Source organism: Melopsittacus undulatus, chromosome Z, assembly GCF_012275295.1.
Source record: "Melopsittacus undulatus isolate bMelUnd1 chromosome Z, bMelUnd1.mat.Z, whole genome shotgun sequence".
Taxonomy (NCBI): domain Eukaryota; kingdom Metazoa; phylum Chordata; class Aves; order Psittaciformes; family Psittaculidae; genus Melopsittacus; species Melopsittacus undulatus.
In genome coordinates, this window is record NC_047557.1 from 24,339,983 (window position 1) to 24,459,005 (window position 119,023).

Here is a 119,023-nt window from a genome sequence, read left to right on the forward strand (position 1 = left end):
ACCCCCTTCCTTGGCGAAAAGCAAATATAATCCTATCCTATTCTGGAATGTCATCTTTTCTAGGGAAGAGATTTCTTTCTGCAGGGCCATGAGTGCGTCAGCTTTGGCGTTATTGATAATTCCCATGGTAGCAGAGATATTCACTAGCGTCTTTTCTAACTCGCTCACTCCTAACCATGGGATAAACCATCTTGCAAAGCTATATAGAAGCTAGTTGGTTTTGTCACTAAGGGATTAGTTGTTTGTTTCTCTCTTATCAAATAGGCTACTGGTTTCATATAAGTTCTTAATAAGCCAGGTATGTTTAAACTGGTCAGATTTTTCACAGTAGTAATGTTGGGAGGTATGGTGCCTATAGCACACTGGCCAGTCCATCACAGGGGTAGTATTTTATATCCCCACATCCCACAAATCCAGTACCAGCCTCAGCCTACAGGAACTGGTCAGCCTTTGGGAGTATTTGTGGAATTTCTTCAGGTTTGGTTTCTATTCCACATGTTTGCACTTCCATAAGAGATGTAAGAGGTACAATTAGGGTAAGCTCCAACAAAATATTCCTCCTCACATCTCTTGTCTGTTTCATTTCCTCCCTTATTTGCTGTGACAGTGTCCAGGTAGCACTTCTGGACACAGGGCACTCCTTCAGTCTCATTCCATAATAGGCTTAGATCTATTCACCATGCTAGATTCCCTTCAGGTATATCAGTGTAATTGGATATGGACAGGTTATTAAAGGCTGTTATTATCATAGGGGAATTAGGAAAAATGGTAGCCACCACAGGATGACCTTGCTCCTCATTTGTGGGTAGGTGTGAACAGATCCAGCAGTTGGAGCAATTCATGGCTTTCGTGATCTTACCATGTAATTGCAGGAATCTATTTTTTTCCCAAGCATCAATTCTTCCTATTAGGCTCATAATCAACATTGTAATAAAGTAAGTTTTCCTTGTTGGACTTGTGTGACCCTCCCTGGGGACTTAGGCGCTTTCTTCGCTCTGGTGTGATGAATCCAGGCTCTCTGCTCTTTAATCTTGATTGCCATAAAGGAGGTGAGGAGTACCTGGAATGGTCCTTTGCACTGTGGTTACAAAGCTTTTTCTGTAAGAGACTTTATATATATATAGTCCCTGGGTTGTATATTATGTACAGGCCTATCTAAACACCTACTCTGAGTCCCAACCACATGTTTTTCGATTTTCTTAAGTTGTTTTCCTAATGCCACCATGTAGGAGTTCGTGATTTTGTCCCCTACTTGTGTGGACATTCCCTTTTGAATTTTTTTAGGGTCACCCATACAAGATTTCGAAAGGGCTCATTCCTTCATTTGTTCTCAGCCTAGTTAGTATGTGCAGGAGAGCCAAAGGAAGGGACTGAGCCCAAGTCAAATTGTTTTCTTGTCCCAGTTTTACAATTTGTTGTTTAATTAAATGATTCATCTTTTCCAGTTGGCCACTCGACTGAGGGTGACATGGGGTATGGAGTTGCCAATCAATACGTAGATGGTGGCTAATTTTTTGTACTATTTTTGAAACAAAATGTGGTCCTCTATCAGAGGATATAGCTGCTGGAACTCCAAAACATGGCATTATTTCTTGTATTAATATCCTAGCTACCTCCCGAGCCTTGGCTGTCCTGCTAGGGAATGCCTCTGGCCAACCTGAAAATGTATCAATTAGTACCAGTAAGTATCGATACCCCCTTTTTCTGGGGAGTTCAGTAAAGTCAATTTGCCATTGTTGTGCAGGTCCATTGCCCTTCCCAGTTTTGCCTATTTTGAGTCTGGACATATTCTTGGGATTAGTCTGAAGGCAGAGATCACATTGTTGAGTTACTTCTCTCACAGTGGTGTATAAATCTAGCTATAATTTGTCTAATAAGGTGCTTGTATAGGGCCTCTGCCCCCCAGTGCCCCTTTCTATGTTCCTCCTCAACCAAAGACCATGTTAAATAGGAGGGAACAATTAATTTTCCCTGTGGGGTGAAAGCCCACCCCCCCTGACTATAGGATCCTTCCAGGTCTGTGACAAGCTTTAGATCTTCTTTGGTATATTTTAGCCTACCCTCTAGGAGAATTCATCCATCAGGGATTAAAGCTCCTTCCACCTTTATCTCTATTTTGGCTGCCTGTTTTGCCTCTCTGTCCGCCAGCTCACTTCCCTTCTCTAACTCTGAGTTCACTTTCTAGTGTGCTTTGATGTGCATGATCGCCACCTTTTCAGGCAGTTGGACTGCCTCCAGCAGTTTCAGAATTTCTTCTGCATGTTTAATGTTCTTGCCCCATGTGTTTAATAATCCTCTCTCTTTCCAAATTTCTCCATGTGCATGTGCGATCCCAAAGGCATATTTTGAGCCTGTGTAGATATTCACAGCCTTGCCTTGGGCCAGGGCAATTATTTCTGCCTTTTGTGCCAAGGTATTCACGGGTAAAGGTCCTGATTCTATTACCTTCTGGCTGGTGGTAATGGCATATCCAGCATGTCTCTTGCTGCTTAAGACATAGCTGCTTCCATCTGTGAACCAGTTCTCCATAGGACTATCTTTCAGGTCTGAGCAGCTTGAATATTTTGCTTCAATGGTTTCTAGGCAGTCATGGTGTACCAGTTCTCCTGTGTTTCCAGTGAGGAAAGAGGCTGGATTGACAATGTTAGTGACCACAATTTCTACATCATCTTTCTCTACCAGGGTGGCCTGGTTATTTCAGGAATCTTTGTGGGGAGAGCCAGTGCCTGCCTTTTACTTCCAGTACTGCAGATACGGCATGAGATACCAATACAGTTATTCTCTGGCCTAGAGTAAATTTTTGGGCCTCTTGGATGTTTAATACTGTGGTTGTGATCGCATGTAGGCATCCAGGCCAGCCCTTTCTGGTCGCATTCAATTGTTTGGAGAAATAGGCAACCACCCGATGATATGGACCTAAATCTTGTGCTAGTATTCCCAGAACGATCCCCTGCTTTTCGTGAGAGGAGAAATGACTTACATCTGGGAGTCCTAAGGCTGGGGCTGACATCAAAGCCTTCTTTAAGAACTCAAAGGACTGTATGGTCTCTTTGTCCCATTTAAGGTGTTTCTGGTCTGTAGTTGTCAATGCATATAGGAGTCTGACAAACAGTCCATAATTATAGATCCATAAGCGGCACCATCCAGTCATCCCCAGGAAGGTTCATAACTCCTTCACTGTCTGTGGCCTTAGGCTTTGTCATATTGCCTCTTTCTGGGCCTGTCTCAAAGCTGTTTGCCCAGTGCTTATTTCATAGCCCAGGTAGATTACTTGGCGCTGCACTATTTGGACCTTTGTCTGGGAGACCCTATATGCTTGGAGTCCCAGAAAATTCAACAGATTTACGGTCCAGGTTATACAAGTGTCTTTTTTAGTCACAATTAAGATGTCATCCATGTAATGTAGAAGTTTTCCTTCCTCAGATGGAGTTTCCCAGGACTCTAAATCTTTGGCAAGCTGGTTGCCAAATATAGTAGGGCTGTTTTTTAATCCTTGTGGGATCCCTGTCCAGGTAAGTTGGGTTTTCCATCCACTTTTGGGATTTTCCCATTGGAATGTAAATATTTTCTGGCTGGCTTTGTGGAAAGGGAGGCAAAAGAAGGCATCCTTCAAATTTAAAACAGTAAACCAGGTGAGCTTGGGTGTCAATGTGGTTAGTAAGGTGTATGGGTTTGCCACTACTGGATAGAGATCTTTGGTGATCTTATTTATAGTCCAGAGGTCTTGGATCACCCAGTAGGACCTGTTGGGTTTATGGACAGGTAATATGGGAGTGTTAAAATCAGATTCACGCTCTTTTAGTAATCCCTGTTGTAAAAATTTCACTATTATTGGCTGAATTCCTTCCCTGTCCTCTTTCCTCAAGGGGTACCTTCTAATTCTTATCAGCTGTCTTCCTTCCTTAAATTTGACCTCAACAGGTGGAGCATTTTTCGCTTTCCCAGGTGTCTCAGTGGTCCAAACCCCAGGGTATACCTGGTTTGTAACTTCTTCGATGATTCCTCCTCCTGTAGGGACATTAGCTAGTGATAAACTCATTATTTGGATATATTGTTGTTCATTTACCTCCAGAGTAATCTCTCCCTTTTCGAACTTAATTATGGCATTCAATTGTTCTAATAAGTCCCCTTCCAAAAGTGACTTTGGGGAGGTGGGCATATATAAAATCTGATGAATGCCCCACTGTTTTCCCAGTTTATACTCCAGTGGTTTGCAAAAATATGCCTTTTCACTTTGGCCAGTTGCCCCTTTTACCATAATATAATCATCCCCCAGGGGCATCAAGGCTTGGTTTAAGACCGAATAGGTTGCTTCTGTGGCCACTAGAAACTTCACCCCTTTTTGTTCCTTCCCTAGCTCTATTATAACCAGTGGGTCCGCTACAGTGGATTCCCCAGGTGCTCGTCAATTTTTATTTATATGGGCCACTATTCTCCCCTTCTGATTGTTCTGCCTCTTCTTTTATTTTCCCACCTTTCCAGACAATTATCTTTCCAGTGGCCAAATTTCTTGCACAATGCACAGTGATCCCTACTCAACCAAGGTAGTCCTTTTCTGGGTTTTCTCTCTTCCTCTTCTCTGACTACCACTACCACCCTTCTCTTTCCCCGTCCATAATCCTCCTGTTACTAAACACTCTCCATGCTTCATCTAGTAACATCTCTAGGTTCCTTCCTTCTACAGGATGTAGCTTTTGAAACTTATGTCTAATATCTCCTGTAGATTGGCCCAAAACAAGGAGACTAATTGTTGTATTCCTATCTCTGATCCACTAGCAGTGTGTTACAGCGCATTATGTCCCTCAATCAATCCAGGAATTCAGATGGTGACTCAAAAGGACCTTGTCTGATTGCATACAGTGTAGACCAATTTATACTTTTTGAATGACTCTTTCCATTCCCTTTGCAATCCATCCTTGGTATGCCTGTAGTCTCTCCATATGTGCAGACCTGTTTGCATCCCATTTTGGGTCTTGAAGAGGGAGATAAACTTCGACATCTCCCCCATAGTCTTATAATGGTCTTCAGCCAAATTCCCTGCAGTTTTTAGAATTAATTGTTTCTCTGTTTTAGTCATATAGTCTAGCAATAACCACATGTCATTCCAATCGGGGTTGTGTAGTTTTTAAATAAATGTAAAATGTTTGGTTACGCTTACTGGATCATTCCTGTAGTCCTTGGCAACTCTTCTCCAGGCTTCTAAATCAGTAGTTGAAAAAAGGTACCTTATTAACATTGTTCTGCTATCCTATCCTACTGCCTGTCGAAGGGGAGCCTGCAAAACTGTTAGGGCTGACTTTTTCCTCATTTGGGAGGACACAGGACTGCCTGGGGGAGTGGTAGTTCTGTCCGAGTCTACATCCTGTTCCTGTGATCAAGGGGGAGGCTTAAGCAGATTAGTTAAATCCTGTTCTGATGCTCGGTGAGTTTTCTTTATTCTAGTACATCGTTGTCCAATACTACATGCCGAGAAATGCTGCGGAATGGACTCAGTCAGAGATCAATATGATCAGACAAAAAGCTATTTATTGCAAAGCATTAACTCCTTATATATTATTGCTTACACACACCTACAGCAATTTGGCATATCATGATTGGATACTTGTCTTGAAGACCCTTAGTGACTAACATATAATTGGTTAAGCACAGGTATGAGAACTTGACCTCGAAAGCTTGCCAACAGTCCACAGTTCTCATAACTCAGTGAATTCCAGCTTCTTCTTATCTTGCTTGCTTAAGCTTCCTCAGGCCTCTCACAGCCTTGCTGTATCTGTCAGAGTTATTCAGAACTCAGGTACCAAATATTCATTCTCCTGTGAGAACACTGTCTCCACAGAGCAACACTGCCTCTGTTTACCTTTAAGCTCCTTGTTATTTTCTCACTCAAGGGCGAGTACTATAGGGTCCTGTGGCAGCACTATTTCACAGTCCCTTTGCCACTCTGGATGATTCCGGAGGGTGAAGAGCATATCATACCTCATCCCATTTTTCCTCTCTCCTTAAAAACAACATTAATTGCAGGATTGTATTGTAACCTATTGACCCATGCAGGGGCCACTTGGCCCCATCCTCGAGTTTCTATAATGGCCACCACTTGTTATGATGCTTAATGAGGGTTTTCTTATTCTGTGTCCCTCCAGCTCCAGCAATATCTTTCCAGTGTGCAAGCAAGAGGACTTTTCTTTAAAATAGTTTTATCCTGGGTATTACCCATTTTCTGAGTAGCCTCCTATCAATTGTTATGTTTTACTTTAACCTGATTTGAACTTCTTTATAGGTTTTTTTACAATCTCTTCCCAATCCTCTTCCCAAACATCCCAAACCTCTGGGATTCATTTTTTTTCCACATACAAATTTCACTATCTCAGCCTCCTGTTGGGCCCTTTCCTGGTCAAAATCTTGGAGGCTCCAGGAAATACTTGGGATACTCAGGTTTCCATCTTTCAGATAAACAATACCACCTTCTGTTGCAAGATTTACATTTCAGCAGAACCCATGCCGAATGCCAATTTTCTCCACGTAATCTATTAGTAAGCCCACACACAAACCAAGGGATAACCCCTATGTGTCCATTAATACGAGGGTTCTGGAGGGTATCTGGGAAAGGTTGTTCCCAGTCCAGGGCCGCTATCTGCCCTGCGGGTGTCACATACACACCCTTTAAATAATATCTCCTCTCCCCTAATCTCCTCCAGCCTCCTCCTTCATTTAAGTATTCCCAGGGTTCGAGTCCAAACCAACGAAGGATTGACCCTCTCGGTCCTGCCAATTCAGCGATTAGTTGAAACCCTGACGTTTAGAATTGAAGTCTATCTCATATGCCAAGACATCCACAACCTTTCAAACAGAGCTACTGATTAGGACTCCACCCTCTTCACAGCCAGGCTGTGTTTCAAACACACATGCATGCAAACATTTTAACATGAAGTAACACCTGAAATAATATAAAATAACACAAAATAACACAAAATGACACAGCACGAAATAACATGAAGTGACACAACATACCATGAAATACCTGGGCATCTACAGATAAATCATCACTCCAGTTAGTATCCTTCCAACACCTGCCAAGATTTTTAAAAGTATTATAATTCTGGGAGGTCTGCTTACCCTTCGTCTGCTTCTTATACAGTCATTAGCAGGTCTGTCCTGGCTCCCAACACTAGGATGCAGTGGTTACCTCAGATTTGCTCAATCTACCCCCAGGATCGCTAGCAACTGCTCTGTGAGTCAGCAAAACCCTCAACCTTCTGGGTACCCTCCTTCCATAGCAGAAGGATGCCATATGCCAGACATCTCTGCATGGGTTATCAGCACCCCAGCCAGTTGTGGGACATCTCCAATGACTTATAGGCCTTTCTCTTTCCCTAAAACATACTGTTTATCTGCGACTTCAGAAGGTTCTTGTCTGTTCCCGTGGTAAGTGGCCAGGAGCAGAGGCTCCTCTGAGGAATGTTCTCAGGGCACACCTAGGGGTGTCCATCCCACAGTTGATCCCACAGCTCAGCAGAGATCCTCCTGCCTGGCTTGCCAAATTGACGTGCGGAGAAAGGACTTTACAACTTATCAGTCAATAAGATTATAAAGTAGGTATGTTTATTCAGCGCTGGGTGGCATGGGGGTCATGCCACCAAAGTCATGCACACGGCAGCCATTTGTCCTCAAAATATATATAGCATTGTGGTTACATAATCATGAGATTGCCTATACATATTCATAACCTGTCCCCACTTTGTATGATAATTAATATTTCCATAAAACTTGTCCCACCACACTTGCACAGTGCCTTTTGGTAGGGGTTGTAGGGGGTTGTGGGGATGAAGGCTAACGGCTCCTCTTTGTCATCGCAAGCAACCGTTTGGTCTCGCGCAGGCTCAGTTGCTCCTTGGATCGTGTCCAGACCACAAAACTGGTTTCAACCTGTTCTGTTCTTTTGCGCGGGCTCAATCTCTCCTTGGCTTGGCTGACCTTATCTTAAGAGTTACAAATATAGCTAACTTTTCATAAGCGTTAAGTCCCGTGCTTTGCTAACCCTTAGGTTGCACTAGCAATGTGATTACGGTATATTACCACTAATTACATTAATAATAAGAATTAACACTAATTACCCAACCAGAAACAAATTTTTAATCTTAGGATTCCCCTATCTCAGCACTTCTTCCAGCCTTTATAAAAGAAGCATGACCTGGAGGTTGAAGGAGGTGATCCTGCCCCTCTACTCTGCTCTTGTGAGATCCAACTTGGAGTATTGTGTACAGTTCTGCTGTCCTCAACAGAAGAAGAACACGGAACTGTTGGAACAAGTCCAGAGGAGGGCCATGAGGATCATCTGGAGCACCTCCCATATGACGACAGTCTGAGAAAGTTGGGGCTGCTCAGCCTGGAGAAGAGAAGGCTGTGTGGAGACCTCATAGCAGCCTTCCAGTATCTGAAGGGGGCCTACAAGGATGCTGGAAAGGGACTCTTCATAGAATCATAGAATAGTTAGGGTTGGAAAGGACCTTAAGATCATCAAGTTCCAACCCCCTGCCATGGGCAGGGACACCTCACACTAAACCATATCACCCAAGGCTTCATCCAACCTGGCCTTGAACACTGCCAGGGATGGAGCATTCACTACCTCCCTGGGCAGCCCATTCCAGTAACTCACCACCCTCACAGTAAAGAATTTCTTCCTTATATCCAATCTAAACCTCTGCTGTTTAAGTTTCAACCCGTTACCCCTTGTCCTATCACTACAGTCCCTAATGAATAGTCCCTCTCCAGCATCCCTGTAGGCCCCCTTGAGATACTGGAAGGCTGCTATGAGGTCTCCACGCAGCCTTCTCTTCTCCAGGCTGAACAGCCCCAACTTTCTCAGCCTATCTTCATATGGGAGGTGCTCCAACCCCCTGATCATCCTCGTGGACCTCCTCTGGACTTGCTCCAACAGTTCCATGTCCTTTTTATGTTGAGGACACCAAAACTGCACACAATACTCCAAGTGAGGTCTCACGAGAGCAGAGAGGCAGGATCATCTCCTTCAATCTGCTGGTCACGCTTCTTTTGATGCAGCCCAGGATACGGTTGGCTTTCTGGGCTGTAAGCACACACTGCAGCTGGCTCATGTTCATTTTCTCATTGACCAACACCCCCAAGTCCTTCTCTGCAGGACTACCATGAATTTCCTTTTTGCCCAACCTGTAGCTGTGCCTGGGATTGCTCCGACCCAGGTGTAGGACCTTGCACTTGGCATGGTTAAACTTCATGAGGTTGGCATCAGCCCACCTCACAAGTGTGTCAAGGTCCCTCTGAATGGCATTCCCTCCCTCTAGCATATCATCAGGGACTGTAGTGATAGGACAAAGGGTAATGGGTTTAAATTTAAACAGGGAGACTTAGGTTACATATAAGGAAGAAAATCCTCACTGTGAGAGTGCAGAGGCACTGGAACAGGTTTCTCGAGGAAGTTATGAATGCTCCATCCCTGCTGTGTTCAAGGCCAGGTTGGATGGTGACTTGAGTGACATGGTATAGTGTGAGGCACCCTTGCCCATGACAGGTGGGTTGGAACTAGATGATCTTTAGGTCCTTTCCAACTGTAACCATTCTATGATTCTATGATAATACAAGTCTTTCGTTCCACGCAGTATAGACCTAAGTTTCCACTAGAAAATGCATACATTCCAGCTAACGCAAAACACAAGGCTTTCTTGAGAGAGGTTTTCCTTCACTGCAGATGCTCTTCCAAGCATATCCATCTTATCCATTGGATGAGGTGTTAATTTTGTGCAAAAAATAGCTACAGTCATCATTACTTTATCACAACATATATATATATATGTGCAGGGAAGTTCCAAAATTTTCCTGTGCATCCTCATCTGTGGAATTTCTAATCTTTGAGAGCCTAATGATAGAATGTTTCAGTGCAATCTCTGAATGTCCTTAAAGAATCTTCACCATAAAAGCCAAATCCCAACCTATGGCATCATATTGTCCCAAATGGCCACAAGCAGGAAGGAGTCACTCGGCTACTCAGAATAACTAGTATGATTTATAGTTTGCCACCATTACACAGCCAGCACTGGGCACGGGGGAAATGCAGTTGGAGGCTGTGGGTTTCCCAGCTGTGTTCTGACAGCAGAGGAATGACATGCTGGGTCTTTTACCTGCATCTGGAGCAAACACTTGCCCAGCTGAGCACACTCCCGTCCAGTTTCATCTGCCAGTATGGAGCAGTTCTGTCCACTCATTCACACCCCACTTCATGCTCTCTTCTTTTAAGTCTTCAAGTCTATATTATCTTTGACTGCCAGTTCCTGCTTATAAAATCAGACATCTCTATTCACTGCCCTACCAGTCTGAAGCTTCCCTTCTACCCTCCAGCTTAGATTTTACCCATCCTAGTGCTTTTTTTCAACCCATTTCCCTGTCTGATACCTTTCTCTAACTTCTCTCACCGGGTTTTAGCCCCAGGTCTTTATCTGGTCTCTTTCTTATCTGTTATCTAATCTCATTTTCAATACACTGCTTCCTACTTCTTTGTCTGCCATTTCTCTCTCTGGTCCATAGTCATGGTTTCTCCTTGGACTTCTTGTTTTCACATGTGAAAACCTGCTGTGACTTTTTGTCAAGCTTGTTCCAGTCTGAAACCTTTCTTCTCTATTCAGCATGAGCTGCAGAATGGCACTGGAGCAATCTTCAGAGATTTGTAAGTGAATTCCCAAGTGTGTGTGATTTTTCTCTTTTCCTTCAAGTTTATCACTTTGTAAATTGGAAAAAACCTGCAGAGGAATAGAAGAAAATCAAAATTGCAGGGGGGAGGGGAGAGGAGGGATGGGGAAAACAAACGGATATTGAGACTGTTCATGACCACATTTCAGTTTTGTACTTCATAGCATGAAGATGTTAATGCTTCTCAAACCTTGGTCAAATTTTTCTCATACAGGAAAAAAGCCTTTGTGTATATTAGGACTTTATTCTTAGCAGCAGCTGAGGTCCAGGCACATGGAAACTCTGTGGAAGGAGTTGGAAATTCTGTATATTCTCTATAGAAAGATTTACAGAAATAAAGCATAATTTTCTCCAAACATGAGGCTTTCAGAGTCTCAGAAAAACTCATTTCTAAGAAGGAAAAGTCAGACAGGAGATTGTTTTCTTCTAATATTCACAGATTCTATTGATTCTACTGTTAGAACATCTATGGGAACTTTTAGAAGATAAGTAGGAAGAAAGAACTTCAAAGTAAAGAAGCTAGTTTTTCTAAGGCAATCTCATATTCACTAGTGAATGAGTGCTTTGTACACTACAAACTTTCAGACCCTGAGAAATAAGAAAAATAACCTATTATTTCAAAGATAGAAATAATGGATACAGAAAGCATGGGTGATGTTTGGAATTTGCTGTTTCAACTAGAAATCACATTGGTCTGGTTGGCAGCAATGATCAAAAAGAAAAATGCCATATGATTGCTATGACCTACTCTTTCTGAAAACACAGACCATACTGTCTATAATGTAAATATGACTGAAAAAGATTTTTTATCAGTGTGATTCACAGAGCACACACTAGAAAAGAAGACTCACTGTGTACTAGTACAGTTTTGCCAAGAAAGGAATGCTGTTATGGAGGTTCCAAACACACACCATTACTGCTATGTTTCAAAATTCAAAAGTAAAAAAAAAAAATATGCTGCTTTTTTACAATATTTTTATCATCTTCATCTGAAACTGCAAAATTTCCAGCAAGGCTTTTGGGAAGCAAAGCTGAGTATCTAGACAAACGTGGAATAATCAGAAATTACAAGCTGACAGAAATCTGTCTCTTGGCATAAGGTGCACTTCCTATATGGTCAGAAAAAGCACTGGAGCAAATTAGAGCCACTGATAAACCTGGCTAAGATATTAAAGTGTTACTCAGGACTCAGCATCTTCAAAAAATTCCTGTAGGGGTTTAATGCCAGAGAGCTGTGTGGGAGATGTGTGATCTATTTCTGGGGATAGGACAATGAAATGTTGAAAGTGGGTGCCAGAAAACTAGCATTCATTGGCAACAGGACAGAGCTGGAAATATTGGACCATAAGGCATCTCAGGGAATTATGTCATACAGTTGCTTTCAAAATCAAACCTAGTCTTAGTTTGAGAGTACCGCATTTACTTGAATATAAGGCAACACTTATGTTTCTTCATCTATTCCAGGAGAAAAATTTGTGATTGTAAATTCTTTTGGAATCCCTCCAGGTCCACCTGATATGACAGTGAAGATTCTTCTGGACTGATAAAAATGCACCCTGAAACCCTGGACTGATGGAAAAGGATGCCACTTATTCTCTTCCCCTCTTTTTTCCATTTATAAATTAAATGCAGATACTGCAAGGGAAATGATGGAAAAGTGATCCCACTCACTGAAAGAAGCATGTGTGTGGGGAGGGAGGTTGGTGATTAGACAGGGCAAGAAAAATGCATAAAGGAGTAGGAGGAAGGAAGAGACACTAAATAGCAGCAATGGATGAGAAGTGAAGGAAGTGGGAGGTGCTGGCTCCCTCATGTCCAAAGGCAATAAACATCCTCAGTTAACTCAGGGATTTGGGAATTTACACTCATTTGGTATTAAACCATGCAGGTGATTTAAGGGAGCAGCAGCAGTAGCTCAGCACAGAGCCCTCCAGAAAGTGGTGTCTGCAGGGTCTGAGGTGCCAGAGGAAGGATGTTTCTCCATCCTTTCACATATCTTAACCTCCTCCCACATGCAGGCAGTGATAGATGCCACCCATGATAACTTTTCAGTTTCTTTTGCACCAGGCTCTTGTTTTGGAAAGCTACTCTTGAAGCTACCGGCTCATTGAAGATCAACAACTCTAGGGTGCCAGAAAAAATATCAAGCTTTACTCATTTATCCTTTTGCCTTTTAATAGCTTTTTGCTCCATTGCTTGTGTTTACCTCATCCAAAATATTTGGAGAGCATAATAGTAATGGATTTTAGTTTGATAAATCAAACAAGCCAGCTTTTGCTTTAACACTCTCAAATAACAGCTGTGAGGTTCCTTAAACATACCTAGAGCTTCTTTCTGGTTTTGGTGCAGCTAGAATTCCTTTCTTTTGAATGTGCTGACTAAAACTGAACAAGGAATTGAAAGTCAAATCTTTTCAGTGCTTTGACTGGGCAACTGAGATTACCTTCTCTCTTACGTGCATGTTACCTCTTAACCAGTCTACAATCACTAAGTACAGACCTGTTTTTGCATGGAGAAAACAGAGGTACCATGGAAGGTTAGACAAAATGCAGAACTAAGAGGTGCTTCTTTCTAATGACACAAAGAAGGGAGGAGAGGGTGATGCACAAGAGGTCATACTATCATCCAGAAGGATCTTGATGAGCTGCAGAAATGGAAGGAAAGAAGCATTATCAAGTAGTAGAAATGAAAAGTCAGGCACATGTGGAGGAGCAAACCCATGCACCAGTATAGGCTGCGGGTTGCCTAAATGGAAAGCTCAGCGTGTAACAAATCAAGGTGTACAACTACCAGGAAGAAGCCATTACAGAGGAACGAGGCCTGTCTGTCTGAGCCAAGCATGCCTTGGCTTTGTCCCGGTCAATGAAGCAAAGCCAAGCTCCAAACCCTGAGCATCTCGGGATCGCAGCAGCATCTAGCAGGACCCCTCATAGTCTCCTGCCTTTGAGCTTTCCCCGAGAAGCACCACCATGAACCTTGCTCATCTCCAGGTGCCTCTGAACAGCGGCTCAATTTCTAAGTGGAAACTATGAATGAGAGGTGGCCTTCACGGGTCCCTGCATGGGCCACTGCTGCTGACAGAGACAGTGGAATCAAGTGCATCCTCAGCAAGTGTGCAGATGACACCCAGCTGAAGGCTGGAGCTGATTACGCTGGAGGGGAGGGATTCCACCCAGAGGCACCTGGACAGCCTTGGGGAGTGGGGCCATGCAAGCCTTGAGAAGTCTAACAAGGCCAAATGCAAGGTCCTGTGTGTGGTTCAGGGCAGCCTGTCACATCAGTCCGTACTGGGTGGTGAATGGGTTGAGAGGGGCCCTGTAGAGGACGATTTGGAGGAGCCTGGTAACTAAACGGAGCCGTCAGTGTCCACTCAGCCCAGAAAGCCCAAATCTGTTTAGAAGCTTTCCAGTTCAACTTTGGGTTATTATTTCTTTTTCTCTCAGTGAGCAAAGTTTACATACACTTCCTTGCTATCCACTTGCTCACTGCCCACGAAAGTCTCAGATCTTCCACAATAAAGGAACGGATGATAAGAGAGGGTTGCAGTGCCTGGTACTCTCTTACTCCTGATACCGCAAGGTTTGGGGAAGGTGGGGGCAGTGGTTTGCTGAAAGCTGTCCAGCTAGCCAGAGTGTTTTGGCCAAAACTTACTAACCAAGTTTACTGCCACCAACAGATGTCAGTTTCCACAAAGAGGCCAAAGCCTCAGAGTTTCTGCCATGCAAAGGCAGGAGTTGGAGGTTGGTTCACCAGCAGTGTACCCTGGGATCATTGCTGGATCCACTGTTTTCCAACATCTCCAGTACTTAGCTGGATGATGGGGCAGACTGTATCCTCAGCAAGTTTCTGATGACAAAAACTGGGGGGAGTGGCTGAGACACAAGAGCTTACACTGCCATTAAGAGGGACCTCGATGGGCCGGAGAAATGGGAGGAAGGGAACATCATCAGGTCCTGCGCCTGAGGAAGTGTAAGCCCATGCCCCAGGATAGGATGGGGGCTGCCGAACTGGCACAAAGGTAACTTTACGGCAAAGGATCTGGGAGTCCTGACGAACACTAAATGGAAACCGAGCCACCAATGTGCCTTGGTGGCAAAGAGGGTCAACGGTCTCCTGGGCTGCATTAAGAGGGGTGTTGCCAGATGATCGAGGAAGGAGAGAACTGAGGCTGCTCAGCCTAGACAAGAGAAGCCTCAGCAGGTAACAACACATCAAGGTGTCCAACTGCCTGGAGGGAGAGTGTAAAGAAGGCCGACCTGGGCTCTTGCCACTAGCGCCCAGTGACAGGAGGCAGTGAGCACAAACAGGAACACAAGAGGTTCCCCCGAATATGCGGAAACACTTGTTTACTGTGAGGCTGATGGAGCAACAGTAGAGGGTGGCCAGGGAGCTACTCAAGTCTCCATCCTTGGAGATCTACAAAAGCCACCTGGACATGGTCCTGGGCAGCTGGCTCCAGATGGCCCTGCTGGAGCAGGGGGGATGGACAGGATGATATCCAGGAGTCCCTTCTGGACCAAGCCGTGGGCTTTTGCATGGCAGAAAAGGAGTGAGTCCTTCCCCAACTGCCTCTGCATCAGGGCACTCCCTTGTCGTCGAGGATGTCACCGAGGACTCTCTCCTGCATTACTGCCATTTGCCAAGTTGGGGGCCAGCCTCAGAGAATGCGGTGATGTCACTCTGAGGGCTTCTGTGATGGCCCCACCCTCAGCGTTACCCTGCAGCCACAGGCTGTGCTTCTGCACCTTTGGTTCAGGGCTGCTGGAGTGCACACGCACAGCGTGTAAGCTCCACCAGGACTGTGGACCTGCTTTGGAGCGCTGCTTTTGTGCAGAGCTTTGTGCGGCTGGGGGGCTCTGTGTCCCACACGCAGCTGTCTGTGGCAGTGGGCAGGACTGAGGACTCTTGGCCACTTCCTCTGCATTTCCTGACCACCTCCTTCAGGTACCCAGTTCCAGCTCCAGTTGTGTGGGTTGTCTGGGAGAGGCAGAGGAGTGGGGGACTCTGGGCAGCGTCTCTGAGGGGAGCTGAGGGGGCCAGGCTGGGCGGGAGGGCAGCCCTTGGGGCTGGCGGTCCTGTCACCCAAAGTCAGGAGAACAAAACTCCTTAACACCAATGTAGCATTAAGAAGCAGGCATATCTTTATTGCAGTGCTGGGTGCTAGCTGGAATTTCCACAAATCAAGCAGGCCCAATGCCAATTTCATCCTTACATTTTTACACACAAATTACAAGGTAGTACAGTCCCTGGTACAATTATTGGTTGGTGATGTGCATACCATTATAATATCTGCAATGTCATTCTCTTTTGCAACTACGCTTGCATGGGGGAACGGTCTTCACTTGGGCAGGGGTCTTCTCGATCTGTGGGTACGTTTTTCAGTATTATAATGAAGGCAGTTTACTGCCGTCCACCTTAAAAGTAAGTTTTGTTTCCACGTTGGCTGGCCAGATTTCTGCCTTGCCAGGCTGTCACGTAACTCATCCTATATGAAGCCTTGGGTGATACAGTTTAGTGTGGGGTGTCCCTGCCCATTGCAGGGGGGTTGGAAGTAGATGATCTTAGGGTCCTCTCCAACCCTAACTATTCTATGATTCTAGATACAGTAGACCCTAGGTGCTTTGGTTATGCTCTAGAGAGTAAGGACTAAAGCTAGCATGTCACAGAGAACAGGGACTTCAAGCTACACAGCTTCTGATTTCTAAGCTAACACAGCATCCCATGCTGAAGTAGAGTCTAACTTCCTCAAGATGCTCCTATAGATAACTGCTTCTGAAATCAAACACAAAATGTAAAAGGATCCAGTAAAACTTGAAATAATCTGCAACAGTCCCAGGGGGGCTGCTTCTGCTGCCACTTCTCAGCCCACTTTGGGAGGCCCTTTACCCCCTGTCCCACCGCTTTCTGGGTCTTCCTCTCCGTTTCCATTGCTAGCACCAGGAAAGCCCTGAACTTCTCTCCCTGCAGGAGATGGTGCCGGGTCCTGAGGAGGGCCTGCAGCAGAGCAGCTCTGCCATGACGGCTGGCAGCAGCCGGCTGGAGCGGGCAGGGAGGCAGGAAGCAGTGGCAGACGTCCTGTGCACCATCTGCATGAGTAACATCAGCGATGCGGCCTACGTGGACGGGTGCCTGCACAGCTTCTGCTTCGGCTGCATCCAGCAGTGGGCCGTCAGGAGAGCGGTGTGCCCCCTCTGCAGGAGGCCTTTCGACCGCGTCCTGCACACGGTGCGGGCGGACGACGACTACCAGGAGTACGTGGTGAGCCCGTCCGCCCGCCCGCCGAGGCCCGTGACCAGGGCGCACCTGCGCAGCAGGTCCCCGCTGGGGCGCAACCACCTGCGCCCAAGGCCCAGTACTCCCGGACCCGCGAGGAGGAGCAGGGGCTCTGCGGGCCGCCTCCGACGGCCGCCGGCTGATGCAGCCCCAGGGCGCTCCGGCGCCCCCGCCCGGCAGGATGCGGGGGAGCGCCCGGCAGGCCTGGCAGAGGCACCCGTCCGGGGCTACGACCTGGAGGCTCTGAGAGCGCGGCTGCTCGCCTTCGTGGGAAGGCAGTGAAGAACAGAGCACCAAGGCGCTGCAGGGCATGCTCTCCAGCCTCCCTCCCTCCCCCTTTCAACCCTGGGGCAGAGATGTCCTTTAGCCACCATCCAGGACTCCTGTCCTAACGACGTGCAAAGTGGGGTGCCAGGGACAGAGACCACGCTGACAGCCCTGTCCGTGCTGCATCCTCCTGCAGGCACCTCCACACCTGAGGAACGGGGCCTGTCATCCTGCAGTCACAGCCCTCAGAACTTTTCTCTGGCACTTCCCTACAACAGCAGTCTGACTCCTCCAGCCCCGAGCGTTGTGGCTGTGGCTGGGACACAGGACAGTGTTGATCTTCTTTTTGGGAAACTGGCTGCCTGCTTCCCAAAAGCCATTGCAGGGGAACGAGGCCTGTCTGTCTGAGCCAAGCATGCCTTGGCTTTGTCCCGGTCAATGAAGCAAAGCCAAGCTCCAAACCCTGAGCATCTCGGGATCGCAGCAGCATCTAGCAGGACCCCTCATAGTCTCCTGCCTTTGAGCTTTCCCCGAGAAGCACCACCATGAACCTTGCTCATCTCCAGGTGCCTCTGAACAGCGGCTCAATTTCTAAGTGGAAACTATGAATGAGAGGTGGCCTTCACGGGTCCCTGCATGGGCCACTGCTGCTGACAGAGACAGTGGAATCAAGTGCATCCTCAGCAAGTGTGCAGATGACACCCAGCTGAAGGCTGGAGCTGATTACGCTGGAGGGGAGGGATTCCACCCAGAGGCACCTGAACAGCCTTGGGGAGTGGGGCCATGCAAGCCTTGAGAAGTCTAACAAGGCCAAGTGCAAGGTCCTGTGTGTGGTTCAGGGCAGCCTGTCACATCAGTCCGTACTGGGTGGTGAATGGGTTGAGAGGGGCCCTGTAGAGGACGATTTGGAGGAGCCTGGTAACTAAACGGAGCCGTCAGTGTCCACTCAGCCCAGAAAGCCCAAATCTGTTTAGAAGCTTTCCAGTACAACTTTGGGTTATTATTTCTTTTTCTCTCAGTGAGCAAAGTTTACATACACTTCCTTGCTATCCACTTGCTCACTGCCCACGAAAGTCTCAGATCTTCCACAATAAAGGAACGGATGATAAGAGAGGGTTGCAGTGCCTGGTACTCTCTTACTCCTGATACCGCAAGGTCTGGGGAAGTTGGGGCCAGTGGTTTGCTGAAAGCTGTCCAGCTAGCCAGAGTGTTTTGGCCAAAACTTACTAACCAAGTTTACTGCCACCAACAGATGTCAGTTTCCACAAAGAGGCCAAAACCTCAGAGTTTCTGCCATGCAAAGGCAGGAGTTGGAGGTTCAACCCAACATTCCTTCCAGCAGTATTGATACTGCTGCCAATTTTAGATGTGTTGCCCCAGCTGTTTGGCCATTCAGGGCAGTGGTGTTAAGACAGGGTTTGGCAGCTCATTCATTTACTATGAATAATAATGCCAGGAATATGCTACTTCAGAGCAGCAAACATCAGTCCTCCTGCATCACCCTGTGCTTTGCCCTACCTGAAGCCATCCGTCTATTTCGACTATGGCACAGCTTGGTACCTTTGCACAGTAACAGCCAATGACCTGCTGGTAGTTTCCATTAGGATTGCGCTACAGCTCAAGACTGCCTCTGTCAGAGTGCTCTAGACAAAAAAGTGTTTTAAAATAAAGAAAAAACCCAAAACAAAACAACCAATTTAGAGCTGAACTTCTTGTCATCACTATTAAATTTCTCCATGTTATATTACTTGAGTCTTCTAAGTAAGGTGATTGTGTAATTTTTGTCCTGTTAATGTCTATGATTTAATCGCTTAGCTTGCTTTCTTTGTATCTGAGTGTTCAGTTCAGCCTTAGCTGACATATGTCACCTTGGGTTTGGATTATATATTAATTTGGGAATGGCAAGATAGATTTCAGTAAGCCTGGCAATCATAAACAAAGGCTTTTCCCACAGGACAAATAATGTTAACTCAACTGAATCAACCTGGAAACTGATAAAAAATGTAAAAGGGCATAATTGAGACAAAGCTTGAGGCTTAGATAAGGCTGTCAGACCTAGAGGCACAGTGTCAGTAAATATGGAAGTAATCAATTATGTGGAGCTTCTACACTTAACTGTAATAAGCAGTTAACACTGTTTAAATGAAGATTTAAGAAGAGATAAATACATTAGTTTTACTTGGAGTGATGCTTTCTTTGTCCTTGCAGCTCTGTTCTCCTACGTGGGGATCTTATCTATGCCAGCACTCATATTTTATTACTTATAGAGGAGCACAAAACATATAGGGCATTTCACAAGTCAGTAAAGGCACTCCTGGTACTCCTGGTATCCCATGCAGGGTTGTTCTGAAGCCAGCAGTGTTTCTTTCTGTGAATCTGTTCACACCTCTGATTCTCAAGTGAGCCTGCAATCTTTTCCCCAAGGGCTCAGTGTGTGTTTGGTTTCTTTTATATTTTTTATCTTCAATCTCTGGGATTTCTGGTTTTGCACCCATACGGTAGGAAAACATACTTCATGCAAGACAAATATGAGAACAAGTTGAAAGGCAGACAGATGGAGTCATCTCTGTGATAGCTCAACAAAATACTGCGGATGGAGTGAAATACTAAAGCATTTGCATTAGTGTGTGAGTTTGAGCTGACAGAACAAAACTGATGCAACAGAGTTACTCATATGTGGATTTAGAGCCTTAGTTTCTTTGCTCTCGAGCTGCCATTACTGCATGCAAAATGTCATGGGAGACTTTGAGAAGCTAATGAATCTAGGCTCCTAGCCACTTGACATCAAGGCATGTATCTATAAGCTGTATGTTGTTTATGCTTGCCTTGTCTGCTTAATTTGTGGTTGTAGTCTCCCTCACTCTTATCACTCATCATATGGAAGAAAGAACTGTTGTGGATCTTCATCTTTCTCCCACCAACACTGGGGACTGCCTCAGTTTCATTGATAGAAGGCTGTACATTTAATTTGATTTTTAGTGGAAAATACATAGAGCTTCATATATTTCAGAGTTAGCATGTGAAGCCAAACCAAGCAATGACAGTGCAGTCAAGAAAAGAAATGCAGCCTCATCATAACTAGGCATGTTCTGAGCATTGCCCACAACAAACCTTAAACTGTTGCCACTCAGTCTGATGTTTTTGTAGCTTTTATTTAGGTTGTGAGAAATGGGAAACTGAAGAAGCTTCTATTTTCTCCCTTGTGAGGCCGTCTGCCTTGCTGCTGCTCCTTGGAATGATTTATGCTTGGCTTTGTTTGGAGGTTTCCTTTGACATTCAATCTATCATCTTCACTCTTCCTATAGCTTATTACTTTTGTAAGTTAAAATGTTCAGACAGCATGGGTCTGTAAAAGCATGTGAAGGTGTGAATTCAAATAACGTTTGAAAAAGTCTGCCTGTACTTTGAGAAGATCAGACAGTTGGGTAAATCCTGTTGCTGTTTCCAGCCTCTTCCTGGTAGTAGAGATCTTATGAAAGGACAAACTACCTTTTGTTAAAGCAACACCTGTTAACGTTCCATTGTGGGTTTTGCTGTGTTTTGTAATGCCTTAACATCCATTGGTGAAACTTGGGTCTTCTTCCATTTTTATGTTGTTTGTCATCAAGCCAATCTTACTGATATCCCCTTCTTATGCTCATTATGGTTTCAATGCACCACTGGTGGCAACTAGATCACTTAAGCAAGAAAATACCATGAAAATACTGAAAGTGGTCCCAGGAGTCATGAGGAGCTGTGCTGTGTGTTCCCCCCTCGGGTATTCCACTGCTGTTGGCATTGCCTAGGAGCAGTTATACCTGAGATTTATAAACTCAGGAAATCGTGGTGAGTTAGCGAAGTATTTGATGAACCCTAGATGAGGCAAGTGCCCAGCAAGGTGGTGCAGGAGCTGAGGCTATTCGACTTAGAAGCAGCAGCACATGCTCTCTGCAGGCATGGCACTATTGACGCACTGAGCCAAAACGTGGTCTGGAGAGCGTACGGTGCTCTTTCTCTGCAATCCTGCTAGCACAGGCGTGCTGGAGTCTGGTGGGGCAATGCTGGAATGGCGTCTGGGTTTCCTCCCTGTTTGGCCGGTAACGCTGTCCGGTTTGAGGTGTGTGTGAGGCAGGGCGATGCCCCGTGTGCTCAAACAGGGAGGCCTGCCCGCTCCTCCGCCGGCTGAGGACCCGACTGCTGCCGCATTCCAGAGCGCGCCCTCGCCCGCGGCGCGCCCCCGCCGCAGGCCACACCACCGGGCGCGGGCGGCGCGGGGCGCGGCAGAGGGAGCGCGCAGCGTTGCCGTGGAGATGGCGCCGCAGGGGGCGGGGGCGGGAGGAGGCGGTGCACGGAGGCGTCCGCTCAGCGCCTGGCTCGAGCACCCCCTCCGCCGCCTTTCCCTATTATAGAAGAGCTTCCGGTAGCGTGGAACACTCTGACATCATCCTCCGCACCCCGGTGACGTCAGTGCCGGGAGAGGTGCGTGACGTGAGTGCGTAGGGAGGCGCGGTGACGTATACTATTTAAAGCTCCCCGGGAGGAGGATGGAGGCAGAACGGGCAGGTGTCGTCGGGAGAGGGGGCTAGCCAGCTGTGTGGGGCCGCAGCGCTCTGTAGGGCAGGGCGCGGACGTGCGGCTCGGCCCGGCCCTGCTTTGCTCTGCTCTTCCCTTCACCAAGGAGAAGAGGGACAGAGGCGCGGGTTGCGTCTGCCTACCGCGAGAGGACGGGCGGGCGGTGGCGGAGGTGTGAGGCAGGGCGGGGAAGGTGAGCAGGCAGCGGCCGCGGCTCAGAGGAGCCGGAGCAACCACGCACCGCCTGACGCGGCGCTCGTTTCTTCCCTTACTCCGTCCGCACGGCGGGGCTGAGTCCGCGGCCCCGCCGCAGAGCAGCGCGGGCTCGGCGGCGACAGCCCCTCCCGCTAGTAGACCCCGACCCGCCGCGCCCCAGGACGATGCCCGCCCGCTCGCTGCAGAAGAAGGCGTGACGGCGAGGCGCGGAGCCGCCGCCGCGGGAAGGAGGAGCGGCGCCCAGCACCTCCGCAACCGGGGGTGGGCGGGCAAGCGAATTGGGGGAGCGCGGCGGCCGCAGACCGCCACCCGCCGCCTCACGCCGGGAGTCCCATGCCGGTGCCGCGGTTCGCTGTGCTGTCTCGGGAAAATGCACCGGTGCCCGCCGCGCTGCCGGTAGGGCTGCTAGGGGGAGCGGCGGCTTGGAGTCCTGCGCGCACCGCTTGCCCTATCCCGCTCTGCCTCTGAGCCGTATAGAGCCCTCGGCGGTCGCTCTCGTCCCGGCCAGAAGCGCCGCAGCTGCCGCCAGCCCCTCGCCGAGAAGGCGAGCTCCTCCGCGTCCGCCCGCAGGAGGAAACCCGTCTGCCCCCGGAGCCATCGCCACCAGTCGCCCGGGGGCCGGAGCCGCTGCCTGCGGGTGCCCGGCGGGGCCGACAGCCATGGGAGCCCGGCCCGCGGGGGGCGCTCCCTAGGGCGCGGGCAGCCCCGCTCGGCCCGGCAGCTGCCAGCCGGCGGCGCGGCCCCCCGGGCCTGCACGGGGCGGTTCGCCTAGCACAGCGGCCCGCCGCCACGGGGCTGCGGAGCTGCCGGCGCGGCCAGGAGCGCCCCGGGGACGCGGCACCGCCGGCGCTCGGCGCCGCCTGCCGCCATGGGGTAAGGATCTTGCTGGGGGTTGCTGGGCTGGTGCCGGGGAGGGGGATGGATGTGGCCGCTGTTGAGGCGGCGGGCGCTGCTGAGGGCGCACGGAGACGAGACGTGTTAGAGGCGGGGAACGCAAGGAACAGGAATCGTGCCGCGGCCGATGCTGTGCATCATACCGGTGGCAGAGGTGCGGTGTGCTCCGTGAGGGCGCAGCGCGGTCTGCAGAGGGTTGCCTCTGCCGTAGCACAGCGGATCGTGGGAAGATGTTGGCTTCCAGATCCCGGCCCTGAGGAGATTTCTCGGGGATAGGTACTGGACAGTCAGAGCTGAAAACGACTGCTTTAAGCTCAGCGTGACAGGGTGAAACTTAAGAGCCAGCGAATGCTCGGTTTAACTCCCCCGGAGTTTTCAGAGACTGTAAAGCAACGTGTGAATTTCGCAGTGAGGGAATGCGCTCTACAGCAGGTCCCCTAGTAAACTGGGACGTCCTCTTGAGGTTTTAAGGAGATGAGAAGGAATAAAATCTTTAAAAAGGAATACAATCGCATCTAAATTAATAGATTTAAAAAATGATATAGATATCCGTGAAAACTTTAAAAACTTTTATCCTTATTAATTTGTATAGTGAGATGAAAAAGCCCTCCCTACTACCGGGCTTGTCTGATAGTGGGATTGAAACTCCTCCATGTTCAAAAGCAACAGAAACCTGCTGTGATTTGGCTAACTGCAAGGTGGATACAGACTTTTAATGAGCTAACAAAATGCTCTTTTTCTGGGGCTTTATGGCATAGTCCAGAGTATAAAAGTTAAAAGAAATTTGGGAATTCGAATGTGAAATTAGTATATTTATAAGGAATTGAGAATTGTAGCTTTCCTCAGGCTGTTAAGGCCTGGAATTATCACATTTATCACGTTAGCACATGGAATTATCCAATTTATTAACTTATCTGTGTGTGGGGTGATAGCAGCTGCATCCTTTGCTCTGTCCTAGACGCTGGTATTCAGCCTACAAGATGTAGGAAGGAACAGCTTCTTAAGCTAGCTTGTATTTTCCTGTTGCCTTCCCTTCTGTTAAAAAAGCCCTAAGAAAACAACAAAAAAACCCCAAACCAGACAAGCCAAATAAACCTAAACTTGCAGCTATCTACATATGCAAGAAAGTGATAATGTGTTTCAAAAACCTGCCAAAAGGCTAAATGGTATTAAAATATTTTGGGGATATATTCTTAAAACTGGTAAGTAGATATGGAATTTTGCACGTCTTAAAATTCAAATAATAGAAAAATCTCTTATTTATATAAAATCACTACTGTGTTTGTAGATATGTCAGTTAAGTGTCATATTACAAATATATTACAAATACAGAGAGAACTGATTAAGAGGAGTAAAGCAAAAACCTGACAGGGGTGGAGGAAGAAGAAAAAAATACTCCCCATTTCATCATCTCCGTTATTATTGGTATTTTAGAGCCATAGCTTCTTAATGAATAGTACAAATCAGTATCTGTAGAGGGAATTCAAATAATCCTAAATACCAGAGTTGTTGATGTGTTGACTTGGGTAGTATCTAGGCACATTGAGGTCAGGAGGACAAAACTCACTGGTGAAGACTTTTAGAGGCTCTTAGTGCACATTGCAGTATAGAGTTCCTTTGCAGATTGTCTTCTGACAAGGTGGACAAAACCTTAGAAATGTAAGTATGTGAGTGAGCACATACAAGCCTGGGCCAGCACCAGCTCTGTGGATCTGCCATTAAACTTCAGGTATTTGCTCATGCTCAGAGCACAGCTCCTGACACAATAGATATTTTGTATAAACATCTAAATGCAGTTGCCCATGGATTTTGGAGTATTTGTAGACCAAGGTTTACAGGACTCTTAACACTGTCACTGTGAAAATAATCTGCAGATAACTCTACTGAATTCTTAGAATTGAGTGCTCTAGAAGCAAGTTACAAAATGGTTGATAGTCTGTGTACCTGGCCACACAATGGTCTGTGTACTGTATTCAGTGTTTGGTACTGTTGGCCTGTGTAAGATTGTATAGCCAGCTTGTAGTACCTGCTTGATGGAGCGTTTACCTATTCTAATGGTCAGAAAACTTGGCATGGGGGAGAGGAACTGGCTTGCCAAACCAGCAGTGGCTTTCTTAGTGTCATTTGTTATAGTGAAGAATTCAGAGTTCTGCCAGTGTAGTTCAGCCTACTCGGCACATCAGATATCAACAGGCAGGCCAGTTAATTATGTAGTGTGTATGTGCTGCATACCAAGATGTGATGACAGGTCTCAAGGCCAGTGCTGCTGTTAAATACTTGTTTTGAGAAACTTAAAACTAGAAGGTGGTATTATAGGCAACAGCAGCTCAGGAGGCTCTCCTCTTGGTGCTGCGTTCTTAATGTCTGTGGGTGTCTCCTACCTCATAGGAGGAGGTAGATGAATCAAGCCTTTAGGATTGTATAGATCAGACACATAGGATGTCCACTCTTTTTTCTCTAGCTGCCAGTCTTATCTCTTGTAGTTTCTCATCCCTGTTGCATAGAGACAAGTTGTTATCAATAGTCACTGTTGAGTAGTACAACCATTTATTTGTGCAGACCTATCTATGTGGCTGATCACATGAAATATGGTGTACTTTAACAGGAACATACAGATTTTTATGTGCCTGTTGAAGATGACCTCAGTATGTTCTGCCCTGCTTTATAACAACTATCTTGTACTCCCAGTATTTAGAAATACAGAATTTGTCAGAACTTCAGAGTCTTCTTTAAGCAGAGGTTTGATTACATTAAAAATTCTCAAGAAATGCATCTTAAGTAAATCTAATCAAGATGTATACTGGTAATCTAGATTGCTGTGTTCATTGACCAGATAAATCCCATGCTAAAGCTGCAAACTGTCTCTGTATTTTTACTTGTCATTGGTACTGCTTTTACTTTTAGCTGGGGCAGGGGAGTTAGAGGTTTGCAGCTGTGGACTGCTTAGGCTGAAATGAATACACTTCACGCTACCTGCACAGCCATGAATCCTGGCAGGGGTGAGAAACTGGTGCCCTGTTAAACTTAATCTCTTGGATTAATTCCTGGTTTATTAGTGGGTTGTCTCTCTATAAGTACTTTCCCTTATGACCTTCTGGGCTGTGGACAAGTATCCAAATTTGTCTTACTAGATTTTCCCTTCACTCTTCCTGAATGACGATGACTTACAGGGTAAAAGCTGCTGTAAGATATGCTTGTCTCTGTCATGTCATGTTAATCAAGGTGTCTCTGTAAAGACTTCAGCTTCCCTTCAGTTTTGTTGGACTATATTTAGTATGTTATCTTCATAAAGGTGGTTATGATATGTGTCAGTTTTAGATGGTGGAATTAGAATACTAAGTTCTTAAGCTGGCTGGAGAATATTGTGGAAGATGAGTATTTTAGGGTGTTCTTATTAGCATTGTAATTGCTTAGAAATAAGTATTTAATTTTCATTTCTGGCAGTTGGGAAAATATCTTTTCCTGATTGACCCATTCCTAGGCGTTACCCTTTTTGAAGGATGGGGAGCTAGTCACTAGCATTTAGTTAAAGCATTCAGCATACAGGGTCCCATTTTGAAGAGAGGGTATTATAGTTATAGGGGAATTGACAAATCATGTTAATTCTAAACTGTAGGATGTAATGTCTTCTTACAAAGCTCTTTTGAAGCTTTAAAATCTAAAAATATGAAGTTTATACTGTTTGAACATATGGGATAGAGAGATACTGCTGTGGAAATTGGTTTTGGTTTGCTGCCTGTTGACTTGCATTTTTAGGTGTTTCCAAACTCTGCTCTTCTCCTCAAACTTTTCAGTTTTCTTTCTCTAGCTGGATAGCCAGAGATAAACACTATTAAGTTGTTAGGAGCCGTAGGCATTGTTGATCACTGAATTTGACCTGACTTAGGTTCTTTAACCTGTCTTTCTCCTTCCCACAAGGCTTAATGATAGCTTTCTCTTTGTCTTAGCAACAGTCCCTCAGCTCCTCTGACACAGAAATATTGCAGATAATAGAGCAGAAGGTGTAGCTTCTTGGCAGTAGTTCAGTGTTACTGCAATTCCTGGCCATCTTGCTGTCTCAGGGGTAAAATGAGATGCTTATTGTGTGAAAGCAGTGGCAGCAGAGTAGTTCATGCTGTCTGCTGTAACAGTGTGGAGAGTGTAACAAAACCAGATCAACATCAGTTACTATAGATAACACTATAATTATCTGGAAAAAAATAGTAAGGTATAAATACGTAGACAGATGGACTGTATGTAAATCAGCTTGAAATAGTTAGTGAACTACCTTGTTAAGCAGCAATGTGTGGAGACCTCTACATGCTTAAATTATCTTCTGTCACAGTAATTTTATGACTGTGAAATAAGCACGAAAAATCAAAACCAGCTCTTCTGGCCTGGCAGCACATAAACGAGTGTCCCAGACCCACAGGGGATGATTTCCATGCTGATCTAGTGGAGGTATTTGTAATGGCTTAAGGTTGCGATTGATCTTTCAGTATTTCAATGCATTTTATAGGCTATATAGACCAGCACTTTTAGCGAAATCGTAGTTCTGCTGAAAAGAAACGTTTAAGACCTTCACACTCATCATATTAGAGATTACTGTTATTCTCAGTGTCTCAAGACAAACGTCAGATGAATGCTTTGTGTGTGTGTTCTTGTAATTTCTCTCTCCCAAACAGTGCTTGTCCTACCACAATTCCTGTTATTTTGCAGGACTCATAACCAGTTGTCAAGCCAATACTTGAAGAAATACACAGTCTCGAAGCCACAGAGATTGCAGTAGAATGAAATCCTGTAACAGGCCAACACTTGTAATCAGGGGAGGCAATGACATCTAACCAACATTAGAGTGTTTCTGCCTGCTAGTTAGTAAGTGCACTAAGTAGAAATCAGATATCATTTTAATGATAATTTTATTGGAAAGCATCTAGTCTTGATTAATTATTCAATTCATGATTGTCTCCTAAGACTGCAATTTTATTTAAAGCTGAACATTCTTTACATCACAGCTTTCTAAATCTGTGGCCATGTGTTAGTCTACTACAAAAAGAAGAGCGTTATCTCATGATGAAAGACTAATTTACTAGTAGTGTCTCATTAGTATAGGTGCCCAGGACATCATTTTAGCTAAGCCTATGCTTTTCCAGTGTATTCCAGATCAGAGACCATCTAGACAATACAAACATTTCATAGAGATTAAAAGTTGGTTCTACTTTTCTAGGTATCTTTAATTTTTAAGCTCTTGAGGCCTTAAGTAGTTATCAAGAGCTGATGGTTTTTCTAATCCGGAAGTTACAGTTTAAGAGGCACTTAGCAAGGGATTTAGTGTCGTATAGAGATACCCAGTGAGGCTGAGACAGGATTTGGAATGGAACTCATGTTAGTAAACGTATATATATATGCACAGAAAAATTAAGTGTGCTTGTGTCTTAACAGCATGCTCTTTATATCTGGGACAGTCCTGCACTAAAGAAAATCTCAGTCCTCCCCACGTGTGTGGTTATAGTCTTAGTAACAGAGAACTGTAACAATGGACAAATGGACAGAGTATTCTGTATTGTTTTAAAACTCCAAAACTGGAGTACTTAGTACTTTCCCCCCCCCCCCCCCCCCCCCCCCAAGATAGTATGGTATTTCTAAATCCATATTTAAAAGCCCTGCTTAAGTGAAAGCCTTCTGTAAAAAAAAAATAAATAAATGTGCAAGAGTATGCTTTCTGGTTCAGGGTTTTGTGCTGTTCTCTCTGTGAGGCTCTTCAGATGTATTCCATCTTAAAAGTAAGATGCAGTGGGTATGGAAGCAGTGTGCTATGAAAAATCTGTTTTTAGATCTAATTTTGGTAACAGGTTTCTTTTCCCCATTCTGTTGCAAGTATTTTTGTTTTTTTCCAAGGCTGGGCTGTGTGAGAGCCCCCAGTACTAGTACTGTGTTCAGGACAAGAAGGCTAGAGGGGAGAGGAGGCTAGTGGGAGCTGTGGTGTTACTCCACCTAGGCCTTGCACTATGCAGTGCTGGGCTCTGTTCTATCTACAGAGAGCCCTGATAGTGCTATTAATGTCATCTGCTCTGTTCTGCAAAGTAATGGAACTGTGTTTGAATAGTGTATTGATTTTCTGGAACGGCATCACAAATATGCTTCTGGCAACACTGCATTCTGACACGCTTCTCTGGTGGCAAGTAGTGTGGATGCCAGTCATTGTTAAAAAAATTTGTCCAGGGAGACACTGTTTAAACATGTAATAGATGATGCTAGATTGCCAGATATGAGCATATATTGACATTTACAGTATCTAATAATGATTTTTGCGTTTTGTTGTTTTTTTTTTTTTTTCGTTTTGACTCATGGCTTTTACCTGAATCAAGAGGGAAGAACTTGAAATGCATAGTTCCTCTCAGGGTTTTCTTTTTCTTCTTCTTCTTCCTCCATACACATACAACTGATTCACAGGCAGTGGTTAGTCAATCTCTGTGGTTGTCAACCTTTGTCAACATTTACATCATGTTTTCACTGAGCTTGCCACCAAAAAGTGGGAACAACAGAAGATGGGGGTGCTTTCGCCTGTTGTCTGCTGCAGTAAAAGCATTTCTGCAGTGAGCCACATCAGTACTGTAACATGGCTGACTGCATGGCTACAAATACAGGGTTGGTAGTAGGGAAATATCATTACAAGTAGGATAGACATCTCTTTTGCTACAGCAGTGTCTGATGTTCTGGAGGGAAGTGTTGAAAAAGATCCAGACACAGAGTTATTGCTGTGTGAATTTGCTCCTCAGTTTTGAAGCTCATCAGAAAAGGTTTTTTTGAGACTATCCACTAGGTTGAGTCTTAGCTTGTTGAAGAAATGTCATTTTATTCCCGTTTCTGTAGTGTCTTTCATAGTAAGAAACATAATAGGTAATGTCAGAGGTTAGAATTTGGCTTTTTTTCAAATGCTTTTAAATGCCTTATTTTGTAAAGAGTATGCTATAACCTTGAATCCATAGTTAATCTTGGAGCTATTCTTGTAGCAGGCATATAATGAGATCTTCCTTGAGTTTTGAAAACTGAAGAATGAGCTTTAAATGGTCAACCCTTTGCAGTGAAGTGTTGGTGGAATAAATGATCCTTGATGTATATTCTCATAATTTCTACTTCTTGTGCCTGCTTATTTCCAACAGCCTGCTAGCCCCAGCTTGCAATAAATGTAAAAGAATGTTATTGTGTGATACTGGAGAAACCAGAGTTTTCTCCAGCATAAGCCTTACTGTGGAGTATGCAGCAATGTCAGGGCTTCTTAGAGTATGAATTGTTTTCCATCCCAACAAAATAACCATATGGAATAATATATGCTGTGTAGCTCTCGTCTCAAAACATTACATGCAGTAACTGAGGTCCTAAACAGCTATTTGGCCAGTTGACTTTTGAAACTGAAAACTTGTACTTTTGCACTGGGAATATTCTTCACTGACTTGTGTGTGACTAAAAGCCTGCAATTAGACAGGAACCATTTCACACAGATTAACTTGCTTTCAGCTTCTGAATATTGATTTCCAAGTGCCTTTTCAACATCCACATATACATATGTGTATATACAGATAAACCTATATACACATACATGTATACATGTCCCTCCCATGCCAGTTCTTGTTCTTTTACAAAATGTAGGATTTCCTGTGTCCTTTAGCAAGGCTACAGCCCAGTCATCCTGAGCTCTCCGCGTCTGGACATCCGTAGGAACTGGATTCCTACCAGGAGATGACTGGCAGTGCTTAGGAATAGGAGGTATCCTGCTGATTTGAGTCCTAGGTAGGCTTGGGTCTTCAGAAGCACTGCACAGTTAGTGGCAACATGCCTGGCTATGCACAGTAGTAAGACTCCCAGGATCTTTGGGAAGTTTTCTGGAAAAAGGTGCTGAAACACATGGTTAAGTAATGATCCATTTTGATGGGATTTCTCTGAAATATGGGCACTAAACTCTGGATTCCCTAATTTAGTTCACATCTGAATGTAAATGCTGCCTGTTCTATTACAAGAAATCTTGACAGGCCACTCAAGATCTGAGATAATTTTTAATTATAATTATGTATTTGGTGTCCTTAAATGTGAGATACGTAAAAAAAAAAGTAAAAATCCTCCTTTTTTATCCACCTGAGTTACGAGTTTTTAAAATCGGATTAGAACAAAAGCTATGATAATTACTGGGATAGTTCTGTTACTGGGATGGATTTGAAGGGCATTGTAGGGACCTTTTCTATAACATCTGTGACTTTTATAATTATGAGGATTTGAGAGTCAGTATTATTCTGGAGTGAAGTTCTCGGAAAAAGGAAAACAATTTGCTCTTTCCCCAACAGTATTTACAAAGAGCAGTTTTACTTAGCATGAAAATACTTTTGAACAATCCTTCCCTTCTTCTCCTTAGTAATAACCATAAATCCTAGATTTGAAGAATCTTGCTTATCAAATCTTAGATTTGGAGAATTTTACTGCTGTCAAGGATCCACAGCAATCCTCAAATCACCTGCACTAACTCAGCCTTTACATATAGGACCCAAGTCTAGATCTTTAAAGGTTACCTACTATCTTGCTTGACTTTTCTTGCTGCTTCTGCAGCTGGCTATTGTTTTTGTAAAACTCAAAACATTGCTTATTCAGAGGACTTTATTGTCACTTAAAGCCAATGTGTAGGATGTTGCATATGTTTCTGAAACCATTTGGAAAAGAGTAGTTGAACACTGGCGGAAGGATTTTGTCAAGGAAGAATAGTAACTGTCAACACCATGTTCAAGTTTGAAATGGTTTTACAAAATCCAGCCATACAAACAGTTGTGCAACTTTGGGAACTATTTCTGTAGTGGGAACCTGGAACAAACATTTGATTTGATGTTCTATATGGCTTTGAACAAATCCTCGTTAGTATATTTAGGTCCTAAAAAATGCTGGCTTGATGATCTGCAACTTGCATGTAAGAGTGCTTTTCTGAAGTACTTTTCCCTCAGAATATAAATGGAATTTACCCAGTTACTAAGATACAGACTTTTGTCTTCACCCTGTACAAGTCCTCTTAACTTCCTCATTGTAGAGGAGAAATAGTAGGAAAGAGGGATATAATGATGAGTTCAGATATTGGTAGGTGAACTGATTTTTTGACACCAGGTCACTGAATGCTGCCTGGTATGAATACCGTTTTTTTTTGGCAGAGTGCATGACTGTGTGTTGCTGTTAAGAACTTGATGACAAAGCACAGTTTATGATTAGTATCACTGGTTGTGGTCACAAAGTGTGAAATTCCACAAAGTGGAGTTTCATCTTTCATGTTTGGAAAATGCACCTAGTATACTTCCATGAGAAGCTTATATTGAATGAGAAATAACACTAACCATAGTAGCACAGAAGCAGTTAATCTTCTTCATTGACACTTGACAGGCATGGTGATCTGCGTATGTCACCTGATGCCTTAATGAAGGCCATTAGAAAAATGGCAAAAATTCTGGTTTCAGATGCCATTATGCTTACAAACTAATACGCTTATATACTGAATGTTCGGAAAATCAGTGGTCATGATCAAACTTCACATAGAGCCAGTTAAGTAACAATTAAAACTGATGCTTCAGAGTTCAATTGGCAAAGTTTCGTTCTAAATAGTTTTGTCTTGTATGTATGTATTCATCTTCCTGAAGAACTGTTCCTCTTCATTTCCTTGTGAACACTGAGGTTTTTATGCGGTTAAGTATGGTATTAGTACTTCTTACTTGAGGCATTCTGTTTACTAAGCTAAGCAGCTGTATGTCCTGGTATGTATTCTGTTTCTAACAACAAAACCTATTACAATGGGGAATGGTAGGTTCTGCTACATGGACTTGTATTTGATGCTTCAGTTAATCTCTTTTGGAAGTAAACTGGTGCGCACCTAAGTGCACCTCAGTTCGGGAAGACTGTACCATGTCTATGTTTAGCATGCATGAGTGAAATGTTTTTAAGTACAGCTTTATTTAAAACTGGCTTAGCTACTTACAGAATTCTTGCATTGCAAATAAACCTGCTTGTTTCTGTCCACTGTTTATTTCATGGAAGCAGAAACATTAGGGCTTGACTTCTTACATATAATACCTATTCTGATACTTATGCAAAAGAGGGGGTGAGTGAGGTTTTTTTAGTTCTTGGGTCGTGCATAGGTTTTGAATGCATTGAACCCTACCAGTTCATTCCAATACCATGTAAGGAAAATTGTTACTCTTGATAAAAAAGTCATACTGAAAAAATAAATAGCTTTTAACAAGCACTCATTCCAGGTCTTTGATTAGATGCTTTGTAACAGTAGTAGCATGCATTTATTGCTTGAATATTTTATTGAACTATTAAATATAGGCCTCTGATATAGGCAATTCCAATTCCATTGAAATAGGCAAGAAAATACCAGTTTTCTGTCACACAGGCATTTGAGCCAGCACCTCTGCACCAACAGTATGGCATTCATTTTGCTTCTCAATTTGTCAAAATGCTAGCTGGTTTCCTGAGATCTGATTTTTTTTTCCCCTTGTAATTACACTTCCAACAAGTAAAGTCCATCTAGGTAAATCCCTGATAGGTACCTGCTAACTTGGGGTTAGAACTCCAGTCATTGTGGTTACCTTTCTACAGTAAAAGCCGTATTTTGAAGTATGCTTTGCAAAGTGGTTGATAATCTAATTACTGTACTGTAACACATTAATTTGTCTTTATCAGCCTCCACCAGCGCAATCAGAGCAAGTGCATGAGCCATCAGTGAAGAAATGTTTATTTACATTATTTGGATAGCAATATGCAAGGGTAGTACTGATGCAACCATTGTGTTTCCAGCACAGTCATCCTTATGAGATGCTTATCCGTGAGACAGCCTAGACCAGGTATGGCCATTACTCTCCAGCTGTGGGGGCTCATCCCCAAGGCACAGCACTTGGCGCAATACCTTTGTTGACATTTGTTGTGCAGACCTGTGTACCTATTTTCACCTCAGCGTTTGTAGACGGCTGTACAAGGCACCACTGTTTGCTACGTGCACAGTGTGTGGTCATACTGATATGTTTGAAAATGGATTATGGTTTGCATTCTTTTTGTGACTCTCACTGTTAAGGTGGGAAGTTGCCTTACAGTGCAAGGCACGTCATTGGGGGAAACGGGATTTGGAGCTGGCCTAGGAATGCCTATAGGTGATCTGGTGAGCAGAGGGCTGTGAGGAATGATATTTGTGTGTCTCACTTTTGGAGGAGCCTCAGTGTTTTTGGCGTGTGTGGTGTAAACAGGAAAACTGAGATCTGTCATTTGCAGTTACAGCTCAATACAAATGCAACCACTGCTTTCAAAATTCAATAGTGTTTACTAGGCTGCAAGTTATCAGAAGGAGGGACTTGCTGGCATGGTAGTGGCATGCTCAGAGTGAATTAAAGAGACTTTATAATTCCTACAGTGTTCAGTGGGATGATTCAAATTCATTTGCTACTTCTGAATACAGAATTAAGTTGTTTACCTTTCTAGGAGTCTAATTCAGTTCCTCGATACAAATGAAATAATGCAATTCTCATCTTGTGATGTGGACCAGTGATTCTTTTTGAAACTGCTTGCTGTAGCAGTCTGGATGGGATTACAGATTGTTTGAAGATTAGTTGATGGGGATAGTGAAGAAATGCATGTTTCTTCAGCTTGGTTCATTCTGCTTGCTCCATATGTAAGTTCTGATACTGGCTGTTAAATAAGGGGCTTTAATGAAAGGAGTGACTAGTGCCAGGCCTACAAAAATTAAAAGCATTTTTGCATATAAAAGTCATGTTGAAATTACAGATTTGGAAATCTAGAAGAAGGTAGGGTAGACTTGGTTGATGGGGTGAGAAGCGTTAAGGAGGTGTGATCTTTTCTGTATGAAGACCTACAAGGAAACAAATGGAAGTTTGAAGCCAGTAAAGTGATGAAAGACTGGTAAGAAGCATTAGAAGGAGGAGTTGCTAAAGACTCTGGTGCTGAGTGAGGAAACCTTATTTTGCTACAGAAAATCATTTAAAATGAATTCCAAGTGTCTCATAATAAACAAAGATAGGTATTCGTTGTTTGTTGTCAGCAAATTGCTGAGAGATCTTGTCTTTAAAATCACAAAGTTATGACTAGCATTAGTTGAGTGTTGCCTCTCAAAGATAATTGGAAAAATAAAACCTAATAATATAAAACCCCCTAATTTTTAAATAGCATCACTGTTTACTATGTAATTGATGATTATCTCAGTGGAAACACATGATGAATTAATTCTGTGATTTTTGTCTTTCTTCTGTTGCTTTTTTTTTAGGTTCCAGAATTTTCATCTCTCTCTTGTCAAATGCCCCAGCTTTGTCTCTGTTGGCTCATACCTGTGAAATACAGCCATCAAAACAGACATTCTTGTCACAAGCAATGATGAGACTTGATGGAGTGCACAAAATCACATTGAATGTCAAATTAGAAAATACTGCATTTACATGTTTATTGAACTCTGCCATGTTTTAGGGAACTTAAGCTAATGTAGGATTACTACTTATTATTTCAGTGCTCTTCATGACTGCTTGTCTTCGTGCCAGTCCTCTGTTCTTGGTTCCTTCTTTCTGTGTTAGCTGTGCAGTGACACTTATCAACACTGCTGAAGGATTTCATTATAGCAACTAAATTGATCTAACCAAAATTTACAACAGAGGGTGTTAATTTTTGGACAGTCTCATGCTTTCATTTTGGAACAAAGCAAGGAATTTGTCTGTCAATTGTTTGAATGTGTTACTCTGTGTGGCACTTCTACCACTGCTGTCTTATGACCCTTGTATCCCAACAAACAATATGATTAGCATCAAAGAGTCTTCATATTCTTGCAGTGTTTTGTTTTAATTCATCTGTGCCTCAGCAAGAGCACCTAAGTGGCCTCATCCAATTTGGCTTAATTCTCACCTTGTTCACTCAGCATCAATTAGTCTAATTAGTTATTTGTGAATGGCATTAACAGCCCTTCTCACAAACTGAGAATTGTTTTGCAAGGAAACTACTGAAGTTCAGATCTCAAAGAGACCATGAACTAATTTAAGGGTGTCCGTGAGACATGGCCAGGAAAACAGATGGGATGGGAACAGACTTCAGTTCTGGAGTTTGCAGTAGATTGGAAATCATGTTCCACCTGGAGCCTTCCTCCTCATCCTCCTCATCCTCCTCTTCCATGCCTCTGAAAAGGAGAGTACTGCTGGGCCGGCTTGTAAAGCAGAGAATAGGCTCTTGCTTACCAGCAGCATCTCTAGACCCCAGAGCAATTTTGTTCTCTCACCCTCTCTGCTTCTGTATTTGGACAGCTATGCATGTTCTGCTGCTATAGGGGTCTTCTTTGTTTCTTTTCTGTTGGGTGGGTTTTGTTTTTTGCTTGTTTGGGTTTTTTTTCCTTTAAAACTGTAGACCTTGTAATGATACTGAAGCTATAGATAGTGACCTGAGGACTCTGTCTAGAAAATGTCTGTTTAAACTCAAGAATTAACTGATGATGCATATTGTTATGACTGTTATTTAGCACTGTTAAATTGCTGTGCTAAATAACAGTAGAAGTTCAAGCTGAACAGTTAAGCTGCTTTATGTTCTCCCTTAAAATGACTGGCACATCAACTCCATTGGTTGTAGATGTAGGTTGTAAAGAAAAGTTTACCTCTATACAGAGAATATCAAGAAAGTAGAGAAATGAAAATCTGGTTATCAATACCTTTTGATCCTTTCTAAACTTTTTTCCTGACAGGTATGAATGACATTATTTCTTCCTTTACTACATTGTGCTGTGTAGGCTTCATTCCTCCCATTTCTGTTTGTGTTGTGAGTGTGGCAAAGTTGCTTTTCCATGCTGTAGAATTAAAGGAAATTAGTATTTTTAGACCATTGCTTGCCTTTTTCTTATTCCAGCTGCAGCTTAGCTTAGTTTACTGTATGTGAGGGTTGTTGCAGAAATGTTAACATCTAGACTACTTTCAGAAGTGTCTTGTTAGCCTGTCATTCCAGGGTTCTTTGTTCACAGAACAGAACCTGACATTCAGTTGTTTTTCTGTTTACTTCTGGTTAACACTTTCAGTGGCTAGATGGGGAGCATAGCTGTGGATCTTGAACTTAACGTAAAGATAGAAGAACTCCTGTGTGGACTTCCTTCACAAGAATTTTTGAGCAGAGCAAAATCCAGGAATATAATACAACTTGGTATTAATTTTTACTATTATTATTATGCAATATTTTCACTATAGGTAAATATCTAACTGAAAATTCAGCCTAATATAGTTTGACTGCGCTTACGTCATTACAAGCTGATTATTAGTTTTCTCTAATCTTCTAATTTAAAAGCAAATTTAAGGTAAAAGTTCAGAAATACCTTTGTCCACTTACTTGCATGATTTAGAGGGATAATCCCTTCTTTTCCTAGAAGAATTCTGAAGATGCTTATATCCCTGGAATGGCATAATGAACTGAAGTGAAAAGTGTGAAGATAAAGCTGAGTGCTTCTAATACACTTTTTGTTATCTCCTCTGACTCCTAAAGCTCTCACTTGAGTCATGGTTTGAAAATGAGCTTTTGAAGGTTATGTGGAAGGACAAAAAGGGAAAATCTTAGAGAGACCTTTGTGCAGCTATTGGAGGAACCTTTATAGTCAGTGATAAATTCTTGATGTAGGTGTTTCCTTTAACACTTGGGCTGGTTGCCTGCCTGCAGAACTTGAGCAGCATATGATAGCTGAAGGCACTGGGGAACAGACATTTCTTAAAAATCTACGGAGTTATAGAAGTGAAAGAAAACACAGTGTTTTGTCTGTTTTTCTTCCTTTAGTTTTTAATCAGGTTAACATTACCCCTTAGTGCAAGCAGCTTCATTTTCATTGCCATTATGCCAAAAATTCAAGAGTTGTTTTGCTTTTTGTCCCTTGCTCTAGAATATAAGCCTTAATTTTAAGTTGTATCTTTTTTATTCCAAATACAGGAGTTTTCATATTAGCTAGCAAATGTGATTCATTGTGTTCTTTGTTAATCAGAACTTTCAAGGCATGTTGACTTTGCTTGTTAGAGCTCAATGGGAGTGCCTTTACCATCCTTGGGAGCCCCAGAAAAGAGCAGTGCTAAGCTGCAAGCTGTTCTGTGCAGTTAGGAGGCGGACTTCTAACAGATGTCCAAGCATGGCAGGGACAAGCAGCTAATGAGATACTACCTAAATAGCAGGATGAAATGCCTGATCCACAGGTGTAATTCTGACACATCTAAGTAAGCCAAATTATAGTGCAGAACCCTGTGCAGTGTCCTTTCTTTCTCTGAAGAATGTTACACATTTTCATGTTTCAGCTTTTGCTTTCTTCAGTTGGTGATAAAGCAAAACATGAGGTTTTGCTGTTGATCTGCACATTGAACATACCTAGTAAGACCCATTTGATTTCACTCTATCATGGATGAATATGATCATTGCTTGCTTGAAGGAAAACAAGAGCACATTGTCATTTTGATTTTCACTGTATTCTGAGGAAAAGTAATGCGACTAATGAATGCACTTCAGTCTCCTCTGCTGGTATCTCAAATTTTCTCTAGAAATTAAGAAAAGAAAAAATTTTAAACATCTGCAGTGAAGTTAACACTGACCTACCAAAATAATTTATTCCATCAACCTCATTAATTTGAAGTAATTGTGAGTAATTGTGAAGTAATTGTGAGTAAGCCTTACTCACTTGATGTTAGGCATCTAAAGATAAATGAGACAAAGGGCAATTTTGGCTGCTTAGTGCATTTACATTTTCCTTGTGATATGGTGATGGCCAAGGAAGACTGCCACTGGATTGTTCCTGATGAAAGATAAGGAGGACAGAATCTGTTTTCTTGATGTACTCAAAGTAAGCTAACTGTATTAGTGACCAATTTTATTATTAATAGAATTTGTAGTATTTTTGAGGTGGATATATGTGTGTGTATGTATGTGAAAACACTGATCAGGGGCATGTCAAAATCATAGAATGGTTTTGGTTGGAAAGGACCTTATGATCTAGTTTCTCAACCCGCCTGCAATACGCGGGGATGCCTTCCACTAGATCATATTGCCCAATGCTCTGTCCAGCCTGGCCTTGAACACAGTGGGGATGGAGCATTCACAACTTCTTTGGACAACCTATACTAGTGCCTCACCACCCTAACAGTAAATAACTTCTTCCTTGTATCCAATCTAAAATTCCCCTGTTTAAGTTTTAATCAATTAGCCCTTGTCCTGTCTCTACGGTTGCTCTCCAGCTTTGTGTAGGCTCCCTTCAGATACTGGAAGGCTGCTCTGAGGTCTCCATGCAGCCTTCTCTTCTCCAGGCTGAACAGCTCCAACTTTCTCAGCCTTTCTTCATACAGGAGGTGCTCCAGTCCCCTGATCATCCTCGTGGCCCTCCTCTGGACTTGTTCCAACAGTTCCATGTCGTTTTTATGTTGAGGACACCAGAACTGCACACAATACTCCAAGTGGGGTCTGACGAGAGCAGAGTAGAGGGGCAGGATCACCTCCTTTTACCTGCTGGTCACGTTCCTTTTGATGCAGCCCAGGATACATTTGGCTTTCTGGGCTGTGAGTGCACACTGCAGCTCTGCTGCTTGGGACATAGAATCATAGAACAGTTTGAATTGGAATTGATCTTTTCCAGCCTAGATGATTCTATGGTGCAACTAGGTCAGGTTGCTCGGAGACCTGTCTAACCTGTCCTTGAATGTTTCCAGGGATGGGGTATCTAGCACCTCTCCTCTCCAGTATTTTACCACCCTTGTAGTAAAAATGCCAATCTGCTCTCTTTTAGTTTAAAACCACCTTGCCCTGCTACAACGCACACAACTAAAAAGTCTGCCTCAATCTTTCTTATACACTCCCCTTAGGTACTAGCAGGCTGCTAGTGGAGCTTTCTCTTGTCCTCACTGAACGAACCCAACTCTCCCAACGTTTCTGTACAGGAGAGGTGTTCTGTCCCTCTGATAGTTTCTGTGGTCCTCCTCTGTGCCTCTGTTCAGTTTCTTGTCTATCAGCACCCTAAGGCCTTCTCCACAGGGCTGCTCTGAATCACTTTTTCCCACAACCTGTAGCAGTGCCTGGGATTGCTCTGACCCAAACTTCATAAGGCTGGCATCAGCCCACCTCACAAGCGTGTCAAGGTCCCTCTGGATGGCATTCCTTCCCTCCAGTGTATCAACAGAACCACACAGCTTGGTGTCATCAACAAACTTGCTGAGGGTGCACTCAATCATAGAATCATAGAATAGTTAGGATTGGAAAGGACCTCAAGATCATCTAGTTCCAACCCCCCACTGTCTGTCTCACTGACGAAGATGTTGAACAGGACTGGCCCCAACACTGATCCCTGAGGGACACCACATGTCACTGGCTCCTGTGCTTGCAACTCTGCCAGCTTCCATGGTTTAGATGCTGCTGAATTTGTGAGACTGTAGTCTCTGTGCAATGCTACAATTAATTTTAAATCTGTGCTATGGAAGAAACTCTTCACTATTATAAAGTTTACTGCTAGCAATATCCTTCACTGGTCTCTTCTGAATGGGAAGCTCTGGCAGAAGAGCAGTGGATTTAAATGAACTTTCTCATTGCTCTTCATAATCATGATTTTTGGGTTTTGTGTTTTGTTTGTTTTGTTTAATAGCAAGAGCCTTATTTCCCAAGGTATGGTAATCCTAGCTCTTGTGATTTTATATGAGGACAATAAATTTTAAGTGCTGTCTACAGTTGTCTTACAGTGCCTGCTTGCAGGATACTCCTCTGCCTTTCTTCTCTCTCTTCCTCTGGAAGGTCTTACGTGTGGGCTTCCTGAGCATTTAGCTGAGATTGGCACCTACAGAGTTGTTCATTTTCTTCCTGAATAGACTATTTTTATAGAATTACATGCTCATAAGGATGCCATCCGCATCAGTGGATATGCCAAAATGTTGTCAGAAGGAATCGATTTCAGAAATGTTTGCTGCCCTACATTTTGAAGTTACCTGCTTTCTTGACTTGTCTCCTGTGTCGTGCAGGCGCTTTTATTTATTGGTACAAATAAGCATAAGTAGATGATTTTTCTACCAGTGAAAGTCTGTAATTGCTGACTTCATTAGAGTTCTGTCTCCTCATAGCATCAAATTTAGCCTAGCTTGTATTAAACTACATTCTTTGCACCCAGCTGTATACATGTGTATTGCATATATTTCTTAGCCCATAGTAAAATGTTAAGATTTTTTTTTTTTCCTTAGAGCCTAGAGCTTTAAGGTATGCAGATACAGTGCAACTGTCCCCCCTCCTGTCTGCATACCTCTGAAATTTCAGCTAGTCCTTACCGGAACACTAACATTTCAAAGATAATAGATTTCTGAGAGTTTTATGGAAATAAAAAGTCAGGTGGAAATAAGTGCTTGTTGAAATAGCAAGTGTTCAGCTCCTGATAGTCACAGAGGAATCTTTTCTCCCTTCAAATACTGAAAAATTGATGGCATAATTTGTGATGGTATTCCAAGTTAGAAGTGGCTAAAGATTGGATACTAAAAGCTCATTGTTCAATGGGAACGAAAGAGCTTGGCAGAAAGCTTGAAGGCAGTGCTCTGTGCAGTGTTACATAGCCATAGAACATCTTCTGAGAAGTAAGCCACTGAATAATAGGCAATTAGGCCAATATATATGTTAACTTTTAACTGAATACAGAAAACTTACCAAGGTTTTTGGGAATGACTTCCTAAGCTTTTGCAGACCATGGGTAAATCTGACTTAAACCCAAAAATACAGTAGCAAAAGTAGGTCTAAGAATGTATATGTAAAAATAGATAAACTGCTGGTGGTATGGGAAAGATTTTGATCTGGTTGCTTGATTGTAACTTCCTTTTTTTTTTTTTAGCTATTTGAAAGATTGCTTTGAGACATTAAATGTATGTAATGTGGAAAGAAAAATCTTATGAGGTACTCATTTTGTAAATGTGTTGAGTGTGTTTTGTTCAGGTACTTAATAAGTTTAATTTTTATTTCAAGATGCAGTTGTCAGTCACTTTCTCTCCAGAAAAAGATTTTACTTCAGAACAGTTCCCATACAACATAAAACCAATGTTGCACAATACTGTCCCACAAGGTACCATATACAGTGTTTGTCAGACTTCATAGCACTTTCAGGAGTAAGGAGAATTCTGTGGCTTTCTGTTGCTTTGAACTGTATTTGCAGGTCTTGTTGGTTCAGACTTCTGAGAAATCACTGGCTGCATTTGGATGCCATATTGACAAATTAGTTCTGACTACAGCTGCACTGTTAGTCACTGTATTTCTTTTCAGAAATATCTCTCCTCCTCAAGCTGCTTAAAGTAACCAAAGTTTGTTGCAGCTTTAAAAACACCTAGAGAGAGTATTTTTTAGAAGTATAGCAGGGCATGGGGGGAAGGCTCTAGTCTTAGTATGCTGTCATTGTGAAAAAGCAGAAGGGTCTTTGTCCTGTCCTGAATCTGAGGATAATCAGCAAATGCCTGAGAGATCATCATGAAGGTGATTCATGTTGGCTGATATGGGGAGAAGTTGCCTTGAATGGCAAATACTATAGAAGCTCAGAACTTGCTGTGCAGAATTACCACATTTAAGAACATGTATGTGATGCCTGCTGAGGATGTTTGGAGTCCTTAGGACTGGCAGAGTGTGTGTGCTGAGTATGCAGGCTGCCATGTGGCTTGTAATGATCTGAGAGCAGCACACTCTTAAGTCTAGCCCGCACTGTGGACTGGGAAAGTGGAGCATAGTTGTGCTCTATTTCTGAGAACAGGGATATTGTCCTGGTTTTTAATGTGCAGGGCATTGTCTTCCTCTGAAACTGAGTCTGAAATCTGAAGGGTGGGATCTTGCTCCATTTTCAATTTGCAAAAGCAATAAAAAGCACCGCCAAGGCACATTTTGTTGAGCTTGACTTGAAAACAGTCTTGTGTTTGTACTCCAGGAGCATCAAAACCAGTAAGTCTGGATAATGCACTTTGGAGCTTTTAAGATCCGTATCAGGGAAATAGAAATTGCTGAAATGATTGACATAAATGCTCATGCTCATGGACTGAGTGTTTTTACTCAGTAGATGCTTTATAGTTATCAAAGATGAGCTGAGTAGGAGGACCCCATCACACTGGACCTGCTTTTCTGCTTTTGTCCTGCTGGTTGGGGAAAATTGCTGACCTGGTCCCACACAGTGCAGCACCCTTCCTACGAAAACTGTCAGTTTAGCCCAGAATGCAGGGGAATGGCAGGATGTGTGTGTTATTTTTTAAAAGTTTTTTTTAGCATCATTAACACACCATTAGGGGAGGCAAGTAGAAACATCAACTAATGTTGAAGTTCTTACCTTCTTTTTAGTGGCCTCTTTACAGTAACTGAAGCAATAGAATTAAAGCTTTGAGAAGTTGTAGATATGGCAGTGAAAATAACTTGGAGTCATGGTAAACCATAGTGTGGGGAAAGAAATAAGAGGAAGGAAGTCTTCAGCAGTAGCGTTGAAGTAGAAGTACCAGACACGTCAAAGAATAGGTAGGTTTTTCTCCTAAGCCTATCCTAGGACTGATCATATATCAATGAGTGGATTTCTGTATCAGTGATGAAAAAATTATTGTGACTCTACCTGGCTAAGTGGTACTTACCATTCTTCTTTAGTCCTCACATTGCCACTCAGGTCCAGGAGGACATAGCATTTACTTCTCTTTAGTTTGTATTTGACCACTGTGATGTTGCAGTTCAGGCCAGTGAAGAGCAGCAGTGTATTGGCCTTAATGTTTCTGCCACGCCTGAGCAGACATTTCTAATAGTCAAACTAAGTTACTATGGTATTCCTGTTAGTTTTTACTTGTTTTGTTCAGCATCAGGACATTTCTGAAAAAAATTAATTACTCTCTATGTAATTAGTAAAGAGTTCTTGTCTTAGCACCTATTAGTGTCTTTAATGAATACTAAATAGTTTCTGGTAATGAAAGAACAACAAGAGAAAGCTCAACAAAGGAGGAGTAAAGAGGGAAGAGTACAAAATTGATAAGATTTTTTTTTTTACAGGATTTTTTTTTTCCTTATTTAAGGCTGTTTTTTGCTTCTCTGAACTCTATAGGCAAAAGTAGATATTTTTAAATGTATATATATTTTATAAAATACAATATAATTTTTATATGTGTATTGTCTGAGTACTTTGCAAGGCAAAAAGGGAACTACTTTCTTATTTAACTAATACTAATACTCCTATAACCAATATTACTTCAATTTAATTAGTTGAAACTTTCAGAGTAGGAGGGCATTATCTCCTGTGTGGATAGTGGAAGAACAAAACTTTTGAGTAGCGATTGATTATCTGAAGTTACAAATCTTTTATGTGTTTTATATATTACCTTTTGTTTGTTTATGACTGTTTTAGCAAATCTGAAATGTAAGTAGTTCTATAGTGTGTTGCCACAGAAAAGTACAGCTGGCCTAATTGTACAGCAGCTTCAAAGCACTTGAGTGGCACATCAGTGACTGATTCTGTAAAGCATTTAGTCCTGTAGACATAAGGTGCATAACTTGAATTTGTTCACAGAAATAATCAAATGTTCATCATCAAATGTCACAAAGCATTGGTCTAATTCTACAGACATCTGAAGTTTAGCATCTTTGTCAGGAAAAAAACCTAATTACTCCAGTAATCTGGCGAAATCACGATTTATGCAACCAGTTTAACAAAGAGAGCTGTGTTTTTTTCCGTGTAGACAGCTTGCCATTCACCAAAATGATAGTTTCAGTTAAAACACGGAAAGAAAAGACTAAATCTAATCTTATCAGAAACAATTGAAAAAGTGTAAGTAAGCTTAATTTTTGCTGTTCCATACCTTACTATAATATCTGTGCTTGATCCCAAAATATGCTCTGCAAAGTGCTCTGGCTTCTCTTTGAGTAACACTGCTGAGGATTCAACAGGGATATGAGGCCATCCCATCAAACACATTGAGGATGTTTAGCTGAGGCTATGGAAGATTTTTGTCTTGACAATGCGGGAAAGCAGCAGCTTGGGGCTGAAAAATAAGGTTTTACTGACACTCCTGCTTGTTTTAGTTGCATAGTTTCCACCTACCTTTAATATATTGAAATCCTAACCTATGGTATATTATACCCAGTATTATGATGTACTGTACTGTGACAGAAGAGAGTGTCACATTTAGGTATGCTTAATTGGGAGGTAAACACAAGAATGTATTTATATTGAAGACAACAACTAAAGTTTAGCTGAAAAAATAATTGTATCATAGAATCATAGCATAGTTAGGGTTGGAAAGGACCTTAAGATCATCTAGTTCCAACCCCCCTGCCATAGGCAGGGACACCTCACACTAAACCATGCCACCCAAGGCTCTGTCCAACCTGGCCTTGAACACTGCCAGGGATGGAGCATTCACAACTTCCTTGGGCAACCCATTCCAGTACCTCACCACCCTAACAGTAAATAACTTCTTCCGTATATCTAACCTAAACTTCCCCTGTTTAAGCTTGAACCCATTATCCTTTGTCCAGTCACAACAGTGCCTAATAAAGAGTCCCTCTCTGGTGTCCTTATAGGCCCCCTTCAGATACTGGAAGGCAGCTATGAAGCTGGAAGGCTGCCCACATCCTTGTGGGCCCCCTTCAGATACTGGAAGGCTGCTATGAGGTCTCCACGCAGCCTTCTCTTCTCTAGGCTGAACAGCCCCAGCTTTCTCAGCCTTTCTTCATGTGGGAGGTGCTCCAGTCCCCTGATCATCCTCGTGGCCCTCCTCTGGACTTGCTCCAACAGTTCCATGTGCTTTTTAAGTTGAGGACACCAGAACTGGAAATAATGTCAGTGAGAGTTTCTTTACATCCTGGAAATGGGGAAAACAAAGAGAGTTCCAAAAAACTAAAAAGTTAAATCAAAGTTCTGGGACTTAATATCTTTGGGTTTGATAGCAGCATTCTTTGAAGATTACAGCAATCCCTTTGTCTCTAAAATGTGACTAAATTTAAACTGAAAACCATTTCAGTTACACTAAAGTATTTGTAGATTTCTGTAAAGTTGTAAATTCTGAAGTACAGTAGTCACTTTAATTTGCTAAAGCAGTTAACTTTGTACTACATATGTTACGCATACTTAGTGTTGCTATGAAGATATTCAGGTTGTGAAGATACAAAGAGTGAGGGTTCCACAACACATATTCCTGGCCATAATTAATGTTAGTTTCAGAGTAATTGCAATGAATTGGACAGTTTAGTTTCAGATTATGCCCTAAAATTGGTTAGAATAATAGAGTATTGCAAGATTTTAGAGAAGATTGGGGTTTAATGTCATCTACCTTTTGCACTGTAATGATGTAACTTTAGTGCCAGTTAGTTTAAAAGTATAGATATGGAGGATGAAAGCTTGGGAAAGATGATGGGAAAGGGCTGAATCTCTGTTGAGATGTCTGTCTTTATCTGACTGTAAAGCTGGGTGCTGATTTTTGTGTTAGAAGGTTTTCAATTTGCTTACATATGTAAATGTAGTTACTCGCTCTATGCAGCAACACATACAGGTGCTCGTAGGAAAGAAATTAGCTTGCAAAATGAAATGTGGACATCCCAGTGGGCACAACTGTCAGATAACTCATGTGCAATGTTGTTATGTACAGATTAGATTCATTACTTTTACTTTATCCTTCAGGGAACAACCTATCTTCAGCACCCGAGCTCATGTCTTCCAGATTGACCCAAACACTAAGAAGAACTGGGTTCCCACCAGCAAGCATGCTGTTACTGTGTCCTACTTCTATGACAGCACAAGGAATGTCTACAGGATAATCAGTTTGGATGGTGCAAAGGTAAGTTTTATTTATGAAAGCCTGTTTGCTTCATCAATTTTTTAATTTCTTTTCTAGACTAATGTTCTTCATGTAGCTTTTCAAATGCGCTGTCATTATCTGAGTAACAGATTAGTGACATGTTAAAATGATAACATTGCTTCATTGCATTTTCTGAATGTTTATTTGAAAACGTTATTTTCCATGAGTTCATATTTAATTTGATGTATCTGCTGAATTTAAGGGATGACCAGTTACTAAATTAATATTATGAGCAGTCTAAAAAGACATTCCCTGTGAGATGCCCTGGAAAGTACAAGTGCAGTTACAAAAACCTGTTTTCGTCTCCTTTCATCCCCACATTCAATGTTCTATCAATATCACTGGCTTCAGCATTATGAAGGACATCTGTTTGGTGCCCATAATCACTTAGTAAATCCTTTGTTATGTAATATTCCAATTTGTGCTGTAGAGACTGTGAGGATTCCTTCCTAATAAAGCTCTCCATGGTAAGCTTTTACTAGAACTCAGTTGGTTTCAGCTTGTCCTTTGGGGGGAAAGTTTTTCTTGTTTTTTTTTCTTTTTTTTTTTTTTAAATTAGGAAGGATAATATGTTGAGCTGTTGATGTAAGAAACCTTGTCTAGAAAATTAATTTGACATGGAGAAAATATGTGACTATTGCTTGGTTTCTATCCCAAGTAGGTGTAAAACCAGTAACTTTACAAACAGTATATCAGAAAAGCTCTGCAATAAGTCATTGAAGATACACAGAATATAATTAAAAATTGTAATTCTTTCAGGAGATTTTCATTTGCAACATCTGGAGATGCATCAGTTCATGATGTTTGGCGTGAAATACTTCATTAGAGCATAGCAATATTCACAGAGATTTTGTTGTTTATTGAAAGTTGGTTTAAAAAATATCCAGAGTATTGCTATTTTAAACGATGAAGGAGAATTTCTATCATAAAGGAGTATATAGAAGTAGATTGCATAGTCAAAAGATCTCTATATGATACTACTTTAAATGACTGAGACTGTAGTATCACAGCCTGCCATCATTCTTCTAAATTTAAATCTTTGTTTCTTCCCTTCCTAGTCTTCCTTCAAATTAATCTTTTACTTCTGTCAAATAATTAAAATATCTTTGTGTGACTTTTTGCAAATAAAGACTTTGGGATTGGAGCTAAATGCTCCAAATCAAGAAATCAAGACTACCAGTGGTAATCTGTAGTACCTTAACTGATATCCTGATTCTGGTACCCGCTGGGGTTCCTCTGCCTTTGACCAGTGCTGCAACTCCTACAAAGTGGCTGCTGAGTTAAATTGTCAAGCAATTGTTCATCTACTTGTTTGTTCTTTTATCTACTGCAGCATTTCCTTCACAATTACAATACTGTTGGCGAGGTGTACTGGTAATGCAATCTATCACTTTTATTTACTCTATGATTGCTGCAGTCCTGTTTTCATCCAAGTGTTAGATGTCTGACTAAGATCTACAATCCCAGTCAGGATTAAGAAAGACCCATTTTTTTAGACAACACAACACTGCTCTGAAACACACAGATATATAGCAGGGAGACCCATGGAAGAATTTTAAGGTGGTTTTAAACATAATTCTGAAATTATTATTTTACTTTTTTTTTATTGAAACCCCATCTTTTTTTTTACATGTCTGCACATACACAATGTAGTATGTACAAAGAGCTAAATGTAAAGATAAAGCACTTCTAAGATAGGAGTACATCTAGACAAGTGTCTCTTTTACATGGCATACAGCTGGGTGCCAGTAACACTGTTGGCATCGGAGCTTGCAATGCCTTATATTGTTAACTGGACAGACATAAGCTATACAATTTAATTCTCCATTTTAAGCTTTGAAATGAAACTTAATAAAGATACTTTTTGTGGGTTCTTTGAGAGACAAATTTTACATCAACAATGCCTCAAATAAACATTACCAGTGGCCAAAAACTCCTGTCGACCCGTACTGGGTTTTGAACCTGTCATGCCCCTCCTTTGGAGGGAGTAGGCGCAACCAGGTTTTTTTGTATACCTTGGTGCTAGTGGCATTCACAGTACCCTGTGGGTCTGCGTGGTGGAGAGAATGGCATCAATGTGGCTACTCAGTTACAGCAGTGGAGGTGCTGCACATTAAGTCAGGAAGTGATGGGAGCTTACACAACTGTTCACTTACACTGCAGTAAGGAAAGTTTGAGAGAGAGATACTTTAGATTTGAGTGATAGTCCTATTTCTTTCTCACACCCTTCTCTCTCTTTAGGTGAGTGGGTTCCAGTAGGATTGCTGGACTAAATTAAATTCCCTGCTAGGTGTCTGAAAGTTATGAAATCTCTCTTGTTGAAAACGGGACATGTTGAAGACATGATCTTCAGTTACCTCTGAAGGATGCTATTGTACATTGCAGATTTCCATTTGAATTTGTTTGTGGGGGTCTTTGGTATATTTTGAGAGAGGTTTTTTTTTCCTTACTCCGTATCAATGGGTTTGCGAACAAGATTCAAACAAGATAGGTCCAATAGAAGTAAGTTCTTCATTTTTAATGCATTCTGTGTAACGTTTTCTGATGCTACAGTCTTCTCTTAAAATACCTTTCACAAGAAAAGATGCAGCTCCCTCTGACTTGAATCCTGAAAATGTTCCAGAACTGCAAGGCGTTCAGTGTACATGCCAAATTTTATAGTCATACAGAATATTTGAATCCCTTTTGCCCATAGCAGGGAGGTCCTGACACAAAAAATCTAACAGAATTAGGGGCCATGTAGCCTTCTTCTCCTGCCACTCCAGGAATCAAGAGAAAGCCTGAAAAGTAAAATTTCTTATACGATATGACATGACAGCATTAAGCAGTTGCTAAGGCTTTCAGTTCTCCTTAATTACATAGTCATTTCATAGCTCCTTGCAAAAATGTGGTTTAGTACTCCTACTAGGTGATGGAAGGAAGCTTCCATTATTTCCCCAGTAATGCTGCAGACAGACCAGTTGCATTATTCGCAGAATCCCGCTATCTTTTCTGTTCAGTCTCAGGCAGTCACTCAGAAAAGAAAGAAGATCAAGTAATGTCGTTCATGCAGTATTAGTTAATGCTCTGGTAATTTTTTCACAGATGCAAGGTAGAAAAAAACCCCCAACCTAATAATGTGTGCCAGTCTAAAGCAAGAGAAAATTCTGTAAAAGAGAAGTTTTCCAATCTGTAGGTTGCATGAGCTTTGTATATGTGATTTCTGAGCCAAATCTTCCATCAGTGTTACTGCAGTTGATCAACTTTGCATTTTAATGACTGTTGTAAAATAAACCAGTCACTTGTTAAAGTGATAACCTGTTTAATGCTAAATACAGGCTTTAGGTAAGGCCTGTATGCACAGGTCTTCAGTGGTCTTCCTTTGAAGAAGTTAAAAAAAAATACTGTGTGTCTTAATTATCAACACTGTCAATTTTAGCACAAGATAAAAATCATATTTGACCACTGCTGTATATCTTGCAGCAGTTGAGTTTGCAGTCAGTAAAATGAACAGCTGAGACACATGCCCTATTTTCTCATAGCTAAACTAATATGAAAGGAAAACATGAAAACTGTTTTATAATTCCAGCAAAATCTAAAGATAACAAAATCAGTTTTCTTCAAAAGCTAAGTGTCTGCCTGTCAGATTGACTCTGTTCTGGTTCTTGCGCATTTATACTAATAGCATTCTTCAAAGTTGATGAAATATTTGACATTTGTTATACTGGTAACTGTACAATGAAATCTGGCGTAGAGGTGAACAGTTAAAGTAGTACCTATTTGAGTAGGCAAGACAAGCTTAATTATAAATTTTAATTTTAAAAATAAAAGTTTAATATTTAAGATGAAGATATGAAGGGTTCATACCTAAAATTTTATAGAAGTACCTGAAACTGACTGTATCTGTAGTATGCTACAGCACTGCACTTTTTAAAAGCATAATTAGTTTAGCACATGAGAGATCCAGCATAATAGTGCTTTTAATTCAGAGAGGATTGAAAGCCTTATTTCTTTGTGAAATTAGTAAGTCCAGTGAAAAAATACTTTTGTTTTATATCACTGGCATCTGAATTTAGTTTTCCCAGTGAGAAACTTGCTGTCCTTGGATTAATATTGTCTGCTGGAGTGGAGCCTCCTGGTTTTTCTCTCCTGGAAAATAAAGGAAAGAATCACATCAACTCTTTCTCATTAACTACTATAACAATTTTTAAAAAGTTGGGGGTTTGTTTTTTGTTTTTGTTTTTTTGTTTTTTTTTTTTCCCCAGCCTTTCTCCATTTCAAGGAAGCAAGTTGACAGTCATTGTAACCCAGCCTAAATGTAGACTGCTGTCAAAATATAGCCCAGTCTGGTTAAGGCAGCTTCTTTTGGGTTCTCTTTTGTGCAGCCAGCCATGTGGTCAGCTTGAAGCAGTGACCAGTCTCAGCAAAAGCTGGTTGGTTCTCCAGGGTTTCTTGCTCCATGGTTTTTCAATTTGCAACCAGATATGCCATTGTCACTCCTGGAAGCTTGCAATTTGCTTGTTGCTTGGAGCTCATAAGTCCCTAACCTCAAAGTCATCTGCATTAAGGGAGTTACATCCATGACATAATGCACACAGTGAAATCTTAATGCATATTCAAATTAATTAGCAATGGATGGAACCTAGGGCTTAAGCAAACTACACAACACAGCTAGAGCTTGAGCTGGGAGGAATACGATTTTATACACTGTCCACAGGGTACTTGGTTTCCAGCACATTACTTCTGACAGTTGCTGCAACAAGAGAGATGAAGTGAATTTGCACAGCTCTGTTCTGGGCTTCCACCAGGCTCTATACTGGCATCATTTAATTCAGCTGGACAGTTCTATGTTGTAGATTTAGAATAATATACCACAGAATCCTATAATGATTTGGGTTGGAAGGAACCTTGAAAATAATATAGTTCCAGCCTCCTGCCATGGGCAGGGACGCCTTACACTAGACCAGGTTGCTCCGTCCCCATCCAGCCTGGCCTTGAACACTTCTACAAACTTTAATGTGATGGAAATACTGTTGAAATCTGTGGTAAAACTTTAGCTGCTTTTAGTGGAGCCAGCATATCATCTAGTAGTTGCCGATTTTGTGTATGTTAGTAGAAGTTGTATGCTGCAGGATGTGCTTCTGCCATCCTGTATAAAACAAGAAAGAGACGAAAAATGATTCTAAGAGCAGCTCTTCTTCTGTAGTTGGTTTATGACCCTGTCACTATTAGGCATGCCTGTGTGTATATAAATGAAAACCAGATTCTTTTAGTACAGAAACTTAAAAAGAAATTGTCCTCATTGTTTCATTGTGTATTTTCCACAAAGTGAGGACTGCATATGCAGAGGGGGTGGGGGAATGCAACAGTGCTGCTTAAACTGCAGCTTGAGAGGTGTTTCATTAGTGGACAAAGAAATACATTTGTGAGATAAAAATGGACTTTGACAGTTCTATTCTGATCTCATTAGCTTATGCAGATGCTTTAAAGCTCTTCTTTTAGACCTGCTGTTATATGACTGCTTGCAGTTGCAAACAGGTGCCCCCCCACCCCTCCAGCTTTTGCTGCTTTTACAGAATGTATGTGAAAATACACTTCTGTAATTTTAGCTGTCATTGAGTTAGAAAACTGCTCCCTTAGTTCACAGTGTGTGTCTCATTCAGTATACACAGATACTTGACTAGAGTGTTGGCTTTTTCCATTTTGAGTAGTCTTTGAATAAAAAAACAAAAAAACCTTTCTCTTACAACCGTTACTATTTTTTCAGGCAATAATAAATAGCACCATCACCCCCAACATGACATTTACTAAAACATCCCAGAAGTTTGGTCAGTGGGCAGACAGCAGGGCGAATACAGTCTATGGCTTGGGATTTTCGTCTGAACATCATCTTTCAAAAGTAAGTATGACCAGTGGCAACTGTTCAGCTAATCAAGCAGCTTAAGAATACTTGATTCCTGCCCAGTGTATCTTGAGTCAGTACTTGCTACTGTTATTATTTAAAACTAATTTTACTGTTGTTGTTATTAAAAAATAATTTACAAAAATTGTTCTGTATTGATTCTTATAGTGTAAAAAGACAAGACAAAGTGTGATACCTGCAAATTTTCTTTTAATTGATGGAGAGAATGTGGGAGATATAAGCCAACACAATGTATGTTGTTAACTCTTATAATTACTGATTTGTTAGGTTTCTCTTTTTTCTGAAGTTGTTTTTCCATTACAGTTTTTCATGACAGAATTTGAAGGATGAAACAGTTCAGCTTTTCTTCTGTATTTAGAGCTCCTATGGAAATAAAATGCTGGTAGTCTTCAGATGCATTTTTGTCTTTTAAGCCACATTCACTTTCCTACTACGTAGTGCGTTAAATTACAGATATTTCAACATCTTCAGGCTTAAAATAAAGCTAGTGTGAAATACATTCAGCATAAAAGAAAAACTACATTTTCTTATTGGAATGCAAAAGTTGGAATGTTTACCAAAGAAACTGTGTGCTGTCCGTGAGGGTTTTTTTCTGCTCTGCTTATGCAGAGGGAGGTACTTATTCCAAGGAAAGGAGTAACCCCTGTTTCTCAAACTGGTGGTATAGTTCCCCAGAGCACCCTTTCTACAATGCCTATTGCTATTAATACTACTGCAGTAGGTGAGTCTAGAAACCTATACAAGCTGGTGTCAATTTTTCTCTAGATGAGGAATTTCAGTTCAGTTTAAGAACATTTCTCTACATTTAGCAGAGAATTTTCATCTTCGAAGTATACAAAAGGTCTGGAAACCCAACTGTAATAAATGCGTAGTACAGATTTAAGTAAGAAATAGATTGGCTTGTTATATAAAAAGAAACCAAAACAACAAAATCCAACCAAAAGGCTCATCACAAAACAATACATAAAAACCCCAACAAAACAAAAACCCAAACCAAACCCCACCCAAATGAAAATTCATACCTGCCCTTTTGAGAAGTTGCCACTTAACCAAGGATAAGCATAAACCTGTTAGAAAAACCTTAAAATAAGAACCAGTACTTTTTTTGAACAAATATTAAGTTGTAAGATTTATTTTTCTTTCATAATCAGATAGCTTTCATTTCCACAAAGTAACACAAATACAGGAAATTTTGGATGATATTAATACCATGTGTGCTTTTGTGTGCCTGTTATTGCATCAGTGAACTTGGAAACTTTGTCACTTATATTGGTTTGTATGTCCCAGAGGCACTTGCTTGCCAATGTAGTAATAACATTTCTCAGTATTTCAGTGGATTTAGAATAAAGACTAATTTAGTTTAACTTATTCCGTTGACTAGCTTGTTTTTCTGTACCACAGAATGCTTCTTTGGAGGCAGAGTATCATAAGGTAGTCATGTGCACTGTGTTTGACTGACTTTAAACACTAGGTTATCCTTGCCAGTGAAAATATTTTTGGTTTTTTATCTGTCCTTTTCTTGACTCTTTTCTTGCTCTCTCCATGTGGTTCTACCTGCCTTCTTAATTACAGTCCTATTCTATACTGCCTTCAAACGGATGTCTAAGAGTTTTAAGTATGGCTTTGGCTTAAAACTATATTGCTCTTGAAAAAAATACGTGAAAAGCTACAGTAAATATTTTATCCTAAATGCAGTTTTGATTAGTAGTTACTCAGACTGCTGTGTTTTACAAAGAATACGCAAATCTATTGAGAAAAATGCCAAGTCACAGACCTTTTATGGAGCTTATGGTAATGAATCTTCAAGACCTTTTCAGCAGACTGTTCCTGTTCTATTATACCTTAATATGATGCTGTAGTATATTATGATATCTCAGTACTGATGTGAATTGAAATTGCTGATTGTTACTACAAAAATTCATAAAGGTAAAACTTTTTATGTTATTTTAAAATTAAAAACCATATTTGATGGAGAAAGGAAATTTCTTTACATTACAGTCACTGGAGTTGGTAGATACGTTGGTCTTGGAATCAGAAAACCTAAATTGGAAACCCTGGATCTGCTGTGTAGCTTTAGAAAAATCTTATCTGTGTTCTTTTTCTTGTCTTGTCTCTCTGCTCAGATTATAAACTCATTTCTGTTCACTGGCATCATAGTCAGGTTTACCAGAGCACTCTTTGGTGGTACACCTAGCACTGTAGAACATGAAATCTGATTGAGGGCTGAAGGCACTACTGGATATTAATAACAGGGTTAACAAATAAACTGTATTAGTGGATTTGTTCCAAAACAACTTACTTCTAAAAGTTGCCTTAACTTCTTTTCTGTATTTGATTTACCAAAACCCTTAAGTGAACAACCCTGTTGTATGCAATATTTTTTGCAGCAGTGTCTCTAGGCCCCAATACAATATTTCAAGTTCCAGGGAGCAAAAGACAGCCTGCAATAAAAAAAAAAAAAAATTAGTCTAGTCTGTGACTGATTCCAACATTTTAATGAAGCAAATAGAGCAGATAGAATAAACTGGATATTCGCTTCTGGTTAATGTGCTTTTGTCCTCCTACGCTAATTACTAGAGTAGGGTGCAACAGTGATAACCTCTTTTTGTGCAATTATTGTGATTGATAATTAGTGGAGTGAGATTATTTTATAGAAAAATAATGGCACTCAGATATTTAATTTTATTGCATACTGGTTTTACATGAAATTGATTTATTTTCATTAGACCTTTTCTCAATAAGTTAGACCAAAAGTTCACCTACAGATTGTTCTATCAGCAGTCTGTGATGAAATATGTTTTCTGTGTTGAAGAATATTCCTTTCACAGGATTTGTAACAGAGTCCCTCTTGCTGTGCAGTAGGAGGAACAGAATATCCCATGATTTTCAGAAAAAAAATGAGACGACTTTGTCATTGAGAATATAAGTCTCTACTTTTGATAGTATTGATGTGTAATAAGAAATACTCTTTTCAGGTTTGCTGTCTGTCTTTCCACTTTGAATTAGTTGATCTGATTTATTCTTTATAATTTAAGAATATGCTAAATGGGAAAAACGCCGTTATAAATAGTTGTAAGAGCCTCCTGTAATCTCCCTGTACAACTTGTTATCTTCTTCTTAAAATACTGGTCCTCCAGAAAAGTTTTCCTTTTATACTGTGAGATCTCATCTTCATTACTCAGGAATTTTATCAAGAGATTGCTATTATACATCGCCTGGCTGTCTCAAGGAGTTCCAGTAAATTTGTGAAAGTTTCCACTACATTAGTCATGTTGGCTCTTCTTAGAACAGTATCCATTTGTCTGTCTTAATATTTTTTACAGTTTCCACCATTGTGATACAGAAAATCGTATTTACTGCCTTGTCTGTTTTCAGCCATTTATTCTAAACCTCAGCATCATGTTTTCCATTCATCACTCCTCTGGTCTTAAAGCTGATTTGATAGGTTACCCATCAGATTTTGAGGTCTATGTACAAGTCTCTAAATAAGTATCATTTAGTTCTGGTGATCTGTTGCCAATTTTATCATGTTCTGAGACATGTTTTGGTGCTGGATTAGACTTTGAGGAAATGCATGGTTTTAAATAACCTGACAGGTGAAATGTAGCATACAAATAGAGAGAATTTATATTTCCTCAAATACTCATAGCCTACCAGAAGTTTAAAGACAGTAAGGTTCTTTAGGTCTTGCATGGCGAGTGAAGTTCTGATTGAAGAAAGCTGGAAAGATGAGTCACACAAAGGGTAGCCTTCATGCCTTGTAAATGCATTGAGTGCAAATGAATTTCTTTATATACTGCTGCTAGGGAGTTTTAGAAGCTGTTTGTGAAGCTTCCAGTGTTTTTGCAGAATGATTTCAGTCTTAAGCTGATCATAAGAAGATAATGTTCTGTATAAAAGCAGTAAGAAACAAAAACTAATGCTTGGCTATTATAGCAATTAGTGTAGTATCAAGCTGAGATCTATGAAGCAAAACTTTCTTCTAGCCAGAGAAATTAACCCCCATTCTTAATAAAGTGATTTAATCTCTCAAGTTTAAGGGTGAATTTTTTTCCAAATGGCTGATTTAGTTATTTATTGGAAGAGGTACCAGCACCATAGAAATCAAGCTTCATATGGCAGTTCAATATGCAATTCTTCAACTTAGTATATACAAGTGTTTAGTTCAGTGAATCTGTTCTTTAACTTGATTGATGTGAATAAACAATCGAGAAATGAACTTCACTCAATATTCCTGTTGCTGCTTCCATAAACAGCTATTGAAATTATAAATGCTGTTAAAATCTGAGGAAAAATCAGTATTTCAGTCATGAAAGAATGAAGCCTTTGAAAACTCTAGGCTAATAATGACCACAGTAGGCTTCAAACCAGATCCTTTATTGTCAGGAAGGGTGTAAAACCTAAGTCTGAAATCATGTGTGTAAGGCAGCTTATTACTTACTAGCCATGTCTGTGGTGAAGGTTTTTAACATTATGAGCAGCAGATCAAACTTCATTACATCATAATTTTCATGACATACAAACAGTGTGCATTATGTCTGAAAGTGACATCACTGTGCAACTCACTTAAATGAGTATATAATGAGAAAACTAAAAAGTTCTGCTGACAGAATTTGACTTTGTAAAATGTTAAGTGCAGCATTCTGTTCTGCATGTAAAGTACTACTTCACACCTACTCTTTCTCTTTTTTCTTTTTTTTTTTTTAAATATGTATCTTCAGTTTGCTGAAAAATTTCAGGAATTCAAAGAAGCTGCACGACTAGCAAAGGAAAAATCCCAAGAAAAGATGGAGCTAACAAGTACACCCTCTCAAGTGAGTCTTGTTGCCTGATTGAAGCCTTGTACTCCATGTCTGTGCTACTTACTGTATTGTACCGTACACACAGATGTTGTACTAAAATTGGATGGGATACTTCTCAGTTACCATGAATACTCTCAACAGTCAGCTGGAAGTGTCAAGAAGTCTAAGAATACATTTAACATACGCTACAGAAGTGTCAGGGGGACTTGTTTTAAAATAAAATTTGCCTTTTGTTTACTCCTATTCCTTTCTTTGAGCTTCACCCAGAAAATGAGTAAACATGGTGAGCAGTTATGTAAGTAAATCTATAGTGAACACCTTTGTGTTTGTTCCGTACTGTATCTATAAAACTTCAGGTGGTGCACTGTAAAGGACTTTCACAGAAGAATTATTACAACAAAAATCGAAGTTAAAACAACAAACTCTTTTTATTTCCTACTGTGTAGTATTGTGCAGTGTGTTGAATTTGCTTTGAAAAAAGCAATTGCATGGGGCTTTTATGCCCCTCCATTTCTGCTCTCCCCTCCTCTCCAGTGTTTCTGTCTCTGTGTGTAGCTATTTGTTTTAACCAATAGCGAAGACAAAGGTAATTCCTTCTCTTGGAGGATGAAGCAGCATTAAAACTACAGCAGGGGTTACTGAGTTGAGTAGGATTAAAGCAGCTGAGTCTTTTTTCTGGGGAGTCTTAATTCATTGAATCAGTGCATCTGTTGGGTGCTTTACACAGTAATATGCTCCTGATCTTTGATGGAACAAAGATGGCAGGCTATTTGTAACATACTATACAAATAGTTTTATTTCCACCAGGAAGCTACATTTGGTGTCTTTCCAAGAGAAGTCAGTGGAAACCACAAGAATACACCCAGTGAACCAACCTCCTGTTGTTTTGCAGTAGGCATTTTGCCCAAGTACTAGGTTGGCTTCGCTGTTAATGACTAACTCCTTGCATTGCTGTGATAGGATAAAAGTAAGGCCTTTTTTATTAGTTTCCTTGGCTGTATCTCACTTTCTGATAAATTCCATAAATAAACACGGAGATAATGGAAGCAGGTATTTCAGTGTTACAACCTATAATATATACTTGCCTTTAGAAACAGTGAAGTGCTTCAGCTAGGCCTCTAGTTACTCAATATTATAGGCAAAACAATTACTCTGCTTCTCTTCTGACATGTTTATTAATATTCTAGACTCAGAAGGTAAATCCAACATTGTAGAATGGAGTGAATTAGTGTTTGGTTTGGACATGAACTTGAACTACTTAGAGACAAGATGCTTTCATCTGGCAGCTGCCCATGGTTAAAGCTTTCTCTTAAAGTATATGAGCTATTAGTATTAGTATTCTGGACAGATTTCCTTTTATACATGGAACCTAACATTTTATACTGTAGGCAGTTACAGAAATGTTACCTTGAGTGATTCTGTAATGCATATTGAGAGCTGCAATTTAATTACTGCACACTTAGGAATAATTTTACATTCAGGGCTTAACTTTTCACTGTGCTGGTAAGTTAGCATATTATTCAGAAGGATACAGTTAGTGCAAGTGCCGGCACATCAGCATAATATTCTTCACATACTCGAAGCTTCTCATTACTTCCTCAGAGAGAAGGGACTTGAATCAGGAACTCTGGAGCAGATGAAAGACAATGGCTTCATAGCAAACTGTAGCACTTCATAGCACTGGGGCTCATTCTGAGGTTTATGACTGGGGGAAGATGGGTGCTTGGTAGCAGGAAGGGAAGCAGGATCCTTGAGCCATACAGAGGACCACTTGCTGTTATTTTGACCAGCTGCCAAAGAGTGGCTGCAAGGCAGATAATTCAGGTGTTGCCTTTCTCAGTCATTTACAGCTCTTCTTTATCTTTTGCCTAATGATCCTTTACAGAGAGGGAGAGTAAAAGAGGAAGGAGAGAGACATTTTCAGGGGCTAGTTAAGACTTCACAGGAGTCTGGCTCTTTTAGGTATCTTTCACAGAAAGGCACTGGGAGGTAGTGTGCAAGTAGTGAGATATATAATGGTAACTCAGCTACAAGTGTCAGTCGCTCTCCTACCTGGAGACTGGCAAAACATACGTGTCAAACAAAATGTTTTATTTCTCTTGGTACTGCTCTAAAATAAATGCTGTTATTATTTATCAGTTAATTACCAGATATGGTGCACTGGCTACCCTCTCTGCTACGCAATTTTAAGAGAAGTACATGTGCTTTTTTCTGCAGTCAGTATGTCCCTACAGATTGATCTTTATTAAAATATCTCTACAACAAATAATAGTGTAACAAAACCCTGTGTAGGGCGTTTGCTGTTCATTGCATATACTACTGGTATGTGTGAGTTTCAATTCTGAATGTTCTGCAAAAAGTTGTGAAATTGGGAAGGAATATAAAACTAGACATAACAATAGAAGTATCTCAGAAATAGAGTATGTATTTGTAGCTCAAGTACTTGCTTGAGTTAGCTATCCTAAAACTTAAGAACAGTCTTATCTAAGGTCCACTGAAGTTAGGCTGCTTCTCTAAGGTGTTAGGAGCTTTAGCAAAATACTGGTACTGTTTTTCTAGGCATTTCCACCAGAAAGATGCCTCAATGGCCTATAAGTAGTAGCTCAGGGTCGAGTATTTTTTGAATATTCTATTTCATCTGACAGCATATATTGTTTGGCTTTTGTGTGTGTGTAACACACAGTAGAAAGAAAGCAATACATAGCTGGATTTGTGGTTACTCAATAGTAGGAATTCTTTTTCCCTTAAGCTATAATGCTGCTAATTCTAAACTCTGCATTCTTACTGTTTCTTTAATACTGCCTGTTCTCCTCCTATTTACCAACAGGCTTCGCTTTATTTCCCCAGAATATTAGATAATACATAAAATCACCATTTACCTTAAATGTAAAAAGACCTTCACTTGTCCACAGAAAGATGGTGGCCTGGACCAACAAATTAAAAGAGAGATATTGTCTGATGCTTTCTTGAAATGAGGAATGTATTGTTTCTGTGTCAGAACTTGTACTTCGAACCTGTCTGTATGAAAATGGCTTTGTATAATAGTACACACTTTATCTGATATGTCTGGAGACTGTTTACTTCTGAGACCACCTATGCACATAGGTACCTCCATCTGGTGTCCCTTCAACTCAGCCTTAGGTAATAAAGCTTTACAATGCTCTTACCTTATTTATATAAAACTAAAATACTGATTCTCCTGCTGTGCCACCTCCTATTTCCCAGACCCATCTTACAATATAGGGAATTAATTTGCTTAGATCAGGAACTCATGGCTGTTACAGTGACAAGCCACCCATAGTCTATTTTCAGTTACAAACTTGCCTATGCACTAAAAGCAACAGTTTGATCTGGAGTTCACTGAGCTCACAGGAAGCAATAGCCTGAAAACTGTGTGTATTCCCCCTCTTGTTGTTTCGTTTTGTTTTCTTTTCTTTTTTAAACAAACTTTAACTTGGTGAAAGTGTAGAACCAAATAGAGCAGTTTGTGTGGTCTGCAGTCTCACTCTATCAGTCTTGCAAGCAAATGAATTTTTGAACTTCAGTTCTTTTTCTCTAAGCAAGAATCTGTCCTCAGATATTGCTTTTAACCCTGGTCTTTTCAGATTAAGACTTCTGTTAATATTTGATATTGTGTGGTGACTGATTTACTCAAAATAGTCTTATCTGCAATTCTGATCCCTTTTTATGCAGACTATAAGGAATAGCTGTTGCCTGAAAAATTGCAGGATCACATAATTTTTTAGTGCAAGAATTGGGTTGGTTTTGGCAAAATGGTCATGGCAAAAAAACCTGTTGGCTTTTTCTTTGTAGAAGTCCAAAGTTTGCTTAAAAAGCTTGTTGAAAAAGTAACTTTCTGGGATGTTATGTGAATTTCTGTGCTGGAACAAACATTTCTCATAATTGTTATTGTATCTGAATCAGTAGCTGGCAGACTTACACCATTGCCAGTCAGTACTGCACAGAGAAGAACCATGAACAGCAGCCAGGGAAGTGTATGGAATACTTAATGAGAAAGCAGTATAATACATAGTAGGAAAGCAAGCTGGAATTGGTGTGTTCATGATTTTGGAATGACCTACTCCTTTTATTCTGTTCTCTATTTAGACACCATTAAAAGGTGGCTTGGTCTGTGCTGTGAAGACCTTTGTTTTACTGTAGAGACTCTTTTGTGAGTGTATGCATTTTGTTTGTAAGATTTTAAAATTGAGGCATTTTTTGATGAATTCCCCTATGTTATATTTAGTTTATATACTGTGTGCACTGTCATTTTTATACTGCTTGGCATCACTGAAGTCCTGTATACCTATTAGTAGGGTCAGAGCTCCATTAGGCAGTGCAGATCTCTGACAAACTCTTAAATAGCAAAATATACCTGAGCCAGACTCTCATGTCTTGCCTACTCATCATGTGGAAAAATACTAATCCTCAAGAGCGTGTGTAACTCCACGACTGGTGAGTGACTTAAAGTTCAATATTCTCCAGAAAACCTATATATAATACAACAGTGGTACCACAGGAGAGCTGTTAATCCTTTCTTTTCAAATGTATTAAAAACCTATTTGTAACTGTCATGGCTGAGAATTATCAGGCATTAAAATACATCACTGATTTATAGGAAGACTTGTCATTTTCAATTTAAGAGCTATGTTTTTCAATATCGTTTCTATACCGTTGAATGTTAGAACTAAATTAACCTGCTACCTCAGCTAGAAGGGAAGGATGAAAATCTCTTCTTAAGCTGACCGCAGTTTTTTCCCCAGCTCTGTGAAGTCTGGAGTGGATGTGTGAAACTACAGTGGTAAGGAATAAAAACTTCATTACATATGAACATCTCACAAAAGTCTTTCTAAAATTCTTTTCCTCTGACTAAAATGGGAAGACATTCTTTTTAAACATTTGTAAAACAATTGTCCAGTGTGAGTGGCTTTCTGTTGTCTTTGGTGCTTTATTTGTAGTCAATTTCATTATATTTCCTTGCACATAAATTATTTATCAGGCAAGGATAGTTGTGAGTGTCTGAGAGCACTAATTAACCTTTATTACTGGTGGAAGAAACACATCCTAGAATCTGATGCTTCTCTTGTACATACAAAATCAGCCCCTCTTGGATTTGCAGGCAGTGAGCCCTCAGGTATTACATAGACTATGATTGTCTGCATTAACGTTTTTCACTTCAGTTGCATTCAAATTAGAAGTCTATGAGAGTGCTGTACAGAAAAATAAGTCTAGTTGGAACTTGCACATTTGTTTTTCTCCTACTGAACTATTTTTTATTTATTCATACTCAAAACATTTTAATAAGTAGGCTTTGGCTTTATGTATCTAATAATGGTGGTGCAGGAATTCAAACTTAAAGATACAAGCCATCTAGATTTTGTAGAGTGTGTTTTTTTCGTAGAGAGGTATGTATTTTTCAGAATACTTAGTGTAGTTTGGGAGGAGGAAATAAGAGAAACTCCTGGGTCCATAAAGCCTTTCATTCAGTGTCAGTAGAAATTGTTTGTCAAATGTCTATCCTGTGAAGGATAATAATAGGCAAAACCATATAATTTGTGTAGAATAATTTATTTGCTGGGTTATCTTGCTTACTGCTCTCTTCACACTTAATTTCAATTCAGTTTCAGTTCAGTAAAATGTTCTGTAAAAATGTTGACTTTTAAAGTATTAACACTTACTAGTTTTGAGTGTAAAATAGCAAGCTTTCTGAAAGTAGGTAACAGTTTTCATTCATATCATAAAACCACTATATTTATGTTATAAATAAGGGTTTTTATCTGTGGAATTAAATCAGTGTGAGCTAATTATTTCTGCTTTTTAATCAGTAAGAATTTACTAATGGAGACACTGGTGCATGTGCACGAATGCTAAATAAAATATAACTTGAAGTCAGTATTAAAATGTTGTATCACCCACTAATTCATATTGTAGAGTCAGATACGTATCTCTCACTGTATGAAAAATGTGGCAGAATAAATGCAAAATTTTGACAATTGTTGTGCTGCAAAGGCTTATTGTAATTTAAAGTGCAATGAAAACATTGAACAACAACATTTTTTTGGTTGAGGGACTCCAGAAAGGTGTGGAAAGTGATGATCTTATATTCTTTAAAAGAACTGGGTTTTTCCACCTAATTAAGTCTCAAAGTCAAGGACATCTCCTACAGATGGAGGATTGGCTTCAGTACTGGCTTTCAGAAGGCTTTATCCTTTTAAACTAACTAAAGGCTACAAGCGGAGGTTCAGAATTAAACCCTGATCTTGTATGATCATGATGACCTTCAGATACTTTGCAGTTCCATCTGAGATTGCTGTTCTTCAGTTTCCTATGCAGAGTGTCAAAGAGCTGGGGAGAGGAGCTCTTGACTTCAGGGACTGCTTGTGCTTAAGCTTAGTAACATTAAATAGCAGTTTATCTAGTTCCCATGCAGGTGGTAGAAGGCTGGCTGAAGATGTTTAACTTATGGAAATTCTGTAATTCAGCCAGTCCTCTGCTGTATAGACACCCCTCTGTGACATTCATTGAACTCTATTCATGAAGCTCTTCTATTTCAGAGTTAAATGTTGTCACTTGGTTACTGAAATCCTGCTAAGACATTTGAAAATTAAGATGAGCTGCTTAGCTTATGTGACTGATCTCCTGCAAAACCCATTACTTGAAAAAGAATAGAATAGGAAAGAAAACACTAAAATTAAACCACATGCAGGGACTGAAAAGCCTATAATGTTCTAAACTAGAATGTGGGCTACAAGGCTGTACTTTGTTTGAATAAAAAATAAATAATTTTCAGTGACTAAAAAATTAGCAAATGGTGTTTGTTGGCCAAAACACAAATGTACATATAGGAGTGGGGAAGCGTGATTAAATCCCCAGGAGTGCCCTTTGCTGGGGGACAACCATTAAGTTTTTCATGTGTGCAGTTACATAGCAGTAGTGGAAGCTGTCTGGGTGTAGCCGGGTTGTTCTCCTTCACAGACAATACCACAGCCAGCAAGAACTAAGCCACTAATGTGCCCGCAAAACTTTCTCAGGGGCTTCGCTGAGCAAGCGTTCTTTACAGATGGCTCATGTGTGAAACAGTGGATGCACCACCAGTGGCCCTTCTCATGTCACTTTGGTTAATAAACAATATGAAAGATTTTTGAAACAAATATTAGAATTGTTTGTTTCACCATATTAGAATATAAAATAAAAGACAAGAATCCTGGGTGTCAGTAGTCATGCACTGTGTAGCAGGATAAAGGCAGAATGTAATACCAGGTAAGAGAGAGAGCGCTGTAATAAGCAATACAAGAATACTTGCAAATAATTCATAGGTCAGTTGTGTTTTGTACAAGATAATGTGAATGTTATGTTAATAAACTACTTCTAAAATTCATGTGGTGAAATACTGCCATGAGAAATGCTGGAAAGCTGAACCTAAATTTGTGTATCGTTTGAGAATTCATGTTGGCCCTTACATGCACATAGCTCTCCTGAGCAGGGCTGTTTGTAATTTTAATGTGTTTTTTTGTTTTACTTAAGGAATCAGCTGGAGGGGATATTCAGTCTCCTTTAACGCCGGAAAGTATTAACGGGACAGATGATGAGCGAGTGATGCCAGAAGTGACGCAGAACTCAGAACCAAGGGCTGAACCAACCCAGAACGCATTGCCATTTACCCATAGGTACAGATTCCATTCCCACATCCTGATTAAGTGATACCTGTCTCCTTCCTTGTTAAAGGGACCTTCTCCCATTTTGCATGAAAAAACTCCCAAACCACCAAACCCAACCTCCCCACCAAAAATGAACTGTCTTTTACATTTGCACAATATTTTTTTTTGTTTTAAGAAAAAAGCAGGTATGGAAAATATTTTGGAATAAGATTCGGGGAATATTAATTCAGAGTTTAAACACCTTAACATGAGCCCTTGAACACTGAGTAGTGTAGATGTCCCTTTAACAGGAAGCATTTCTGTGTCTGAGATCTTAGTAAAATTAACTGCTTCATAGAATATTCGAATTAAATCAGTTTTGCACACATTCCTTAAATGTCTGATAGGACTGGATGTTCTTTGGTGAGCTGTTGGAAGAGAAGAGTCTCTTACAGCACTTCTGAATTCAGAAGTTTAAAGCAGCCTCTAACTTAACAGTTATCATGACAGTTGAAAACATTTTTCAACTTCTTCTGAAATACAAGAGAATTGTAGTTCTGCTTCGGACTGAATTACATTTTGTTGCATTAGGAGTGCTGTGCTCTGTTCTTTAAGAAAGCAAAGACTCTATTTAATTATATAGGACTTTAACTATACAAATAATGAGTTAAGATGGATCTCACCTATCAGAAATTGTTGTAAATGGGGCACTCTCAATGAAGCACAATGTATTGAGACTGTGGAAAATTAACTGAAACATTTGATAAGCTTAGAACAGAGCTAGAAATACTAGATATATTTTTTTAAACATTGCCTAATTCAGTTTAAATAGAGTTTTAAGAGCTCTTGATCAAAGACTGGGGATTACTACAACTTCAGGTATGTCATGCAATTCAGAATGAGCAGAGATGGAATTATGCAGGACTTCTTGGTTTTTGTAAGAGGATAATACTAAACATATCTGGAAATAATATACATTCTAAAATGAGAAAGTTACAATTTTGCATTATTTTTTTTAACAGAGTGATTGTGTTTATTTTTATACTTCAGCTGTCATTAGTGCATCTCTTAAATGTTCTAGGAGAAATGGTCCTTTGTAAGAGTGCTGTGTGCATGTTTAAGAATTGCAAGTGTTGCACATTTGTCAGTGTTCTGTAGTGAGTTAATTTGAATTATTTGTGTGTTGAAATTCTCCATCAGTGTTTTTTGTGGAAAGGCATTGTGATGAAGTCCACATGAGTAGTGTTGTTTGTTTTGGGTTTTTTTTTCCTTTTTTTAAATAATAATTGCAAGATCTCCCGTCATTCCGCATCTGTAAATGTTTTCTCTTATGTCAGTGTAGTAAGTAAGCTTTCCTCTGCATTGAGCATGACTAAAGATTTGCTTTGAAACAACCCAGTTGTAATTTTTGGTGGTGTATGACAGAGGTTATGAATCTTTCATGTGTTTTGCATTTTTCTGTCTACTTCTTGTATGCAGTGTGAGTGCCTGGTTTTAGTTTCTTATCCTGTTATACCACTAGCTCAAATTTGTTTTCCTACAATAATTCTGCATTTTGAGGGTCATTTTTCATGATGATTCTGAAAAGACCAGAGTTTTGTGTTGCTTATGGTAGCTTCAGGTCTGTTAGTGAGCTATTGCTGAAGAAAATGCAACTTTTTAAAAAGCTTTGAAATAAATTAGATTTTTGACTAGTTATGTTTTTTATTATAAATAAAAAAGGTTATTTATTTATTATAAAGAAATAAAGATGCATGAAACACATGCATGAAAGAGATGGAAAGTGAAGCTCTCAGGATTATGTTAGTCCAGATTAAGTGGGGATGTTTTGTAGAGATATTTCATAATACTAAATTGGCAACTTGGTAGACATACATAGCTGCTTGTGCTGGCTGAAGGCGTGCTCTGTGCAGGCAATCTGCTTGCCTTATTTAAAGGAAAAAGAAAAAAGACTTAAATTTAAAACCATACACCCCAATATATGGAGACTCCCTGGGCTTTTCATGTGTTGGGAACAGAAAGGGACTGTGCTTCTTATTCTCTGCCCTTCTGATGATGCTGTCTGTTGGTGGCACTCCGTGGATGATGGAGAGGAGTTGCTGAACTGAGCCCTTTCCTTGTGCACCCTGGTAACTCCTGCCTATCACTGAGACTCTTCCTCCTGCACCCTGCTTTTGGACAAAAGTGAACTTTAGCCAATGCTTCCGGGTGAGGAGGGTAACACGGGAAGGGCATTCGAATGTTGTCTTGTTTGTGGCAGTGCTTTATACATTATACATTTATACTCTCAGAGTCACTGAAGCTGCCTATGCTTCACTGAAATAACACTACCAAAGGAGTTAATTTCTTCCATGAATAGGAGAGTTGTATTGTGCTCTGGCACTGTCAGTACATACTTACCCTGTAAAGAACCAAAAAAGAGTGGTCCTCAGTGAAGGCATGTGAGGGGCTGCACGACAGAGGCCCAGGCAGCTATGGGGCAGCTATGAAGGTGGCTGGTGAGCTGGGAAGTGAGTTGCTGCTGAGGGGATTGCCAGGCTCAACTGAGGGCAGGTGTCTGTGGCAGACAACCAAGTTAAAGGTTTGAAGGAGCATCTGTCAGAACAGTTATACAGGTAAAGGGTTTTCATGTCCTTGTATGAACTGGAAGGGTCAGACAGGAGTTTACAAGACCAGACATCACTGGTGTGGAGGTCATACTTAAGACTGCATCTTACTAGTTGTCATTTTTAATCTGCACGTCTGAAAAATGTTTAGTTTGATTTTCTTGTAACATATCTTCACTGGCCAGATATGTCCTCTTCTGCAAATGTTCTCTGTGCTGTTTATGTCTTGGTGTAAGTTGATGTGGCCTGTTACTTCCACAGAGTTAAGTGTAGACTACACTGGTATTTTTTGTTATTTTCTGACTACTTGTACCTAGAAGCTGAAAGCCAGTATTACTTAAGTCACCAGAGTTTTGTTATTAGAACACAAATTTCTCATTATTCCAGTAAATAATTGTAAGCATTGAAATGTAAATTCTCCAGTATATGTCTAAAATACTATTCATATTCCCTTAGCATGAAGTAGAAGTCTGTTTACAAGCAGTGTTCCTCTGGTCAGCTACTTGAGAGATAAGGATATTTCAGTTACAAACCTTGCACAGAAGATAAATTCTTGTAATTAAACATCTTGCTTTTTTTTTTACCATCTATGATGGTTATTGTTGAATTATGAAGTAATAGTACTTGGGAACTCCCACATCCTAAAATACAATACAGCCTGAGCACTACTCTCATGAGTAATGCTGCCAGAACAAATGAAGCCTAAGCCTGGCATTAGAATTTTTGAAAGTCTTGGCTGACACACTGATCAGACCTTTCCTGAATGATAGCAAGTCCAGGAAGGCTTGTTTCTCTGATAGAAGCTAGTTAATCAGATCTAATATTTAAAATAACTAAGACTAAAAGAAGTATGTCTTTTTATTCTTAAGACATCTTCCTTTCTTAAAAAAACACTTTCCACATTCTTTGAGTTGTGATTATTATTTCTTTTTCCAAACTGAAAACTGTTGATCATAAAATGAGGTCTGGAGAGAAGCTGTGAACATTTTTTTTTACTACTTCTGATGTGACTGGTTTTTAAATAAAATTTTTAATCCTGATGGTGCATAGTATACAATTTCTGGTTATCTGAGTGAGCCCAGAGAAACAGTGTACTAAACTTACTCATCTTCATAATATAATTCCAATGTTAAAACTGAATAATGTATTTAGTGAACTCTGCAGCTACTGCTTGGAGCTTTTGGTAACTGGTGAACCTGTTCTTTGCCCGTTGAAGAGAGAATATATTTGTTTATAACAAGCTTTATTCCATATTTGGCACCTTAACAAGGTTGATTAAATACACTTTCAGAAACAAAATGTAAGAGGATTCTTCTGGGACAAATCTTGGAAGTCTTCAATTTTCTGTCAACCATTACTTAACCCTGTTACCTCATTTTTTCCTTGTAATACATAAACTTGGATTTTCAATTACATGATGTTTTGATCAGACAATATATATATGTGTGTTTGTTGCTCGTTCGTTAAAATTCCTATTTTTGTATTGAAGCAAATTTTTAATAGGGAATTTTGACTCATTGCATTAGTGAAAATGGATTTACTTCAAATGATGTTAATATCTTAGGTATGTTATTGTCTAAATATCTTACCATTTAATGATGCTGCATGTAAATCCAATACTGTACAACAAAGAAAAAAACAAAAATCTTGCTGCTAGCTCGTGTTCCTTCACCGAGTTTCTATTAAAAGTTGTATGCAGAAATCTGTTTAGTAGATTTTTCACTTTGTGTATTAAAACTACTTACTTCTACAACCTTAAATACGTTAGTTATATTACAGTAAAGGTACATTTGGAATCATGCTGAACTGTTCAGTTGGCTTGAAGGAAAAGTTCTGAGTTGTTTTTGTGGTGCTTTGTAATTTGAATTTATACTCAGTCCTTGATTTTGGGTGGGTTTTTTTGGTAGGGTTATGCACAACTTCCTTCCCAAATAGTCCTAGGGGTGCGTATTACTTTTTGTTTGTTTGTTCTGTTTTGGAATGTTATCTAACCTGATCATAGGATAATTTTTTCTTCTGAGGAAGCTCAGGAGCTCTTCAACCCGAGTTCCTGCTCAGAGATCAGCTATGAAATCACACCAGGCTGCACAAAGCTTTACCCAGTTGGGTTTTGAAAACCTTCTAGAACAGGGACTGATAAAGCCAGGCTTTTAAAAAGGTTTCTCTATAACATCAAAGGCAGTAACTGTCTTCACATTGCACAGTACTTTAATGACCTGTGACAATTTAAGGCACACTGAAGAAGCTCTGGTAAATTCAATTAGTCTGTTGAGAAAAGATTGTTATTTCTTGAGGAGCACTTAGAAAAGAAACTCAAAGGTAATATGTTCCTGCTGTCAGTGTAAGCAAAGGACTGGTTGAAACAGCAGCTTAGATGTAGGTCTTGACTTCACCTCAACCAACATCTCTTTGATGTTGTGGAGGGTGCAGCTCTGCTGTTCCTCAGTCTCTTGTGCTCCACCAGCAAGAGTCTGGTGGTCTCTGGAACTAGCACACAGGCAGGTATTGCTCACCCCTCCCTGACACAATTTCTGCTGCTTCCCCACACTCCTGCATTTCTGCCTAAGCTGCCAGGATCTAGTTCAATTAGGCTGTCCTTCAAAATAAAAGTTCTTGGTAGGAAATTATTAATTTGAAAGGAAAATTACCTTGTGTTCATGTAATTTTTTCATGTCTCTGACTTTCTGGACTGATAATTCTGAAAATTCTTTAAAGTGTGTTTGGAATACATGGTAAATCACTACATAGTTTTAAACCAGTAGCATGTCAAACAGCACAGTACGGCTCACCCTGTGATATTTTCAAAAGATATCTCTGGTAATGGGAGGAGAGGTGGAGTTGAATTGTGTCTGCTATTGAAAGAATGGTCTTGGTGTTTGTGTTGCTTAGGTCTTCAAAATGAAGAAACTCAAACTAATTGAAGTAATTTTAATGGCTATGGGAATGGATGAGAGCCAGAATACTTAAGAGAGTAATTTCACCATCTCCCTTGTGCATCTAAGCACATTTTAGTTTGGAGCATGTCAATTATCTTCTTCCTGCCGTTTATTTAGTGAGAGCTCCAAGAGGCAATTCAGGCAACATGACCTGGGTGTTTCAAATTAGATTATATAAATACTGTCCTCAGAAAAAAGTGAGCATTCTTGAAACATAACTCTTAAGTACCTTCTTAGAAAAGGAATGTAATCATAATGCAACTTTATTAAAACCAAACAAAAACCATACTATTTGTCCTATGTAATTTTTCCTCCTTTAACCACATACATAAATAAAAAAAGCCCAGTAAAAATGAGGGGGGAGGGAAGGAACTATCTTGCTTAAGGAATGAACTTTTATTTTGTAAAATACATTAATAATGTGCAGGCTATCCAAAGTATGACTGAGATTTAAAGACTGTTAATACTTAAGCAGTTGTAAGCATTGGGTCTGTGAATCAGGATATATGATATTTAATACTGAATCAGATTCAGCAGGATGAATGTTTTCCAAGGTTTTTTGGTTCCATCAATTAATTCACAATCATTATTTTTTTAGGCATTTTCAAGAATACAGTTCTCTAAAACATGTTATTCATTTTAGCAGTCTACTGTTAGCTTGCAGTGACTTTGGTCATTTTTAGTCATCCATGGGGGAGCTATTATCTTTATTCTATTATGCATTCTTATACCAGGGTGTATGCTTGTTCAAAATTGTGGGCAGTGCCTGTGAGGTTTGTTTTATGGTATAATTGGTACATATAAGATTTAGAATATGCTGTTTTGTGAGTTGTAAGATCAAACATGCAATAATCCTTTCAAGAAGAAGAATTATAGTTACAGACTATCTTACGCAGGCAATCGATACCTCATGTTTTCTTTACTCCTACTTCCATCAGTGAGTGTCATCGTATCTTTCAATCAGTACGTAGGGATAAGCTGCAGACTGAACACCAGTCACAGAGAAGGACTCCATGGTGTTGCCTTTAATACACCAGAGATCTCTCTGGGTAAATCTTGCTGAAATTAGGTCAGCATTTCCAACTACAGTGTCTTTTCATCTTTTCAAACTTTCCCCCCTCCCCCCAAAAAAAAACTGAGAGGTGCCATTAGTATCAAAGAGAACAGACACAAAAGAAATGCTGCAGGTTACAATGCACTACTCATCAGAAAAAAACAATGAAAAATTTTGAGAGGAAATAGCCACTTTGTATCACTACTTTTCATTTTAAAATCATCTGTGGCTAAATAAAACTGCAAATGTCATGCCCTGTTTGGACTGGAAGCCTCAGTGTATTATTTACCATTTTTCAGCCACCTACTAAAGAAACAAGAAGCAGAAAGCCAATAACACCTGAAGTTACCAGGGAAAAAATAAACCCACATAGCTATTGATCCCCTGAGACTCAAATCAATTTTCTAATAATCATGACCTTTGAAAATGAAAGCCTTTGGTGGGGGGAAACAGAGGCGATGTTTGTAGGACAAACATATTTTTCACAAAGTCTGATCACTCAGACTTCACTATCTCTTTCCCATTGGTTAAGAAACTTGACACGTGGAAGTATTTCACAACCAAGGTAGTGTGACGCATTCATGCCTATACCTTCAGGTTCTGCTTGATGACCCCAGTCTCCTCCTATAACAAGGTGACCCGCCTGGTTGATGAGAGAAGGGCTGTGGACATTGTCTATGTGGACTTCAGTAAAGTTTTTGACACCATTTCCCACAGCATTCTCCTGGACAATCTGGCTGCTTATGGCCTGGACAGGAGTATTTTTCGCTGAGTCAAAAAGATGGCAGAGCCCAAAAGGGGTGTTGGTAAATAGTGTCAAATCTCGTTGGTGACCGGTCACTAGTGGTGTCCTTCAGGGCTCAGTGGTAGTGCCAGAGTTGTTTAATATCTTCATTGATAATCTGGATGAGGAAATCAAGTGCATGACCAGTAAATTTGCAGATGACACCACGCTGTGTGGGAGTGTTGATCTGCTGGAGGGGAGGAAGTCCCTGCAGGGGGATCTGGGCAGGCTGGATCAATGAGCTGTGGCCAATGGTATGAGATTCATCAAGGCGAAGTGTTGCATGCTGCATTTGGGCCACAACAATCCCATGCAATGCTCCAGGCTTGGGGAAGAGTGGCTGGAAAACTGCTCATGGAAAAGCACCTGGGGGTGCTGATTGATGGAGCTGAACATGATCCAGCTTGTGCCCAGACAACAAAGAAGGCCAAACGTCATCCTGGCCTGTATCAGCAATAGTGTGGCCAGCAGGGCTGGGGCAGTGACCATCCACTTGTACTGGGCAGTGGTGAGGCTGCACCTCAAATCCTGTGTTCATTTCTGGGCCCCTCACGACAAGAGAGACATTGAGGTGTGGGAGCAGGGCCAGAGAAGGGAAACAAAGCTGGTGAAGGGTCTGGAGTGCAAGTGTGATGAGGAGCAGCTGAGGGAACTGGGGTTGTTCAGTGTGGAGAAGGCTGAGGGGGAACCTTTTTGCTCTCTACAACTGCCTGAAAGGAGGATGGAGTGAGGAGGTGGCTGGTCTCTTCTCCCAAGTCAGAAACGACAGGACAAGGGGAAATGGCCTCAAGCTGTGCCAAGGGAGGCTTAGACTGGATATTAGGAAAACTTACTTCGCCAAAAGGGTAGTCAGGCATTAGAGCAGGCTTCCCAAGGGAAGTGGTTGAATCACCATCCCTGGAAGTGTCCAAAATCATGTAGGTAAGGCCCTTAGTGACATGGTTTAGTGGTGGTTTTGGCAGTCCTGGAGTAATACCTGGATTTGATGATGCTAAAGGTCTTTTCCAGTCTGGTTGATTCTGTAATTCAGCCTGAGATTAATTCTTGATGTGGAGACTGAGGGCTTTTTCAGAGCCTGGAATTTTAACTATTTGTATCAAGACTTGGCCAGGGCAGTGTGTTCTCAGGTTAAGAGTGTCATACAGTACCTTGTGTGTAGCTGCTTCATTTAAAATGCAAGACTTAGTCCACTTATCTTTACCAATGCAGAATATAATGCTTATGCAACCATCTATATGGGGAGACAAATGGTAGCAACTTTTCCAAATTTGTTTATTTACTGCTTTCTTCATCTAAATAGACTTTGTAGTTATAAGCTGGTTCTGTGAAAATGGGGAATAGTCCACACATGGGTTTCAGGGTACATGTTTCCATCCACACAGAATTTACTGAAAATGTAATGTTTTTTTAGAGAAAGTACATTAAACAGAACTGAAGATTTGTGGCCTTCAGGTGACTTTTGAGTGTTCTGCAGAAGAATCTGCATCACTATCTTTATTTCAATTCTTGTGTATTTTACTCATCTCAAAATTCACTTCTTGTCAACTTCAGATTCGTTTCTAAAATCAGTATACAAAACATGGATGAACTTGTGTAACTTCCACACATTCCAGTAATGGAAGAAAGCCTCTGTTATATTAGTTAGAAAGAAAGGAAATTGAAGTGTTGCTGAAGAGTTCTGAGTTCAAAGTTCACAGCTAAAAATCAGCTTTAGAAAACTCAGCAAGAGAAAACTTGTGGAATTTTGGTACATTAAAATGTGTTTTAATGTACCAGAATGTTTTAACTCATAGCAGCAACTTATTCTCAAAATACAGCCTTACTCTTTTAGTCCATGTAAACTTGCCCCCTTCACTTTACATTTGTAAAGTCTGTTTTTAATTAAGAAATACCTTCAGTTGTTAAATTGCTCAAGTACTTGAATATCTTCACTCAGATTTTTTAGTGAGGGTGATGAGACACCAAAACTTGTTTCTTAGAGAAGTTGTGGATGCCCCCTCCCTGTAAGCGTTTAAGTCTGGGTTAGATGGTGCTTTCTGCAGCCTCTCCTAGTGAAGAACATCCATGGCAGGGAGGTTGGACTAGGCAATCTGTGCCAGGTATAGTGTCTGCTTGGCCTGCTCCTTGCTCTTTTTGAAAGATCTCTGTGTTGCTGTATCTCACCTGTCTGCTTTATCCTAAAACAAAGGACATATGAGAAGTTTTTAGGCAGCAGGTCCAAACCCAGTGGAATACTTGAAGGAAGTATTTTTTTCAAGAAAGTAGGGGGGAGAAGACTGTAATTGAGTTCATTTTAATGAAGGTGAATCCTCTGAATACATCTGATGGATGCATATTTAGTCCTTCGCTTACTCATACCAACAAGTTACTCTGCCTCCTGTGTTATTTTGTTTGTAGTAGTAGATCATGAGATACATGTACTACTCATGTTTGCTATCCCAAATACTGTTTTGATTGAAAAGAAGCACAGTTTAGGATGTGACTGCAGATCTTATTTTTTGTTACCCCTCTGATGCTTCAGAATTAGCAACTGCAATTAACAGCTGTGCCTTGAGCAACTGGTACAGGCTTCTCCAGTGGTCACACAGAATGGAGGATCGGACGCTCGCTCTAAGGTGCATGTAGCTTAGGAATTAACTGTACTCTGTTGATTCTCCAGTTCAGAGACAACATGCAGTTGTCTGCATGTTGCAGAGAAACTACGCAGAACTTGATTAAGCCAGTTGCTGGTATTACGTATTTATTGATAGGATTTAGCCAAATGGGTTATCTCTGTCTACTCCTTAAAAGAATATTTAAAACCTAAAGTTTGGCAAAGCAGTTTAGAAATCCATATTAAAAATACATAGCATGATTACTGACTTACTATTTTTTTTCAGGGAATTATTTCATATTTAAATGAGTTTCTTAGGCAAAAAATGGTTTTCATCAAAGTTATTTTTTCTAGCATTTGTCTGTTATAGAGCTGGCTGAAATTCATCAGCTGTGTAGCTGTCTATTCTGTGAGGGATCATTCTGTACACCTGCAAGAGATTCAGAGCCAAGACAGACGACCTCTTAATTCTCACATGAAGTGAAAAGCTTCGCTATAAGTCTTATCCAAAAGATCCATGCTGTTTTACTAATATGGTACTCTTTGGAGTGTGTCTTTTTTTCAGATTAATTAAGATTACTAAAGATTTCTCTCTTACTTAGAAATAGATATTACAAGTAAACCTAGTTAAGGCAGGAATTCCTTTGGCAACTTCTGTGGCCTGCATCCTCATGGGGAGAACCAGCAAGCTCTGCTACATCCATGTGACACTGAGGTCAGAAAAATTCTGCCTGAGGGGCTTCCAAAGTGCCCCATGCATTTCCTCCTAGACAGGCACCTAACACTGGTAAGATGAACCAGGATATTTAACCTCTCTTAGCTTTTAAACATCTAAATTTAGGGAAGATGGGTTTCATCCACTAAGCCCTCTTCACCAGGTCCAGCCTTAAGTTTTATGTGGTGGGCATTTTCATCAGGAATCCCTAGTCTCCAGGTCATGGTTCCTTGTCCAGATTGTGTAAGCCCCTGGAAGACCAGAGTAAGAGCTCACTGATCAAGTAGAAGTCCAAAGTTGCTTTATTGTAAGCCATTTCAGAATGTGTCTGAATGTGAAAAGAGTATTCAGGCTCCACCTGAACAAGTTGTGTCACGAAACATAACTGTGGGCTATTGATTATTTTCCATTGTGTTGTAGTATGCAAAACCCTTGCAGTGGAACTTCAATAGCATCAATCTACTTCCTGCATGGATAGACGTTAGAGGTGAGCACGTGTAAACACAGAAGCAGAGTATCTTGTTGGTATATTCTCTTCTTGAGGTAAGAGCTTGAAGGGTAAAATGGGAAACACAAGAAAATAGAGATCAACATTTCCTGTAGTTTTCCATCCGCTTTACGCTTTCGGGAAGCTTTCTGTACCTAAAGAATCAGATCTTCTGAGTTCATTTAATATCACTGCAGATGCCAGTGACATTTTGTCGTACAGGCAGAAAGTGGTTTGTTGTGATCAGAGTTTTGAACAAACAAAACATTTGTTGCTGAATAGCACTTTGGTGAGATGTGGAAAAATGGTAATTCGTAAGCATCATAAAAGTATTTCAGTGACACCAAACAGCCATCAAGCTTTGTCTGTAATGAATTGGGTTGGCACAAATCAGCAATGAAGTAGACTGTAAGAGGGTTTTTTTAATCAGCTCTTAAGACATTTGGCAAATGACGGAAGCTGAAGCTGGGTGAAGGTGCTGAAATAAAATATCCAGGTTGTCTAGGACTCTGTTGTCTCAAGTACACAATAATAAAACATTACGTGTGTTCCATCTGTTGTGATGAATTTCTATTGTGGGGATTGTTGCCATTGCAGATTTTATTCTGTGGCACTATGGTGTAATGATGTTCTGCCTTCCTATCATGAAATGCAAAGTATGTGATTTCTAAATTAAAGTTAGAATAGTGAAAACCATTTTTCTGGCAGACTGCAACAATGTATGAAATTAAGGAGTAATTTTATTTAAGCAACGTGGCTCAAACAAAAAATCCCCAACCTAAACCGAAACCTAAATTGACTGAATTAGAGTGAGTTACTCAAATCTGTAGTTTGCCAAAGGAAAAAGAATAAAGTTTGTTTTTTTTTTTCCCTGACTACAGTGAAAATAGGATAGAAATAAGATAGTGTTGTTGTTTGAAGCCAAATGCTTTTTCATGTAGGCAATATATTCGGCTGCCCTGAATTTTAAGAGGATAGCTAAAATAGTTTCCCACATGCCAAAAGTGTGATCTAACTGATCACTGTGTTTGACTGTGATGTAACTGTTCACTTTATCTATGAAATACTCTGAAATTTTAGACTTAATGTAATTACAGGACAACACTGTTTAATTCTGCTTTAGTACCTTAGAGATCCTTGGTGCTGGACATAGTGGGAGGTTCAGCATAGTGGGAGTCTCAGGAAAGCTGACTTTAAAACATCTTCACATCATGCTGTTTGTCTACCCTTTTTCTAGTCTAGGTGTCTTATTAGGGAAAGTGAAATACAGCTCACAGTATTAGAAAATAAATACACTGAAACAGCATTGTAGCACCTAGGCATAGCCTTGTGAAAGGATGGGAGCTCAACACCTGTTCTGCTGTCTGTAAAAGCACAACTAGCAAAATTCATGTGCCGTTTCATACTCTGGCATCCCTTTTGGGTTTGGACAAGTTAAGTAAGATGAGGTGGGGAGAACAGTGAGAAACCAAGTTTTATGTGCTTCTCTGAAACTGTTGCACCAATTAAGTGTTGAATTGGGAAGAATAGGTCTATAAATTATTATATTTTTAACTTCCAGCTGAGTTTTTGAGCCAAATCATCTGATGTATGATGAAGAGAAGCTGAGGGGAAACTGAGGTTATTTACTCTAGACTGAACAAATAAGAAGTAGCAGCTATCAATGAATAAAGTAAGGCGTCGTGTTGGGGGGGGGTTCTTAAAAAATAGTATTTTTTTATAATAGGGGAGGCAGAGAAACATATATAGGGACTGCTTCCTCTGAATGTTAACCTGTAGTTCATAAAAAAAAATGCCAGTATCAGAGACTTCTCATGTATGAAGTTTAATCTTTTTTCCATCCATTTAATCTCTTTTTAGTAAATTTGACTCTAGGATCAACATAGTGCAAGAAAATTAGTCTTTCCTTGGATTCAAATTTGGTTTAAACAAGGCAAATTTAATGCTTCTATTCACTTTAAAAGCTAGGATGGAAAAGAAACATGAGCTGCAGTATCCACTTGTAAGTGCTGCAGCTTACTTAGAACTTATTCACACCTATACAGTCAATAAATGCTTTAATGTGATCATATAGTTCATGTGACTTACTGCTTCTTTTTCAGAATATTTCTGACAGCTCCATTAATGGTTTAGTTTGAGCTTTATATACAGACTGTTGACTCATATAATTGTATGGTTATCACAGGAGATAAATGAAACTTAATTAAATTTGCCATGCTCCAGTATAGTTTCTTAATGGAATAAAATTATTTTGTTGTCAGCATGTAAACTGACAGTTCATCTCCTGTGCTGTGTGATTAATGTATGTCATTATATTCACCTGGGATAAGCAAACTGGCAACGGTAATGCAAAAATTAATTGCACCAGTAGCTGATATTATAAGATAACCTAATGCACTAACTGGGTAGAGGCCAAATAATCATAACTCAGAATCTTTATGTAACTGCCTAATCACTTATTTCTGTAGGTCATTCTATAGAATATATTTCTGTTGCTGGCAGTGGAGTTGTGAGGCCCTGCAGCTTTAATGATTGCTCTGCTGAGTTCACTTTTTGCTATGGAAAAGTAGCACAGAAACCAGCATTAAGGTATCTTAGAAGCTGACCTATTGTGTGATATCACTAACAGAAGGTTCAACTCAGATCTAAAATAGGGACCTACAAATCTTGCACATTCAGCCACTCATAACAGCTCCTCTGTCTTCAGCAGAGGCAACTACACTCTAGGTAAAGCTGACAGTACCTGGAAACGCAGACAGGGGCTTGCGCTGAGGACCTCCACACCTTGCATGTGGTGTATGTCAGATTTACAGGGTTAGGAAAGGTCCCTTCAGCCACCTCAGTGCTTGTATGTGTCTGCAGTTGCTCAGAGCATAACTCTTACTGTCCTCACTCTGTTGTTGCAAAGCTGAGAATCTCAGTTGAGCTCCATAGAATCAACCTGTAACAGCAGCAGCCTCATGGGACAAATCTATACAGCTAAAAAAATGAGCCTTGCTGATGCGAGCTGTGGGCTGAACCATTTCCACTTGTTACAGCAATGAGGCTGATCTCTTCTGTGTCCGTGCAGTGTCCTTGCAGCTGTAAAACATGGTTGCTGTTGTGTATGGAGTCCTTTTCAAGTTTCACATACCTACAATGATTGAGGGCTGCATTGCCACCCACCAGAATTGTTCTCCTTGCACAAAAGCACCAATAGGCGTTGTGTGCCCAGAAGTGTTATAGATGGGCATGGGAGGGTTGCAGATCACATCGAGCCTTGGAAGGCTGTAGAGATGGAAGGGTGCTAAATTTGACTGTGTGCAAACTGTGCTTGGGATCTGGCCAGCTGAGATGGACCAGGGCAGTATTCAGAGAGTATGAACCCCCAAGCCCCTGTGGCCTTCAGAAGCTCGGAGCTTAGTGGCGGAGATGTGGTCACTGGTAAAAGAGTTTTTCTTTGTCCTTACTACTACAATGATCTGTGGTGAAGCTAGGGAAATTCCTCAAACTCACTGAGGTGCAGCTGAGAGCACAGTTCAGTGAAACACTTAAAATCAGAATAGCACTCAATAAGGGAGAGACCAGCTGAGAGAAGTGTATGGTGGCTGAATACATTTCTGCTACATTGCTGACAGAGTGTAGGTTGGTTCAATGCACACAACAGTTATAGGTAGAATTTTTTAAAGAAACAGAGGGTTCCGTCTCGCCAGGGACCTCAGCAAAATTAATCCATCCACATACGAAGTATGAACTTGCAGTTAAACTGTTTTAAATTCTTGGGTGAACAAGAATTTCAGAATGAAAGTGTTCCTAATTTAGATAATTTTAGTGTCAGGGTCACTGTGTTCTGGTATGACTTGCCAATAGCCACATCATCCAATTGCTTTCAGAAAGTGACTAAGTACCATAAGGAGCCCAAGTCAGTTTAACTTTTTTTGGAATCAAATACCTAGTAATTTTAGAAAATGGGACCTAAGTGGCTAAATAACTTAGGCTGGTTTTGAAAATGTAGTTTGTGGAACATTTTGAGTTTTCAGCACCACAGCACAGCAAGGAATTAGTGTAGTGTTTAATGCACTGAAAAAACTTACCAGGTATCAGTCGTGAAAAATATGAGGTAAATTATAGGTGCAAGATTTAACTACTTCCAGTGATACCAATAAGCAGTTTTAATAAAGGAGAAAGGACAAATGTTTTTTAATTTTTCAGAGGATCTGATTAATGTTAGGTCTGCGAGGTTTGCTATACTTGCTCTTGCAAGGGGCTGAAAGTGATAAGACAGAGTTACTTATCTTGGTTTATGATCTGTGGCCTTCATGAAGAGATAACGTATTGTCTCTTTACTATATACTCTCTTTTTAGAAGAATTAAATTAAAATTAAACTTGAGCCTCTTCAATTAAAATAGGGGTTTTCTTGGTGCTACTGTGATGATTCAAGTTAAATGCATGTCTTTTTCATTGTGTTACAGTGTACAAAAGACATGCATGAAACTGTTATTAACAGTGTAAGTTTAGTAAGAAACAAGAGTCTAAATGACACCTATGTAAATACATAAAGCGTAAGCTAGCAGACAATATAAGAAGCTTGGAAACATCATTGTTTCTTGTGGAGAAGAGTGACTTTTCTCTTTGTTCTCCACTTCAGCTTGGGTCAGGACTGAGATCTAAGCCCCAGTTGATAAGGATCATAGCTGAAGCATTAATTTTGTGTTCATACACAGTCTTCTGCATCCATGGAGTGCTTTTCAGGAGCTCTGCTGTTGCTGTTGGCTTAGTGTTTCCCTAAGCAGTGAATGCCACCATACTTGGGCATTTTTTTCTCTGGCTTTATTTCCTACAGGAATACCATGCTGGGTTACCATAGAAAATAAGTATGTGAAATTTGCCTTCCTTAAGAAGGATTTATTACCCAGTCTATTCCTCAGTGATAAGCTTGAAAGGCGGTCTGTGTCGTGGTTTATATCAGCCCTGCCTGTGATGAATGAAGGTTGTGTCTGAATAGGATATAGCCACCAATTTGCGTTGTATAGTTGTCTGCTGTATAGTGGAAAGAGTCTGTACCATTAGTCTACCTCTTTGGTCATCTGTCTAGTCTGCAAAGGTACTGACCCTTCCTCAGTGAGCTGATAAAGCATCGCTCAAGAAATGCCTAGGAACAGGACTGCCTGTAACAGAACTGGAAGGACAACTTTTGTACTTTTAGGTACTTCAGGTGATTCAGAATCTAAGGGCATGGTCAAACTGAAAGGCTGAACACAAGTGAAATACCGTATATGAAACACCTTGAAAGAGAAATCTTCAATAGCTCCATAGCAAGCACCTCTAAGCCCAAATTTGCAGAAAAAAAAGCTTCTGCATTTCTGTCTGCTATGCTGACATAGAAATTGGGAGTTCAAGCAAATTGTAGCTCTGGGTTGAGGAAAGTGGTGTGCAATATACAACAGAATATCCTGGAATGGGAGAAACCTTCAACATCTGTAGAGAATGATAGGCTCTCAGGAAAGTTATGCTCTCACCTGCTGATTTCAGCCTTTCTCACTTCCCAATAGCTCTGCGTGGCTTTGTCATTAGTCACCTTTCTTAAAGTATGATATACTTCATGGGCCTCCTTCACCTTTTTTGCTATGATCAAATTTGTCATTTAATCAATCTAAAGAGCTGATTCACAACTATGTTTCCCTGGTTTTGTGCTGATGTAACTCCAGTGAGATCATGTAGGTATTCCTTATCCCAAAGGAAAGAACAGATCTTTCATGCTCCATTAATGTGCCTACTTCTCTCCCCAGGGGACCTATCCTCCTTTGCTAAAAATTCTTTTGAATACTCTAATTAAAGATAAGGATCTCTTTGAATATTAATTAGTTTTTCATTGGCCTCCCTCAAAATATTTAACTCAAAGCAATTTCCTGGTAATTATCTCTTGATTATAATTTTGAGAGGATTTACTCTTTCTTAATAAATTCCAGTTTATCGGTAAGACTTCCTTTTATATGTGTCCAGTTATTCACAAATACAGATCAGACAATCAGCAATAGCTGTAAAGAGGCATTTTTTGTTGTAGTTTCCAAAGTTTTCTTCTAGCAGAAGCTCTCATTCTTGCCATAGTTTCCTCTCTTTGCTGGTCTTTAGTTATGTAACTATGCTGTAGATGACTGTGTCCCTTAAGTTCAAAGTCTTCCGAATAGCTGAATCCACTGCACCTGTAAAGGCAGACAGCTTTGTATGAATACTAAAATGCCAGAACAACTCAAAATATCTCTTTTTTGCCTCTCTGGAATGGTGTGATAGGACCTGATCCACTCCACTGCTTTTTCTTCAGTTCCCACTCATTTTAGTATATCATTAGTATAATTAAATTTACTTAATTAGTATAATTAAATGTTTCTGATTTCAATTTTGCTATGAATGTTCAAAAAAGAGGGAGAAACTTGCCTATCATTACTAAGGGCATACTTCAGACTAGCAGCAGGACAAACTCTAAAATCATCATGTTTAAATCTTTTCTGTCATGAAGTAATTTTACACATTTAATAGATGGGCATGGAAGATGTTTTTGAAATCTCTGAAAAGGGGTGAAACTCCCCAAATTCTGTTTTAAAATGTCTTCTAAACCAGGACATGAAGTGAGGAGCTTAACTCTCATTCTCAGTATAAATGATAGCAGGATTCTTGTGAGTTTGAAGGAATACCTTGAGGGATGCTGCTCTCATTCTCTCGTCAGCAGAGTCAACCTTTCCACCTGATACGACAGTGACATCATTCTAATGTGGGCAATAGCAAGTGTAGCCCATTGCTGGGATCTGTCCCTTTCAGCCTGGGACCTCAGCATTATCCAAAGCATATTTCATATGGATGATTTCGTAAGGATCATGTGCAGAATTCCAACCCAAATACATAAACCCAAACAAAGAGAAGAAGCTACAATACTTGAGTTCACTAGAGCTCTGGGATACTACTGTAACAAAACCAGATCATGCACAATCCCTCTTTGCTTCTTTAAGCATGAAGAGCTGCTCCGTAAGGCTCTCTGGCAAGGCTGTCAGAAAGGATTGCCCCTTGCTGCCAGCACAGCTAATGGGTGGTTACCAGCTGGTTGACTTGCTTCTCCCGCTGATTGGTAATGCTCACTCCACCAGACTCTTGGGCTGCTTCCAGCCCATGCCACTATTTATAAATTAGGCAGCAGCTACAAGGGCTCTGCTCATATTTGTCAAGTCTTATGGATTTACTATACCAGATGCCAAATTTTATAGTGGAAGTACTCCATTCTCAGCTGAATTCCTCCTCATTTTTTCTATCCCAAGACAGCACTGCTCACCATAAACCTGGAATGCAGATCACAGTGACAGCTGGAGAAGAAAAAGTATGTGCTCATGAGTAACTGTATTTCTCTGAAACCATGACTATGTTGTAGTAAGAAAAAAAATAAATTTTATGCAATGAGTCCAATATTAAAACCCATAAAATATTAATAAAGCAGAATTCTGCACGTATTTCTATAAATCTGAAATAAAGATTAAACCATATTTTACAGTGTTGGTGCTGCATACAACCTGGCAAACAATGTATAAGCAATGCTGTTTCAAAAAGCAGAAAACATCTTTTGATTTTAACAGCTTTTGTTTCATGAAGGCATCTCTCAAAATAACTTCATTCTGAATGCAGCTCATTAATGTGTCCTCCCCGCCCCCTGCCTTTGCAAGCTTTCTCTAACTGGCTACACATGGTGACTGGAGCTTTTCGGATTAATTTTCCTAAAGTGACCTACTTTGCAGAGAAAGATAATCATGCATTTATAGCCTCTGGCACTCTATTCAGGTCACAGATGGACAGATAGCAAAGCTATTTCTCAGTGACTTACTGGGGTTGTAACTAATCCCCAGTGAGAAAGGAGATTGGCCTGATGTTGATTGGTCAACGCACCTTAAAATATGGGTGATCATTGACTCCTACTTTAGTTTTCAGGAGGTGTCAAAGTTAGGCTGTATGATACCAGCCAGTAGTCGTTCTAGGAGTGTGACTGAATTACTGGATGCCGTAGATGTTAAATATATAACTCTGAATCATTTGCCTTGATGGTGGATCACCATGTGTGTTCTGACTGTGGATGTGTCTGAAGTTAACACATGCACCAGATACTGTGGCTGGCACCAATGGTCAGATGTTCAAGAGAGTTTGACCTTTTGCTCAGTAACAAGCACTTATGATCCTGTCAGCAGCTGCCATTGTAAAGATAATTTTCTGTGCAATCAGACCTAAACCTCTGTTACGACAGCATTTCTTTGTATAGCATGATCAGCTGATCCAATAAAACCCCTATTTTGCTATTATCCATTAAAGGCCCATTCTCCCTCTTGTACTTGGCACTAATGTTGTAGTGATGTATGCAAAACAGCTTGTTCTCCTATTCTCAGATGTTCATAAGTTTCACAACGGAAATGACCAGGCTTTGTTCTCTGTTAGAGAGGTTTGGTGCAGCTTTTCACACTGAGAAATGGGCAACAAGCAGGAGTGTTAAGGATGACTTCTTCTGAAAGGCCATCTTGAAACTTCGAGTGTGCCAGTGTTAATTCTTAGAGGTCTGAAGAACTAAGTGTTAGAATTGTGGCACTGCCAGCAAAAGAATGGATGGCTTTTAGAAGAAAACAAAGCATGTATTGCACCATAGAACTGCCTGTGTCCCCCAGAGCATACATAGAGCGCTTGCTCTTTGCACTGCAGGGCGAAACTGAAAGGTGTTCTGCTAGAAGTTAACATTGTAGCTTGGATCTCTGTGATCACCAAGTGTTAGTATTTCATGTGCTTCCTAGAGCAAATAATTCCAGAACACTTGAGGAATTATTTGAGTTTTGTTTAGATGTTTACAGCTGTTAAGACAGCCTGACAGAGCTGTGAGTGTAATTTCCTATGACAGAAACTAATGCATCAAGGGCAAAATCAATTCCTTGTGGCAAGAAACCTTTCAGACAGGTATTAAGTAAAAGATCTTGGAGAGAAAGAGTGTATGCAGCCCTTCCACATCTATGCTGAGGGACTATAGTGCAACTGTTGCACCATCAAAATTCTGGCCCTAGGCTCTTGCAGTTGTGAGCCTTTTGAATTTTCCACTTGTGTCCTTCAGCTTCCATGTGCGTTCCCCCCCCCCCCAGGTATTAGCCTCAGCATCTTCTGAGAGAGTATTCTCATTGTGTCTGAACCATGTGTTTCTCAGCATTTCTTCTTGAAGTACTGATAAATCTGAACCAATGCAGTATAGCTTAAAAACAGCCTGCTGTAGGTGTTCTTTTGTCTGCTCCTAAAATAATTACTCTAAATCCAAATAAATCCAATTTTAACCAAAATAATCCACAAAGTGTAATTTTGGTTATATTTATTTTATTTTTAGTTTGTCAATAAAGTACTCAAGAAAAGTAGGTCAGAAGTGCTAGGGTTGGTTATGGGCTATTTTAATCAAATTATGACCTTATGAAACAAAATATTTACATCTTTGGTTCTAGTTATGTTTTGTGCTATGATACACATCACATGGTTACGTTTATTTCAGAGAAAGTGTAGTTTTGTAAGAAGAAAGGGGGTAAGTCTAAACAGTTGCTAAGTCATTGTGTATTATCAGATAAAGAACTGGGCTAATATAAGTAACATGGAGCCATAGTAGAATCTCTTTCTATATGTAGAAAAAAACTGTATGCTACAAACAAATAATATCTGCATTACAATGAACATGTTCGTGCCAACTGTGTAGGTCTCTTAAAGGTAAAAAGTACAATTGAGAAATAATACTGGTGGATTCCTACTGAAAACAACCAATAGAAAAATAGCCATCTCCAAAGAAACCTTCTAGCTTTTGAACCAGGATAGCCATAGCAGTAATAGAAAGTGCATGCTTCATATATAATGCTGACATTGCAGTATACAAGCAGTAACTTAAGAGCTCCTGACTGTTTTCTTGGGAGGGTAGTAAGGGAACTGGCCAAAGATGAACATGAAACATGCCACAAATACCCTTTTCATTATTACTCAACACTATTTGAGAATCTGTCCCCTGGGATCTTAGTGTCTGAAAAGTTTACTTTTATCATTGAGGGTGTATGCATGTTATTACGTTGAAAAAAAAATAATTTGCTTCCCTGTTTGCATATTAAATTAGGATATTAAGTGATCAAACAGATACAAAAATTTAAATCTGCTGTGTTACATCAGTATAAAATCTTGTGTGTATATTTCTCCTGTGGAGAAAGATGAGTGGGAAGCCACATTTTGTAAGCATGTATAAGGTGTCACACAAAATTTGTGACTAGTCCTGCCATAGCAGGACTACTAAGTGGAGCTACTTACTTGCCAAAATGGCTGGAATGGGTGCTTGGCAGATCAGAATATCAAGGAGTAGTTATATATGATAATGAACTAAGTTTTACTTGACATAGTTTTTACAGAATTTGTTGATCTGCTGCACTACTGTGAAGTGAAATATAAATCTGATTATAGAGATGTAAAAGCAGACATCATTACCGAATTTTCTTCTTATCGTCTTTAATATGTGAGTCAGTATTCCAGATGATGTAGGTTTATCATTATTTTAGTTTAGTAACTTAAAATTTAAAAGTTCTGTTGGTGAAATTCTAGTTAGTTGAATAGATCATTAAATGCTAGATCAGTTTGAACAATACCCATAGTCTTTTTCCAAAGAAACTTGTATTCTTGTTGAAGGCGATGAAGCAGCATCCCCAGAACATGCTGGAAGAATCGGACATCATGTATTAGTGAAGCAGTAGATGTGATCTGAATTGATAATGAATGTTTCTTGGTAGCTGCTTGATTTTGAATACTTGAGGAGCATTTATAGGAGTCATAATGTTTTTGAAATATGCTTTGGTGGGGTGGGCTGTGTGTATGTGTGAAGTAGAAAAAAGGAACTCAGTGGACAAAATGGTGGCAGAATGTTTCTTCTTTCATATGTACAAAGTTAAGCCTATAAATGCTAGTATTTCTAAATAAGCCTATTAAATTGTATTTATTATAATAATTATAATAAATTGTTATAATTCATCACAAAGCTATATACAAAAGAATTTTGACCAGAGTTACAGATCTTTGGTTTTCAGTTGTGCCTTCAACAGCAATCTAATGAGACAAAATTATTTCCTATGTGTATTTTCCATATAGGTGTGCACCTCACATGCTGTTAGCATTATACAAGTAAGCCTTAATGAGACATTTGCATACCAATACATTGATCTGCTGTGTCTTAGATGTTTTTCTCTTGAATACTGAGTGCAAGGATGGGGTCTGTGGATAATGGCAAGCTAATTACCTGTGAAAATTAAAGCCCTGTGTTTATTCAGAGAATAACTAAATTGTAGGCAAGGATTGTTCCTCCATAGGCTATTTCAGTAAACCCCAACATCATCTTCTTCTTTGCAATAAAGCAGTAATATCTTTATGCTCCTTGATCTTTAGTCTCTTTGCTGATATAACTGAGGAGAGGCATATTAATAGTATTATGGTATTGAAATTCAAGATCTGTGAGTTTGCAAGTACAAATTAAATATGATATTTAATAAAGAAGTAAAAGGCTTGCATTAAGACAACTAAGCTGTAGTTCCAAAGAACTACATTAGCTCTCTTTAATCAAGTTGGTGACAGATCTTTTTCTACAGTACATTTCATAAAGTAGTACATTAAAAGGGCACTTTCACTCAATAGGTATATATTAAAATAGTGATTAATCATATACATATTCTAGAATTGCATGCTGTTGCTTTTGGGAAGCTGATGTGAATTCCATCATCCTTGACATTTTACTAAAAAAGTTATCCTGTTGGACTGGGAGGGTAGAGGTTGTTTTCCAATAAGGATATACCTATATTTTAGGAATAAAGCAGTTTTGATGATTTGAGCATTTAGATTCTCATTTGCACACTTACTCATAGGATTTTTGCATAATTCTATTTTCCTAGATACTTTGAAAAAATATAAGACATTTTTAATTAAAAATAATTAAAGAGATTTGGGGGCTCTGACCATTCTCATTCTGTCTGTGCAGTTCAACAATCAGCAAGCATTGGGAGGCAGAGCTGGCCACACTCAAGGGTAATAACGCCAAGCTCACAGCAGCCCTGCTGGAGTCCACTGCCAATGTAAAACAATGGAAACAACAACTTGCTGCGTATCAGGAGGAAGCAGAACGTCTTCATAAGCGGGTAAGTAACTCAAGGCAAATGGCCAGTATCCTTGAGGTAGAAGTACTGGTGACTGTATTCACTCATTTTCAAGTAAAACAAATAAATTTATTGTTGTGGTTTCAGGTTAATCTTTGAGACAGAAATTAATGGTTACTTTAAAGCACACATGGTTCTTTCACTGGGAAATTTTTTCCTTTGTAGCAGTTATTTTTCTGCAAAGGGTATTGTTGCAGGCAGGAAGAGCTGTCTTATCCCATGTTTGCCAGCTTTCACTCTGCATTTGATGCCATCACATCTGTTTCAGGACCTTCTCCACAGAATTATGCTTCAGTCCCTCTTGCATTTAAGCCACATATATTTGACGTCAGATCTGTAAGTTAAAAATACCCCTCTGTAGTTTCCATGTGCAATAAAAGCAGTTTTTTCTCATCCCTGCACCTAAAGAAACTGAAGGTTCAAGATCATTAAACACAGTTAAGAGTTCTGCTCCCACTTTTAAACAGGAGGGACTGTCCACTGTAAATTTTGCAGAGGTAATTTAGCAAACCAGATATTAGTGCACCATGTGGGAAGGAAAGACAGTGTTTGAAGTAGGAATAAAGTATACAGGGTTGAAGGCTGCATTATGAAAGCAAGTATACAATATTTTTATTTATCTTTTCACATGTAACTCTTTATACACTGTATAATCTATTCACTTTTATCCATATGAATTTGTAATCATAACTTAGGATGCATTTTTGTGCAAAGTGATGGCAAGATTAGCACATGTATGGAGTAAAGATGTCTTCGATAAAACTGGATTACTTTTTTTAATATTAATTGACTTAGAAAAATACCAAGGAGATGTACTCTGTTAAGAAAATAAAACCAAAACCAACAAAACCCATTGCTTTCTTGCATAAAAAGAGGTTTCATGAATATGCTGAGAGGAAGGGAAAGGTCAAGTAGCAAACATGGCAGAACTTTTAATTTTGTTTTTTATGTTGTACTCAGCTATATGAAATGAGGTATGGCAATTAGAATTAGCCATATCATGTAAATTGCGAAGGGTTCTTTCACACTGTGCTGGATCTTTGAGAAACCTGGGATCATGGCAGGTTGTTGATGCTATCCTATGCATAGACTGACTTTTACAAGCGAGGATCCTGAAGTCCCAGCCAAATTATCTGATAGGGAAGAACAACAATTTCTGAAGGACTGTAACTGTGTGTGCCATAGCTGGCTAGATAAAACGCATGAAGTAGAATTAAATATGATGCTTTTTGCAAAGTGCTTTTATTTCAAGAAATTGGCAGTTGCTGACAAAACTGCTTTGCTTCAGAAATTTTTCAGTCAGGCTCAAGCTTGTCCTGTGTGTTTGTACAGAGGGAGACGTTTCACTTTGTCATGTCATTTAAGCTTCTCCTTTGGAAGGGTGGGAGTTCTGACCTGTGCTCCAGGTTTGTGAGTAGATGGTAAGTCATTAATGATAAAACTATTGAAATTACATCCTGGTGCTGTAATTACTAGCATGCAGATATTCAGGTAGATAGCCAGATAGGCTTTACAGTGAAGAACTCATTGCTATAAAATGCAGACATGATAAGGTAGCATTCTGCCTAATATAACTTTTTAACAGCTTTTGTTGCAAAATGAACAAAAAATAAAGAGAAAAGCTGAGACAATATAGTCCTTACCTAAGAAAGAAAAGTAACACACAGCAACAGCAGCTGCATTTACCATGGGGAGTCCCAGCTGGCCAAGAGAGGCAAAGATCCCTTTTTCTTGATGCTACTCTCACTCTTAGTCAACTCTCGTTTAGAATCTGTTAGTGGAAAACAGTTAATGAATACAAAAAAATTTTAGCATGTCACTTTGCTTTTCTATGATGCAGCAGTTAGCAGAAGTGGTAACCCAGTTTCTATAGCTACATTCATTAATAGCTGATGAGTTTTTCATAACCTTTACCCAGCAGATTTCCTGCAATTATTCTGTATTTCTGAGGGTATGCAAAATCTTTTAGTATGGGGTCATCTACCCTATGCTCTTTTGATTGCCATTTGTATGCCTTTGTTAAATGTTTCTATAATCTGTGACCTATGAAGTTGTTGATATCTCACATAGAATACAGGAACACTCAGTGCCTTTGTCTCTCTAGACATACCTGTAGATTACAAGGTAGTGCATCAAAAGTACTGCCCTCTGTTGGAATTGCTTTTAGAAAAATTATGACATGGCTAGCCCAATAACTCTTTAGGCAAAAGTTTGGAGATCATGTAAAAAAATCATCAATTTCAATCTGTTATCATATGGTATGATACAAGAGCTCTTGTAACCTTCATGCTCAAAACTGATCTTCCAAATTGAAATAGTGCCTCTTTCAAAAAGAAGGCGCAAGATAGATGCTTCTTTTTGGCACAGATCAAAAATGGGATGTTGAAATGGCAGATCTGGAGGCTGTTGGTTATGGTATATGTGGTAACACAGAGTGTTAAATCAGTGTGTTGTGTGAATCTTTCTGTTCAGTTTATCTGTTAAGCTCAATACAAACATGTAGCTGCAGTTGATAAAAAAGAAAAAATGTTCATCAGACCAGATTCGTCTCATATTAGACTGTGTAGAAGTTATAAGTCTAAGATAGTCATATTTTTTTCTTATAATTTTTGGAGACACAAAAGCATGTGAAATAAGTGTCTCAGTCTTAAGAAAACTAAGGTGTTGAGTTGAATTTGCAGAGGTAAGTGCTTGTCTTTCTCCATAAAATAGCGTATAGATAGTCCTCTAGCCATACTTCTAGTCATATGATGTGAACAATGGCAATGTAGTTGTTTTGGAGAAGTTGTTGGAGAAAAAGAATGTGTTTAGATGTATATGCATTGGAGGGATATGCTCACTTACAGGATTAGTCTTGTATAAAACAAACCAAAATCAAGAATGGTACTGCTGACATTTGGATCAATTTAATAATATATTAAGTGGTTATAATGTAACTGTGGTATTCACTCCTGATGTGCTTCAGGTTTAGATTCAAGTTTTGGTGCCTGAGTCATCTATCTGCAAGCTATAGCAGATGCATATGCTCTGTCAAGTATGGTGTATATGGGGAAGGAATGCATATTGATTAGTAAACTTTGCATTGTTGTTTCTGTCTTTAGTTTGTTCTTTGTATAAAATAGCCTTATTTACATAAATAGTTTCCCTTTTATATTAAAAAAAAATATTGCTAAAACTGTCTTACTAGTTGACTTCCTATGGTGCCTTTTTCCACAGTTTGAACTTTGTCATGTTTTATTTATAAACGTCCTTTGATTTTATATCTCATTTTTTAATCTTCTGTTTTTTCATTCACTGTGGTAAACTGGGCCCTTCATCTTATGCAGTATTTGTTGTAAACATTGTTTTTTAAGTTGTTCTAAATTCTTTTAAGAATTTTTTCTATAATTGTTTTTGAATTTGTTTGGAATAGTTTTTCTGTGTATCACATTAATTACACTTTTGAAAACACAGAAGAAAAGCTAGAATGCCCCTTTGATTTTGATTGCACTTTTTAAAATTAATTTCATTTACTATTTGCCTTTTCTGTGTAAGTATAAAATTTACTTATCTATTAGTCCTTTTTTTTCATACTAACCTATATTTAGTTGCTTTCTCGAGGCTCCTATCTTCCTTTCTCCATCTTTTCTCCGCATTAGTAATCCCTAGAGCTGAGACAAAGCAGAATACAGATTCAGTGTGACTGAGTGCAAAGTTCGCAAAGTTCTCAATAAATTAAAATTTTGTGCTCTCTTCTGATACATTGCAAGCTTGTCAAAGTACTGTACTTTGATACTTTGTCAGACATATTTTTCAGAAGTTTGCTAAATGAGTTTGTGGATTTTTCCCTCTCAAATACAAAGAGATAATGATTTTGGAAGATGTGATGCCCAGTCAAGAGCTTAACTTGGAGCTCTCAGCCTTCTCTCCTCTTATCTGCTCAGCAGCAACTTAACAAGGATTTCCTGTAAATGAGGTTGGGGAGCACTCCTACACACCTTGCATAGCTTTTGGAAGTTAAAAGGGATTCATGAGTTTAGAATAGCTCAGTATCAGAAGGAAAAACCCTGAAATTGTCTCCTTCAGACAAATAGAATAGCATTGGTAATAATGTTAATCCTGATGCCACAAAAAAGAAAGGATTGAATGGTGATATGAATTATGGAAAGTAACCCAAAGTCTTTGGTATGTTAAAAATGATAATGATTGATTTTTTTTTCTTCCATGCTAACTGCTAAAGTAAATCATCCTATGACACTGGGTAATAGCACAGACTAATAACACTAGTGCATAATAATAAGAGCAGCAGTCCTTGAAGATTATACATCTGCAGAAAAAGAAACCTAAGATAAAAAGAGATGAAGGGAAATGATCAAGCTTTTGGGTATTCCTGAAAGAACAGAAAGGTAAACTCTTGAGTTCTAGCTTGTTATTTTACCAGGAGTTCCTAAGAATATGATAAAATTAGCCTATTATAATCTGCTTCTTTTATACAATGAATGAAATAAGTATGCGGATATATTATGTAGTTATCAAAACCACCTGACACCTTTCACTGCTGTTAAAAGAAATTTTAAACTAGATATTAAGAAAATGCATGAGCATACAGAGTTAAAACCATGGTCATTTTATTAGGCTATTTCCGTGCTACTTAAAGAAAACTGCAACCTATAAAAGCAGTTATTAAAGTCCAGAGGAAGTATGGAATACTGTATAAGCTATCTTCTCAGATTATCTGTAGAAAATCTTCGCAGACCCTTTACCAGTCACCTCCATGTTTCCACAAGCTGCATTAATAACTGAATAACCAAAACTAAATTTTGAACATGTAGATGTGATGAAGTTGCTTGCTAAATCAGAGCTCATGTTGTGGCCTTCATGCTGGTTGAGAAGTGTTACTGGGACCACTGTGAGACTACCAAGAATAACTGTTTGGTATCATGAAGAAGGACATTATCTAAAAGTGGAAATACAAAAGAAGGTAATGCAAAGTGTGGTGGGAGGAAACTTAAGAATGCAGTTTTGATCCAAAACTGTATTGGCAGTGTAGCTTTTTTATGTGATGCTTTTCTCTTGTTATCCTCCCTTTAAAACTGTGTTCCTCCTACCACCAATGAACAATCCAAACTTCAATTTGTTTCGATTGAAGCTATCCAAGTATAACTTCCTTCTTAAAATACTGTAATTAGTGTGTGGCTAGATAGAAGTTCAGTACCATTCATTTGTAATGAAAATAGATGAGCATTTTGCAGGGTAGAAATCATTAGCTTGGCAATATGATCAAGACAGTGGGATTATAATTTTGCTAGTATTTGTCTATGGATTTATTTGAAAGAAATGTGTATGCCAAGGGCCAAGTGAGTATATATATTTACATATACTATCCTTTCATCTGGAATTGCAAGCAAACTTGTTGCACTAGAAACTCCTGAAAAGGCAAAAAAGGGGCAGCTCTTGCCTAAGTGGAGGTCACAATGTTGAATACTGACTACATGTTCAAAAGAGATGTCTAGGGAGTATTAGGGTTTTATATGACACAGTAAGATTTGGAAAGGCTAATTTGTTCTAACTTTGATAATTTAGTTTTTAGAAGACACGGGGGAATTAGTGACTGGTTTTTATTTTTCAAATTGTGATACTGCCTTAAGACAGAGTTTGTTTCTGAACAGGCTGTAATTATCTGGGTACGGTTAGTTATCCTTCTCACAGTGGAACTAGTTTATAATAAAAATAGAAATCCAAAGCAACATTTTAAAAATGCTTGTGAAACAATTGCAGAGTCTGACCACTTTCTTTGCACTGTTGTATTAGGGGATACCAAAAGAAAATACAAGCATGTTATTTCAGGAAATATGTCTTTTTTTATCAGATGTATATTCTTGCTTCTTCAACATCAATTTCAGCTATCACAAGTTCCATATTATTTTTGAAATGGTGTATGGTGTCAGTCATGATTTGAGATTATTAGAGCATTTTCCTAGGACAGGACTTTGGGATTTCTCAGCTACCTTTCCTAATTCACATCTGGCCTTCATCAGCATTCAACCCTTCGTTAATAATTACAATTTACTAAGAAAGATGGTCTTTTTTCAGACATGGCAGGTGAATCATGTCCTGTTCCTGAAATCAAAACATGATTTTGGCTTTTTTTAATATATGGTGAACTGAAGTCAAGTCTTTTCTGTCTTTTTCCATTTGTCTTGATTTGGTTTTAGAGCAGCTTTGCATTTAGGACCAAAAACTATTTCATTGTTGTTTTTTTTTTCTGGGAATTCACTTTCATTGAAAATCACAAGATTGTAATTTGGAAAAAAACTCAAAACCAAACCCAAAACAAGGTACCAACCAAACTACTGTCATCTGGGAAAGTCAAAAAAAGTTTTTACAGCAAGGCCTTTCATCCCCATCTTCATCTTTCTAAGGAACCTAAGAAAATTTAAAGATCCACTTAACTGCAAGTTATAAAAAACAAACTTCATAGAGGCATGCTGCAAAATCTTTATGTAGTGACAGCTTTGTAGCATGGAGCATGTTCTGTAATTCCAAAACTCCTCTGAATAATAAGGAAATTACTGGATTTAAATCCTCAGGATTAAAGGATGACTTATCTGTGCTATGCATGTATTTCATGGACTGGCCAGATACCTGGAAGAAGTGTTTGCTCATTAGATTGCAGAGAAAGGTGTGCCCCCTGAAGTTAGTATTAGCTGTATCAGTTGCAAATAATGGTTGAAGCTCAAAGCATCAATTTTGCTACATTTCCCATATTTTCAACTATTCCTACTGCAGTTTTATTACTTCCTTCACAGTAAGCAAGCAGATGATGGATTATTCCTGTTTCATCTCTGTAGAAATGAATAACTGTGGAAAACATTTTGAAATTTCCACGGCTTGAGGCATCAGTGCCCACAGAGAAAAATGTGTCCCTTTCAGCAAAATCTTTAATTGTTTTCCTGATGAAAAAAGTAATATATTGTTGGTAATACACAAAACTCTCCCTGCCCCCAGGCTATTATTTTATCTATGGGTAAATCTTGGAAAACTACAATAATTAATTTGCTGTCAGAAGTACTGTATATGAATAATATGGTGGTGTACTTTTTGTTCTTTCAGCAGCAACCTTGAAAAGAGATTTTCCTTGTTTTCTGTGTTTTCACATTTCTCAGCACCAGAAATCCTTCCAAAGTTTTTTTATTCTTGAAAGCAGTGCTGGAATTACTTTTATGCTTGGATTGTTGCATGGTCTCTTGTATTTTACTGTCCACCATAAAGAATTGAGATGCTTCTTCTGCATATGTTATGTGAAACTTTATGCAGTTACTCTGTTTTTGCTGAGCTGTGCAACATCACTTCTCAATGTGGAAAGCAAAGGGCTCTTTTTTCATTGTAAGAAGTTCATTTTGAATTATTGATGGAACAATATTATCACGGTCATAGTTATGATCCATTTAGGATGTAATTCAATCAGCTAAAAATACATAATTAATACTTCAGTTTAGTCTTGCAAGTGAGCACTCTGCATGTTCTGCACCATAGCCCAGGCTTGTAGACCTTGGATATTGAATTCTACACTAAATAGAAGGGGTAAAATACCTTTAGGAAACAACAAATTAATAGTGCCAGGTGTGCACAGTGTACAGTTACACTGAAAATATGTTGGTAATGTGGTTAAAAATATGGCTGCATGGCTGAGTCCAAAGACTGCTGGTGAATGGACTTGAATCCAGTTGGCAGCTGGTTACAAGTGGTGTTCCCCAGGCCTCAGTATTGGGGCCAGTTCTGTTTAATGTCTTTATGAATGATCTGGATGAGGGAATCGTGTAAATTTGCAGATGACACCACACTGTGTGGGAGTATTGGTCTGCTGGAGGGGAGGAAGACCCTGCAGGGGGATCTGGGCAGGCTGGATCAATGGGCTGTGGCCAGTGGTATGAGGGTCAACCAGGCAAAGTGTTGCGTGCTGCACTTGGGTCACAACAACCCCATGCAATGCTCCAGGCTTGGGGAAGAGTGGCTGGAAAACTGCTCATGGAAAAGCACCTGGGGGTGCTGATTGATGGAGCTGAACATGATCCAGCTTGTGCCCAGACAACAAAGAAGGCCAAACGTCATCCTGGCCTGTATCAGCAATAGTGTGGCCAGCAGGGCTGGGGCAGTGACCATCCACTTGTACTGGGCAGTGGTGAAGCTGCACCTCAAATCCTGTGTTCATTTCTGGGCCCCTCATGACAAGAGAGACATTGAGGTGTGGGAGCAGGGCCAGAGAAGGGAAACAAAGCTGGTGAAGGGTCTGGAGTGCAAGTGTGATGAGGAGCAGCTGAGGGAACTGGGGTTGTTTCATCTGGAGAAGAAAAGGCTCAGGGGGACCTTATCCTTTGCAACTACCTGAAAGGAGGATGGAGTAAGGTGGTGGCTGGTCTCTTTTCCCAAGTAACAAACAACAGGACAAGGGGAAATGCCCTCAAATTTTGCATGGAGAGGTTTTGATTGGATCTTAGGAAAAAGTTTCTTCGCTGAAATGGTTGTCAAGCATTGGAACAGGCTGCCCAGGGAAGTGGTTTAAATAAAAGATGTAGATGAAACCCTCAGTGATTATGGTTTAGTGGTGGACTTGTCAGTGCCAGCATAAGAGTTGGATTTGATGATCTCAAGGGTCTTTTCCAGCCTAAATGATTTATGATGCTATGTTCTAATCTTTCTTTGCATTTCTGTAGAAGTTGAGGTAACTCCTGTATGAAGTTTAAAAGGAATTTCATGATCTGTTGGTACTAAATTTAAGATGCTGCATAAATACTGTTGTTGCTTGAGAACAGAAGTGTACAAATTTATCTCAAGAAAGTGATTTGAAAAACAATCAACCTGCAGCAAACAGTGCAGATTCATTCATTCAGTAATTGCTTGGGGAAGGTGATAGCTCAAAATACTGCTGTCATTCTCACTTCTTTGTCTCTGACTAACTGAAGTCTTTGCTTGTGGAGCAGTTCTCTGTATTGGGATTTGATGCATCTCTCTTGGATTCTTTGTGATTTGATTTATTTTCTTTGAGAGATTCTTCAGTCCTTTAAAGCTTTGGACAGCCAGTATTTTAAGCTCACATCAAGTATTTTAAGCTCACATCAAGGCTCACTCCTCGTTGTGTTAAGTGGCCCAAAGCTTAATTCCTCCAGTCTTCACAGCAGCCCAGTGTGTGCTAACAGTGTGCTCCAATGGAAACTTCTGCCTGGCTTCCTCCTGTATTTATACATTGTTTACCCTATATTAAAATTTCCAGAAAACACCAGAATGGCCTCTGCTGTGAAAGCTCTGCAGGAACAAGTTGTCTTGCTGTCTTATTTCAGCTAATGCATTTCTCATTGAAGTATGTAGTTAAATATAATACCAGCCATATACTAGAAGAGTTAGCTCATTAAATAGTCACTGAAAATCCGTTTCAGAATTTTTTTCCCTACATGCAATCCTTACCTTCATGGTAAATGCATAATAAAGAAGCAGTGGCTAAAAACATTGGGTTTTTTTCTTTTTAGTCTCAAATATGAAGCCACAGTATTGCCTTTTTTTCACATATACAAGTCAGTGCAGTCTTAGGATAGCAAAATAGAAAAACTTTTTTTAATCAGTTATTGTTCAAAGACTGTTTTTTCAGTCTGTATTTTGTACTGAAAACAAGGCTTCGTCACAGGTACATTGCTCAGTCTTAATGTGTGAAGGGTTGAATGATTGATTGAGGCTTGCTCTTAAACATGAAACATGAAGAGATGTCCCTGCAAACAGCAGGAGTGAGGGTCAAGGAGCTTCCCTTTATGTCCCCTTCTGTGCATAATGCATTAACAGTTACTTTTAATGTTACTTGGACCACTAGTCACAAGAAAAATAAGATCAATTTGAAAAGAGGAAAGAGAGCAAGTAAACACTATCCAGATTATTGTCTAGAGCTTTGTCTTCTGTTATTTCTGTTTTCAATCACATATTCCTTGCATTGCACCATTTTCTAACCCATCTTACTCTACAGATTTTTTTAAAGGGTCACAGTATGATTTTCTTTTTTATAGGTACAGTCAAGAAGATAATTTGCCATCTTTTCAGATCTCCGTAGGAATGGACATTTAAATAAGGTTTCAGTTAAAGTAACCCCATTTTTTTAATTTCATTTCTTCTTTTTTTTCCAACTCACTGATTCTTCAACAAACAGGAAGCAAGGCAGTTGAGCAATGCATTGTTTTCCTGCATAAGCAGTAAAAGGCAGATGTTAGTAAAGCAGGACCAGAGTAAGACATCACAGCCCTTTTAGTGTTGGCAATTAATTGCCCTTCTGACACTAGCTTGATCTTTTGGCAAGAAGACAGCAGAAGGGTGAGCACACTTCCTGCTCTGCTCGAGCAAAACTAGTTGTTTGTCTAAGCAGTTCTAATAGGTGTCTTGAGTTAGTATGGACCAGAGCATACTTGGAAGCATTCACATGAGCCATGTAGTTGGTGGGGCTGTTGCAAAAGGTGTTTTCAGCCAGTGGCAATACAGGCAGCCATGAGCAGTAACATTCCATCCAATGGAGTTCAGTCCACCAACCTCCTTGGATTCCAAGCTTGCAGCAATACATGCATCCTCTCTGTGTGTTTCCTCAGCTAGGAAGCCGTGGGGATCCAAGCACTTTCTTAGTAACAGGATGAGACACATCTTCACACTTGCTTCCAAGGCACTAGGTGCTAGGACAGAGGTGGTTTGGAGACTAGGTGTTCTTCTGTCTCTGCAGTTGAAGCTCTTAAACTTTGTAAATGAGTATTTGCTGTTTGAGTGCTTTGTAAAAGCCAGTGGCTTTGCTGAATCAGACAACTTTAAAAGAGAGATTGACCTTCTTGGAGGTTCCCATACAACGTTCCAGTCTTTCACAATAGGTGGGAGATGGCCTGACCTCCTAATCCCTCTAGGATCTGGGTTCACAGGGGCTTCCACCTCCAATTCAAGACTTAGCAGAAAAGCTTGGAAATGTTTAAGGAATTAAATATCAGAAGGGGTGAATGTGGGCAGGGTGTGTTTGACAGCTCCAGCAAAACTTAGTAATGGGCTAAAGCTCAGCATAAACCCACAGTGTCAGAAATACAGGAATCTGGGTGAAACTGTGGCAGCTCTGCTATGTAGTGAAGGGTTCTTGACTAAGCAGGACTCTAAGCAACCAAATTTGACCTCAAAATTGGCCCTATTTAGAGCTGGAGGTCTCAGTCAGATGACCACCAGGGCCCCCTTCAAGCCTAAATTACTGTACCTCTAACTCTTGCTGTATCTAGATTCAGCCACCATGTAGTCATGATGTTCCAATTCTGCTTGTGTTTGTGTAATTGTAGTGGTGAATACTTATAACAGACAAAATCAGTAACAGTGACAGGAATCCAAATAGATACATCCTTGTGTAGAAGCAAATTGAGAAAATTTTCTAATAAGACTTCAGTTGTAATGCTCAGTGGGATATAAAGCTGATCAAACTACCATTGCTTGCACTGATACTTCTTTTGGGACGATTCCAGAAGGTAATTCTTTGGGGTGAGTTGTTGGGTGTCATGTTACCAAGCTATATTCTCATCGCACATTCCTCTTAACCCCTCACAAGAATTTGCTGTAATCTCAGTTCTCTCCATTTATAGAAATTGTGCAAAATGTCTACAGTTTTCCAGTAGAAGAAACTAGCATCGTCATGGTTGTTACAGAGGGGAAGTTCAGGCCCTGTGACTTCGAAAGAAGTTGACAGGGATTTTGTTCCAATTTTCTTGTGTTTCATCTTGGCTTTCCTTTGACTTCACTCAGCAATCTACCTTTAGAGCCTACAGATAGTTCAGAATCTGAAATTACTGGCATCACAGTGGTTTCACTAGTTAAAGTACATTGGTGCTGGAGGGCACAAACCTTGATTCCTCAAGGTGTTCTTTTATCTAAGAAATAACATTATCATGAGAAAGCATGCCCCTCTGTCTAAGGGCTAGTTGTCCAAGAAAGTTAAATGGAGACCCATAGGTTTTCATTGCAGAATTGGTTAGCACTTTGTACAAAGAAGTTACCATAGGCAGATGGTGCAGTTTTGTTGAAAAACGTTGTACTAAGATTGACAGGCTCATATCTTCTGGGGGGAAAAAAGTTATTGATTTAAATAGTATTTTTAATATTTTAACAGATTGTTCTTAAACAAAAAAGTCTTAGTGCTTACATCCACGCAGACATGCAATGTGAGAGTTCAATCATATTTTGATTTGTAATTTGAGAAGTACTCAGACTTTCCTCTGTGGAGTCTAGCTGCATGGCTTTTATTTCATTGATGCAGAAGCTATTTTTCGACAACTGTTTATCTGTGAATGACAGGATATTAACATTTCTTCAATTAAAAGTAAAATAAAGAGGGCATACCACTGTTAGGTATCTTGACTTATCCAAAGGCAGATGGAGAGTGTTTGCTGCCTGATGATAAAGAGGAAATGTGAAATCCAAATTGTGTCATTAGTTGTTGGCATTGAGACTGAGAGATGAGTTCTGAGACTAGAGAAAGTAAGAAGCTGGCAGCTGTATGTTGGTGGCTGAGTATTTGCTATTACACTGTTGATGCCGAGTCAGAAATTGAGGCTGTGAAAAGTTAATTGGCTTGCTAGGAAGCGGGTGAGCATTGTGGCTTAGTTGATTCAGGTGGTGCAACATTAAAAAGTGTCAGAGAGGTTAGGCAGATCCGTGCTTAATTGCCTAGCCACTACTATTCCTGAAATGGTAATTCAGTTTCTGTCATAAAATTTACAATAATTAGGAAGTATAATTTTAATTAATGTTATTTTCAGCCTGCAGTGTAATAAATTTATTGTTTCCAAGAAGTCATGTCAATTATTTTGTACTAAACAATTTGTTAAGAAATTTTATGCTAACTTCCTAGAATACCTTCACCATTTTAATCAACATAAGTCACCAAAAAGGCAGGGTATATTTCACATGCAGCTATTGGTGCAAAGTAATAGTACCTTGAATTTGTTGAAATTATTCTGTATGTGTTACTTATTTCAACAGGTTACTGAGCTAGAGTGTGTGAGCAGTCAAGCCAATGCAGTCCACACACATAAGACAGAATTAAACCAGACAATACAGGAGCTAGAATCTACGCTGAAGAAAAAAGAAGAGGTATTTTCTAACATTTATTTGTGGCTTTTCTGTTATGTCATTTCTAAGGCTTTCGATATTAAGCTTGTGATGGCTGGTAATTACTATATTTATTTAGATGTTACAAAGTGAATCTTTTCCAGTTGATCAAGTAAAATTTTTTGCAGCTGTTAATATTTCTGAAATGGTTAATATTTTTTCATGTATAGAACTAGGTATCTGAAAAAAAAAAAATCCCATTATGTTTTCCAGTTTGCTTTTACCAAGCATATTTGTTTGCAGGGGTAGATCATAAGTGGTTTCCACAGAGCAGTCATCACTCTGATGCAATCCAAATTCACTAAGAAGGGAAGCTGTCATAAGGATGCTTTCTTTTTTCTGGACAGTAGGGTTTGGAACAAGTAACAGATCAATACCTTTTTCAGGCCAGTCTGTTTTTCAGGCTATGTTAATATAGGTGACTTTGTTCCCCAAGATGAGCCCTTAAACACATGCCAGACCCCTGGCCTGAAACTTGATGATGCTTCCTGTGGCATCTGCCTTTGGCAGGACCAGCAGGAAGAAAATACAAGGAATTGGAGTAGTACCTGCACTGGCATGAGTCCTAGAGGAAAGGAGATTTGTGGCAGTGGTCAAGAATTGCTTCTTTATGGATGGTAAAAAGGAGGTGGAAGAATCTGTGTACAAAGGATTATTTGTCCCTATAAGACAAGATCCCTTGAGCCCTCAGGGGTGCCTTGAGGCACAGTAACTACAGAATATCCTCCCAAAATGGAACAAAACCTTTTCCAAACTACTTCATACTTAAGAGATTAGCCTCAAGTTGGTAATGTTTCCCATTATGGTGCCCATTCACTTTTGAATTATGCTGAGCTGTTGGCTACAAAGAGAATTTACTGCAGGGAGTTCTGGAAGGTGAATATGTCCTTCCTGGGAGAAGTACTTAACAGTTTTAAGTTATACATTCTAGTTTCATTAACTGTTTTATTCTTGTCTCCTAAGTTAAGGAAAGGTTTCTCTTCCACTCATTATTTTATCTGTATTTGTTATTTTTATATCTTCTTACTTTCTTCTTGCCAAATTAAAAATACCATTTCTTTTAGACTCTTTTTATGACATCAATGTCATTTTTTTGATGCCCAGTGCTGCTGCTAGTGACATAATGTGCAGGTCACAGGTGAAAACTGGATCTTTCTCTTGGAAAACAAACAAACAAAAAAAAGTAGGGTAGATTCTAATAGGATTTAAAGTATAATATTGTTTCTCTTAATTCCAAGGACCCTTAATTTTCCAGGAGAAAAATATTTCAGATCTCTTGTGTGAGAAAGAAAAACTTGGACTTTTACAAAAGAAAATGTTATTTATTCACAAAGGAATCACTGATTTGGGACTGTGATTCATGAGTATTGAGAGCAGGGCTTAAACATGTGCTGTGATGGGCAGTAGCCAACTGCCAGTTTTGTTATCATTGCAATGGCTTGCTCAGGAGAAGAAGCGACAGCCAGCTTACCTGCAGCCAAGACAGGTAAGGTATCACTAGCAAGGTTGTTTCTTCTCCCTTAGGAAATAGAAGGATTGAAACAAGAAATCGACAATGCCAGAGAGCTGCAGGCACAGAGGGATTCTCTGACCCAGAAGTTACAGGTGAGCTATACTGTATCGTCTTAATTTGGAGAGAAAGAAAAAAATGATCATTAAGTGAGCAGCTGACATCAGCAACTTGTGGTATATTCACTGAAGGTGCCAGATAAATATGTAAGTTAGACTGCATTGCAAAGTGGTAGGCTTTTTGTATGTAGGAATTTGTATCAAAATTTCTGCCTTCTGTATGAAGTTACTTGTACTTGAGGGAACAGACCCATATTTCATTTACAAGTCCACAGAGTACTCTCAGGCTAGCACGTCTTTCAACAATACATGTCCTGGGCAGTTCTGGTCTCATTTTCATTGGAGTGTCTTCCTGTAGGTCTTGTGTGCCACTGGAACCGTCAGGCTGTATATCATCAGCTTGGATGATGATATATATATGGGATGAGTTTATTCAGCTTTTAAACATGCCCTGAGAAAGTAAAGGTTGAAGGCTTCATGTGTAGTACGGTCTTTAAAAACACACTTTGACATTTTCTTGGAATTACTTAGAAACACAGTGGTTTTATTGGGTTTTGTGAATTGTTTCTTTACTGTGTGAAGCCAGGTACATCAGCTTTACCAGAATCAGTGTGCCCTTAGTACATTCTCCTGTGCTACCTCTTTCTGTTGCTGGGCTGACCAGTCGGCACATATGCACGGTGAACCACGGTGAGCTTAGATGGGCTAAATTCTGAAGTTAGACTTCAGAATTTAAATAGGAGTGCAAACTCAGGTATTAAATAGCTCCAAATCTGAAGTGCTGAAATGCAACCCTTGCTGTTCTGTGGCACGACCTAAATAATGCCGTATCAGATTAGCCACAGCTTAAAAATTAAGTAGTTATTCTTTGAAATGTGTTAACATGAATAGGAACTTCCTTCAATCTCATTTTAGCCTACAGAGTAAACCACATAAGAAGAAAATGATTTTGTTCATTTTTCCCTGTTCAAGTCAAATTACTAGGAAAAAGTATGCTATTACTTTAAACAATGTTTAAGGATTGCTTTGAATACACCTGGGCTTGCCTGTTCCACTATTCAAAAAATTGTTGCTGGCTTTAGGCTGAAAATGGGAATTTTCAGCTGAAAAAGTACTTATCTGAGAGACTCAAAAGGGAGATTATAATGAAAGTTGGAAATTGTTCTAGCAGTAGCATATGCAATAATTTCAATATAGGATCATATGAAAAATAATATTGAGCCAGGAATGAGCTATCCTTAGCAAACAGATTTATGAAAGACTAGTAGAAGTTTGAAGATTAGAAAATGAAAAGTTTTTATTAAAATTTTATAAAGTCAGTAGCTTCCTTTGGCACATCTTTAGTATGGATATATTGTCTATATATGTCCATATATGCCCATATGTCATGTTGTAGGTGATGAGTTTCTGAAAATAGGTCTGTATCCTTCAATTCATGTAAATTTAAAGCTCACTTAGGATCTCAGTTAAAATTTGCCTTTCTTAAGCTTAAAGTTTGTTACTGACCTGATGCAGCCTGTCTAAGATATCTGGAGTGTTTGCTTTGCTGTAGTTGTCCTGCTTCGGTTACACCAGCCTACTCTGAGCCACCCTACAACTGTGACATCAGTGAGATGGTGTTTTCTTCTGTACCTCCAGACAAACCACCTCACATCTGTTCACTTAGGTGTCTCATCATCTGTTTTCAGGGTAATTGTCTCCAGAGTCTGTGCTCTTTTTTTACTGTGCTGTATTTTTTTCCCTCTTGTGCCTGCAAATCGATTAGGTAACACTAAAATAATTTGGAATATAGTCTGTATGAAAAATGTGCTATACCAAGGAATTATGATTTCAAGGTGTGTTGCATTTCTAATGCACTCATACCAGAGAATGAATTAGAAATCCAGTTGGCAAATTCCAATGAAAAGCAATATATTATCACTGTGAAAGGTACGTACTGGGGCCTTGTTATTTAGTAATTCCATTAGCAATGTAGAGAAGGCGTTCAATGAATCATGATCAGTATGACTCTAACAGTAAGTCAGGATATCTTTATTACTATGGCTGATTCCCAAATATAGCTGTTGTATATGGTTTGAATATCTTATTCAGATCCTTGTGCTGAATTCAACAGAAGATGATTACAGTGCAAACAACAAACAATAACTTGTTAATAACTTATTTCATTTATAAAAGAAAACAGTGTTTGAGAAATTATTGCATCTGCTGTAAGAAGAGCTTTTAAAAACGGCCAAATACACTCTGCAAAGGGTCTGAATGTATCAAAAGAATCAGTTTATAGTTAGATGAGATTAGCTGCAAATAAAGTGAAATGACCCAACTAGGGAACAGAGTACATTACATGGACACCTCTCCACTTCTTCCAGATGTAGACTTGTTTGTAATAGGAAACTGCACATGAGCTGGACATGAACTTGTAATGCACTACTATTAAAAAAAAAATATCATTAATATTAGAGTAAAAAAGTGTAAGGATCAAATGTAAAATTTGGGAAGAAGCATTTTCCAGAAGTTAAAAGCAACAGTTCCTGGTGTATTTCAGTTGATTCTGCTTCCCCTACATCACGTTAAGTTGATTCTGCTTCCCCTACAAATATGTTAAGCATCAGTTAAGGAAAATAAAACAGGAGGAAGTGTGGAAAAAGTCTGTCTGAGGAAATGTTGGGGAAGCTAAGTGTATATGGATTAGGAAAGAGATGTCAAGAATGGAATGTAAATAAAATATGCAAACTGGAAGTTTGAACAAAAGAATGGACCTCTTCTTTGAAGACATGCAGGGCAAGGACTAGCAATGGAGAGGAGAGTTAGTCTGTGGCTGAATATGGGTGGAAGCGCCTACATCTGACACAAAGCTTTTGGTTTTACCTGGGTGCCATCACCCTAACAGCTCACAGCGGAACAATACCTCAGTTTAAAAGTGTCTGAGGAGGACCTGAAAGATGATCTTCAGCATTAGGTACAGGCCAGTGGGATACTCTTCAGGCCCAAATATCACAAAATAGAGCCATATATGTATCTGTTCATTTGTTCCAAAGTGGTACCTTTCATCACTGGCTTGTCTGCTTATAGAAATTAATTATGTCTGGGGTTGCATTTTGCAACTGGATTTGTCTATCCCACGTTGGCCTTTTCAGCCATCAGCGCGCTTGTAGTAAGCGTGGGTAAAACCCTTCCCAAATCTTCGTTTGCAAAGTCAAGCCATGATGATGATGTCTGGGGTAAGAACAGTGGCAAAGATTGTTTCTAGAGTACACACATTTGATGAGTATAAGAGGAGCAGTGACAGGAGATGCAGAACATCTGAGTAAACATTGACAAACAGCAGTTGGTTTTGTGTGAGCTAGAGAGGACTGTGTTATTCCTGCAGAGCTGAGAGGACTATAAATTTCCCTTTTAGTCCTGTACTGCAGTCACTTGGTCTCAGAGGGTTTTGAAGCCATGCAGGCATTATACTAGGTAGTACTTGTCAGTACTCAGTTTGGACTGCAGGAGTAGGCTAAGTGAAAAAAAAACATCAGAGGGAATGGCTGGGTTATAATCAGTTATAATCAGTTATAATCAGCTTACAATATAATTTGTAGCAGGAATGGGGTAGCAAATCACTGTGTAAGCATACATACATTTTAATTGCTCCTACAAATACTCTTTTCAGTTAACTTCCTTTAGTGCTTTGGTAACTATATTGCCAGTGTTAAACAGTTTAAACTAATTCTTCTCTTGGTCTGGGCAGCAAGTGGTAATTCCTTCTCCCACCTGTGGTGTCCAAGACCAGTGCCCAAAACTCTGTAATTTTTGACTTGCCCATTTAAACACAAGAAGTAAGGGGGTATTGCAGTTCAGCTTGGACATAACCCTTGGTTGCATAAGCAGCCAGAGGTACAGGGAGATCAGGTTCTCAAGGATCTGCCTTCTTCACCTGCACCACTGCAGGGGCCTCAGAGCTCTCCACCATTCCAGAGACTGGGAGCCAAAACTGAGCACTGGCCATATCACTCCATCCCTTCACTGGCCAGGGATGCAGCAGCCAGTTGATGCTGCCATCAGACTCCTCATGGGTGGAAACATATCTTGGGCCACAGACATTGACACAAGGCTGCCATTTTATATTAGCTACTCTTGGCTGTATCCGTCAGGATGTTTCTTATGGTTAGCTGAGATCTTTCCAGTATAAACATGAATATGTTTGTTAGCTTTGAAGGGAGACAGAAGAATCATAACCAAACAAACCAGTGGGAGAATGGGAGGGCAAAAAAAGGAGTCCCTTGCACTTGGCACAGTGGCTGCTTCCAAATCACACTTCCTATGGCTCTGTGGAACTAGTTGTTGTAAAAACTCAGAGCAGGTCCATTAAAGCTTTGTGACACAAAGCCATTGTTGAGGAAAGTGGTATTGAAAAAATGTTAATATATGTAATGTATGTAAGTAGATGAATTCACCATGCACTTTTCCAAAGAATGGCTCCACAGGGCATATGGTTTACTGAAAACACTCTCCATCGGCTGCCTGTGAAAGTGTTTCTCATAACAGAAATTAGAAAGTTTAGCATTAATTTATGAGATATGCAATGTATGGGACAAATGACAATATGTTGTTCCAGACCCATATGACAGCCCAATTAATCATCGGATAGAAGTGAGAGCACCTGGTCTACACAGAGGTGGATTGCCAGGACCTCCATCCCTAGTCAGGCTCTGGGATAGATCTGGGCCTGTTCAGGATCAGATCTTTTCACCTGTGTGTAACACAGCACCACCTTGTCTCCCTACCTACTGTATGGGAACAGCTTGTCTCTCATGCTTTCCTGCTCCCACAGATGCGCTGCTGTGGGGCCAGCACTTGCAGGGGTTGCTCTGGGGCACTGTGCAGCAAGACAACATGTTCAGCTTACACTTGCTGATTTAAATTTGTCACAGTTGGTGTCACCTTGACATCAGTCTTGCTAGCTGATGTTTCTGTCTTAATTATCAGGGTGAAAAGGCGTGTAATGTGGGACAGGAATAAAGCAGTACTCCTCCATCCATAAAGCAGCATACTGGATGGGTTTCTGTATGAAATATTTTAATGGGAACTGTCTCCTTGAGTAATTCATGTAGTCTAAATTGGGGAATACCTGAACTTAAGTAAACCTTTGAGAAGCTGTTTACAGTAGGTGGTACATTTCAGAATGACAGAAGCAATAACTTACCAGAGTAAGTATATTACTTACATTGTTTACTGACTAAATTTTATCCTTCTTCAAAAGTTTCTGACCTTCAGATGAATTACTGAAACAATGGAAGAACTGGCAGTATGTATGTGATCATAATAACTATTTGGGTTCTAGTTTTGGCTTAGTGGAAACTATAAAGGGTTGGAAATTGTTTTAGAACACCGTTGACAAAACCAGCACACGAATACCAGCAGGAGGTGAAACTGCTTTCTCTTTGCAGACAACACAATTAACATGTTATGTATTTTCTCTGAAGGAAGTAGAAATTCGAAACAAAGACCTGGAAGGCCAGCTGTCTGATCTAGAGCAACGTCTGGAGAAAAGTCAGAATGAGCAAGAAGCATTTCGCAATAACTTGAAGACACTTTTAGAAATTCTTGATGGAAAAATATTTGAACTATCAGAGTTACGAGATAACCTGGCCAAGCTAATAGAATGCAGCTAAAGAAAATGGGTTTTCAGTGCCAATCAGTTTAAAGATGCACTGTCTCTCTTCATAGGACTGTGTTGGGCTCTGCATCAAAGTTGCACAAAATTAGAAATTGCTCCTCTGAGAGGGCTTGTTTTAAATTTGAGTCATATTTCAACATAAAATTTAGAACTTATTTAGCAGTATCACAATTTAGAAAAAGTACAACAAAAAAACTTGAATTACAGATTACCTCCTTGTACATCATTGGCCACAGATACCTTGAAAGATACTAACAGTAATTGAATGCAATCCTTTTATAATTATGAGTTGTGGAAGGACTAGCAGTGTCCCAGGTCACTTCCCCTTTTTGTGATAGAATATAGGTTGTCTGCTGTTTTATTTATTTAAGATATTTAATCGCTGTGTTTTGTGCAAGAACTTAGTGATGACAGCCCTTTATTTTGTTGTTTTTAATAATTTCTCAGGATACTTTGCACTGTGGAGAAGCAGTGCCATTACCAATTTATTCTTGCCAGGAGTGAGAGAGAGTTGCATCTTTAATTGAAAATGATAACTGCTTGTATAAAGTTCTTCTTTGGGGGGTTTTTTGGTTGGTTGGTCTGGATTTTTTTTTTAACATATATATATATGTACACACACATATATATATATATATACTGAAAGATATGGTATTTGTTTATGGAGCTTACTCTGGTGTTCTGCAATATTGTCCAATGTAAGGTTTAATTTCTCATATGAATTCCATGTAATTACAGTGAGATGCTATCTTCCACTTAACTGTATTTTGAAGCCAACCAGTGATGGAAGGTGAGTCCCCAGAAGAAAGGGAAAAGAAAAAAGGGAAAAAGGCAAAAACCCCCTGAGAATTTTAAGTGTAAAATTTCACATGCACAGATAACAAGGAATAGGTAGTTATTTGTTTTCTGGCCTTGATACATATATCACATATGTATGTTCAAATTAACTGTTACCCTGTTCTGCAGGATACTTTTTTGGAATGCCTCATGAATTTCAGGTTTTGTGAATAATGGCTTATGGAAAGTAGTTTTATTACAGATTGCTTTAAAGGCATAGAGCTATTGCAAGGAATTGCTCGTACACTGAACTTGTCCAACCAAGAAAGCTGCTTGTAGAAGTTTTGTTGTCATAGCAGACTGAAATGGAGACATGTTTACTCTTTTATGGTCTTCATATCACATCTTAATTGAAAACACACCAGGCAATATTCTGAACTGTTAACTAAATGTATAAAAACAGGAAATTGAATTCAATTATTCTCAGTGAGCAGGTTTTAAAGTTGTTTTGATGTAATTTTAACAGACTTTTGGCAAACACACATGTCTTTATATAATAGATTTATTTAAAAAACAAAAACCTCTTTGAAAGGTAAGCCAAGTGTCATGCATCTGGCATCAAAGTACATTCTCACCATGAACTGCTTGTAATGCTGAAGAAGGCTTTTTTAAAATGTATGAATGAATGTCAGACTTCAGGGTCAAAGGATGCATGGACCTTTGTTTGCTCCCCAGATTAATTTGAATGTTAAACATGAAATCTAGCTGCTTATTAAATTTGTACAACACAATCTTCTTCACTTAGAGACTACTATTCAAAACTAGAAAATATAAGTTTGTTTTCATGTGTGTACTGTGTGTATATACACCATGTAACACACACAGGTTCTCATTTTTGTTAGAAATACATGCTTTATTTCTAAAATACTGGGGTTAATTTCTTTACCAGTGATTTTTCAGGTCTCCCCTGACTAGTCAGGAAAATGGTTTAGGTCAAATGCTAAACCGTTGTGTATTATACAGTATGTAATGTAGACAATGTTTAAGTTTTCTCCATATTTTGGGGGTATTTTCTCATGTATTTTATTTATTAAAAGGGTGGGGGGAGCTTGGTTCAGCGTGCTGCTGGTTGAAAACTTACTTTGTGGTGAGCTACATGTTTTGCATTCGGTGGATTTTACACAGTGGTGTGTTTATCTTCATCATGTCCAGATGAGCAGATACTACCATTTTTTTAATTTTATTGGGGATGTTTTGGCCTGATTCTCCTGTCACTTTAGCTGCTGTAAACCGGATGTGTCCTTGATGTGTCCTTGTGTTACGACAACTGAATGTCAGTAAGATTCAGTTGTCCTGACATCTGTGGAAGTACAGGGAGAATCTGGCCTGTTGATGCTCAGTGGACATAATAAGGATGAAGAAAGAATAAAACCACAAAACGTTAATGATGGAATAAATGTAATATTATTTTTAATGATATTATTATTGACTTTTTAAGGATACTATGTCATTTACATGTGGGAAAATAGTGGACAGAAATATTTCCACTTAAATTTTGTGACTATGTGTGGTACATGAGTATTTCTATGTATACGTACACACACATATGTATATACAGAACATGGAAAAATTTAGATGTGCACATTTTTAATATTTTCCTATTGAAATTAAATTTAAAATTGGAAATTGATATTTGAGAATTTCTTTACTCATAGAGTAGAAATGCTTAATTTTTTTTTTATTTTATTTTAATAATACAGTTATGGAGGACAGCACCTTTGAATTCCCAAATAGTTGCCAAACGTAAATGTGGGATAAGGTGGACACAAGTGCACATATAAATAAAGTCCTATTGCTAAGACTATTTTTAATGTTTATGTACAGTAGGTGAGTGTTTGGAAATTGCAATCTAAAGTTCATACTTAGGTGGCTATACCTACTGTAGACTCTTCACTTCTGTTTTACAATGGAAGTTTGCCCACTTGGAACATTACTTTCTTAGAGACAGATACTATACATCTGTGGGAATATATATAGGAGTTAACAGTGTTTGAGTACTATAGCCTGAAAACATGACCATGAACTTGCACTGTAGAGGAGAGCAGTCACATTGTGTGTAACTTCTTATATGACAACTACAGTGTTGTAAAAAAAGAAGGCGGAATTACCAAAAGCCTAACACATACCCCACAAAAAAAAACCAAACCAAACAAAGAAAATAAAAAGAAAACTCAAGAATGCAATTTTTTATTTTGAAATACACTTGCTGTTCGCTGGAGAATGTACTTCTACTGTTTATTTTTTTCTTAACTCTTTTGCAAGTGTGTGCAAGTGATAGCAGCAGCTACCTTAATCTTTCAGGTGCTACTGGATTTTGCATTATTAGTGTGTTATGTTGTGAAATCCTGACTTTGACATAAAAGATTTTTGTAATTATATCCCCATTTGGATAGTTAGTTTTTGGAATGTCTTGTTCATGATCCATATGCCTCAATGATCCAGAAATTGCATTTTTCTATGTGGACAAAGTAAAACATGTGAATGTGTCTGTTACAGACTGGGAATTCCTTTTCCTGGGTAATATATCCAGGAAAGAGGAGGAGAAAATGAACTGATAATGCAGAAATGCTGTTAAAAGGTCTCTGAGAAAATACATTTTCAGGTAAAATAAAAATAAATAAAGGGCTAAACCAGATGTAATACTAACAAGTATTCTTTAATGCTGTCGGTGGCATTCCCAGGATAATTCCTTTAAAGAAAACCACACAAGAATCAACAATGCATCAATTAAAAATTAATACTTTGGGATGTGTCTTGTCAGTTATGAAAGATTTCTGATTTCTGCTCATTTTTCTACCAGTTAGGGATTAACTTCAGGTTTACCTTCAGTAAGAGGCTAACCCTCAATTTGTTCTGTCTTCTTTTATATTCTATACTGAGGGTCGCTTTATGAACACTGCATTCAAAAGTCAAAATCAAAGCCTGTTTTCAGAAATAACTGCATGGAGAGAAGAATGGAAAAGTGGTGCAGATCTTAATTCTCTGCAGAACTGTGGATGTCCGTAAAACCACTTAATTTGGTTGACTGCAGAAATCATGGATCTTGAGGCCAGAGATAAATCTGATTAGAGATTAGATCTGAGATGTCAGATCACAGTTAAAGACAAGGAACATCAAGAAATTCCATCCAAATGAGGAGATTTCAGCCTCACTAACTGGACATGTCAGTGAAGTGCCCCCCTATACATCAGGTTTTCTTCAGGAAACGGACCTGGCTCTGCAAAGCAATGTTCCATTTGTCTTGTTTACATATTCTTAGTAGCGTTGCATGTGTGCACTACTTCTAAATGGTGCTAAGCAGAACACATGAACGAATAACATATTCTTAAAAATCTGTATTTTTGCTTAGTAGCATTAGTCCCTTGTTTCACTCCACTTATTTCAGAAAAGTAGGATTAGTTTTCCCCATTATGTTAAATGTTTGGGAACAAAGAACAGAGTTTTGTGTTAGATCCTGAAGTCAGTTTGGCTCACGTCCACTCTTCTGGCTATGCAACATAGTCAGAAAGCAGGTGCCAGTGTTTATATCACAATACCTCTATAGACAGAACCATATGGGGTCTCGTAGCTTGCCCTCCACAACCTCTCAGGGACCTGTAGCTGCCCGTACTGCCTCTGCAGTACTGCCCCTGGCAGCTCATTCTAGGACCAAAGAAACAGAAGCTTAATTTGTACCTGCTTTCTCCCTCATTGCCAGGTCCTGCACAAGCAAAGCTCAGCTGTAACAGTGCATCTGGCAGCCTGTGTCATTTTCAGACACAGGCATGGGCAGAAGGAGCAACCATCAAAGATGTTTCCGATCTGGGGGGAAGTGCAGAGTTGTCAACAAGATTCCTTTATGTGTAACTCTACATAGGCAGGAATAGTTTGCACAGCAAAGGACAGACCACCTGAGCTGTGCAGCAGGTAGGAAACGTTCATTAAAAGGGATTTTGCTTTCCTTAGGCACTCACAGCCTGATAATACTGAACACACCTGGCTTGCCCCAAAACTCTGCTCTGGTTGCTATAGGCTTCCCAAGGTCAGCATTAGGTGTGTGTGTCATGAACACAGCCGACATCCTGACAGTCTGCAAACCCCTTCAGGTCCTTTCAGCCTTTTCACAACTCCAGAGGTTCAGTATCGGTAGTGTTTGACAACACTCCCTGTTTTTTCCTGCCATCAATTCCTGTCACCTGTGGTGTCTGTGTAACAAAGTTCTGAGGTGGATTTGGGGATTTTTCTTTTAACTTAGAAGCAGTTTCAGACCTTGTCCATCCCTGCTCTGGGGATGTTCATCTGCTCTCATCCAAGTCTCATCTCACTGTATGGCCCCAGCAGTGTCAGCTGCTTTTGCTTCCACTAGATTGAAAGTAGGAACCTAGAAGTTGTCTTGGAAGAGAACTTGCATTTCTGTGACTGGTAATTCTTGAAGATGAAGAATTCTTTTCCTAGTAGATCAAGAAGAAGGCAGAGCCCATGACCTTCGAAACAATACGAGCATGCATGTGCTAAGGGGAAGGGAAGAGCTACACTGACAAGGTATGTTTAAGTACAATCTGTATGTATGGATTTCCCCTTTTTGAGTTAAATACAGTCATGCAGGTATTTGCAAGCATAAGATTTTCAGAGAGGGAACAAGAACTTGGAAATCCTGATTCTGGATTATAGTTTGTTAAATGATGACAGGAATTTAAACAAAATGAAAGAAGTGGGAAGCAAAATGATCTTGTACTTCCCTGCAAAGAGAGACATCACAGCCCTTACCTGTGGTTGGAAATGTAAAGATCAAATCTGCTTTTTGTGCATATGAATACACTTGGTTTTGTAATTCCAGCAGTGTTATTTCTGAGGAATCTGCAGCAATAGGAACCAGAAATCTATCAGTGAAAGGCACAGCTCTCTATTTGATGTCAACTTAGTGAGAGGAGGCAGGGTAATAGTGTATTCAGTGACTCAGATTGTACCTAGGGTGAGCACCCTGCACAAAGTCCCTGCTGCTGAGGCTCCATGCTAAACCCTGCTAGCAGCGTGGAAGCCAGCCCAGTCGCGGCTGCACTTGCTGCCCTCAGTATCTGTCCCAGAAGCAGACCTGAAGGATTTGTTGCCCTTTGTTCAGAAGCTGCTGGTTCAAACCACAGCTCTGTCACTACCAGTTGAACTTCTTTGCTCCAGAGATGTTTGGAGATATGCTTGCAGGGGAAGAAAACAGAGGAACTGTAATTCTGCAGGTCTTAAAGACGCAGGCTAAGTGCTGGGTTGATGTAAGCACCTTTCCACCACCTCTTTGAAAGAAAAGAAAATATGAAAGCTTTATTTGGGGTGGCAATTGTTACCAGTTGAACCCTCAAGTCAATGCTTGTTTTATCTTATAGTTCTTGTATTTTTCCCTTTTTCCATCTATGTTGTTTTGACCTGCATAACATGGAGCAGCCAAGCCCACATTTATAATGAATGTAATACAGTCCTGAACTGCTTTTGGAATAAGACACATAAATATCCAGTGTCCTGCTCACTGGGCAGGCACATCAGCAACCCAAACAAAAACGACACAGAAGATACCTGCAGGTATAGGGTGCTGTCTATTGTGCGTGAATATCTCTTAGCCTCAGCGGAGGAGTCAGCCAGCCAAAGATGCCAAGAGAATAGGCAATGAGGAAGCATCAGGGATGTTCCAGGCAAGTATTAACTGAAGCATGCCACAAGGAAGTATTTTGAATCAAAGCTGGCTAAAGCAGAGAGCAATGAAAATATTTTCAGAAGAAAGGAGTCTGTGTGCTCTTTATTGATGATGACTGCGCTGCAGAAACAGAATTCCTCTAAGGCGTGTGTAACTCCTCAAGTCAATATATAATAATATTTCAGGATTGGCAGGCTGTTTGCAGAAGAAAGTGAGGTGATTGTCTTGCTAAAACAAAGGGATCATATACTGGGCAGCAAACATTATCATCTAGCCAGAGGATTTCTGCCATCAGCTAGAGGAGACAGATCTTTTGCAAAGGAATTACAGCAACATTAGGAAACTTCCCTTAGAGCAGCAGTACAAAGATGAGAGCAGAGCTCTGTTCCACTGCTGCAGTGTGCAGGACACTGAGCCAGACTGGGAAAGCTACCTGCAAGGCTTACCTGTGTGGCCCGGTGGGACAGGCAGGTACCAACTGTGCTGTAGGTTCAAGGGCTTTTAAGGGTATCGTGGCATTTGCACCCAATTGCAGTAATGAAGCTGTAACAAGGACATAGTGTCTAAAAATAAAACCCAGAGGTAATGAAGGCCTCGGGATACAGCAGGAGTCAGCCCTGTGGGTGACCAAGCAACCGCACCAAGGACTCTTGGTATGTCCTAACAGTATGTCTCCTCGGTAGCCCTTTTAGAGCAGAAGGCTTATTATAGGATTCAAGGAAACAGATCATCCACCCCTGGACATGACATTTCAAGTCTCTCTTTTGAAGTGCTGCACCAGAAGAGGGAGCTGCTACTTGCGGAAGTTGTAAGCTGGCTTTCATGGCCCCCATAAGCATAACTGTGTGTCATACATTGAATAGAAGCCAGGGCGTAGCTACTTGGAAAACAGTTACCTGGTGAGTGCTGTGTCAAGGGATCAGGCATTTATCAGCTGAAAGGTGTTGACAGAAGTGAAGAAATTCTAATCTACAGTATTTCAGAATGTTAGGAGGTTTTATGAAGGACTGCTGTTTCAGTGACCTGTTGATGGGCTGACAGCATCGTAGTGCCCCTTCATGAAACAGCTAGGCTCCTTCCACTAGGTGAGCTCCAAAAGGGGCAGGAGCCAAATGATACATTTAGTCACTTAACCAGGCTGGTACTGACAATGTCTTGCTCAGGACCATCCCTGAAACCTTGAGTACCCACTAAGAACTGCAGCAGGTTCCTGTGTCTGGGCCTCAAAAGGCAACTTCAGATCTGTTGGGCAGCTGATTGCTGGAAGCAGAATCCAGGTTTATCCCAGATGGCTGACAGAGCAGTCTTGACAAGTGCTGGCTGAAACACAGAGTTTCTGTTTAAAGCTTCTTATTGTGAATTGAGATTAAAAGCCAAAGATATGAAGGGCTTTTTTTCTGTGAAATGGGACATAGCATCGACTTGGAATTGTATCTATTTTTGAGTATTTAAATGCATTTTAGTTGTGATAGATGTTAGTTTGTGCACAAACCGAAGCAAAGCAAGCCCCTGTAGGCCGTGCTGGGCTATGTTCTCCCTGAAAACATAGCCCGAGTAGACACAATGGTTTTGGGGTTTGTTTTACAGCAGAGGGCTTGGTTCATTTTAATGAAGATGACAGACATGAGCAGAATTTTGCCCTATCGGGCAGCAGTGTTTAACTACTGCTGCCTTTGACTGAGGCCAGTCCCGCACTCCTCCCATCACTTCCCCGAGTGGGTTGAGCAGGAGCAGACACGCTCCCCAGTGTCGCTCACGAGCGTGCCGCTTTGCTGCATCCGGTCAGTGCTGCCCATGAGCACCAGAGGGGTGGCCCAGGAAGGGTCAGACCTCGGCAGCGCCACCAGGCGCCCCTGAGCGCGGTTTAGGTAAAGCTGCGTGACAGAGCAGGGGATGCGGGATGCGGGATGCACAAACCGCTGCGGCAGAGCTGGTGGAAACAACCCGTTCATGCAGTGGTAGTGGGCAGGAGAAGAATGAACGTGTGCGCTAGCGGTGATGATACTAGCTATGAGAAGCCTTCAACCAGTAGGCACTGCAGTGGATCCCTTGGAGAGGAGGTGACCTTCCATCAGTAGAAACCTTCAGGAAACTATTATGGGAATGACACAGGTATATGTTCTCCAGGAAAAAAAAAAAAAAAAAAAAAAAAAAAGTGTGATTTTAAAATATTTTTTATATTGCTGATTTTATTTTTTAATGCCAGTTCTTGTTTTCAACATGTGAACATTTGAAACCAAGAGCAGTGTACAATGCCTTCTTTGTCAAATTGTTTTTGCCAGACTCTGTCCACTCCAACAGTCATTTTACTCACAGCAAGTGAGTGTGGGGATAAAAAAAGGCCATCGCTTTATGATGCGTCATATGAAGTTGATTCATAACGTGTCTGTTGTGTTGTTTACATTGTGTAGTTAACATGCATGGCAGTTTGAGCATGCATTGATGATTTTGTATGCTAAGAGCTCGGGTACATGCCTACTGAAATCTGATGGGATTAAAATTAAATACTGAGGAAGTATAGTTAATATAAATGCTTTGTATGAATTGCATGGCTCTTCGATTTTTCTTATTTCTGTGACTTTTAAACATTAATATATGAGGGGAGTGTGATGCAAATTAGAGAAGTTGTTTAAGATAAAAGCATGAAGTAAACAATGAATTCTGTTTGAAAGACCATGAATGTGCTTGGCTTTATATAAGCGATATGGGGCATATTGAGATGGCTTAGGGAAGTCAAATCTACTCTCTTCCTGGTGAGGAGAAAGAGTGAAAAAAAAAGGTGATACAGGCAATTTGCCTGTGGCACAAGTGTCTCCAACAAACATCCCACAGACAGCACACAAATAGGTAGGTACAGAGGCAGCAGACGGAGAGAGTGATCCTGAATGTAGTTTTTGGTTTGGTTTGGGTTTTTCCCCAGAGTTTTGTGATTAATGAGGAGAGAGTGAAGCCTGACACTAACGCAGACAGGCAGCAGTTGTAACAGCAGATAGGAATCGTTGCCTGTTTTTATCCACCTGCCCAGAGATGTGCTGTCTTCGAGCTGATGAACATCTGAACGGTCAGCATTTCAGTGGTGAAGATCTGAATACAGTTTAGAGAAAGTATGAGAGACTGAGGTGCAAAGGGGACATCTAATGTTTAGAGGCTGTTTTATCATCAGGTTTATTACATCCCGCCCACCAGAAGAGTAAAAACAGAGTGGCAGAACACTACTATAGCACTAGACCTAGCTAAGTGATCCATGATATAAGCATGAAGCCCAGGCTTTGCTGGTATGATTCAGAGGTGCTGCAGGACTTCTGTAAGCTCACTCCTATGGCAGGAAGAGTAAGCCCTGTAAAAGGGGTTTCTCCCTATGATAGGAAGCAGCAGTAAGAGCTGCAGAGGTAAGGAACAGTTCACAGGTTTGGAAAAAAAGACCTGTCAGACTCACTTTTTATTTTTACTTCTCTCCCTTCTCTCCATCACCTCTGCTGAGTATTAAGTGGTAAAACAGAAACAAATACAACAGAAATCAGGTAATGGTTTCTGTGAGAAAGAGGAGGTGTTTTATTTCTACAGCTTTGAGAAGGGCTGTTGCCACTGAATACTTATTCACAACATAGTTTTTGATCTGACTCGTAATGAACATGAAAAAAGAAAAAATGGTTCTACCCTTCTCCCGTCTTCTATGTGCTGTAAAACATTCAGGTCTTACTCAGTAGCAGATCAC

General features: G+C 40.0%; 1 protein-coding gene across 1 annotated transcript; it reads left to right on the forward strand.

Moving 5' to 3' along the window:
- The first annotated feature begins 22,854 nt into the window (after window positions 1–22,854).
- On the forward strand, window positions 22,855–112,274 carry HOMER1 (homer scaffold protein 1). Its single transcript, XM_031051524.2, has 9 exons — window positions 22,855–22,896; window positions 46,553–46,709; window positions 52,477–52,608; window positions 57,354–57,446; window positions 64,959–65,101; window positions 88,273–88,429; window positions 101,456–101,566; window positions 103,109–103,189; window positions 108,619–112,274. Exons 1-9 carry the CDS (start codon window positions 22,892–22,894, stop codon window positions 108,805–108,807), a joined length of 1,068 nt encoding a protein of 355 aa, XP_030907384.1. The 5' UTR covers window positions 22,855–22,891; the 3' UTR covers window positions 108,808–112,274.
- The last annotated feature ends 6,749 nt before the right edge of the window (window positions 112,275–119,023 follow it).

What these genes read in the sequence shown, in the direction of transcription:
- HOMER1 (XM_031051524.2), top strand. An exon ending in CTGAACATCATCTTTCAAAA is followed by an intron (nt 52,609 to 57,353) that starts GTAAGTATGACC and finishes ATGTATCTTCAG; the next exon opens with TTTGCTGAAAAATTTCAGGA. An exon ending in GCATTGCCATTTACCCATAG is followed by an intron (nt 65,102 to 88,272) that starts GTACAGATTCCA and finishes CTGTCTGTGCAG; the next exon opens with TTCAACAATCAGCAAGCATT.